The sequence below is a fragment of the Pelobates fuscus genome, chromosome 4, assembly GCF_036172605.1.
Source record: "Pelobates fuscus isolate aPelFus1 chromosome 4, aPelFus1.pri, whole genome shotgun sequence".
NCBI lineage: Eukaryota > Metazoa > Chordata > Amphibia > Anura > Pelobatidae > Pelobates > Pelobates fuscus.
In genome coordinates this window covers 199,077,075-199,221,253 of record NC_086320.1, presented here as the reverse complement: position 1 = coordinate 199,221,253, position 144,179 = coordinate 199,077,075, and positions in this window count along the sequence as shown.

Below are 144,179 nucleotides of genomic sequence, written 5' to 3'. Positions count from 1 at the left end.
GACCTTACATCTGAATATGTTGGTCAGGTAGATGTGGAAGGAACTGTATTGTATTCTCCACACCTGAATCACGGGGATACTGGGCAGTCATCCAAGATCTCCCACCTCCTGGCATGGAAAGTCGTGCAGCAGAGGTAAAGGTTGTCGGACCCCCCTTCAGCAGCAGATTGAGTTACTGGGAATAGAGATAGTCGATCACCCTCCCCAGCTGAAGTTTGCGTTACAGGGAGAGGAGGCAGTTGGTCTTTTTCCCCAGGGGCAAAGTGTAACCCCAGCAGAAGAGCTGGCATCAGGACAGAGGACCACTGGCCTCTGCCCCCAACTTGCAGCAACGCCGGAAGTTGAGAGCAGGGAGGACAGCCTTTCGGTGATGGTGGAACTTGAGGAGTACACCACCACCCCAGCTGAAGCGCTGGCATTAAGTCAGAGCGCTGCTGGCCTCTGTGCCCAACTTGCAATGACGCTGGAGTTGAAGAGCAGAGAGATCAACCTTCTAGTGAAGGTGGAGTTCAAGGTGTGCGCAACTCCCCCAGCTGAAGTGCTGGCATCAGGGCAGAGCTCCACTTGCCTCTGCCCAAACCCACTGGTAGCCCGCGAGCCTCATGCATCAGACACTGCTGGTCCCATGGAAGAGCGGATCCCAGAGCAAAGCACGGCTAACCTCAGCCTTTTGCCACAAGCACTGGGGGATCTCTATCCAATACAAATGGATGGGACTCTGGTCTCTACCTGCAGTCCCCAGGAAGGCTGGACAATTAGCTCTGATCCCCAACCCCATATCAGAGGGGGCCCAGCCACCCTGCCTTCCCTCCAGCGGCTGAGAGAGATCCAAGGAGACAGGACAGTGGGCACGCATCGCCAGGTATATGCTTTAGTAGATGCAGAGGTCGGCTGGGTAAGTGCTGCTCTTCCATGGGCAATTTGTTTGGGGTACCGATTCGGTGATGGCCTTGATGATCTGGATGTAGTCACTAACTTCAGAGTCAACTCGTCTGGGGTCTCCTGTATTGGTCTCCTTCTGAAGGGGGAGAAATATGCTGGAAACTATTCTGAGCTGGAGATACAGGCTTCCAGAATTGCTATTGGGGTCTATGGGGGTCACAGTGGCCCCCTAAGAGTGGAGTCAATTGGGGATAGGTTTGAGTTTGGGAAAGGGGGCCTTGGCAGATTCACTGGGAACTCCTTTTCTCCACTTCCAAGTCCCCTCTTATGTCTAAGTCACCCTGTGCTTATTAGAGGCACAGGGTGACAGAGAAGCCCAGTCTGGCCTGCCCAAACTAGACTTCCACAGACTCATCGGCTATGAGGGCTCCATGCTCCCGACCTGGACAAACTTACAAACTATGTGGAACTTTGTTGAGAAGGCTGCCAGGATGGATGGACTTTTTGGGACTTATTACCCGACTAACTCAGGCACAGACTGATTGGAGGTCTGGTACCTGGTTAGTCTACCTTTCGGGGGGGGGGGGGGGAGATATGTGACAGTAGTCACCATCACTGGGGATGGAAGACAGACACTATGGGTGGGCTCCCAAATTCCTTTTGTGTTTTGTCACATTGTGCCTATTATTTGTGCAGGGTATGTTGAATGTATTGCTGGTCTGTGCATCTCCCCCTCCCCTTTTTTCCTGTCCTATTGTTTCCCAAGCAGGGCGTTGTCCTAGGGACACTGCCAGACCAGTTTAATCTAGCTGCTCTGTTCCTCCTCAATCTCCCATCAGCCCTTGCTATTGTCTGACCCCACCCTTCCTTGTACTATAGTAATCTATGAAACCTATTGTATGTAAATGAGGCTGTTGGGGGCTTTAACTATGTGTGCTGTATTCATTAAAGAGTTGCTGTTTAACTTTCACCATGTGTCATCTGGTGTTTGGTCCAGGGTGGAAAAGGCACTAAGTGATCCCAGTCAAGCCTCGGCGTATGGGTCTGAAGTGTTTCAGGGTCCCTGATAGCTACAAGGAAGCAGACTTGGCGGAGGTACTCGGTCGGAATACTGGAGCTCTGTTACAAGCTATATAAGAAAAGGCAGGAACGGATCACTGGCTCCGCTGATTTGAAAATATAACAGCGTAAATAGCTACATAGTATCCCTAATGCTCCTAGGAAACACCTTCATGGGTGTTCTAATGCTTTCCCTAATTGGCTGTATCTACATCAAACAACCCCCTCGACCACCATTATCCTACTCAGGATCTAAGTTAGCAAAAATAAAAATACTAAGCAAACAGTGCCTCCATAAGTGCAAAAATGTGAGAAAAAAATAAACTGAGAGAAACAACCCGACGCGCGTTTCAGTGCATCATACTGCACCTTCGTCAGGAGCTAAGCCTTACCTCCATATGCAGAGCATTTAAATAGCCCCAACAAGCCAATCAGGACACCGGTCTCCCTATTCAATAAAAAATATGATTAGGTGTGTAGATAGGTTCCAATAGGGGGGCAGCATAATACTCTGCCAAACCACCCCTGGCTCCTCCTATCCTCATTACCATATTGCCGGTTACCCAATCCAGAGTATGATTATCTTGGGTGGCTGGGACAATATTGCAAGTGGGCGGCAAAGATCATCATCAAGTCCGCCAAAAGAAAACTCCCACATTGCGGCTCCCAGCCGCATACCGCACTTCAATGAACGTGCAGATGAAAAAGACACGAGCACCCCCCTGTTCCAATACGCCCCCTATTCATCCCTCCTGTGGATTGATCATACAGGGACCCTTCCGTGGTGGGCGTGTACTGAAAAAAATCACAGACACGCCCACCACCTTCAATCTCCTACCTACCATTACGGCAGAAAGGAGGGGAAAGGGAGGGGGACGGGGAACAGAGACGGAAAATAATAATATCTCGCTAAAGGAGATATAAAAACAGGGATCCGTGAATAATTAATAGGGACTCCGTGGGTCAGACTGCCCTAGCCCAACTAAAAGAGTGAATAAAATACAATATATGTCACAGAGTTGTATCTATAAGCTTTTACATATCTATACAGATACCCAGAATGTCCTAAGAAGCCCACTCACTTTTTAGTATGTTCACCATATACATAATTTATTCAATACCTTAAATAACCGCACATGGTAATAATTTTGAATGCCACTCTTATATCTATTATTCCTGGATGAACCTGGAGCTAGTAAATTTAAGGGAGTGGGTAACCACAAACGGGATGACTATAATGAAACCTGACATGACCATAGGGACTTAAAATAGTCCCTAAATTTAGGTGAGTTAAACAAATCAAATTGATTTACTTTAAACCCTTCTCCTGCAGAGGTAATAAATATATAACTCCAAAAAATATATATAAAGAAATATAATAAGATGTATTTAGTGCCCAAAATTATTAACAACAGTGTTGCAACATTAATATAACCCCTATGTATTAACATTATTTACAGATCACTAATGAAGGGAGAATAGGAAAACCCTTCATTCAATCCCCTCGGCAATAAAGTATTCAGACGATAAATCCACCAGCATTCCCTTCTCCTTAGCTTCTTATCCAAATTTCCTCTCCTTTGGTCCAATTGGACTAATTCAATGCCCAAAGATTTGAGTACGGTATGATCTCCATGATGGAACGCTTTTACCTGTCTGGAGATAGGGGTCTCTGAGTTTTTATAGAATTGACGTGTTCCAGGATCCGTCTTTTAAACGGCCTGAACGTTTTCCCTACATATAACATACTGCACTGACATATAATTAAATATACCACCCCTTTTGTGTTGCAATTGAAAAAGGATTTTGGGTAAAAAGTCTCAGTCTGGGAGCTGTTAGTAAATTTCTTAGAGTCTTTACATATATAATTACAAGCCCGATACCGGCCACGTTTGTAAGTCCCTACCAATTTATTTGATAACCAGTGGGATGCAGTGGGGTTGGATTGTTGAAAATGACTGTGTATCAGGAAGTCCTTGATATTTTTACCTCTCCTCGCTGCCATACCGGCATAGGGAGGAAGAACCTCCTTAAGTTGCTCGTCCTGTCTAAGCAATGGCCAATAGCGATTCAGGATGGTCTTAACCTGGTCCCAACCTGCATCATAAGTGTCAATGCATCTGATTTGTGTTGAATCCACTTTCCTATGCTGAGAAGGGAAAAGATTTTCCCTAATCAGACTATCCCGGTCAATTAAAAGGGCTCTATGATAGGCTTTTTTAAGGGTCTTATTAGGGTAACCCTTAGACCGAAACATAAAGCGCAACTCCTTGGCTCTTAACTTAAAGTCCTCCACAACAGATCAATTTCGCCTAAGGCGCAAATACTGCCCAGTGGGTATGCCTCTTCTTTGCTGGATTGGATGGTGGCTCTCCCAGTTAAGGAGGCTATTAGTGGCCGTACTCTTCCTATATAGATCTGTTTTAATTCGGCCATTGTCACCCGGAATCAAAGTTAAATCCAGAAAGTTGAGAGTAGGTTTTCCCACTTCTGCGGTGACAGAGAGCCATCTAGTCAGTTTGTTTGGAAATTTCCCTACTGGCAATTTTTGTGTTGCTCTGGAAGTGGTTTCACCATATGATTTTATTTGCTGAGTTGATACTTGTTGATATGATATATTTTTTTGCCCTGGTGTTGCCTCCTGATATATCTTTTTTTCATTGGTAATTAATAAAGTATTTTCAGAGTTTATATTATTGGAGTCTTTTTTATCCAGGAGCATTTTATCTTCTTCCTACTCTCTTAGGATCTAAGTAGGATTTCTAACAGGTTGCACTTTTTCTTTTTTCATTATCCCCAATTTGTTCAATAATAGCCAGTATAGTGTGTTTCCCCTCTCCCTTTGTGTTGTGGGGAAACATCCTTCCTTTGATTCTAATTTATATCAATAGCACTTGGGTCCAAGCCCCTTTTGGTGGATCTGGTACCACCTCACTGACCATTGTGTGTGTACCCCAGCCCCTACTGAGGTTTCACACTTTATTTTTCTTTGTATTTTGATCTATAAGTGCTGCCATAAAATGCACATTTAAGAATTGGAAGAAATCATTTTGTTGTTTTACTTTTTTAATGAAGGGTAACTTTTTTCTTTCTTAGAGAACTGAGCGATATTAACCTTACACAGTAAAAAGCATTGTTTCATGATTTGAATGCACACAGCATTAACTAAAAAAAACAAATATTGATTAAATCAGAATAAATATTGTATTAAAGAAACTCTAAGCTCCATTACTATAACTCATTGTAGTGATTATAAAGCAACTGAGCTATCTGACTGTCCCTTGGTACTTGCAGCTCCATCCCTCTGCTATGACTCTGCTAATGCATGACAGGCGCAGTCGGATTTGCCGGCATATGCGCTAACCTTACCCAAACCCCCATTAAAACACGGACACAGGATATACTGTTGGAAATAATTAGTCCACAGCTTTATTAAATTATTAATAAAATAATTAAGGAATAACAAATGGGGTCATTGCCAACACATCTTATTAAAGTTAACATCCCCCCATATACATAACATACCCCTAGCAATGACCCTACAATAATAACAATAGATAACAATCTAAATAACATGTTAATACAGAAACTGGCTGCCCAATATGACCACATTTCCACCAGGTTTAATTGTAGGGGTGTACCAAGACACCGCTACCCACCATATCCATTGTAGGGGTGTACCAAGACACCGCTACCCACCATATCCATTGTAGGGGTGTACCAAGACACCGCTACCCACCAGTTCCAGTGTAGGGTGTACCAAGACACCACCACACCCCCAGGTTCAGAGCTACCGATGGACTTGAACCTACCAACCACGTGCAACACTGCCCAATCCACACTAAACCTCAGGATGCCCACTTTCTCCTCCATCTACCCTCCGATTTAACCAGGCCATTCCCCGCCAAATACAGGGAGGGTGGGAAGGACAACTGACAGGTAAGCTTAGGTTCAGTTAAAATGTCCACTTCATATAATGGCTGGTGTAAATACTCCCCTTATGGCTCCGCCCTACCCAGCATGCTAGCTGTCACTAACTTCCTGTGGCTGCTATGCCTACCTCCTGGCTCTGTCAAGGCCTATTCCTCTTAGCTGTGCTGATCCATGGGCTACAGAAGTGTAGGGGTGGACAGTCAGTTCACACAGCCCCTGGAAAATCGGAGATCAAAGGACCACCATGTGCTCCACCCATGCACAAGAACAGTCCATGTACAAGCACCAGCCCATGTGCATCCTTGTATAACAGTGTGTTTCTCCACACCATTTCCAGAGTAAAATGTTAACAAACAGGAGAAAATTAGACCAAAGGACACTCAAGATCAAAATAAATGTGGGTGGGAGCCAACATTTATTTTACATTTAATGTAGTATTTTGCACTCCAAGCACACTGTCCTGGTATAATAATTTGCATTATCATCTTCATTAAAAAGTGAATTATATTTATCTTTAATTATACTTAAAGGGACTCTACAGTGCCAGGAAAACAATCAGTTTTCCTGTCACTGCAGGTCCCCTCTCCCTCCCACCACCCATCCCTGGTTGCTGAAGGGGTGAAAACCCCTTCAGTGACTTACCTGAGACCCCCGCCGATGTCCCTCGGCGGTGGTTTCGGGTCGCTGATCCCGCCCGCCGGCTGAGGAGACTTAATGCTCATGCGCGGCAATGCTGAGCATGCGCATTAGAGCTCTCCATAGGAAAGCATTGAAAATGCTTTTCAATGCTTTCCTATGGGGAATTGAGCAACGCTGGAGGTCCTCACATAGCATGAGGACGTCCAGCGACGCTATAGCACAGAAAACCTGTGCTATGAATCAGGAAGTGCCCTCTAGTTGCCATCTAGTAGACATCCACTAGAGGAGGAGTTAACCCTGCAAGGTAATTATTGCAGTTTATGAAAACTGCAATACTTACAGTTGCCTGGAGTGTCCCTTTAATGGGCATAGTAATCATCTTTTATTACTTCCCCCTTTTTCTTTCTTACTCTCCCTTTAAGAATAACTCTAAATAAGTACATAATAAATAAAATAAAAATAGTCTTACACATGAACAGTAATAAGTATTCAACATCTCAAAATACTCACACTCAGACTGAACATCAAGTCAACCTTACTGAAAAATGTGTTTGCTGTTGTTCCAAAAGAAGGCAAAAAAACAAACAGTTTGAAACACTTCCAATTTTGCAGTGCTAACCTGCACTAAGACCCACTAGAGACACTTCCTAATGTTTAGGTGACTTTTGGTTACCTAACTGATGCTTGACGTCCTCACTCTCTGCATGAGGACATCCATCATTAGTCATTTCCCCATAGGTGTCCGGGCCGTGATGGAGCTATAGTGCTAGAAATACCACTTTTTATTCCTAGCACTATAGTTTCCCTTAAAATCAATTGGAACATGATACATCTCAAACAATAGAGAGCATAATTTAAAACAGGTAAAATAATTACAGGTACACCAGATAACAGGTAATGTTATTAAAACTGTCAAACTCGAATAACAGAAGACATCAGGTACAAGTAATTCCAGACAGAGGGAGAAACGATGAATCCAATTAGCAGACTCCACTCTGTCTCCCTAATTGTGTACAGCAGTTGTGCCTGCATTGCAAGGGGTAAACCATCAACCATTGTACAGCGCTACGGAATCTGATGGTGCTATATAAATAATAAAATAATAATAATAACAATTGTCCCTGACACATCTACTGTTACCAGGGCTGTATTTACAGCAAGGCTGACAAGGCATTTGCCTTGGCCGCACTTGGGGGGGGGGGGGGCAAAATACGCCGCCCCCCAAAGCGCCCTGGCAGATGCCTTGTAAGCCTTTTTCATGAGGGACCCAAAAGCTGGCCGGCTGGCTACCTCAGGGTCCCCCAGAGGCGCGCATCTGCCAATATTGCAGGTGGGCGTCGAGGGAGAGCCATCCTCTGAGCTCTTCCTGCTCAGCTCCCTCGGGCACTCAGCAGTGACGCCGGAGACGGAATATGACGTCACTCCGGCTCCCAGCATCACTAAGCGGCGTGCAAGGGAGCTAAGTAGGAAGATTACAACTCCCTCGCTGCCTGCAATGACTGACCACCCATCCACTCTGCAGCACAAGAGCCCAGCAGCTGCCAGACAGCTCAACAAGTGCCAGCCAGCATAGGAGACAGCAGCAGCCAGCCCAGCAGCCCCACTGGACCTCCAAAGATAGGGAGGGTGGATTTCAATTAAAACAAAAACCCCACAAAAAACAACAGTTTGTGAGTGTGAGGCAATGTTTGTGAGTGTGAGTCTGTCAGTATCAGGTTGTGTATGTCAGTGAATGTGTGTGTCTCTGCCAGTGTATCTCTCTTAGTGAGTGTGTGTGTCTGTCAAAGAATGTGTGTGTGTGCCAGTGTATGACTGTTAGTGAGTGTGTTTGTCTATTAGTGAGTGTGTGTGTCTGCCAGTGAATTTGTGTGTATGTCAGTGTATGTGTGTCTGTCAATGAATGTGTGTGTCTTCCAGTGTATGTCTGTTAGTGAGTGTGTGTGTCTGCCAGTGAATGTTTGTGTCTGCCAGTGTATGTCAGTGATTGTGTGTGTATGTCAATGAATGTGTGTGTCTGCCAGTGTATGTCTGTTAGTGAGTGTGTGTGTCTGTCAGTTAATGTGTGTGTGTCTGCCAGTGTATGTCTGTTAGTGCGTGTGTGTCTGCCAGTATATATATATATATGTGAGTGTATATCTGTTAGTGATGGGTGTGTGTCTGCCAGTGTATGTCTGTGAGTGAGTGTGTCTGTATGTGTGTTTCTGAATAATTGTGTGTGTCTGTCAGTGTGTCAAATCAGTGAGGATGTGTGTGTCAAATCAGTGACTGTATGTTTATGTCAGTGTATGTGTATCTCAGAGTGTGTGCTTGCCACTGAGTGGCGATGTCAGTGTGTGTCTGTCAGTCAAAGTGCAGTTGGTCTTATACAGGAAGAGGTGTGGCCTTGACAGGAAAGGGTGGGGCAAAATTAGGTTAGGGGGGTTCCCAAGTTTCGTCATGCCTAGGGCAGCACGAATCAAAAAATACACACTGACTGTGACACAATGTAATCCTACAGAGTCCGCTTTACCTTTAGAATTATACTTTGTACATAAAGCAATAGATGAACATGGTTATTGTACCTGGCATCTTTGGCAAAACAAGAGACAACATAGGCCTGATGTGATGACAGACCAGTGACAGAACCATTGTTCTGTCACAATATAATAATTTTGACAATTTAGCCCTAGCAATTGCTTATACTATGGAAAGTTTAGCCATATGTACTGTAATATATTTTCCTGGCTAATTCATAGCAGAATAACAATAGGGTTAGCTCTGGTCACTAGGCTGTTTAGGACAGGAAATGACAGGAAACGAAAGCTATAAATACAATCTCCTACCATAAAGGATCTTCAGTCCAAGTTCCAAGCTACTAAAAATAAATAATAATGTCATGCTACCTTTGATATATCCCGCAAGTGAAAATTATTTTAAGTATAGTTAAATGTTCTTTATTCCTGGCTAATTTATGGCAGCATCACAATAGCATAATATACATGCTAAACATCTGATGGAAGGGAAATAAAACAAGCAACCAAAAATGTCTGCAAAATCAGACATTTCTTAAAAGGAAAGACACCCTATGTGCTATATCATATATGGAAACTTTCCTAAATAGACAATAATCTCTTCTCACAGAGTATACAAACCGTGAGACATGACAAACATTTACTTAGCAGCCGAAAGAAAAATAAAAACTTCAGGCTTTTGTTTCACCGGCAAATGGGGATCTGAAAACCTGCCATGTTTAAACTAGAAGCTTCCTTACCATGACTATTGTCATCTTCCTCAGGTGAGAGTCTTGATCAGACCGTCCGTCACTTAAAGGAATACGCCCAGGGCTACATGTACTGGGCCTTCAGAAAGAGAGAGGCGAATAGCCCTGACTGGGCTTTTTTTTAAAAGTTATATAGGGTACTAGTATGCTAAGTTCAATACACAGGATTTGAGGGAGTCGGACTAGTAGAGTGCTGCTCACACTGGATGGAGATAGGAATTCACCAAAACCTATCATAAACAATTAGCAAGGTGTATAGGATCCAGGAGCTAGCTTATGAAGGGGGTTCAAATTAAATAAGTTAAGAGGAAATACAATGAAATCCTTTAAAACAGGCTTGTAAACGTAGGAAAACGTGGAAAGTTCAAAATCCGCAGTAAAATGTATAAAAATAATGCATATACAAAACTTTATGATAAATAGGTACTGTGTCTTTAAAACCTTTTAAGAACGTGTAAGGACTGCTACAAACTCTTGAAAATATTAGCGAGGATGACACCTTACCCTGGTGCGGTGTATGGGATCCAAGAGCTAGCTTTTAAATAAAAATGACAAATGGTAAAAAGCTATGTAAATGGGGAATTAGTGAGGAATTAAGGATATGTGACAGATGATGCATGAAAATGCATATGTGACACTTGATGGTAAAAGGGTACTGTGTCTTTAAAAAACTTTGAAGAACTCTTATGAAAATTGCTAAGAGTGTATTTTTAAAATGTGGCCTGGTGAGCATCAAGTAAAACGGTAAACCTTAATAAATGTCAAACTGTTTACAACCAGTAGGATAGGAGAAAAGACTGGCAAACCTGGTAAGAGGGTTTTTATAGAATAGAAAGGACAGCACAGCACCAGCATTAGGCAAAGAAAAGGGTCTTACTACACAACTATAGCTATTAATAAGCAAGTTGATAGTTAGTGAAGTCCTTTAAAGGGCATTTTCACTTGGAGTTTTTTTGATGACATTTATAAAATATAGGACAGGAGGTCAAAATGTAGGGTCCTGTGGATATTAACACTTGCTTCAGATATGTTCTCACAAAGCGAATGTAGCATGGATAAGGTCATGAGGTACAGAGGGGCAAGTCTTTTATTTTCACTCATAAAACAATAGTTCTGTGACCATGACTGATTGCAGTTCCGTTACCTAGGATTTTACTTTTTTATTATAATAATGATGATGTCTAGGGATCCAGTGTTAATACCAAAATATCTTCTCTCTAGGTGTACTAGGGCCTATTCACTAAAAAGTGACTTAAGAAGAATTGTCAATATCTAAGCCAAGTTTTTTTTGTGGCTCTTTTAATGTAGCTTTTGCAATTTCCTTGCATATTCACCACAATTTGCTTTTAGTGAATAGCTCTACAGCTCACCATGTAATCCTGTATACAAATTGCAAGGTGCCTTGATTCAGTGGTTTGTGGGCTGGAATTCAGGGGTGTATCATAAATGGACTACATTATGTGACTTACATCCCTTCCCGTCTCCCCAGTGGTAACTCTCCCTCATGGTACCCACATACATGTGACTACCTTTATCCTATACCTCCATTCCTTACTTGTTTGTCTCCTTATACCCCAATTTGTCCCTACACCCGATGCTCCCCATTTATCACTCCTTCAACGTCATGTCCGCAACATGTCCCTCAATCATACCTATGCCCTCTATTTCTATCCCATTCACTCACACCTGGTCTGTCTTCTACCCCATTTCCCCCACACATCACACCTTTCCAGATATCACCATGCCAGGAAAAAGGCATTTTTTTGTCGAACACACAATTATCATTAGTCCTTACCACTTTCCTAACTGGTCAGTTCACACTTGCAAAAGCGGACTCTGCATTAATCTGTCCACATTTGTACAGAGATCGTAAGCTAAGAGGAGTGAGGGAATGTGAGCCCATTCTCTGGCTCTCGTTACTGGTCATAGTTAGATGGGAAAATACTGAAGATCAGCAGAGCAGATATTTGACTATGTATTATTGACCCACAACCATGAACTTAGTCTCCTCCCATTGATGCTATCCCATGAGAATGGCATGGAATGTAACTGGTTCTATAGGTCCTGTTCATTTACTAAGTTTGGGCCATTAACACTAGCCCAACACTAATGTAACCCCAACTCTAAGTCTAACACCAAACTTATTTAAAAACATATACATTTTATTTATCACTTCTGTGTAATATAATGAATATTCGTGGTACATGTAAAGGATTCTGTTACCTGTTTTTAAAATGATATAAAATATAAACCTGCAGTCAAAAACAAGTCACTGTTAACAGGGAAATTGAATAAGTAGAGTTTCCTCTTGTGTTGTTAATTCAAGTGGATAAAGCATATTTAAGAAACAACTACAGGAAGTCGCAGGCAAACTATTTAAACACATGAATCAAGAAAGAGCATATTTGTGAATGGCAGTGGTGGATCTTAAGGAAGGAAATCATGTTTCCCTTCTGTGTTGATTAAAAAATGAATGGTTAGGACTTTAATAGCACAGTAGGAAGAGAGATCGTATCACATTTTTTTGAGAAAAATCCAAATCCTATAATGAGGTTCTAAATGAGACGGGGAAATCTCCTTTTTAGGCTGATTTATCAAAATGCTAAATTAATCGCTGTTTTTTTACAGTTGTGCTCAAACATTTGCAAATCCTTGGAGAACTGGTAATATATGTACCATTTTTAAAGAAAACATGGGTGAGCAGGCAAAACACATTTCTTTTATTTTTTATGGGCTTCATATTCAACTGTAGGTTACAACAGAATGGCACAATCATAAAACAAAGCATGGCAACAAAGAAAAAAATGAAATGACCCCTGTTCAAAAGTCTGCATACCCCTAGTTCTTAATACTATGTATTTAGCATTAATGACAGAGTGCAGTCTTTTGAAATAGTTGTCTATAAGGCCCAAAATTCATGCAGGTGGTATAATTGCCCATTCGTCTTGGCAAAATGTATCCAGGTCATGCAAAGTCTTTGGTCGTCTTGAACTGCACGTTTGAGAACTCCAAAGAGTGACTTGATGATATTAAGGTCAGGAGACTGTGATGGCCACTCCAGCTCCATAGACTTCTATTGCGGCCATGTGATCATTGTGGCCACAGCTGCTGCAAGGGAATGGGGTCTCGGGCAGTCCCCCTGGACCGGGATCGCAGCGGATCGCCGATCTAGGTGAGTACAGAGGGCCAGGACTGCTGGACATACTATGACGCCCTCCGGTGTTTAGAGCCACCCTTTCAAGCACGGCATAGTACACCCGCCGTCCTTAAGGGGTTAATTGCCAGGGCCATTTGGGTGATTTCTGTTATTATTTTTATTATTATTATTATCGCCATTTATATAGCGACCAACAGATTCCGTAGCACTTTACAATATTATGAGAGGGGTATTTAACTATAAATAGGACAATAACAAGAAAACTTACAGGAACAATAGGTTGAAGAGGACCCTGCTCAAACGAGCTTACAGTCTATAGGAGGTGGGGCATAATACACATAGGACAGAAAATACCAATCAATTAATTTGGGAGTGAAGCAGATCTGTAGTAGAGAGTAGAGTGCTGCCCTCAGGGCCGTTTGAAGGAATTTGGGGGCCTCAAGCAAAATGGACATGGAGGCCCCCCCACCCCCACACGCACGCAAAGCCTACAGGAACCACAGCATAGCCCTGACAGACATACTGACACGTACACAGACATACTGACACACAGACATAGTGACACACACAAACACCCTGACAGACATACTGACACACATACTAAGACACACATACTGACACACACAACACACATACTAAGACACACACAGATATACTGATACACACAGACATACATACTAAGACACACACACAGACACCCTGTCACACGCACACAGACAACTTGACAGACATACTGACACCCTGACAGACATACTCACACACAGACAGACAGAAATAGTGACACACACACAGACACCTTGACAGACATACTCACACACAGACACACTGACAGACATACACACAGAAATAGTGACATACACACACAGAAACCCTGACAGACAGTCCAGCTGTGTAAAATGAGGAATAGATATAATGGGGCACAGGGCAGTGCTGAAATATAGCTGGAGGTTTTAATGACAGTAATTTCACCCATAACATAAAAATACATAATGTCATTGGAAGGCAATGCAAAATAATTACATCATGAAGCTATTGGAGCATCTATAAAACCTTATGCAAACATAAAATGGACATTGGACATTTGTAAACGATCTATAAATATGTATAATATGTAAAGCCATCATCACATGCATATGCAATGCACTGTATATAACAAACACACAGAAAAGCAGATCACTGTATAAAAAAACAAAAAAACAATATCAATACATTGCAATGTGAATTTTGTAGCCCAAGTCTTCACACCCTCCAAAATACTTAGCATTTACACTTTATAACGTTAAACTGGATAGGTAAAAATCTGTGCTCTAACCCTCCAGCCTACCTTATGGGTTCCCTGGGGTCCAGTGGCAGGCTGAGGAAGTTGGGAGTGTGAGGCTCCTGCACTCCATCTCCCTCCTGACGGCCTCCTCCTCCTCCATCCCACACGGCTTCATTCCATCTGGGAGGAAGTGACTCACGGCAGTCACTTCCTCCCAGCCTGCTGCAGTAAAACAAGGGGGCCCGGTTGTGCTGTTAAAGGGCCACAGCGCCCGACCGGGCCCTCTTAGTATGTGGGCTCCCAATGCAGCTGCTGCACCGGCGGGCCCATGGGGAAAATATTTTTTTTTATGGACAGCGGGCATCCCTCCTCCCCCCCCCCCATCTTCTTCTCACCTCCCCCCCCATATCTTCTTCTCACCTCCCCCCCATATCTTCTTCTCACCTCCCCCCCATATCTTCTTCTCACCTCCCCCCCATATCTTCTTCTCACCTCCCCCCCATATCTTCTTCTCACCTCCCCCCCCATATCTTCTTCTCACCTCCCCCCATATCTTCTTCTCACCTCCCCCCCATATCTTCGTCTCACCTCCCCCCCATATCTTCTTCTCACCTCCCCCCATATCTTCTTCTCACCTCCCCCCCATATCTTCTTCTCACCTCCCCCCCATATCTTCTTCTCACCCCCCCCATATCTTCTTCTCACCTCCCCCCCCATATCTTCTTCTCACCTCCCCCCCATCTTCTTCTCACGTCCCCTTCTCTGGCTGTGGCCGAGCTCCTCTTCCTCCTGTCAGTCCGGCCGGGTACCACGCGGTACAGGAGATTCAGTTTCCTGTTCCTGGCCGGACTGAAAGGAAGTGAGCACTCAGTGTGCACTTCCTGTCAGTCCGGCCGGGAACAGGAAACTGAATCTCCTGTACCGCGCGGTACCCGGCCGGACTGACAGTGAGGAGGAAGAGGAGCTGAAGGAGAGGTGATGACGAGGAGTGCTGCAGCTGCCTGAGGCTCTCTATAGAGCGCTCAGGCGGCTGCAGCCTTATAGGAAGCACCAGCTCTGCTTGGGGCCTCGGGCCAGCTCGGGGCCCCAAGCAGTTGCTTGGTTTGCCTGTCGGGTAGCGACGGGCCTGGCTGCCCTTTAGGAGAGAGCAAGAGACAGATATGTAAGACAGCGCGCTTGCAAGGATGGACTTATGTGGATACCACTAACTTGAAGGGAGAGAGAGAGAGAAGGATCAGTATTAGGAGGAAGAAAGACAAGGAGTTCAGTTTTAGAAATATTGAGTTTCAGAAAGCGGGAGGACATCCAGTCAGAGATGGAAGAAAGAGAAGCAGTGACACGTTGCAGGACGGCAGGGGAGAAGTCCGGGGAGGAGAGATATATCTGGGTGTCATCAGCGTACAGGTGGTAGTGGAATCCAAAAGAGGCAATAAGTTTGCCAAAAGAGGCAGTATAAAGAGAAAATTGAAGGGGAACATGGACAGAGCCTTGGGGGACTTCAACCGAGACAGGACGAGGGGAGGAGGTATCATTAGAAAAGGAGACACTGAATGAGCGTTGGGAGAGATAAGAGGAAAACCACGAGAGGACAGAGTCACAGAAACTGAGTGATTGAAGAGTTTGAAGAAGGAGAGCATGATCAACGGTGTCAAAGGCAGCAGAAGAATTAGTATGGATTAATAGCCTTTGGATTTAACTGCAATTCGGTTGTTAGTAACTCTTTGATAAGAGCAGTCTCAGTCAGGGCCGGCCTTAGGGGTGTGCGAGCTGTGCGGCCGCACAGGACAGCATGCCAGTAGGGGGCGCCATGCTGCCGACACAGCTCGCACATGGTCCGAGTGACAGCTATAAGGGAGTGCTCAGAGCTCTCCCCTAATGCTGGTCGTGCTGCACAGCACAACCAGTCATTATAGGAGTGCTCTGAGCACCCCTCACACAGCACCCAGGTGAAGGATTTTATTATCCTCCACTCTGGTGTATTAGCGAGCCAGTGGCGGAGCTACATGACCGGTGGGGGCGGAGCTATGCGACAGGCTGAGGCGGAGCTATGCACACTGAACTCTCTGCCTGGTAAGTGAGAGAGGAAGCAGGAAGAAGTGCCTGCTCCCTCATATAGCATCACACTGCCCCTGCTCCCACGCATCTACCCACTGGGCTCCTGCTCCCCCCCCCCCACCCAGTGGGCTCCTGCTCCCCCTACCCACTGTGCCCCTGCTATCCCTCCCTACTCACTGTGCCCCTGCTCCCCCCCACTTACTCACTGTGCCCCTGCTCCCCCCCACTTACTCACTGTGCCCCTGTTCCCCCCCACTAACTCACTGTGCCCCTGTTCCCCCACACCTTCCCACTGGGCTCCTGCTCCCCCACTTACTTACTGTGCCCCTGCTCTCCCCACCTATCCACTGTGCCCCTGCTCCCCCCAACTACCCACTCTGACCATGCTCCCCCCACCTAACCACCGTGCCCCTGCTCTCCCTCCCTACTCACTGTGCCCCTGCTCCCCCCACTTACTCACTGTGCCCCTGTTCCCCCCCACTAACTTACTGTGCCCCTGCTCCCCCACCTACCCACTGTGCCCCTGCTCTCCCTCCCTACTCACTGTGCCCCTGCAACCCCCACTTACTCACTGTGCCCCTGTTCCCCCCACTAACTCACTGTGCCCCTGCTCCCCCCACCTACCCACTGGGCTCCTGCTCCCCCCCACGCACCTACCCCTGCTCCCCCCCACTAACTCACTGTGCCCCTGCTCCCCCCCACCTACCCACTGGACTCCTGCTCCCCCCCACTTACTTACTGTGCCCCTGCTCCCCCCACCTACCCACTGTGCCCCTGCTCCCCCCCCCTACCCAGTGTGCCCCTGCTCCCCCCACCTACCCACTGGTCTCCTGTTCCCCCCACTAACTTACTGTGCCCCTGCTCCCCCCACCTATCCACTATGCCCCTGCTCCCCCCACCTACCCACTGTGACCCTGCTACCCCCACCTACCCACTGGGCTCCTGCTCCCCCCACCTACCCACTGTGCCCCTGCTCTCCCTCCCTACTCACTTTGCCCCTACTCCCCCCCACTTACTCACTGTGCCCCTGTTTCCCCCACTAACTCACTGTGCCCCTGCTCCACCCACCTACCCACTGTGCCCTTGCTCTCCCTCCCTACTAACTGTGCCCCTGCTCCCCCCACTTACTCACTGTGCCCCTGTCCCCCCCACTAACTCACTGTGCCCCTGCTCCCCCCACCTACCCACTGGGTTCCTGCTCCCCACCACCCACCTGCCCCTGCTCCCCCCACTAACTTACTGTGCCCCTGCTCCCCCCCACCTACCCACTGGGCTCCTTACTTACTGTGCCCCTGCTCTCCCCACCTATCCACTGTGCCCCTGCTCCCCTCACCTACCCACTGTGACCCTGCTACCCCCACCTACCCACTGGGCTCCTGCTCCCCCCCACCTATCCACTGTGCCTCTGCTCTCCCTCCCTACTCACTGTGCCCCTGCTCCCCCCACTTACTCACTGTGCCCCTGTTCTCCCCCACTAACTCACTGTGCCCCTGCTCCTCCCACCTACCCACTGGGCTCCTGCTCCACCCCACCCACCTACCCCTGCTCCGCCCCACTAACTCACTGTGCTCCTGCTCCCCCCACCTACCCACTGGGCTCCTGCTCCTCCCCACTTACTTACTGTGCCCTGCTCCCCCCACCTATCCACTGTGCCCCTGCTCCCCCCACCTACCCACTGTGACCCTGCTACCCCCCACGCACCTACCCCTGCTCCCCCCCACTAACTCACTGTGCCCCTGCTCCCCCCCACCTACCCACTGGACTCCTGCTCCCCCCACTTACTTACTGTGCCCCTGCTCCCCCCACCTACCCACTGTGCCCCTGCTCCCCCCCTACCCACTGTGCCCCTGCTCCCCCCACCTACCCACTGGTCTCCTGTTCCCCCCACTAACTTACTGTGCCCCTGCTCCCCCCACCTATCTACTATGCCCCTGCTCCCCCCACCTACCCACTGTGACCCTGCTACCCCCACCTACCCACTGGGCTCCTGCTCCCCCCACCTACCCACTGTGCCCCTGCTCTCCCTCCCTACTCACTTTGCCCCTGCTCCCCCCCACTTACTCACTGTGCCCCTGTTTCCCCCACTAACTCACTGTGCCCCTGCTCCACCCACCTACCCACTGTGCCCTTGCTCTCCCTCCCTACTAACTGTGCCCCTGCTCCCCCCACTTACTCACTGTGCCCCTGTCCCCCCCACTAACTCACTGTGCCCCTGCTCCCCCCACCTACCCACTGGGTTCCTGCTCCCCACCACCCACCTGCCCCTGCTCCCCCCACTAACTTACTGTGCCCCTGCTCCCCCCCACCTACCCACTGGGCTCCTTACTTACTGTGCCCCTGCTCCCCCCACCTATCCACTGTGCCCCTGCTCCCCTCACCTACCCACTGTGACCCTGCTACCCCCACCTACCCACTGGGCTCCTGCTCCCCCCCACCTATCCACTGTGCCCCTGCTCTCCCTCCCTACTCACTGTGCCCCTGCTCCCCCCACTTACTCACTGTGCCCCTGTTCTCCCCCACTAACTCACTGTGCCCCTGCTCCTCCCACCTACCCACTGGGCTCCTGCTCCACCCCACCCACCTACCCCTGCTCCGCCCCACTAACTCACTGTGCTCCTGCTCCCCCACCTACCCACTGGGCACCTGCTCCTCCCCACTTACTTACTGTGCCCTGCTCCCCCCACCTATCCACTGTGCCCCTGCTCCCCCCACCTACCCACTGTGACCCTGCTACCCCTCCCTACTCACTGTGCCCCTGCTCCCCCCACTTACTCACTGTGCCCCTTTCCCCCCCACTAACTCACTGTGCCCCTGCTCCCCCACCTACCCACTGTGCCCCTGCTCTCCCTCCCTACTCACTGTGCCCCTGCCCCCCCCACTTACTCACTGTGCCCCTGTTCACCCCCACTAACTCACTGTGCCCCTGCTCCCCCCACCTACCCACTGGGCTCCTGCTCCCCCCCACCCACCTACCCCTGCTCCCCCCACTAACTCACTGTGCCCCTGCTCCCCCCACCTAGCCACTGGGCTCCTGCTCCCCCCACTTACTTACTGTGCCCCTGCTCCCCCCACCTATCCACTGTGCCCCTGCTCCCCCACCTACCCACTGTGACCCTGCTACCCCCACCTACCCACTGGGCCCCTGCTACCCCCACCTACCCACTGGGCCACCTACCCACTGGGCTCCTGCTCCCCCCACCTATCCACTGTGCCCCTGCTCCCCCCACTTACTCACTGTGCCCCTGCTCTCCCCACCTACCCACTGTGCCCATGCTGCCCCCCCTTACTCACTGTGCCTCTGCTCCCCCCCACCAGCCCACTGTGCCCCTGCTCCCTCCACCTACCCACTGTGCCCCTGCTCTCTCAGCTACCCACTGTGCCCCTGTTTCGCCCACCTACCCACTGTGCCCCTGCTCCCTCATCTACCCACTGTGCCCCTGCTCCCTCAGCTACCCACTGTGCCCCTGCTCCCTGTGTGTGACTGCTTGTAACTGTGTGTGTTTAAGACTGACTACCTGTACCTGTCTGTGTGTGACTGTCTGCCTGTACCTGTGTGTGGCTCTCTGTAACTGTGTTTTTGACTATATACCTGTAACTGTGTGTGTGACTTTTTGCCTGGGACTGTGTGCAGCACAAATATCACACACATATATGACACACAGTCAATACAACCATTACAAATATTACAAACAGCTAACACGCCTATCACACACACAGACGCCACGCACACTTCATCATATTATTATGCACCTGGTAGATACGCCGACCAGATTCCCAGCATACTGAATCACCAGAGATCAGCATGCCCCACTCCCTGCAAGGTAACAACAGGGAAGGGGGAATACATTTTTGTTTTTAAATAATTATTAATTTAATAAATATTATATACAAACACTACAAATATTGACACACACTACACATGGATGAAGGGGTATGACCGGCGGGGGGTGGGGGGGAGTGGGCGCTGTGATGATTTTTCGCACAGGGCGCCTACAGGCCTAAGGCCGGCCCTGGTCTCAGTAGACTGGAGAGGGCGGAAGCCAGACTGAAGAGGGTCAAGGAGAGAGTTGGAATTGAGGAAGCGAGACACACGGGCAAAGACAAGTCTTATCAGAAGTTTTGAGGAAAAAGGGAGCAGGGATATGAGACGATAGTTAGTGGGGAAGGACATGTCAGGAGATGTTTTTTCTAGGATAGGTACTACAGTGGCATGTTTAAGGTCAGCCAGAAGAGAGAGAGCAGTTGAAGATGTGTGTTAAGGAAGGCACAAGGGGAGATCTGATGAGGTGAGATGGGATGGGATCGAGCGGGCGAGTGGTGGGGCGAGAGGAAAGGAGAAGCGCAGCCACCTCTTGTTCAGTAGCTGGTAAGAAAGTATGAAGGGAAGGATAGAGAACAGCAAGGTGGGGAGAATTCTTTCCTTAGCTATTCAATCTTGTCGGTAAAGTAGCATGCAAAGCTATCGGCTGTAAGGTTAGTTTGTGGGGTGGTCACAGCAGGGCAAAGAAAGTTAAAGGTGTCAAAGAGACGTCTGGGATTGCGGGAGCATGAACTAATGAGAGAGGGCAAGGGCTATGCTGTATGAATACAATATGAATCTATAATGGAGAAAGAGTGACTGGGTGCAAGACTTCCTCCAAGAGCGTTCAGCACAACGGGAGCAATTTTGCGGATAGCTTGTTGATTTAGTATGCCACGGTTGGGGGCTTGTCCTCCTCCAGGTGCATGTTTGAAGCGGGGCTGCAGCGTTCAAGGGTAGTGTTATTTGTGGAGATGGCCAGTGAGGGACAAGAGAGGGAAGGAATAGATAGCAGTTGTGAATCAATATCAGCTGACAGCTGCTGGAGGTCAATAGAATTAGGGTTCCTCCTGAGTTGAGGGGGGTTAGGCTGAGGTTGTTGGGTGAGGGGGTACTCGAGCAAACGATAAGAGGTGGTGATCAGAGAGAGGAAATGGAGTGTTGCAGATATTAGATACTGTATATGCATAAGAGAAAATGAGGTTGAGGGTATTGCCAGCTACATGGGTGGGAGAATTAGCACACTGCAATAGCCCGAGGGAGGAAGTAATTGAAAGTAGTTTAGAGGCTGCTGAGGTCAAAGGTGGGTTAATGGGAATATTGAAGTCCCCAAGAATTAGGGATGGAATATTAGAAGAGAGGAAGTAGGGTAGCCAGGCAGCAAAGTGGTCAAGGAAGAGGAGAGGGGTACCAGGGGAACGATAAATAACGGCAATGTTAGCAGAGAAAGGTTTGAAAAGACGAACTGAATGAATTTCAAATGATGGAAAAGAGAGGGAAGGGCAGAGTTTTAAAGGAGCAGTGGGGTGAAAGCAGAAAACCTACACTGCCACCTTAACTCTCAGCTTGTCTTGGGTTGTGGGTAAAGTGAAGACCACCAAAGGATAGTGAGTCAGGGGTAGCAGTATCAAAGGGAGAGAGCCATGTTTCTGTTAGTGCAAGTAGGTTTAGGGAGTGCGAGATAAATAGGTCATGGATGGAAGTTGATTTCATGGTGCTTCACACAGAGCGTGCATTCCAGAGGGCAGCTTTAAAGGAGGAAATATAGCGAGAGTTACATGGAATGGATATTAGATTGTTGTGGTTTCTGGTGTTAGTACCCGGTGACTTATTAGAGGAAGGACCAGGGTTTGGAGAGACATTACCAGCTGCTAGGAGCAGTAGGATGGAAAGGAAGAGAAGGTGGTAGTAAGATTTAAATGTTGGGAACAAGAGCTTGTATTTAGGGGATTTAGGAAAGGTTTGTGGAGAAAGGCTGGATAAATATGAGTAAAGTGAATGTGATAAATACAGAGATGAGGGAAGCAGAGAGGGAGCAATGAAGATGGTGTCAGCAGGAACAGGTAAGAGAGATATTAATAATGAGGGAAGTGAGAAAGTGAGAACATTAGTAGGAGAATAGGTGCTGTGTTTTAAGATATGGAGAATTGAGGTGTGAGAATTGTAGGTGAGGTTAGGAGGGTAAATGGTTAAAAAGGTATTGTGACAACACATCATATGACCGTTTCTCATGGCACTTTGCAATGTCAATGGGACAATCAGTAAGACTTGAGCTATGTACGCGAACATGCTCCCTTCGCGAGCTCCGCATTGAATAGCTTTACTTTCAAACTAGACTGACTTCACCTCACGATGGAAAGACTAGCTTTGACACCTACAACCAACATAATAACTCATGACACTATTGGCTACACCTACCTTCTTCACTTGAATGTACTTAAACGAAAATGTCTTGTTTCACGCTAAGTTTTACTATTTAAACAAACCCTTAAAAAGCACAGTATACCCACAACGCTGACCTACTGTATGGTTATCTATGTAATGCTTTCTCTTGTCCCAATATGTGCCGTTGGGGACACTGCCCGCAAGTTAAGGTCAAGTCCCTGCATTATAATAATAAAGTAGAGTAGGGGATTATCTGAAATTTTCAGATGTAAAAAAGCCTTGAGTGTAATCTTTTTCTTCCAAGTTTTCTATGTTCATCCTCACACTCCCATCAGTAGTTTAGAGATATTTGCTCAAAAAAGAAAATATATATGGAAAAATTTAAGATAATCCCCTACTCTATTTTGTATGTATGCTGAAGACAAGAGGAAGTCTTTGGGGATCTTTTCCGGATACTTCACCTTATACAGGGAAGCTCCATTTTTTGTATACTATCACTGTTTTCACTGGGGTTGTGTTCACATATTTTGTTTGTTTGCATTATAATAATAAAGACGTAAAAAATGAAACAGAAAAATTGAGACTTGCACGTCTCGCATGTTACTTGAATGTTCATGGAACCTGCGCGTTTCACAGTTTCACTTCTAATTGACGCAGAACTGCGAGTCTCGTACTACACTGTGATATGTGAACCTTTTTACAAAGTTAACAAATGGACTCACCTATCTAAATACAAATATATTAAACAAAAAAAAAGTATTGTGAGTTATCATTACGATTTGAAAACAACTATTTGATAATAAATGACTTCATTTGATCACTATCCTTCATATTTTCAAAATCAATGACATTTCTGCCAGGGTGTGCAAACTTTTGACCACAACTGTATAACCTTTGTTAATTTTTCTAGGATCCATTGCTGAGAATTAATTATCCACTTTTTATCTTTTTAAAAGTGAAAATAAAATGCTCTTATAAATTTGTTATTTTTTAACTTTCGTTAAACAAAGTAAACTCGATCAGCTGGACTCACTAAGTAATAAAGGGAGGCTTGCAAGCTGATTTCTGTGGGTAACAGTTCAGCCAGTATTGTAATTTATTTCCAGGGATAAACAAACATAACTATTAAGTTATAGCTGCAAATAGCAAAACTTTATCTCTGTATGCAACTATAAATATGTAAAAAGAAATAGGGTGTCACATGTCCCAGCATGAAACTAGAGCCGTGCCAGCTGTTTAAAGCAGGGGTCCTCAAACTTCAACCCCCCAGATGTTGCTAGACTATAACATCAGGAAGAAGGAACTTGAGAAGGTGGACAAATACCAAGAACTGAAAGAGCTAGAAATAGCTTCCAGGTGGCACATCTGAGATAGCTGTCCAGAAGAGTGCAGTTCTAGGACCAGCTAAGATACTGCGCAGAACCATCAGACTCCCAGGCCTCTGGTAGAGGATGGTACAATGAAATATAAACACTACTACAGATAGTGATTGTAGTGAAATATATATACAAATACTTAGCTTGATTGCTACAATGCAGCCTCCCAAGATCGTTACCCAGAGAAGACGTAGAGTAGAGGACCTAAGAATGAGGAATATATGCTAACTAGGAGGGGTGATAAAATCAATGAAAACAAAAAATTCTAGGCCAAAAGAGAAAAAACACATATTTCCAGATCTACTACCTTGGCCTTGATATTGCAATGCCCTTATCAATTCACGTCAATTCGCTTTTTAGTGAATAGCTCCTAGTATCCCTAGAGAGAAGATATTTTGGTTTTAAAACTGGGTCCTTAGACATCATCATTATTATAATTAGAAAAAAAAATCCTGCAATAAAAAAATAAAATAAGAAATGGGGCAAGTGTGTGTGTATATATATATATAAAGGGGTGAGTGTATATATATACTTATCCTCTTTATATATAGTTATGATTAGGTTTAGGGTTAAAATCTAAGTATATTTCTGAACTAAAACTAAACTAGAATTGTTTTAAATGGAAATGGAAGGATGTGACAAAAACTATGTATTTTATTCACCCAGTTACTTTCCCTGCATTCAGTAGATGGATCTACCGTACACCGGCCATCCCCCTGGCTCATTAACTTCAAATAAACCACAAACTTAAGTGCTCTCTCTGTGTAGCTGTCGTTTGTATAACACATGATGGAAAAAACGGCGGCCATCTTGTTGCATGAAAGCAGGCAGCGGGACTTGGTCATCGAGTGTCTGGAACTCTAAGTCGGCACTCAACACTGTCAAATTCACACAAATGCCTGACGACAAGCCAGAAAATCGCTGTTCGTTGGCATTCTTCGCACGAACAAGGCGAACAATCGCTACCTATGAGCCAGGGGAACCGTTCGTCTGTTTGTTCATTTTGGAACTCCTGAAATTGGTCAAAACTATACCCCGGTGGTGATTAAGCTGTGTTTGTGGGATCTGAGCGCTATTTTGACAACTTAGGCACTCAGATCCAGGCTCTTTGGGGATATAATATTTGTGGGGGTTCCTCTATGTATTATGTGTATTTTTAATATTTAATGTTTTATGATTTGTAACTCTAGTGCCTGGAAGATCATTAATTTAAGCAAAGTACACTAACTTATCTCCCAGACACATAGACTCCTGCTTGTGTTGTGGGAATGTCATGGGCGTGTTATGAGAATGTCATGGGCTTGTGGTGGGAGTGTTATGCTATGTCATTGCTTGAGACCCCTTGCTGGGGGTCTGTGTATATAAGTGGGCCATCTGGCCATAATAAAACGTTCTTGTTGTACCCTTATAATACAAAGATAAAGTGCTCAGAGCAAAATTTGAATAATATTAATGCTCTAACTCCCAGAGCTTGACACCACCATATGTGTTACACAGGTGAATTATAGTTATACCCGAATACAGTATAATTCCTTCTCCAATAATGGAGGCAACAGACACAGGTATTCCTGTATGGTATAAAAAGGAGAACTTATATGATAACACTGTTATAAAAGATGGTTCAATTTAACCACTTCAGGACACATGGCATGTGTGACATGTCATGATTCCCTTTTATTCCAGAAGTTTGGCCCTTAAGGGGTTAAAACTCTGTATGGTCCAACTCACATTTTTCTGAGCCTGTTATATCGAAACTGGCTCAGGTAATATCACTTTAACCCCTTAAGGACCAAACTTCTGGAATAAAAGGGAATCATGACGTGTCTCGCACGTCATGTGTCCTTAAGGGGTTAAATGCAATGTGCAGATCCAGGTGAGTTGGAGATGATCCCTCAGAAAAGAATTGTGGGAAAGGCAACACCAGATTAGTATAAATGCACAATATTTATTACAAAAAATATTCTGGAGTGCTATTCATTCAAAGAGTAAAGTCACAACGCGTTTCAACGATTGGATTTGCGTCTTCCTCAGGTGCATAAACTTCTAGTGAACAATCCCTGTTTATAAATGTCTTTTAGCGCCTAATTTCACACTATACAGACATCCCCCTGCTCTAATTAACTTATCAAAGTCATCCTGAACTTCCAATGTGCTAGCAATCTGTATTCTGATGATGTGTGACGTCACTTCCGGTTTTGCTATGTATGCGTTCCAGCGGCCATTTTCATGCGTTCTACCTTCGGTTTTGTGTTCCAGCAGCCATGTCTATGCGTTCCACTGACACCAATGCTTATATTACATATTAAAATTATCTCAACATTGCATATACTGGGTTTTGAAGTGTCAAAGTGTTACATATTATTACACAAGCTTATTTACAGGATGGGAATTATTTTAAAAAAATGCTTTCTTAATAACAGAGGTTTTTCTCATTAAAAATACATGAAACAGAACAGATGAAAAGAGAGAGGGAGAGAAAAAAAATAATAAAAATGAACCATTTGTATACATATTGCACATATACATATATCTATTTGTTGTACCCTTCATCAAATCTCGACTGATGTTTGGGTATGCGAACGATAAACCACTTGATTTGTTCTCACGACCAGCTTGGATTCTGGGAAAGTATGAATCAGCATACTATGCGAACGGGCTATAATTACTAAGTCCCTAGCATTTCGGGAGTGTGCGAAGGAAGGTACTTCACAAAGTACATGAGGTTCGTTACAAAGGCCAAAGAAAAATGAGGTTAAAATAAAATTATATGTAGAAATGCACACTACTGTACATACTTTTATTCTGGATATATGTACCTCTATCTCGACTACACTCCATATCAATATTTTTTATAAATGTTCACTTTAACTGTAATAAAACATACTGTAGTTAGTAAATGAGAAATTAAACAATGTTTTTTTTTTATCCTCTTCATTTACTATGTGTGCCCTGGCTCTGCCTGAACTATACTGGATTGTTAAATCTTTAATATACATAAATATCACATTAAAGTAGGTTATCATGCTTTGTTGGTTATATTCAATGCTTTTTTAATGATGAGACGTGAAGCTTCTCCTTTAGGTGGCAAGGGTGACAATCGACCTTATTTACATATTTTGGTTTTACTGGAGAGCTGGAGACCATACCTAGGATATACAAGTAAAAATGCCTCCATTTATTTATTTGTGAATGAAGAGGAGAGCCATTAATCTATCATTGTTGGCAAAGTGATATCATATTTATTATATTGATCTGTGAAATATTTTAGCGCATAATAAATTAAACAACAATATAATAATAACATTATAATAATTACAGTCTGGTAATAATTCTCCTAGCTGGGCATCATTCTAAACGTGAAGCTGACAGTTTTAGTGTTTAGAATGATGCACAGCAAGGGAGATGTGTGCTTGAAGATGTACCAATCTCTGTTCAGATCCCACTAAATCATCATGGTGGAGGTAGAGTATACAGTAGCAGGGAGGTAAGTATTAGTATTATATGACATGAGAATGCTTACCGTGACTCTAGAATGTAAGCTCATGGAGCAGGGCCCTCCACCCCTCTGTTCCTGTACGTCCAGTTGTCTGGTTACAATTACATGTCTGTTAGTCCACCCATTGTACAGCGCTACGGAGTCTGATGGCGCTATATAAATAATAAAATAATAATAATAACAATAATTTAGGGTTATAGTCATTAAAAAAGCCAAATGTTCTTACTTTAAGACCCCTTAAAGTGACACTATAGGCATCCAGGCCACCTTATCTCAATTAAGTATTCTGAGTGCGATGTCCTCCCGATTTAATCCTGCAATGTAAAACACTGCAATTCTGCATAACACCAGTCTTTTTTATTGCAGGGTTTAAATGCCTCCAGTGGCTGTCATTTAGGCAGCCAGTAAGGGCGCTTTCACTGAAGTAGCAAAGTAAAACTCATCTCTTCCAATCAGAATGTTTCATAGATTGCCACAGTGTAATATTTAGCCGCGCATGTGCACTAGCCTCCCAATCAGAGGTGTAACTAGAAACGGCAGGGGCCCCGGTGCAGAAATTGCCCTGGGGCCCCCTTCATATGTCTCACCCCCCAGCCCATGCATGTGGCACATTCACGCCCCACAGGGTGAGCGTGGCTTTGTTGGGGAGATGAGTATGCCCAAATTGGAGGAGTTAATGTGATAGGGTGAGTGTGGCAGGTTGAAAGGGGGCGAGTGTGACTGAGTGATAGAGAATGAATGTGACAGGATTGGGGGGTTCAGTGTGACAGTGCTAGAGAAGGTGAGTGTAATAAGGTGAATATGGCAGAGTGATGGGAGGTGAGTATGGCATGAGTGAGTGCCAGGATTGGGGAAGTTATTGTGAGTATGGCAGGGTGAAGGGGGATGAGAGTGTGTGTGGTGGGGTGACTGTTACACAGACACACTGGTGCATACACTGACACATACGCAGACAAACAGACAAACACACATTGACATACATGCAGATACACACCAGATAACACATACAGATACATGCACAGACACAGATACAGAGGCACAGATACACAGATACACACACTGACGCATGCAATTACACAGACACACAAACTAACACACAAAGACACATACACATATATACAAACAGACACACATGCAGATACACAGGCACACAGAATGACACAAATGGAGATACACAGAATTACACTCCTCCAGATACAAACACTGACACACATACAGATACACAGACACACAGTGACACACATGCGAATACACAGACACACATACAGACAGAAATACATATAGACGCACATGCAGATAAACAGACACTTAAGGACAAACATTCAGATACACAGAATGACACTTATAAAGATACAAACAGTGACACACATACAGATACATATAGCACACGCTGACATACAGATACACATACAGACACATATGCAGATACACATTAAACAGATGCAGATACAGACACAAATAGACACACACAGAGACACACACATACATACAGACACACACACAAACACACACACACACACATACAGGCACACATACATACAGAGGCAGATACATACTTACAGAGACACACATATACGTACAGACACACACACACATATACATACAAAGATACACACATACATACACCTACTTGCAAAATGGTTTAATCACCCTCCTGCTTCCCACTCTGACTCCCTTCTCTCCTTCTCCTCCTCTTCATCCTCCTGCATGGCTTAGTGATAGCTGGGAGGAAGTGACTGGGGTAGTACCTTCATCCCCGCACTCTGCCGTCATCACAGGGGGCAGTTTATGCTGTCAAAGTGCCACAGGACTGAACTGACCCCTGGAAATACTTTGCCATCGAGTGACCCTAGCAACATGGAAACCCCAAGGCACCCTGAGCGCACAGCCCCGGCGTTTGTACCATGGGGCCAGAGATGCGCCACATGTCTGGCAGGCACCCTGGTTGCATGGGTCTATAGGGTGGCCGTGCCCGCTGAAGTTAAAGGCCCGGTCACAGCTGCGACCCCTGCAACCGTGGTAGGTCCGCCAATGCTTTCCTATGGGAAAGCATTGGATTGACTGAGATCATCGATCCTGATGATCTCAGCTAAGGAGGCAGTATGAGATCATGAAGACTGACGCTGCGAGGGAGAAAAGGGTAAGTAAAATTACTTTTTTCTCCCTACAGATGATGGCCAGGGACCTAAACAGCCATCAGGGCACTACAGCGTTGGAAATACAGATTTGTATTCTTAACACTATAGTGTTTCTTTAATGCCTGGCTGCAGGGCATCACAAATGAAATCCTTGCTTGTAAGCAATTGAGATATTAGGTACTTAAGCCATTACGTTGTCATACATTTTATGTAACTAAAAATAGTTTTGCTAACTTTTTAGCCTGTTATTGTTGACATGATTCAACATTCATGCTTTAACAATAAGTAAACATTTGTCTTCCTGACAGAGCATGATCAGCTAGACTTAGCAATATTAAATGTATACATACATACATATACACAGTTCATGCATGAATATATACATGTGTATGTGGATACTTAATTCAATCTGACATCACCTTATTTTGGTTTTGTTGCACTACTAAAAAGTAGGTCTACTAAAAGCACAACATAATGTTTTTTTTAGAAAGGATTTTGTTTAATTTGGAGACAACAATATCTTATTTTACAAAGCAATATCAATATGCATTTTTTTCTTTTTCATAAAAGCAAACAACTGTGTATTCATGAATCATTTTTAAAATTGGCTTTAAATTTATTCTGTGATATTGGTATGTTAATGCATTGCTTACATACCACTGGATATTGTTAACATCTGTCCATCTGTTGGCAAGAGTACCGTTTAAAATTCTCAAGCCCAGAAATCTTTGAAGGAAAGGTCCAGACTGGAACTGACCAATATTTAATGCAGAAGGAATATAATGAAGTAAAAAAACAATCAAAAGACAAACAAGCAACAATAACAAAAAATAAAGCCAAAAATACAAAACAAAGAATATATTATTTGTTGTACACCATGTTCTCCAGCAACCCAAAAGGGTCTTCAGTTTCGCATCCATGCTTACTGGTCACTCTGTTTTATTATTATGAAAGACATTCAGCAGCAAAGAACACATTTTCTCTTTTCTTCATAGTAAAATGCTTAAAGCTTATGTCATCATTGTTTCTGAGTGTTAACAAATTGCATTGCAATGCTACGAAGGCCATTCCAAAAAATGGCATAGCTTCTTTTAGCAAGTGCTTATGTATTTTTTTTTTCAAATTTGGATATTTAGAAATAATATTCATTTGGTGAGATCTTTTTACTTACTGATGTAAAGGAAACTTCATTTTACAGAACTGCCTTGAAACATTTAGTTTAATCAGTAAAGTCCAAATTGTCGTGAATTGTAATCCAAATGGCAAAAAGTTTTGAAAAATGCTGCTCTGTGACAATCTTCAAACTCTGATATAATCATTCATAGCTTGGTAGGGTACATTTTTTTGTGCATGGTAAAACTTATGTGAAAATTGCATTTCCAATTGTAAAAAATAGGGAAACATTGAAATAATGGTTTGGAATGTTATGTAATGGATAGGCAAGGCAACGTACACACCGAATTCGGTTATATTTATACCAAAAGTCCGAGTCCTGCCACTACTTTCAGCAAATAATGGCTGCTTCGTGCCTGCCATTTGCACAAGCAGGTAAATCTCTTTTGCTTTTTATTTTTCTATTAAAAGAATGTGATTGCAACGCTGTCTCTACTTTTAATGGCTGTTGCTAAGCCTCCACATTGACCAAGTTATAATGCATGTTAGTAAATAAGTGATTGTCAATTTCAACATAGGGCTGGTCTGGGGTATCTGATATTGTCTCTACTTAAAAGGCTTTATGCCATGAAATATATTAGTACATTTATGTTACTTTCTGATACAAGTCAAACTGGTAAATCTCATGGATCTTTCAAAAGAAATATGAACAGAACTTGATCAAGGTTTGTATAGGGACCGAGGCAGAAAGCTACTCTGGGCTGGGTCCCTATTGGTCCGATGGGGAGTGTTGATGTCTGCATCTCCATGGGGTGTTCTGCCATGGTCCGGTGCTCAGTCCATGACTCAGAATGCTTATTGCGGCACTCTGAGTTATTTAGAATTGCAGTGGGGCCCTGATGGAGGTCTTAAAATAATCTACACCTAAAAATCCCTCAAGCAGGTGACGGGCAATCAGCGAGATAGTGTTTTTTTTTTTATTCTTATGATTTGTATTAGTGTCAGCATAACATACGTACAGGCACACATTTGACAGGGTACAAGAAGATATTTTGATCTCCCTTCTTGCTCAAGGAGTGTCCCCCTTACAGCTAGAATTGAAACTCCAGGCCAAGACAGGAACCCCCTAGCCCAAGTCCTTTGTGGCCAACTATGTTGCCTATGCCGCCTTATAGGGATACTATAGGCATCAAATAACTTTAGCTTAATGAAGCAGTTTTTGTGTATAGATCAGGTCCTTGTAGTCATTATGCTCAATTCTCTGCCATTTAGGAGTTAAATCACTTCTGTTTTTCTTTCTATAATCCTAGCCACCCTTCTCCTGGCTGTGACTCACACAGCATGTGTGAAAAAATTGGTTCCATTTGAACTTTAATCACACAAAGAAGGCCCCTGTATGTTCCAGAAGTCTGTTAACATATTTGGGGAAAAGAACTTCTAGATTAAACATAATGTGCTATTGTGATGGATAAAAATTAATGTAGGTAAAATGTCTATTTACCATGTATACCTGTATTCAGTATTTACTCAAAATGGCTGCTAGAGCACCCCCTCCCATCAACCAAACACCTCGTGTAACAAGATGGCGTTTCCATCCGGAGTAAAATCCCGAGATTATGGTGACATCACACTTTGGAGGAAGTGCATTAGATAAGACACTTAACACTTGACCAATTAAAGATGAATACTCTCTGTTATCTCATGTTTTGCATATGATGTAGTTTCTGCTTTATAAGGAGGCTTCCGCCCCTTTAAGTAAACATTCCGAAGTTTTTCATTAACCTGAAACTTGTGTCTCAGTGTGATTTACTTCCGCGGATCTTATCTTAAACAATTTGGACAGGGACAGATACTCAAATAAACAAACACTTGGTTTGATCCAAAACACTATAAAGGAACCTAGAGTATCTAGGTTGCTTTTTAGGAAGTGTTTAGGAAGGCTGTGCAAGTCACATGCAGGGAGGTGTGACTAAGACTGTATAAACAAAGTGATTTAACTCCTAAATGCCAGAGAACTGAGCAGAGAGACAGCAGGGGCATGATCTATACACCAAAACTGCTTCATTAAGCTAAAGTTGTTTTGGTGACTATAGTGTCCCTTTAAGAGTAATCCAGTTCTGAATATGACGTGCAAAATTATTTTTTTTTAATTCCATACGCTGATTTTTATGTGCACTGATAAATCAAGCATATATGTCTTCATTTTTCATTATGTACTGTGCATGCGAAAGACTTGAAAACAGAGTTTCTTGTAACTGTATAGCATGATGTCATTTAATTAGTTGAGATGTATTCTTACATTTAAATTTATTTGGGCAGTACCTATGTATATCTTTGGAACCCTTTTTAATTACCTAAATTTTTGGAACCCTTTTTAACCTCTAAAAGCAACGTTTAGAGGTTAAAATCCATGGTGGTTGTATTCTAGTAGCCATGGGAGATAGGAGGAAGGAAGCACATTGAATGTTCATGTTGTAAATGCATGTTATAGCCATGTTTTGAAACAAAAAGATCCTGGTAGTGGAAGGTTTAATGTAAATAGGTATTGTTACTTCACTCCAGCAGCAGAGCTGCACTTTCATTTAGGGACCAAGGTGGCAAAAACAAACAAAACACATAAGGAAATTAACAGTCTATAGTAAATGTACTCAATTTGTAATGAACATTATAAAATAACCACACAGTATATATATACATTCAAAATAATGTATGCAGTATAAGCTTAAATACCAGATAAAAAGTGAGGCTAAGTTACATTTCGATAAACACATCCTGTGAACATATGATTCTGTTAGCAATAGCTAGAGTACTAAATAAAAGGGATTTAGTCAATTCTAACCATGTGGTTGTATTTCTTATAAAAAAAACAAGCTGAAACAATGTGGAAACAGGACTTAGATGCACAGTTAGGCACTGTGCAAACATCTTAATCTACTGCTACCATTTTCAATAAAATGAAAAATTAATAATATGGTATTTTGGTCTCAGTGAAGGCTGACAATTTGAAAAAAAGAAACAAGAACTACAAGCCATATACATCTCTCTCTCTATATACATATAGCTGTGTGTCCCTGGCTGTACAAAATAAGGTTTATGTCCCTCACCAGCCATGTTTATGTCTTTATACAAATTTTTTGATGAAGGCCCTGAAGGAAGACGGAGAATGGTCACTACCAGCAGCCCAGCTGGTAGTGGACCCAGCAACTGGCGGACCGGCCGGATGCCAGCTGACCCACAGGAGTCGAAGTCAGGATCACATGACTCAGATGAGCAGGACCACCTGGTGAGTTGGCCTGCGCTAGCGCTTGGGGCAGCCTAGCTGGGGGGCAGGGCGCTGCAGGGGGTTCACACAAGGATCAAGGGGACTTGCTGCGCCTGCTTAGGGAGGTCGTAGATAGGTTGCCACCCACTGCGCACAGCGAGACCCGTAGGGAGGTTATAGCTAGGTTGCCACCCACTGCGCACAGCAAGACGGCGTTGCTGGGGGTGCAGGCCCCAGCAACGCTGTCATGGGGAGGGGTGCTCCGCCCTCCGCTACCCGGCTGTGAATTGTCTCCTTTGGGCATGCATGTCCCAGTCGAGACATGTGATAAGATTTTAAAGGGAGAGTTTATAGATTTCCTCTCGCTGGTCCCTCCTGAGAAGGACTCCGTGGATAAGCCACGTCGTGGCGATCCCCAGGACACGGAGAAGAGCAAGCAACTCCCACGGACGTTTGGGAATTGGTTGCAAGGTTTTGCTGTGTTCACTAGTATCCTAACCAGGCGTTTTCCGGAGCGGGCACCTTCCTTGTTCGGAGTTCTATCTAGACCTTATTTGGGGTGCATATAAGGTTTATGGCGGACAGAGCTGGTCCGGTATGACCAGCAGTTCCGCCAAAAGATGGCGGCGTGTCCCGGGTTAGATTTCAGTACCCAGGATGGTAGCCTATGGCTGCTGATAATGACTCCCAGTCGTTCTTCGCCCTTTTCAGGAGCAGCCGGGGCTCCTTCTAGGGCACTGGCTGGTCCGAGAAAAGGAGTGTGCTGGCTCTTTAATGAGAGCCACTGCAGGTGGTACTACTCCTGCCGGTTTAGGCTTGAGTGCTCGCATTGTGGAGGGGCTCACCCCACAATGCATTGCTTTAAGAAGGCCAGGCAGCCTGTGCCTAAGGCGGGGGGCGGGACGACGGGTCAAAGGGGGAAGACTCCAGTGAGTGGGGCAAGGATGTTGCCGTCGCTCGAGCTTTACCCTAGACGCCACAATGCGATGGTTCTGGGGGAAGGGTTTTCCATGGGTTTTTGGATACCCTTTGTTTTTTCTCCGGAGCCGCATTTGGCTGACAATCTCCGGTCAGTCAAGGAGGCCCTGTTGGGCGAAAAGTTGTCTAAGGAGACAGCGCTGGGTCACATGGCTGGGCCATTCGATTTTCTCCCCTTTCCCAACTTGAGGGTCTCCCCTTTGGGACTAGTCCCAAAAAGGAGGCTGGCTCTTTTCGGATGATTCATCACTTGTCCTACCCGGCTGGGAGTTCAGTGAATGATGACATTGACAGAGAGTTCAGCAGGGTTCGGTATGCCTCTTTTGATCAGGCTCTGTCGCTGGTTAGAAAAGCTGGAGTAGGGGCACTCATGGTAAAATCTGATATTGAATCGGCCTTCTGGTTATTGCCGGTTCACCTGGAATGTTTTCACCTTCTGGGTTGTCAGTTTCAAGGGTCATATTTTTATGACATCTGCCTTCCCATGGGTTGTGCCATTTCCTGTTCCTATTTCGAAATGTTTGCTTTGGAATGGGTATTGTTCAGTTCTCAGGTATTGCATCAGTTACGTATTATCTCAATGATTTTTTGTTTGGGGGTCCTCGGGAGGGGGTTGAGTGTGCCCAGTTATTGTCAGCATTCCGCGCAGTGGTGCACATGTTTGGAGTGCCGGTGGCGGAGCAGAAGACAGAAGGGCCGCTTACCAGATTGTCTTTTCTTGGTATAGAAATCGACTCGATTTGCATGATTTTTCGCCTGCCCGACGAAAAATTTGTGGTTCTGTTGAGGATGGTAGATCTGGTAAAAGGGGCTAGGAAGGTCCAGCTCAGAACGTTACAGGTGTTGCTTGGTCATCTAGCGTTCGCTTGTTGCGTACTACCTATGGGTCGGGCTTTCGGTCGATGCCTGTCGTTGGCGACGGTTGGTATCAGGGAGCCACACCATTACATCAGAGTCACGGCCAAGCTGCGGGCGGACTTACAGGTATGGAGTTCCTTCCTAGGCAAATATAATGGGCGGTCATGCTGGTTGCAAGAAGCGGTGTTGAATTCTCAGTTGAATCTCTTCACTGATGCGTCTGGTTCAGTCGGGTTTGGGGCCTTCTTTAGGGGCAAGTGGTGTGCAGCGGCGTGGCCTCCAGAAGGGCGTGAGTTAGACGTTATGCGTAACCTTACCTTCCTGGAACTTTTCCCCATAGTGGTGGCTCTGGCATTGTGGGGTGAGGACCTGCGGGATCGGGTGGTGGTTTTTCACACAGACAATATGAGTGTTGTCCATGTGATTAACCGATTGTCTTCTGCGTCTCCTCCTGTTTTGTCTCTCTTGCGACATCTGGTGTTGCTTAGTTTGCAATTTAATGTGTGGATGCAGGCCCGGCATGTACCGGGGGAGCTGAACGTGGTAGCTGACTCTCTTTCTTGGTTTCAGTGGGACTGGTTTTGGGAGTCGGTGCCAGAAGCGGATCGTGAGGGTCTTTGCTGCCCTTCCTACTTATGGGACCTAATTTCGGAGGCTTGATGTCCTTGGTGTCGGACTCCTTTTCTGCCCCTACTTGGAAGGCATACAGGTCGGTATGGGTAGGTTGGTTGGCTTTGGTGGATGGGTCAGTGCAGCTGTCGTCTGAGGCGGCCCAGGTGGAGATCACTTTAAGGTATCTGGATGCGTTACTCGCTAGTGGTAGGTCTTGTTCGGCGGCAGACACGGCGTTGTCTGCCCTGTCTTTCCTGTTTCGATTTTTTGGGATGGAGGGACATCACCAGGGAGTTTTGCTTACAGAGGGTTATGCGTGGTTGGAGGAGTCGGAGAGGTCTGTCCATTCGGCCATTGTCTGTGGCATTGCTGGTTCATGCGGATTGGTCTCCATTGACGCGTTTTCAGTTTGCATCGATGCTGGGTAAGGCGTTGCAGTATTGTGGACGGGATCCAACCGGTTTCTCTCCTCGTTCATTTAGGATTGGAGCAGCCACTCAGGCTAGTGCTTTGGGATATTCGGGGTCACAGGTGCAGCGCTTGGGTAGATGGTCATCTCGTAGGTATCAGCTGTACGTGCGGCCTCATTTACTGTAACTTGTCCTCTGTTTTAGGGTGTTCTTCCCGGTATGTTTGGATTGTAGGACACTCTTTCATCTATTGGGCAGCTCGATGGGCAGAGTCACGTTCCTATGGTTGAAATTTGGGGATCCCAGCCGAGTTAGCAAAGGTTCGTTGGAGGGGTATCCGGGGTCTGTCATGGTGCCAAATCTACCCAGAGTGCGTTTCTCTCAGCAGGTTTGTGTCTGGGTCAGTTATCATTGTAATCCATGCGGGGGGTAATGACCTAGGGAGGGTAAGTACGGTGGATTTAATACACGATGTACGGCGGGACTTGGCTTGGTGCATGGCATTATTTGCAGAGTGTTGTTGGTGTGGTCAGAGATTGTCTCCCATCCATGCTGGCAAGCCTTGCCGCATGCAAAAGGGTTGGAGAGGGCTAGGCGGAAGTTTAATGTTGCGATTTCGATGTTTGTTCGATGCCTTGGCGGTGTGTCAGTACGACACACTGAGTTGGAAGGGGACAATCTGAGTTTAATGAGGGCAGATGGGGTTCATGTGAATCCTATTGGGCTGGATATATTTAACGTGGGTATCCAAGGAGGGATTGAAACGGCTCTGTCTGCGGTGGGCGCGATGCTGACAAATGGAGATCAGGGTTGGCAGCACGGTGGCGGAGGTCCTGGCTAGCGCAAGTAATGCAAGACAAGGCTTTGGGGAGTCGCAGCTGCCAGGGCTGATGGCAGAAGGCAGACTGTACGGAGTCTTGGAATTATCCGGTATATCTGTCTGTTGGGTAGTCACCCCAACAGCCGACAGGTGGTGATATAAAGCTAGCTGAGTTGATATGTTGGAATAATAAAGCTGTGACTGTTGCCCTTATCCAATACTCAGGTGTCCTTGGGGGGCAACGGGAATGTAAGTGGTCTGCAGTCAAGAGATCCCCTGGACTGTAAGAAAGGGGAGGCATGACTGCTGCCACACAGTAAGGGGTGTGGATTTATGGGATACAATTGTGGCAATACTGGGACAGTATAAGTATGTGTGCAAGGGGAGGGTACTCACCATTCCTAGAAAGAAAGGCTGGAACAGGTTTTCCCTTCCCTCCCTCCCTTCAGGCTGATTATGTATGTTGGTGCTGTGTTTTGTGGTGTTGTTGTTTCTCTTTTCTTTTTGTCACAGCTATGGCGGAGGTCCTGGCCAGCGCAAGTAATGCAAACAAGGCTTTGGGGAGTCGCAGCTGCCAGGGCTGATGGCAGAAGGCAGACTGTACGGACTCTTGGAATTATCCGGTATATCTCTCTGTTGGGTAGTCACCCCAACAGCCGACAGGTGGTGATATAAAGCTGGCTGAGTTGATATGTTGGAATAATAAAGCTGTGGCCGTTGCCCTTATCCAATACTCAGGTGGCTTGTCGTTATTGGGAATGTAAGTGGTCTGCAGTCATGTCCATGTACTTACCCATCCCTTTCTGTTTCTATTGCTCAATTTTACTACATATCTTGCGTGTCCGGTGATAGTTTCTAAAATAATTCGCATGAAAGTGAAACAAAAATAATAACTAAAAAAGTAATTTGTAGTAATGGTCCATTAACACCCCACATAAAATATAGGTCCAGCAAATGAATTTATTTAAATAAAAATTATGAAAACTGAAATAGGAGTAAATTTAGGCAAACGGTGTTGATTTTGAAATATTTTCAGTTTCCACTATAGTCAAAGTTGTGCTATTTTAGACTACATTTTCCTATTCACTTTCCAGAAATATCTATTCTGGAGTATGCACATCCCAAATAAAAACCTATGGATGGTGCAGGACCGTCCTGCTCACCTCATTTTGGTGATTTCTAATACTAATTCCCTCCTTCCACCAAAGGGAACCCTTCCTAGTTACACCTTACAATGGAAAATTAACTGCAGATTTTTACCTCTACATAATGGCAGGACGTATTCATGCTAATTCATAGGTGTTCAATCTCATCCTGTTTCCAGGAATCTGCCTACAGTTTTGACTAGATGGTACCGCATCCCAGCATTACTGCACCATGTTTGGTGGGACAGTCCTGCACATGCTCTATTCAGGTTCGTGATCCAGATTGTTATTTATTTTTTGGTTGGTTCTGAAACACCCCTGATCCCTGCCTTAATATTGCTGCACCACAGGATTTTTCTGTCTCCAAATATAAAAAAAACCTTATCAGGCACCTGGCCAATGCAGTCAAGGTCCTAAGCCTTCTTCACTGGAATAAGGAAAGCTCACCTATATTGGGCAGTGGCTCTGCAAGGTGGAAGAGATCCATTCAGTGGAACTATTAGTAGCTTCCTGTTATGGTTGCTCTGAAAATACTTCATGGTTATGGTTCTTATAGGATAGTTTTCTGGAGTCAGAGAATTTCCACTCTTTGGGCTTGTCTGAACCCAGAACAGAGCCCACACGGGGATTCAACACAGGGAAATAAATTTCTGCTTGCAGAGAGAGCTGTATCTTTCCATTTTGTCATTGTGCACTCAATACCTGCTACTTGGCTATCTTTATCTTTATATATATATCTACACAAGCACCAACTAGAAAGGACGCTTGTCTGGACCTGGTTCTAACAAACAACGTTGATCTTTTGACCAACATTCAAGTAGGTGAGCACTTGGGAAATAGTGATCACAATATAGTGTCCTTTGAAATAAACTAAAAAAACAAACAAAAGCACATGGGGTATACTAAAACTTGTAATTTTAAAAAGGCCAATTTCAATAAGTTAAGGGGAACTTTACAATATATTGATTGGCATAAACTATTTAGTGAAAAGAACACAGAGGATAAATGGAATATCTTCCAACACATATTAGAAAAGCACATTTCTCAGTATGTACCATTGGGCAATAAATATAAAAGAAACAAATTGGGGGGGCGGAGCCTGACTGCCAAGGGAACCAGACGTGCTCGGCAAGAGCTCCTGCATCTGGCCCCTAAAAAGCGAGATTTACACCCAGGTCACTCACCTAGCAGACCGTTTTCGGCACCCATCATACCGAGGGAGTCGCGGTGCACCGGAGGATACTCGTTGCGAGCTGATCCGGCTCCGGTACGTCCTGAAGGCAGTCAGCGGCCTACGAAAGCCTGAGCTCTGGAGAGACGGCCGCTCTCCAGGCTCCTTCGTTGCCTGAATGGCCCTGGTGACCGAAGCTATGCTCCATCCCCCCCCCTCTGGACCGGCGGGGGTTATCCCGGTATCCACTGGCTGGTGCCCCTGTCAACCCTGCACAGCTCCCACCTCCCGATGATCGCGGCTGACCCACCTAAGATGGCGGCCGGGCCTCTGCATCACCAGCAGGGCCTAATGCAACCCATGGAGACACGAGGAGGTGCTGCAGAATATGTGCTTGAGCGACTAGATGCCACCTTTGCTGATTTCTGGGCCAAAATGGAGGCCTTATTTGCAGCGACACCAAATCAAGCTCCAGAGGGAGCTCAACCCAACGAGCTATCCCACCTACCTGCAACAAGCCAGACAGTTCCAGGGGGATATTCTGCTACACGAAGCGGCAAGCATAGACACCCCCCTCGCACAATTAATAAACGGAGAACACGCAAGAAACCAAAGTGGCGAACAATACTCCGCCGACCAGGCCAGCTGCATGGACACTCCTACTCACCTCGACTAAGGAGCTCCAGACGTCCGCAGCAGGGGCAAAAACCCCCAGAGGCGATCTCCTTAAGCTGCCTGGCAGACAAAAATGCCAACCTATGGAGGTCACAATCTTCACTGGCTCGACGCCACACAGGGAAAGCGCAAGAAGGGGGAGCAGCCCAGACACCCCCTGCAGATATCACACCCCTGCCGAAGCGGGGTACCGGCTGACGCGGCTACACCATCAACGCACCGGCCCTTCTCCACGAGATGCAGGCAGGTCGGACGACTGGCGCACAAGCCTTACATTACTCACATTATGGGACTCTATCCTGCAGAATACATTGATCTGACTTTAACTAGCCTGTTCATACATAGTCAACTCTATGACTTTAACTCATATATTCAGTGACCCCTATGCAACTATGATAGCAATTATACAGTAATGTAAAACGGGGACCCATGCTTGCATGTTTCACAATAATAGCTACACCCAGCAACTTTCTAGCTCTGCTGTAATTTCACATGTGTCAGTTCAATGGCCCACCCAGCATGATACCTAACCTGATTTAAGCGAGCTAGCAACACATGATAATAACTATAGGCAGCACTAGGATTAATCAGCTTGTTTTAGTTTCTCTTGTTCTAATGTTTATACTTGCATCTCATTTGTCTAGATCTTCTCCTAGGCTAGCTAAGAGTTATATGCTCATTCACTCTAGTCATGACTAAACAGCATGTTATAATTAACATTTACTAACCATTTACTTAATATAAACGTGTGCATACCCTCTAACCACCCTATTTAAACTATGTTTTAATATATGATTTAAGCGTCTATAGGACTTTAGCTTCAGTCTACAAGACGAATTAAGCTCTCTGTTTTGCGTTTTCTAAATATAGCCAGTATAAATGTCAATTTATGCAAGCTAAGCAGCTGTACACCTAAAAATATAAAAATGTGCTGAAGAAGCGAAACGAAGCCAGCGATAACGCATGTTGTTCAATACCTTATGTGATATGTTTCATTGTGTTTTATGCCTGTCCCTGCACTCGTTATTGTGACGGTGCGGGACGACTTGTTCATTCACGCACAATAAAAATAAAGAATTAAAAAAAAAAAAAAAAAAAAAAAAAAAAAAAAGAAACAAATTGAAACCAATGCGGCTTAGTGGGAAAGTGAATTAAGAAATTAAAAATAAGAAAAGGGCATTCAAAGCCTTTAAATCTGACAAATCAGAGGCATCCTATAAAAGATATAAGGAAGCAAATAATATGTGCAAAAAGGCGATTAGATTCGCTAAACTTCAAAATGAAAAAATGATAGCCAAAGAGAGCAAAACTAACCCCAAAGCATATAGGATATAATAAACTGTTCCAGTATTGTAGCCCCATGTAGCCAAAGCGCAGCTAAGCGAAAAAAGGCCTTGACAGGGGTTAGGAGGCGGGCATAGGAGGAAGCAAGGAAGGAATGGAGTTATGGGTAAGTAGACTTGGCTATTTAAATAGGCAGCCATTTTAAAATCATTCACTTTTAATTACTACCTTGCCGAGTTTGTGTGCACTCCTGTGTCCACAGATTTGGCTTGGTGGGCCTTTTTGTTTTTTCTCTCCTTCTGCAGGGTCGATGGACGACATGGAGAAGCTGTTGGAGGGCATCCGGTCGGCGGCTCGAGGACGTGGCGTGGACTGGCTGCGGACCCAACTTGGACCGGCCCTGGCGGGAGCTGCGGATCCTGAGGGCGGCGGAGGGCGGCCTGTGCGGGCCCGGAAGCCGCCGAGACGGCTGAGCCCGGGCACGGAGTCCAGTGGGAACGGTACCAGTAGCCGGGTGGCAGCGGGATCAGTCCGCATGGTTGAGGCCCCGCCTCCCGCCGAGCTACCGGGACGTCAGAGGAGCGGTAGCCGGCGGGCGGCTACCCGGGAGGTGGACGGCGCGGCTCCCCGTTCGGGGAGGGCTGCGCCTGGAGCGGGGGCCACGGAAGACATCGGGCGCCCCCCTGGAACCGGAGATGGCGCTGGATTGCGGCCCGCGTGGACGGCCCCTGGAACAGGCAAGTGCAGGGGGCTCCGGCACTGGGCCCGGGGTCCAGAGATCTGGGAGGGGGATGGTGAGGGGTCAGGCCCCTACTGGACCAAGTGCAGAGGGGCCTAGGGGGGGTGCGCTAGGCAGTACAAGGACAGTAGTCGAGGGGCGAGGGCCTGTAGCCGGGAGGGTAGATGGGCTAGGGGGGACCTTGGGCCAGGTCGGGGAAGGGGGTGGGTTGCCGTCGGGTCAGGGCAGGTTAGGGGTGATGGGTCTGCAGCGGGGTCTGGGGCCGGTCTGGAGGTACCGAGGGGGGGGTTCTTCTAGCCGGGGGGTCCGCCGGGGTGCGGGGTGGGGATCACCCCACGCTGGTGAGCAGCTAGGTAGGCATAGTCCTGGGGGGGCTCAGGGTCGGGGTCTAGTGGTAGTAGCCCATCACCTGTTAGGGGGTGGGTTGCCGTCGGGTGTGGGCAGGAGGTCTAGGTGCGCAGGGCGGTCAGGGCAGGTTAGGGGTGATGGGTCTGCAGCGGGGTCTGGGGCCGGTCTGGAGGTACCGAGGGGGGGGGGTTCTTCTAGCCGGGGGGGGGTCCGCCGGGGTGCGGGGTGGGGATCACCCCACGCTGGTGAGCAGCTAGGTAGGCATAGTCCTGGGGGGGCTCAGGGTCGGGGTCTAGTGGTAGTAGCCCATCACCTGTTAGGGCCTGGTGGTCCGGGGGGGTTAAGGGTAGGGCTCAGCGCGTAATAGGGTGGATGCCGCGGCGCTCCGGGCGGAGTTTGGGCAGGGGTTCTTTATCCCTTTCCGGAACCGGGGGGGGACAGGGGTTCTGCGCAACCTTAAATCGGTGGCTGAATTCCCGGGTGTGGTGCGGGAAAAACTGGGCAAGGAAGTCATGTTGGGGAGGATGGCAGGACCGTTCCCGGCTCCTCCGTTGGAGGGGCTGAGGGTTTCCCCACTCGGGGTGGTCCCCAAGAAGGAACAGGGGGTTCCGGCTCATTCACCAACTCTCCTACCCGAAAGGGGAGTCGGTGAATGATGATATTGACAGGGACTTGTGCTTGGTCTCCTACGCATCATTCAACAAGGCGGTCGAGCTGGTAAGGAGGGCTGGGCACAGGGCACTAATGGCTAAGGTGGATATTGAGGCGGCATTTAGGCTGCTTCTGGTCCACCCAGCGTGTCATCACCTGCTGGGGTGTTTCTTCGACGGGGAGTACTTTGTGGATTTGTGCCTCCCAATGGGTTGTTCTATCTCATGCTCCTACTTTGACACTGACAGTCACACACACTCGATGACAAACACACAGACTCAATGACAAACATACTCTCATTTATTTGACAGACACTCACAAACACACACTGACAGACACACACTCATACACGGACAAACACACTCATACACTGACAGACACACTCATACACTCACATGCACACTCATTCACTCACATACACTCACATGCACACACATGCACACACTTACGCTCACATGCACACACACTGATACAATCACTCACAGACACACATACACTCACTCACAGACACACACACACACTCACTCACTCACAGACACACCCACTCACTCACTCATGCTCCTACAGACACATACACTTACTCACAGACACACTCACACTAAGAGACACACACACTCACACTCACAGACACACATACACCCACTCACAGACAACACACACACACACACATACACTCACACATAGACATACACTCACTAATTATTATTTTTATAATTAAACAGACACACACTCCCATCCTCCCTACCAGTAGAGCTGGCGTGGATCTGTCCCTGGGGTCCAGTGTGGCTGCTGGGAGGCGTGCGGCTGTGGTATAATCAGAGGCGGCAAGGGAGCTGTGATCTCCCTGCTCTGCTCCCATGCGGGCTGTCTACTGATACCGGGAGCTGGGATATGACGTCATATTCTGGCTCCCGCGTCATCAGCAAACTGCACGCGAGGGAGCAGAGAGATTAGAGCTCCCTTGCCGCCTCTGATTATACCACAGCCGCGCCGGGAGGTCCAGAGGGTTGCCTGGCAGGAGGGAGCGCTTCAGGCCAGTGGGAGAGCCAGAACGTTAGGGTGTGCTATACCGCCCTAACGTCATTAATGCCTTCTTTTTGTAGAGTTGGTATAGAACGCCCTAACATCAAAAAGGGATAAAGAACACATTTCATTCGTTTTTATTATTCTAGTATAATATGATGGGGAGAATTTGGTTTATTGTTTCTTTTAGATTGTAACTTATTAAAGTTTATCTATCCTGTTCTTCCACTTCATTGATGGTATCATTAAAAGTAGTTTCTTCTTAGTTTTTATATTAATTTTTATTTTACGATAGTGGCTAGTTTATCAAATGCTGATTGAGTAGAACAGTTTTTCCTCAGTCTTAAAAATTGGCTTTTTGGAAGTCCATTTAAGCAGGAATGTCATGTAATGACAGCTAAAAACAGAAAACCCAGCGCACTCCATTATCCCCTAAACAGCAACTTCAGTGCTGGCAGATTTAGTTTAGTTTTTTTAAAACACCTAATCCAGGAAAAAAATAATTGGTATTTAGTTACATTATATGATCATACATTGCATAAGCCAGCCACCAGGGCCGCCATCAGGGGGTGACAACCATGACGGTTGTCACGGGCCCGGCGGCCCTGGGGGCCCGGACTGCTCTGGTAGTCCTGGGCCCCACTTTCCTTCTCTGCACACATAGATAGCGAATATCGCGATCTATGTGTGCAGCCGCGGGCCCCCGGCTCCCTGTTACCGCAGAGGGGGCCAGGCAGCACACTGCTTCTCCTCTCTGCTAATAACTCTCGCGAGACCCGGTTGCCATGGCAACGCTCCACGGGTCTCGCGAGAGTTATTGGAGGAGAGAAGAAGTAGTGTGCTGCCTGGGCCCCCTCTGCGGTAACGGGGAAGCCGGGGGGCCCCCTACCGGACCACCAGGGATGGAATCTCCCCCCTCCCTTGTCAACGGTAAGCAGGGAGGGGGGAGAAACAATTTAATTAAATTTAATTTAAAAAAAAATTTATGTTAAAATGCCCCTTCCTCCCCCTCCCCCAGATTGCACATTTACACACACACACTCTACATACACTGACACAATACACACACACTACATACACTGACACAACACACACACACACTACATACACTGACACAACACACACACACTACATACACTAACACAACACACACACACTAACACAACACACATACTACATACACTGACACAACAAACACACACACATACTATATACACTAACACAACACACACACACACATACTACATACACTGACACAACAAACACACACACACACTATATACACTAACAACACACACACACACACACTGCATACACTGACACAACGCACACACACACTACATACACTGACACAACACACACACACACACACACTACATACACTAACACAACACACACACTACATACACTGACACAGCACGCACACTGCATACACTGACACAACACACACACACTGCATACACTAACACAGCACACACACTACATACACTGACACAACACACACACTGCATACACCAACACAACAACCACTGCATACACTAACACAACACACACTCTGCACACACTGACACAACACACACTCTGCATACACTGACACAACACACTCTGCATACACTGACACAACACACACTCTGCATACACTGACACAACACACACACATTGCATACATTAACACAACACTCACTGCATACACTAACACAACACACACTCTGCATACACCAACACAACACACTCTGCATACACTAACACACACACTGCATACACTAACACAACACACACACTGCATACACTAATACAACACACACACTGCATACACTAACACACACAGTGCATACACTTATACACTAATACAATACACACACTGCATTCACTAATACAACATGCACTCTGCATACACTACACACTAACACACTCACTGCATCCACTATACTGACACACACTCTGCATTCGCTACACATTAACACACTCTGCATTCGCTACACTAACACACACTCTGCATCCGCTACACACTAACACACTCTCTGCATTCACTACACATTAACACTCTGCATTCACTACACTAACACACACTCTGCATCTGCTACACACTAACACACTCTCTGCATTCACTACACATTAACACACTCTCTGCATTCACTACACTAACAGACTCTCTGCATTCACTACACATTAACACACACTCTGCATTCACTACAAATTTACACACACACTACATTCATTACACTGACACACTCTGCATTCACTACACACTAACACACACTCTGCATTCATTACACACTAACACACACTCCGCATTCACTAAACTATGCACACACTCTGTATTCACTATACTGACACACACTCTGCATTCACTACACTAACATACACTCTGCATCAACTGTACACACAGCATCCACTACACAAACATCCTGTATTCACAGTACACACACTACATCCACTATACACAGACACTGTGTCTAATACACACATACATCCACTACAGACACTGCATCCACTAAACACATTTCATCTAGTACATACAAACACTACATCCACTACACAAACACACACTACATCACTGTAAACACACTACACCCACTACTCAAACACACTCTGCGTTCACTATACACACTGCATCCGCTACACAAACACACACTCTGCATTCACTGCACAAACAGTATCTAATACACACAAACACTACATCCATTACACACATTCAAATTCACTTCCACTATACACACCACATTCAGTCCCGCATCATTGTCAGCGGACTAGGTAGGGCGTGGGCGGGCCCAGGAGGGAGGGGGCGGGAGGGCCCAGACCTTATGCTTTGTCAGGGGCCCCAAAATTTCTGATGGCAGCCCTGCCGGCCACAACGTCACTGTACCCCATTTTGGCAGGCCCTACACTATCAGCCTAGTGTCTAAATCTGCCAGCACTGAAGTTGCTGTTTAGGGGATAATGGAGTGTGCTGGATTTTCTGTTTTACTGTATAAATTGGCTCACAGCTGCACCCTTTTTATGCATATTCAGGTGAGGGCAGCCAGCCCCTGTTTTCTCATATATGTGTTGACAGCTAGTCTGATCGATAAAAGCACTGGTATGAACCTTTAAAAAAAAAAAAAAAAAAAAAAACAGTAACAGCTTACTTTAGAAAGGCTGGACTTGATGGAAGCATACCTCTTTTCAGCCTATGTGACTATGTAACAATGTGAGTCACAGGCAACATCATTAACAAAAGAAATGGAGCATTTTAGAAAGGTTAACAAATTTAAATCTCTTTCGTTTGGAAAAAACGACACCTCAGGGAGAATGATAGCATTATACAAATATATTCTGGACTAATACAAACCATTAACTGGAAATCTATTCATAAACAGTACTATACATAGGACACGTGGTCACACATTTAGACTGTAAGAAAGAAGATTTAGTCTAAGGCAAAGGAAAGGGGTTTTACAGTAAACACAATAAGCATATGGAAATCCTTGCCTGAAGATGTGGTTTTATCAGAATCTATACATCTGTTTAAACAGCAATTGGATAAATACTTGTAAAAACATAATATTCAGGGATATTATTTTAATTAGTGGGGTAATAGCTTCTTGATCCAGAAAAGAAGAGAGGACGGGTAGTATACCAGTATGGGGTATAGGGAACATATAGGAGGTATTTAAATATTAATACCAACAAAGGCTGATGATATCAATCAGAAAAAATGATTGAGAAATACAAATAAAAAAGAATTTATTGGAAAAATAATATATATGTATATATTAAGAATTGCCTATAAACTTGGCAATCACCCAGAGTGTCACACACAAACTAAATAAAGTGAGAGAACCTAGAAAAAAATGAAAATAAAATAATAGCGAAAAAATAAAAGAAATGGCTTGATAACTAAAGATTCAGAAGTTCCAAAGTTGCACTCCTATTGGTATCTGTAAAACACACGTCTGTGTTACAGAAAGGTGATGATAAACCAGAAATATTAGGGGGGGAAAGAAATGATGAGATGCTTAGAAAAGTGTAGAAGACTGGCTGAACCTAAGTGAATGTAGTTGAAAGGATATAACCAATGCTGAGCACTGTCTGTTCGCTGTATGTGTAAACTGGCAATAAATCACAGTGAAGATGCCAAGTGCTGCAAGCAGAAGGCTCAGTAAATTGGTATGTATGTTACTAATGTAACAGTTCATTGAACAATGTTACCAACAGTTCATGAAACAATGTTGCCAATGTTGTGCCCTGTCAGTGTATAGGCTGGCAGTGCTTTCTTAGAGAAGCCGCTGAGTACTATGAGGCTGTCACAACTCCCAATAGTTATACGCAGAGACACTGTGTCGGTTCGTGCTGTTGGTTATGCTGTCCATTCGTAAGAACAATGTTACCAACAGTTCATGAAACAATGTTGTCAATATTGTGCCCTGTCAGTGTATAGGCTGGCAGTGCCTTCTCAGCCGCTGAGTACTATGAGGCTGTCACAACTCCCAATAGTTATACGCAGAGACACTGTATCGGTCCGTGCTGTTGGTTATGCTGTCCGTTCGTAATGTATACAGACTGGTGATAGATAAATATAAACAGCAAGACAAAGACGGTCACGTTTTCCTATATGATAAGGGGTGATGCAGGACAGTGTGACAAGGTATATTACTAATGTAACAGTTAATTGAACAATGTTACCAACAGTGCATGAAACAATGTTACCAATATTGTGCCCTGTCAGTGTATAAGCTGGCAGTGCTTTCTCAGAGAAGCCGCCGAGTACTATGAGGCTGTCATAATTCCCAATAGTTATACGCAGAGACACTGTATCGGTTTGTGCTGTTGGTTATGCTGTCCGTTCGTAATGTATACAGACTGGTAATAGATAACTCTAAACAGCAAGACACAAAAGCCTGTCACGTTTGCAGGACAGTGTGACAAGGTATGGTAAACTCTCTTTGGTAAACGTGGAGAATTAGATCGATAATCAAAGTAGAAGGTATAACTAAATCTGGGACTGGGAAGGTTGCCACCAGAACCCTGGGTTCAAAAGAATCCACACTTGTGTAGAATGTTCATAGGAAGGCAGGGGGAGAAGTAAGAAAAAGGGAAGTAAAAAGAGAAAGATAACGAAAAAGCCAAAGTAGCTAAACAATTATCCGTAGATAGTCCCCCCGTGCCTTCAAGGGCACCTAGATCCAACCCCCCCAATAAGATATACGAAAAGAATAGGGTGCAAACGTAGGAACTAAAAGTTAGCTGAGTTTGATAAGCCACATGGTAGATCCCTTGACGCACGCGTTTCACCGGACCAGGCTCGTCAGAAAGGAACCGGTCGGTGTGAAGCACTCTGTTTAAAAACGAACAGATGGTTTGTGATTGGTTGGTGAGGAATGCGGTGTGATTGGTGAATGATTCTGACGTCACTGGAATGGGGCTTTCCATTTTGTGACGTCTGAAAGAGGGGAAGAATGTTAACCCCTCAGCTCCCAGACAGGGGAAGACACAGACGGAAGATATTGTGATAGGGAAAATATGGAAAGTTATTCAAAGATAATCGGGCATATGAGTACAGTAGCATTTATAATTAAATGCAAATACATATACATATAAATTGGGCACAAGCCAGATGATGGGAGAACCAAGCTTGTGAGAAGAAAATAGTTAGTACTGGTAGTGATAAAACTTTCAGTAGAAAGTGGTGGAAATTGGAGTAGTATCAGTTCAGAGTAAGGTAGATGATGATGATGAATGAAGAGAGAAGGTGTCTCTCTAATAAGAGAAAAAAGAAAAGGGGCTTAGAGTTAGTGCCCTAGCTAAAAATGATGGGATAGCATTAGTAACAATGTCAAAATGTCACTAAGAGCAGACAGGTATGTCAGTATGGGTAGAGGTAGCAAAATATAGAGAGGAGAAAATATGAGCATTTGGCACCCGGGGCGGATCCTTTATATGGCACCCCCCTCCCCAACTTTGAAATTTAGAAAACAACTGCAATTTTTTTTAAATGTATGTGTATGCAGTGTGTGTATAGTGTATGAAGTGTATGCAGTGTGTGTATAGTGTGTGCAGTGTGTGTATAGAGTGTGCAGTGTGTGCATAGTGTATGCAGTGTGTGTATAGTGTGTGTGTATAGTGTGTGCATAGTGTATGCAGTGTGTGTATAGTCAGGGGCGTATTAGCCGCGAGGCAAACAAGGCATTTGCCTTGGGCGGCATTTTCCAGGGGGCAGCAAAAAACGCCGCCCCAAATGCCCAAGGCAAATGTCTTGTTAGCCTTGCGGCTAACAGACATGCTGGGCTTGTTGCTGGTTGCTGGGCGGCCGGCGAGGGAGCTCTTCCCCTGAGCTCTCTGCTCAGCTCCCTCGCGCGCCGCCCGCAGAGTGAGACTGGGAGCCGGAATATGACGTCATATTCCGGCTCCGCCTCCCAGCCTCACTCTGCGGGCGGCGCGTGAGGGAGCTGAGCAGAGAGCTCAGGGCAAGAGCTCCCTCGCCGGCCGCCCAGCCTGCCCGCCAGTGCCGTCCTGCAGCCACTAGACCACCAGGGAATGGGAGAACCCCGCCACCGCCAGCATTCCCAAAGGTAGGGAGGCGGGGGAGTAAAAAAAAAAAAAAAAGTGTTAATGTGAGTGTGTGTGTGTGTGTCTCTCTGACTGTGTGTGTCTGATAGTGTGTGTGTGTGTGTCTGTTAGTGTGTGTGTGTCTGTTAGTGTGTGTGTGTGTGTCTGTTAGTGTGTGTGTGTGTGTCTGTTAGTGTGTGTGTGTGTGTGTGTGTGTTAGTTTGTGTGTGTCTGTTAGTGTGTGTCTGTTAGTGTGTGTTAGTGTGTGTGTGTCTGACTGTGTGTCCGACAGTGTGTGTCTGTTAGTGTGTGTGTCTCACTGTGTGTGTCTGTTAGTGTGTGTGTCTCACTGTGTGTGTCTGTTAGTGTGTGTCCCCGACTGTGTGTGTCTGACTGTGTGTGTTTGTTTGTGTGTGTGTGTCCGACTGTGTGTGTTTGTTAGTGTGTGTGTCTCACTGTGTGTGTCTGTTAGTGTGTGTGTCCCCGACTGTGTGTGTTTGTTAGTGTGTGTGTCTGACTGTGTGTGTTTGTTAGTGTGTGTGTGTCCGACTGTGTGTGTTTGTTAGTGTGTGTGTCTCACTGTGTGTGTCTGTTAGTGTGTGTATGTCCGACTGTGTGTGTTTGTTAGTGTGTGTGTCCGACTGTGTGTGTTTGTTAGTGTGTGTGTGTACCCGACTGTTTGTGTCTGACTGTGTGTGTCTGTTAGCTAGTGTATGCGTATCTGTCAGTGAATGTGTGTGTATTTAGAAGGCGGGGCAGGGGGGAAGGGTTGTGTGGGGGTGGCGCGCGCGCGCGCGGGGGGGGTGTCTGAGTTTTGTCCTGCCTAGGGCAGCACAAAACCAAGATACACCACTGTGTATAGTGTGTGTGTATAGTGTGTATGCAGTGTGTGTAGTGCATGTAGTGTGTGTATAGTGTGTGCAGTGTGTATGCAGTGTGTATAGTGTGTGCATAGTGTATGCAGTGTGTGCATAGTGTGTACAGTGTGTGTATAGTGTGTACAGTGTGTGTGTATATTGTGTGTGTATAGTGTGTGTATAGTGTGTACAGTGTGTGTATGCAGTGTGTATAGTGTGTGCAGTGTGAGTATAGTGTGTGCAGTGTGTGTTTAGTGTGTATGCAGTGTGTGTATAGTGTGTAAGCAGTGTGTATAGTGTGTATATAGTGTGTATGCAGTGTATGTATAGTGTGTATGCAGTGTGTGTATAGTGTGTGCAGTGTGTATGCAGTGTGTGAGTAGTTAGTGCAGTGTGTATGCAGTGTGTGTAGAGTGTGTATAGTGTATGCAGTGTGTGTAGAGTGTGTGCAGTGTGTGCATAGTGTGTGTGCAGTGTTTGCAGTGTGTGTAGAGTGTATGCAGTGTCTGTAGAGTGTGTATAGTGTGTGTAGAGTGTATGCAGTGTGTGTATAGTGTGTGTAGTGTGTATGCAGTGTGTGTGCAGTGTATGCAGTGTGTGTGCAGTGTTTGCAGTGTGTGTGCAGTGCATGTAGTGTCTGTAGAGTGTGTATAGTGTCTGTAGAGTGTGTATAGTGTGTAGAGTGTATGCAGTGTGTGTAGAGTGTATGCAGTGTGTGTATAGTGTGTGTAGTGTGTATGCAGTGTGTGTGCAGTGTATGCAGTGTGTGTGCAGTGTTTGCAGTGTGTGTGCAGTGCATGCAGTGTCTGTAGAGTGTGTATAGTGTCTGTAGAGTGTGTATAGTGTGTAGAGTGTATGCAGTGTGTGTAGAGTGTATGCAGTGTGTGTATAGTGTGTGTAGTGTGTATGCAGTGTGTGTGCAGTGTATGCAGTGTGTGTGCAGTGTATGCAGTGTGTGTAGTGTGTATGCAGTGTGTGTATAATGTGTGTAGTGTGTATGCAGTGCGTGTAGTGTGTATGCAGTGTATGTAGAGTGTATGCAGTATTTTTAGTGTGTATGCAGTGTGTATAGTGTGTATGCGGTGTGTATGCAGTGTGTGTATAGTGTGTGTGCAGTGTGTGTAGTGTGTATGCAGTGTGTGTATAGTGTGTGTAGTGTGTATGCAATGTGTGTATAGTGTGCGTGCGCAGTGTTTGTAGTGTGTATGCAGTGTGTGTATAGTGTGTGTAGTGTGTATGCAGTGTGTGTATAGTGTGTGTGAGCAGTGAATGCAGTGTGTATGCAGTGTATGTAGAGTGTGTGTAGAGTGTATGCAGTGTGTGTAGAGTGTATGCAGTGTATGCAGTGTGTGTAGAGTGTGTGTAGAGTGTATGCAGATGCAGTGTGTATGTTGTGTGGAATAAGTGCTGCCACTTACCTGTCCCTCCCGTCCTCCTCGACTGGTGGTCCGGTGGCACAGCATCACTGGGCAGTTTAGAGGGGCCCAGTATTCTCCATGCTCGTTAATAAGACTATCTACCCGAGTTTCCCATCCAGCAGCAGCAGGGTCCTCTGTTCTCGCGATCCGCGAGAGCGTTGCTATGGCAACCCACGGCAACGCTCTCGCGGATCGCGAGAACAGAGGACCCTGCTGCTGCTGGATGGGAAACTCGGGTAGATAGTCTTATTAGCGGCCGGTCCCTTTACACAAGACACAGGGCAGCATTTCGCCACAGAGTAACATGGCTCCCTCTATATTCAGAGTAACATGGCTTCCCTCTATATACCGTGTAAACATGGTTCCCTCTATATACAGAATAACATGGCTCCCTCTATATACAGTGTAACATGGCTCCCCTCTATATACAGTGTAACATGGCTCCCTCTATATACAGTGTAAACATGGCTCCTCTCTATATACAGAGTAACATGGCTCCCCTCTATATACAGAGTAATATGGCTCCCTCTATATACAGTGTAAACATGGCTCCCTCTATATACAGAGTAACATGGCTCCTGAGCTGCGGGTGGGGGCCCTATAAAAGAATAATGGGGGAGACCTACTGTCCTCCCCCAGCCCCCACCCCTGAGTGGCGGGTGGGGGTCCTAAGTTACAATAAGAGGGGGGGACCTACTGTCCTCCCCCCGGCCCCCACCCCTGCGCGGTGGGTGGGGGCCCTAAAAAAACAATAATGGGGGGACCTACTGTCCCCCCCGGCCCCCACCCGTGAGCTGCAGGTGGGGGCCCTAAATGAAAATCCCCCCTCCCCATCAAAGGTGACTAGGGGTCCCCAAGCCCCTAGTCACACATCCAAATAAAAAAGCCCCTACCTACCCCCCTCACCCTAAAAAATAGTGAGGGGGGAATAAAATTACTACTCTGTAAAGTAAAATTCAACTTACTATTCAACGTCTTCTTTTTTTCTAAAATCTTCATTTTTCAGCCCCAAAAAAGGCCAAATAAAAAGCCATCATACCCGTCGAACTTAAAAATAAAATAAAAAACTCGAGAGCCAAAAAAAAATGAATCCATCTTCACCCATGGAGGGCTCCGCGCAGACTAGGGTATTAACATATACCCTATTGTTACAATTGTTACAATGTATGCAGCTTCCAAATGAATCTAAAATGGATGCTGTCCAGGTGGGAGGGTCTGCTAGGGAGGGTGTGCTGCTGATTGGCTGGAATGTGTCTGCTGACTGTGAGGTACAGGGTCAAAGTTTACTCAATGATGACGAATAGGGGGCGGATCGAACCGCGAATGTGTTCGCCCGCTGTGGTGAACGGGAACACGTTATGTTCGCCAGGAACTATTCGCCAGCGAACCGTTCGGTACATCACTAATGGAGGCATGAGGGGCCCAGGGGGGCTAGATGGTGATTTTAACACTATAGGGTTATGAATACATGTTTGCGTTCCTGACCCTATAGTGATCCTTTATTTTATTATGTCCTCCAATTTGTTGCACAATATAACATCAGTACTAATAGGAATGGCGACAATGATATGCATTTTTTAAGAAATTAAGACCAATTTGTTCAAGGAATTGAGTCCCACTTACATGTCAAGGAGGCCCAAGAAATCCCAATGTACTCTTGATTTGTTTTTTTATCATGGCCTTAAGACTTAGGCACAGAAACTGATGACTGGGCTTTTGTTGTCATTTTAATGACTGGACTGGACAAGGGTCAGGGAGCAGGACTCATGCACTCATATTTTCGTCATACTTGACTTGACTCAATTTGAACTTGACTTTAAATAAACTAGCACTTTCAATTGAACAACGCTAAGATCCTGTTTGTATCATTCCTGCACTCTTGAATAGCAGTACATGATTTGGAAATTTCAGGGTCTACAAATACCAAAACAGGAATGCTTTAAATGACCAACCAGCTTTATATCAGTATTGTAAGAATTGCACCCTCCAGCCCAGGTATGGTGGTCTTTCTGGTATCCTCTAAAGGGCACATTTTACTACGTGCAGGATGGGTGTAGTAGGGAAGGTAATCGGTAGAAAGGAAATACTTTAAGGAGCACAGAGTGAAGAGCAGCCAACATACAACCTAATTTGATAAACTTAAGAAACCTAAGAAACCAACGTCAGCATAGAACAGCAAAGGTCATTGTTAGAGTTAATTCATTTTATATTGAAGGAAACTAGAATGTCAGCTTATCCCCAGAATCGGAATTTAAATGTCAATAATGGCAAAGAATAGAGCCAAGCATGTATGCTAACTATGAGTTTAAGGAATTATCTTTCCTGTTATTAAAGGGACCAGTTATTGGACTTAAAATATTTAACAGATTATCAAGATTGATCATCTCAGCCAGTCCAATGTGTCCTTATAGGGAAATATATTTACATAGTTCCATGGATCAAAAGAGAGATGTGTGCATCAAGTACAGTCTTTCTCAGATCTGTTTTTGCTGTTGATCCAAAATAAGGCAAAAAAGAACAACATAGGATAAGTGTCAAAAGGACATACTGCACCATTTAAGGCTGATCTATCAGCAACATTTGTTTGAGCAACTTTTGCCTCGGTTGTCAATGTAGAAGTGCCTCTAGATATTTGTAATTACAAATTGCAATTCATCTGAATTTGGGCAGATTGGGTAATCATTCGAAATTTCAAACTCTGAACTCTTAAAGAACAATTCCACAAAAATGTCACAAAAATAGCACAAATTCTAGGTTTTTGTTTTGGTTCAGAAGTTGGGCACTTGCCGCTGTCCTTAAGGTCTAATAGACAGAGGCAGGAATGGTCCTTCTTGATTATTCCTGTATATTTTACCATTTTCTCTGTACTAAAGAATATTTATTTTCACATGTATTGGTTTAATTCTCTTTTAAATATATTGTGCGTGATGGCTTTTGTCATAATTCCACATCATTACCAGTTTGTTTTCTCTTTTCTTTTTAGTTTAAAGTTCTGGAGATGGAAATTTCTACAGTGTAGTATATAAAACAGCATATAATCTATGTTACCAGTTCGATCATTTTTTTTGTTCAAGTTTAGTTTTATTAATATTCCTTTTGAAGATTAAGGATAGTTCCTCACTACAAGCAGAAAAGCGGATGTTGGAGTGTTGGCACTTTTATTTATAACTTATGCTGATAGATGATTTGTGTGAGGGAGTGATATATCACTCACTTTACCTGTGCATTCCCCACTATTATACTATGATTGTAAAGTATTGTACTATTTTTACTGTTAATATGAGCTCCATGTTTTTAAAAAATTAATGAAGTTTCATCATGATTTTGTAAAATCCTTAAATTATATAAGATTTGATTGCATTTTGACATTAATGAGTTTTTAATAATTGGCAAAAATAGGCCTTAATTCAGCCACATTTATAATGTTCTACAAATATTTCAATAACTGGGCAGAAGCTGTAAATTGCTTATCTTGTTTGACTAATTATTAGTTCAATCTTATATTATTTAGAATTATTTAAGCATACACACTAGCAAAAGTATACATGACGCGATGAGAAACAAATTGTGTCTCAATTTTGAAAATAAGAGAAGAAAAGTGAAGGATATTGAAGGTAGGGAAAGAGTGGGGAGGTGGACTGTTGCAATGTGGTGGATTAGATTTCTAGTTATAGACACCTCTCAGGACACAGAAAGGAAAGAGATAAGAATGAGCCAATAGTCCAGCTGGTACTCTAATAACGGGGGGTAACCCCAAAGTGGAAACTATTAGGGTGGACAGAAAATGGAGTACCAAAGGGAGCTGGGATATAGTATAGTCTGAGTGAAGTGTCAGCTGTCTTCCAGACTCAGAACCAATTTAAGAAAATCAATACATTTTATTGAAATAGTTAAAATTAAATAGTAACATTAACCCAATGTAAGACAAACTTATATAGAGTGGTGCTCGTGTACAAAGGTGTATTTATCAACAGGTATATAATAGGTAAGTAGATAGTATCTTCAAGGCTGGACTGGCTCACCGAGGTACTTGGAAATTTCCCGGTGGGCCGGGGCACCTAGGGGCTGAGGCCCATCAGACAGCCCTAAATTAGGCACATTTAATTTGAATGATTTTCCCCTCAGACTCAGACAGCCTGTCTTAGTCTGAGGGATTAAGGAGGGAGGTGCTGGAGGATCGTGCAGCCCCTATTAGGGTGCTGGCTGCTGTAGAGACACCTGTCAGTCTCCCTGCACAATGCTAAGCAATTCGGTGCCCCATGCCCACCATCGCACTTAAGCCCCACCTCCCGTGAGTAAGCTCTGCCCCAACATGCCCTCTGCTGACCTCTCTGGAAGAAAGAGGCCAGAGAATGACAAATTCACCTTCCAGTGCCAGGTAAGCTTCAGGCATGACAGTGATTGTGTGTGTTCCTGCTAGTGAGTGAGTTTGTTTGTGTGTGTGTGTGTGTCTGCTAGTGAGTGAGCTTGTGTGTGTGTGTGTGTGTCTGCTAGTGAGTGAGCTTGTGTGTGTGTGTGTGTGTGTGTGTTTGCTAGTGAGAGACCTTGTGTGTGTGTGCTAGTGAGAGAGCTTGTGTGTGTGTCTGCTAGTGAGTGTGCTTGTGTGTATGTGTCTGCTAGTGAGTGAGCCTGTGTGTGTCTGCTAGTGGGTGAGCTTGTGTGTGTGTATGTGTGTCTGCTACATAGTGAACTTGTGTGTGTGTGTGTGTCTGCTAGTGAGTGAGCTTGTGTGTGTGTCTGCTAGTGAGTGAGCTTGTGTGTGCCTTCTAGTGAGAGAGCTTGTGTGTGTGTCTGCTAGTGAGTGAGCGTGTGTGTGGGCCTGCAAGTGAGTGAGCTTGTGTGTGTGTGTCTGCTAGTGAGTGAGCTTGTGTGTGTGTGCCTGCTAGCGAGAGAGCTTGTGTGTGTGTATGTGTGTCTACTACAGAGTGAGCTTGTGTGTGTGTGCCTGCTAGTGAGTGAGCTTGTGTGTGTTTGCTAGTGAGCTTGTGTGTGTGTGCCTGCTAGTGAGTGAGCTTGTGTGTGTCTGCTAGTGAGCTTGTGTGTGTGTGTGTCTGCTTGTGAGTGAACTTCTGTGTGTGTATCCTAGTAAGTGAGCTTGTGTATGTGTGTGTCAGTAAGCTTGTATTTTTGTGTGTCACTGAGCTTGTCTGTAGTAAGCTTGTGTGTGTGTGTGTGTGTGTCAGAATTTGTCTGTACTAACTGTGTGTGTATCTACCAGTAAGCTTGTCTGTGTGTGCCAGTGAGCTTGTCTGTAGTGAGCACATGTATGTTAGAGTTTGTCTGTACTAAATTTGTTTGTGTGTACCAGTAAGCTTCTCTGTGTGCATCAGTGAGCTTGTGTTTTTATGTCAATGAGTTTATGTATATCAATGAGATTGTCTGTGAGCTTGTGTCAGTGAGATTGTCTGTCTGCATGTGAGTATGCTTACCGTTTAATTTAATTACCCTGAAAAGACCAATACTTTGAATTAGAAAAAGAAATATAACAATAATATGTATGACTATGTCTTGCCACCCCAGATAATTGAGTAATTAATAAACACATAACAAAATTAATAAATGTAAAAAATATATATATACAGAACAGGTAAAGGATAGGAACATGAATAGCTAAATGCTATGTGGTGACGAGCCAGGTCGGGCGAAACACGTGCATCAGGGGTCCTGCTAGTGCTGTCTTGAGTGATCTTCTGACAGCACACGGACTTGCCACTGCACTTATTTTTTATTCATTCTCTCACTTATGGAGCGTTCATGGAGCGTTCATGCTCATTTCTATAGGGATCATGTGCTACTAGTCGAGAGTGGGATTAGCAATAGGTGCCCTTGAAGGCACGGGAGGAAAGTTTCAGAGTTATCTTCTTAATTTGGTAGCACAGAATTTATTTACTTTAGCACTTGCTTTTTCTGTGATTGAAAGGGGGATTACTAATAGGTGCCCTTGAAGGCATGGGTAGAAAGTTACTGAGTGCCTGACATCGAATGTATGACTAGCATTAGGTGCCTGCTAAGGCACGAGAAATAAGGTGCTGAACGATTTTTCCAGTAATATGGATCGAATTTGATTCACCACAGACCTTCCTGGTTTTTTTAGCACTACCAGTCTGTTATCTAACACTGACATTTCCAATGAACATTATCCGTTAGTTATTAGAACACACCCATGGATGCATTGTGTAACCTCCTTCCATACAGTCAGATAACTATATTGTGACTTACATATGGTTTAACATAACTTTTGCTCTGACTAAGGATTTAGTAGATTTCCCCCCTTTCTTTCTCCCGTTATTGACATTCCATTGCTTGACTGATACATAGAGAGATTTACCCTGGCACTGACGTGTGCATGGGTATACTTTTATTTATCTGCAGTTATTGCACATTATGATCCCTCAACGGGTAGTTTTCTATATTTACTGTTGATGATTTTGAGTAAGATAGCATTCACCACACTCAAGAGCAACTAGCGTTTAGACATTCATGTTCCTATCCTTTGCCTGTTCTGTATATACCATTGTGAACAGGTAGTAGGGGAAATATAGACTTACCTTTATGAACAGCAAGGCTATGCGTTACCACAGTAGTTGGTGATTATTTGACGATACTGTCTACTTACCTATTATATACCTGTTGACGAATAAACCTTTGTACATGAGCACACTGTATATAAGTTTGTTTCACATTGAGTTAATTTTAGTATTTCATTTTAACTATTTCAATAAAAAAAAAAACATTTTCTTTATTTTGGTTCTGAGTTTGGACGACATCTGACACTTCATTCAGACTATACTATATCCCAGTTCCCTTTGGTACTCCATTTCCTCACAGGACACCATTTCATTGCACGTTTCCTGTCCCGTCCTACAATGGAGAGATAGTTCCTAGAACTGGTGGTGGTGAACCAATAACATTCCTGATTGGGCTTCAAGCTCATTCTTATCTCAAAGCTAAATAGCCGCCATGTGGTTTATTGGGAGATCACAGTTTTGTATATGTTCGCAATTACTATTATGGCATTGCATACCTAATATTTAATTTGGAAAGGATTAAAATGCATTTTTCCCCCTAAGGGGCCATGAACAGAACTTCTTTCTCTTGTAACCTTATATATATTGTATGAAGTTATCAGAATAGCTCTTTGTTCTGTATTGCAACATACAATATGGAGCCAGTCTTGATTCCTCTGCAAAGAGTGAGATGTGCCATCCTCCTTCATATTTTATTTGTATATTTAACTCACTTGTAGAACTTGCTTGACAAGTTCAAGAGCTTATTTTGCTTCTATTTCAGCAATTATCAACAATCATCAACAAAGAAACTGGTAAACTGGGTCATCATGGGTTCTATTTATTAAATAAACAGTAGTAATATAAGATACTGTGGTATTGGCTCCAGCGTTTCTGTCTGGCAGACATTCCCTCAGGCTCCAAGGTCAGACGGTTAAATAGCAGCACATTAAGATAGCATTATATATCATGAATGTTCATGGTCACATGGGGTTATTATAATGAGAAATTTAAAGAAATATAAGAAATAAAACAATTACAGTGCATGGTTTGAAAAACATCAGCAACAGAGCTGGATGTCTCTGTAGAGTAAAGCCCAGCCAGAGGGGAACTGAACTCATTGACTGAGAGTGCTCAGCTGACACTCTCAGCCAGTGTGTATGGACCTGCATAGTTCTACTTTACTCTATAGAGTAGTCCAGCAACTGCTGCAGACAAGTGCACATTTTGCAAGCTTTTTAAAAGATATATATAGAAAAGGCACAATTAAACCCACGTTTTCATTGTGAAGTATATCTACTAAATTGTTAGAAAAGTGCAATGTTTTTTTTTTTAATTGGCATGTTTCACAGTTTTTTTTTACCTATTTTGGAACATATTTATAGTATATGTTTATTGTTCTAATGGCATATGTTTAGTGCTGTAATGTTATTAGTAAAACCGAATAGCCTTGTCTTTTATAATTTGTCCCTTTGTTCTGTTTGTTTTGTTTCTTTGTTATCTTGTAAGTTAAAATATTTGGCAAAACATTTTGTCATGTTCTTTTGTTAATAAATTAAAAATATATAATAACACAAACCTACTATAGCTTTAGGATATTTAACATCAATGATCAACAAGATGATTTTTAAGTTTTTATTTTTTATTTCTCTTATTTTATATTTTATTGCAGCACATAGGGAACTACAGAATAGTAAAAGGCATATCATACTTTTTGGGTGCATTCAATATAAAGTTATGAACAGCGACAATTGACATGGAATATACAAAATACAGCGCAGTAAAGCTGTTGTGCAACTAGATGTTATTAGCTGAGCAATGCACTTTTTATGATGAGTAACACACTCTAAAGCATACTGCTTTTAATTGGGGGGGGGTCTCAGGTGAGAGCAAGAATGCAAGAACCTTTGGTGGAAAAACATATAACATTAGATTAACTTGTGAAAGACTAAAGACACCGTATCTGCAAAATTAGGGATATGAGCGTCCAAGAGTTGGCTGGAAGGAATGTCTCTGAGCCAGAAACGGATCTCAAGTGCCGGCTAGGTTCAGCTCCACTGCTGTTGGTCTGGCTTTCGGGTAGAAGGGTCGGACATTACTCATGTCCCACATCTGGGTGGAGGGTTGGGGGTATGTGCCAGGGGTGGGTGTCTGCAAGGTCTCTGGCATAGCCCCAGTGCTTTGAAGGATTTCCCTGCATCCGACTGTTGCTGTAGCGGAATTCTCCTCCCGTCATGGAGCCAGGGCCGGCGCTACCATAAGGCGGCCCAGGCGGCCGCCTTAGGGCGCACCGGCCCTGGGGGCGCAAAATCAGGGTGACCGGAAGGAGGGAAGCGCACTGCGCTCCCCTCCAACCGACGACCTATTGTAGCGTGGCCGAGCGCCCGGTTCTGCGGGCGCGCGAGGGAGCACTCTCCCATGTGTGCTTCCTCTTCAGCTCCCTCGCGCGCCGCATACTGATACCGGAGCCGGAAGATGACGTCATCTTCCGGCGCCGGCATCCCTTCGCGGTGCGCGAGGGAGCTGAAGAGGAAGCACACATGGGAGAGTGCTCCCTCGCGCGCCCGCCTGTCCGCCAGCCAGCCAGCCTGCCTACCCGCCCAGGAGCCCAGCAGCACCACTGGACCCCAGGGAATCCCTTCAGCACTCCAAAAAGGTAAGGAGGCTGGGGGATTAAATTAAAAAAAAAAAACATGTGTTAGTGTGAGTGTTATTGTGTGTGTGTGTGTGTGTCTGCTAGTGAGTGTCAGTGTGTGTGTCTGCTAGTGAGTGTCAGTGTGTGTGTCTGCTAGTGAGCGTCAGTGTGTGTGTCTGCTAGTGAGCGTCAGTGTGTGTGTCTGCTAGTGAGCGTCAGTGTGTGTGTCTGCTAGTGAGCGTCAGTGTGTGTGTCTGCTAGTGAGCGTCAGTGAGTGTCTGCTAGTGAGCGTCAGTGAGTGTGTCTGCTAGTGAGCGTCAGTGAGTGTGTCTGCTAGTGAGGGTCAGTGAGTGTGTCTGCTAGTGAGCGTCATTGTGTGTGTCTGCTAGTGAGCGTCATTGTGTGTGTCTGCTAGTGAGCGTCAGTGTGTGTGTCTGCTAGTGAGCGTCAGTGTGTGTGTCTGCTAGTGAGCGTCATTGTGTGTGTCTGCTAGTGAGCGTCATTGTGTGTGTCTGCTAGTGAGCGTCATTGTGTGTGTCTGCTAGTGAGCGTCAGTGTGTGTGTCTGCTAGTGAGCGTCATTGTGTGTGTCTGCTAGTGAGCGTCAGTGAGTGTGTCTGCTAGTGAGCGTCAGTGAGTGTGTCTGCTAGTGAGCGTCAGTGAGTGTGTCTGCTAGTGAGCGTCAGTGAGTGTGTCTGCTAGTGAGCGTCAGTGAGTGTGTCTGCTAGTGAGCGTCAGTGAGTGTGTCTGCTAGTGAGCGTCATTGTGTGTGTCTGCTAGTGAGTGTCAGTGAGTGTGTCTGCTAGTGAGTGTCTGCTAGTGAGTGTCAGTGAGTGTGTCTGCTAGTGTCAGTGTGTGTGTCTGCTAGTGTCAGTGTGTGTGTCTGCTAGTGAGTGTCAGTGTGTCTGCTAGTGAGTGTCAGTGTGTCTGCTAGTGAGTGTCAGTGTGTGTCAGTGAGTGTGTCTGCTAGTGAGTCTCTTACTGAGTGTGTTTGTGTGTGTATTAGTGAGTCTGTTTGTCTGTTAGTGAGTGTGTGTTTGTAAGTGAGTGTGTATGTATGTCTGTCGCTGAGTGTGTCTGTCAGTAAATGTGTGTCCGTTAGCTGGTGTGTATGCATCTGTTCGTGAGAGTGTGTGTGTGTGTCTTCAGCACTTACCTTTCTCCCTTGGTGCTGGGGATTCCTCCGCCTCTCAGCTCCGAATGCTCTTGCCGCGCACGCATTCAAACCGCCCATAGGAAAGCATTACTCAATGCTTTCCTATGGACGTTCAGTGTTTTAGAATAGCGGAAGCTCCTCTAGAGGCTGTCAGTGAGACATCCACTAGAGGCTGAATTAACCCTCGGTGAAACATAGCAGTTTCTCTGAAACTGCTATGTTTTCAGCTGCAGGGTTAAAACTAGAGGGACCTGACACCCAGACCACTTCATTGAGCTGATGTGATCTGGGTGTCTGTAGTGGTCCTTTAAGTGTGTGTGCATCTGCATGCACTGGCGTACATACCACGGTCGCAGGGGTCACAGCCCTGCAACCCCTGCGACCAGGTGCCCGCCGCCATGTGTTGCGGCCCCGGCCCGCGCAGAGTAAGCGCGAGAGGGGGGGGGGGCACGGATCAATTTGCGCACTGGGGCCCCATGGGTCATGTGTACGCCACTGCACCTACCCTGGTGTCTGCCGCAGGCTGTGTGGAGGGGGCAAGGATATGAATGACATCATATCCCTGCTCCCTGTGTACCACACAGCGTGGCTGGCGCCCTGTGATGGGGCTGGGCTGCAGGACAGGACTCCAAGGAGCCAGACAGCATGCATCCAGGGGACAAGATTGAACTGATGTAAGTATGTAATTGTGTATGTCTATGTATGTATGTATGTCTCTGTATGTATGTATGTATGTATGTAGGTCTCTGTATGCCTGTATTTCTGTACAAAATGTATGTGTCTGTATGTTTCTGTATGCCTGTATGTCTCTGTATGTACAAATATATGTGTCCGTATGCCTGTATGTCTCTGTATGTACAAATGTATGTGTCTGTATGCCTGTATGTCTTTGTACGTATGTGTCTGTATGCCTGTATGTCTCTGTATACCTGTATATATGTATGTGTCTGTATGACGGTATGTCTCTGTATGCGTGTATGTCTTTGTATGCCTGTATGTATGTGTCTGTATGCCTGGATGTCTCTGTATGTATGTTTCTGTATGTCTATGTATGTATGTATGTGTCTGTATGACGGTATGCCTCTGTATGTATGTCTTTATATGCCTGCATGTCTCTGTATGCATGTATGTCTCTGTCTGTGTCTGTATGTCTCTGTATGATTATTTCTGTGTTTGTATGAACCTTATTTTAAACGAGGGTGGGGGGCACCAAAATGCATCTTCGCCTGTGTAACTAAAAATCCTAGCACCGGTCCTGCATGGAGCACAGTTAGTTTGCGGCCGGGACCCCAGCGATATGCCACAGTGTGATCCCTCAAGTGCTGAGTGATGGGACGTAAGGATTGTCGCCATACCATGGTGGACCTAGTTAGGTTGTTAAAGAAGGATAGATTGGCACCTTCAAAGCGGTACGTTGGTGTGTCACGGACAGCTGCCTGTACCAGCTGCTTACTTCACAGCAATTGGAAGCATATCAGCAAGTCTCTGTGAACCCCAGAACTGTGTCCCCTGTAATGATGCTGGGAGCCAAGATGTGAAATCACTGCAACCCAAACATCAGCCCAGAGCTGCAGGACGACCAGAGAGCTGCGCAATATGAGCACAAAGTCATCCCAGTAGCTCTAGAGTGAACTTTACGCTCCACTCCTGCTCTTCCGGTCAAGGTGAGAATTAACACATCCAAACTTTTTTTTACAGTTGGTGAGTTTTAACATATATTATATACACATATATACACATATACGCTCCGGGTACCAAGTAACCTAGGTGTGAGTCTCCTACTCATAGAAAATTGTATAATGTTGGAATGATTTGCTTATAAGCATCTTGACGTAAAGGAACACTAAAGCAAACCTGTATTCCTAATGCTATAGTGTCCCTATTAATACAATTAAAGTTTTATTTACTCTTTTCCACTCCCAGTGCTTCCTCTGTGCTGCTCACCTCTCTCAATGGCCTGTCAATGGCATGGTCTTTTCCATGATGAGCCAATAGAATAGTCCCTATAGAAGAGCATTGGGGACCTGATGCACATGCACCATGAGCGCTGGGTGCACATCCAAGCTTTCCCATAGGAAAACAAGAAGACAGCTGCTAGAGATAGATTTAACCCTGCAAAATGTCTAAAAAATGGCAACGTTTTACATTGCAGGGGTAAAAGGACAGGGCCACTGCATCCAGACTACATCATTGAAATGTAGTGGTCTGGGTTACTACAGTGCCCCTTTCAAATACATTCCTTTACAATTCCCTTTAAACCAGCACATGCGTTTTTCGGTGTTCCTTCAGTTCCTGTGTCAGAATGGAAAACGATACATCCCCTGTGTATTTACAACATATTTCAAATGCCAGTTTTCTTAAAACGCAGCAAACATTTTATCCCGTGTTTTCATGCTTTTGGATAAATCCAAAAACCAGATGGTAAATCTGATGTATCCCACCTGAGTTGAGAGGTTAAAGGTGCACTGCATTATTGTTGCTACTGGAAATGTTTTTTTGTGTCCAAATAAAAACAACCACAGCAAGAATTTCACAGAGAATTTATACAGATGACGTCTGACATTGGTGTAGTAACGTGTGTATTTCATACAAATATAGTCCTAGCAATAAACACAAATAAAGAGAAAACGTAACAGTAAAGTAATTTAAGGATACTTTGTTAAAAAGTTCAGGCCTATCCATCAACAAGCAGCTGTGCTGCCAACCAGCGTGTAAAATGGCATCTGGATATGCAAGTAAGCAAGAAGCATATATCAAATTACCATATGCGTAATGTGTCTGTTTTTTTTTTCTTTTTGAGAAAAGACATAGTTCATCTGTGCATGCCATTAGACCATTTCTATGATTGCATGCAGGGTTAAATATACTGCTTTGTGATAAAAAAATAATAAAATAAAATAAACGTTTCCAGCCATAGGGATAGTTTTGGGAGATTCATGTGCCCAGTGTGGGAAATAAAATAAATTTAAGGTTCAGATAAATAGGCAATTCTGGGGAGAAGTTCTATAAATAGAGCAATCAGCAGAAACATTTAATTGGTCTCAAAGGTGATTGCTCCACTTTTAGTACTTTTAGTAACCAGTGGCTTACAATACACATCGGTCTTAGTATAAAGTATTTTTATACCTATCAAGTAAACAAGGTATAACATAGTATCATTACTTATATAATTCAAATCAGAAAAATAGGTGTGATGCATACTTTAAAAAGATTTAACACAATAGATAGCATTTCCACAAATTTGATTTGATTTGAAGAAGGCCACATGGTGTGACCAAAATGTTATGTGTTACAGCTATCCATGCTACAGGAAGCTATAGGCCTTTCACTTTAAGAGACACTGATGGACTCTGTTCCACAGTATAAGCATGCGCTGTCTTTGCCTCTATGCACCCCTAATGTGCCTAGTCATAATCATACATACTGTGCTTGTTGTCCTCCCTTCAGATTTGGTTCATGGAACTTTCTCTGTGACTTTGGAACAATGAATTATTCTATTAAACTAATATTCTTTCATGAATAAATATCTTCAAAATGTCTATCTAAATTAGAGATAAAAACCTGGCACCCACCTTAGTCCCGACAGGATGCTGAGCCACCATAACATAAGTCATATAAACATGTTTTCTGTGGACCCAGGACATACTTGAAAACGAGAGAAATCTCAATGTATCCTTCCTGGTAAAATATTTTATAAATAAAATAAATGAAAGTATAGGGTTGGACATAGGGTGGAGTATAGGGTGGAGTTTTGGACATAAGGCAAGTCAATATTAAATCTTACCATTGAGCTAAACCCCTTGTCTTTTTGCAAATTAGCAATGCTCCTCTTGAGAATGGAGAATGTTTAATGTCAAAATAATCGTGAAAATAACAGAAAAGACTTTAGTTGGCGAATGTTTAGGGAATACACATGAAAATACATCAGTCTCACTTTTATGAGTAAGAATTATTTTATTTCTGACAGGAAATGAATAATATGACACTGTGTTCCATCCCCAAATGAGTCTGTGGATCCATCCCAGTGGAGGAATAAGGAGAGAGTAAGGTGCCAGAAAGTGATACACTGATAGACGTGATGATAATTAGGAGATAACAGAATTCCATGATACCAGTAGCTTTGTGTGCAGCAAGCAGATATAGTTTTACACACTTTCACAAAGCTTTTCTTGTTGTATGCTGTATATTTATTTTGTCATTAAGTTTTCAATACTTATTTCAGTCATAATTAACAATAAGCAGATTTACAACTGTTAACTTGTGTACATATTTTATTTGTCTTGCTATTATATATAGTTTTTCTGTTTTCAGAAACTCTGTGTTCCCTTTTTAATACATTAATTGCTACAATTGGAGGGCACGCATATAAATATATTGGAAACAAAAATGTAACTGTTACAGTGCTCACTATGAATAGTGTTTCCCCAGTGTAAAAAACACTAATTTTCTACCATCCTAATATTGGTGGTCCCCAGTGAACCGGGCAGACACGTATTGTCCATTGGGCACCTAAAGTGCCTACTACATTTGTAAATATTGTACTATCTTCCCTGCTCCCTTGGGGGGGCTTCCTCCTTTCAACTGTTTCTTTCCCCCTCTTTGTCTACCCCTCCTCTATCCCTCTTCCTTATTCCAACTCATCTCCACAGGTCTGGAACAGGGCGCCCCCGGCCTTCGCGTCGCTGCCGCTACACGTCCGCACACTCAACGCGCGGGGCCTCAACGTCCCCGAACGCCGCTCCAGATTGCTGAGGGAACTGTGGTCTTTCCAGACATCGGTGTCAGGATCCCGCGGGCGGCTGCGAGGGGAGGCTGCAGTCCGCTCGCGGAACTCACCCTCCAGCCGTCCGCGGTCCCCTTCTCCTTGTGCGCTCAGCGAGCGGCATCCTCCCAGCCTCGGATGTTGCCCGCGTCTTCCTCTACGTCCCCCAGCAGCAGCATGCATGACGCTGCATGCTGGGAGACCGCCCAATTTATTAAACGCCGGGGTCAGCCACCTGACCCGGCGTTAAAGGCACAGTGCCTCATTCACAGTGGGAGGTCTAGATATCTCCCACGTGTGATTGTTAATTCTGATTGGAAATTATCCAATCAGAATTAACCTTATGATTTAAATATTTACCTTTCCTGTTCCCCCCTGCCCTGTTGTGGTCTTTGCTTGCTAGTACTGCTTCTGAACTTATGTTTCTGGTTACGTACTCTCTGGCTTGTTTATCTGACTTTGTGACTTTCTCCTACCCTTTGACCTCGGCTTGTTTCTCGTTATTCTGTCTTCTGGTTCCCCTTACTCGGCTTGTCTCCTTACTATTCTTTGTGTGCTTAGTCCGGCCACTCTAAGGTCCGGTACTGCACCTTTTCTGTGTGTGTGTTAGCGTGTTTAGTTCTCGGAATCGTGACATTCGGTTGCAATGATACAGGAGACACACTTTAAGCTGGGTTCAGCACCAGTGTTGAGAGACAGGAGGTTCCCTACTGGCTACTTTGCATCACACTCTCTGGGCAAAAAAAGCCGGGATGGCAATACTGTTCTCACAACAGACGCCGTTCGTCCTCATAGATCGTGAGACGATCCCTGAGGGACGATACCTTTGTGTGAAAGGGCGTATCAACTCACAGCTTTACACTTTCCTCACGATATAAGCCCCCAACTCCCGCCAACACATATTCATCACAAAGACGCTGCGGCTGCAAACAAATTTCTCAGAAGGGCTGTTGATATTGGGAGGTGACCTCAACGTGTCATTAGACCCTTCCATGGACACGTCAAGGGGAAGGAGTGCGACTACATATCCGCGTATTAGATGTATCAAGAAAGCCTTGTGGTCTTTACGCTTAGTAGACTGCTGGAGGACTCTCCATCTTGAATTCAGTCTGTTGCCTTGGAAAAGGCCTTGGGCTAAAATATTGGGGGGGAGGGGGTTGTCTTTTGGTATTTGTTTGGACTCTCCTCTCATTTCATTTCATATCTCAGGTGACTAGTATTTAATCCACTGTACATTTGCATAATTGCATTTGTATAATCATTTTGTGTGACATTGGATTATTAGATAAGATTTGTGTACTAGCTGCCTTAGTTACATTGATCAGCCACAACATTAAAACCACTAATATCGTTTAGGTCCCCCTCATGCAACTCTGATGCATTGGGGCATGGACTCCACAAGAACCTGAACGTATCCAGTGGTATCTGGATCAAGACATTGGTAGCAGATCCTTTAAGTCCTGCAAGTTGTGAGTTGGGGCCTCCATTGATTGGATTTGTTCTTCCAGCACATCCCATAGATGCTCAATTGGATTGAGATCTGGGAATTTGGAGGCCACAGTAAAACCTTGAACTGCTTGTCATGCTCCTCAAACCATTCCTCTAGACAGGTGGTTTGTATAGTAACATCCACGTGAATGCCAGGATAAAGGTTTGCCAGCAAAACACTGCCTTCACCGGCCTGCCATCTTACCATCCTGCTGCCATCTTTTCCCCAGGTAAATGATGCACATGCACAAGGCCATCCACCTGATCTAAAAGAAAACATGATTAATCAGACCAAGCAACCTTCTTCCATCTTTCTAGCAAGGCCAGCATTACGTTTTCGGCAATTTAAGCTACAGTAGGTCTTCTTTGTGATCGGACCAGATTGGCTAGCCTTCGCTCCTCATGTGAATCATGAACCTTGAACAACCACAATACATGGTGTTTTGTAAATGCTTTGACCCAGGCACCTATCCACTATTTGGCCCTTGTAAAAGTCACTCAGATCTTTTTGTTTTCCCATCTTTCCTGCTTCCAACACATTCAATTCAAGAAATGACTGTTCACTTGCTGCCTAATAAAAATCCCCCAATTCAAAGTTCCCCCAATTCAAATAGTCAAACTGTTTTTGAATGGTTTAACTTCTTACCTGTTCACCAGGCACTGCTTCCACCTCCACTACTTCAGACAGAGAGAGATGCCAGGGCTTAGCTCATTGGCTGAGAGAGATCATCCAACACTCTCAGCCACTGCACTGCATGACCTAGCTCAGGAGAATTAGCATAAGCTCCATCTCTGTTGAGGTCCAGGGAACCCTTAGGTTAGAAGTCTAAACCGGCCTGACAACATACATAATGTAGTGGTTAATTTTACTTTATATAACAGTTAAAACACTGTGTACAAAGTTGTAATGTTAGGAGTTTTATGCTCTGACTCCCCTTGACCTACAGTTATACAATATCTTCACTATAGTCATGCACATCTCTGTCTCAGTGGAAACTGTTCCATTTATCTCCAGCATACAATGATTAACTCTTTCACATTTCCACTCAGTGACATTTATTTGAGTAATAATGGCATTGAGATCCTAGGATATGTTGTAAAAGTGGCATCAGTTAAATGTAAGATTTCTGTTATAATTCTCTGATGTTATTTTTACTAGGTTTAGCACACAATAAGGAAAACTGACTAACTGTAGTAGTGCATACAGTGTTAGAACACAATATTAGAATGCAAATAAATGGCATATATTAAACATGCAAAATACATACATTCCTTCATAAATGTTAAAGAAACTCCCGCTACCACTTGTTTTTTTATTGTGAAGTTGCAATTCGATTACATAAAAATACATTTTGAAAAAAAAAAAGAGTTTCTTGAATCTATAAAAGCATTAAATTGTTGCTATTTGCAAAAGTTTAGTTTTCTAACCTAGAAGTGATGTAAAGGTTTGGTGCCCCAAAATGTTTATGCACTATATTATTTCCAAGGCTCATTTGGTTTCATAGCAGGCTCAGCATATTGGGGAATGTGGTCCAGAAAATTGTAGTGTGCCAAAGTTTTCCATCAATGAACTTTTTCATCACAGCTTTTTCATCACACAAGAACACAAGTTGCTCCATTCCACTGAACTCACTCCATCTAAACTCTATCATTCCCTATGTATTACCAGCTTTAAATAATTCCTCTAAATGAATTTCTTCAAGATGCTTTATCTATCAGTGGAAACACCAACCATTTGATTCATCTTGGAATATGATCTTCTTTGCTCCTTCCTGCTTCCATTTCCCTGTAGATAAAATTAATTTACAGACAGAAACCTCACAATTAGAGGATAGATTTATCATGTCGTGCAAATAATTCTTGTAAAAGAGCCTTTACTTAGCGTTTCAAATACTGCATGCTGCGATGGGGTGGAAATGCCACATGGGTATTTGGTCATGGATCGAGGGCCTGAGAATGTCAGGGTCCTGCCAGGGGAAGTGCAGTCAAGAGGTAACTGGAAATATCAGCAGATCTCCCATTTTAGTTTGTTGGCACTATCGGCAACTATCATAGAGGGACTTCATGATAGTTTGTACATTATAGAATGCACACTTTATTTGCCCCACCTCTCTCTGCTCTACTTTGTAAGGCAAGACAATTAGTTTAGTGCTGTGTGGATAGTTGACAATAGGATGTTATTTCATCTCTGTCTCTTCTACACACTGATATTGAGAGGTAACTAATGAGTAGCCTGATTAAAGAAAGAATGAGGAAAGTCTACATCATTGTTACCAGCCATGCATGGGATTATGGACGGTGAGCCACAAATATGCATACTGGAGTAATAGGATAAAACACAATAGGGGGATTAGATGGAAGGCGAGACAAGTGGTAGGATAGGATAGATGGATAGATACGTTGGGGGTAGAAGGAGATACATAAGTGAGAGCACTTATGGAAGGTATGGAAGAGCTACTAGAAGGAGGTAGAGGGAGAGACAAAAGTAGGGCGATGGGATAGAAGGTGAGACGAGTGTAGGGTGATAGAGATTAAGACAAAATTGGGAGTTAGGATACACTAAGATACAATACTAAGAAGAGGTAAGCTTGAGAGATGTGAGAAGTGACATAAAGGTAGAGGGATAGGAACATTAATGTCTATTACAATACACTGTAAATTCACCAATACCGACATGCCTTATAAACAGACTGCTGCATTCTCATGTACATACATTTTCCACATATTCTTTACTCAAATACACTAATGCATTTTGTTAATTAAATACACTAATTTATTATTTTGTTTTTAAAATTTCTTTCTCATTCATCTTGAGTATATATGTTTCTGCTTACCAATATAGATATGAATATTTGTATATATACTACTATTTCTGATCAATTCTTTAAAGCCCAGATCAACTTGCTCTGTTTAAATATTTATTTGTACCCCCAACTTTATAGGCCTGTTTTTATTGTGGGAGATGTAATTTTTCTTTCACCTCCCATGGCCTATATTGTTTTTATATATACTTTTTTATTTTTTTATTTTAGTTTTACATATTTAATTTTTTTTCTAATTTATATTTTTTTCCCCTTTTTGCCCTCTATCCAAATTTGACCAAGAGTAATTTCATTATTATTTTTTTTAATTATGTACAGAGTGCTATTTTTATTTATTGATAAAAATTAAAATACCATTTGTTTGTTCCATGTTTTACAGAGGCGCGTGAAATTAATATTGGTTCTACTTCCTTGTGTTGCTATAATGTCAACAATGTCTCCCATGTGTGGTTTGTCGACCAATGCCTCTACTATTACCGCAGTATCATACTGATAAAGTTTTGTAGCATTTTTTGGTTTATCTAAATGGTATTACAATTGATGTCATTTAATGTTAGAGGCCTGGAGACAATGCATAAGCGGAGACTGTTATATAGGGAAGTTAGAGCTGAGAATATTGATATACCTTGTGTACAGGAGACTAATTTTAACCCCTTAAGGACACAACTTCTGAAATAAAAAGGAATCATGACGGAATAGTTCCGTCATGTGTCCTTAAGGGGTTAAATCATCGAGAATCCCAAACGTTATGATCAAACATCAAATGTTGTGTTCCCAACATTTGTATGCACAGTGTCTTTATGACTCATGGTGGTTGGTGCATGATGGAGAGAGTTATTATACCTACTATTCTGTAGTCTATGACATTTACTCCAGAATTGACAAGTTCTTGGTTAATGAATCCACTGTACCTGTGGCAAACCTAGCCACTTCTGGACTATACTATAGAAGGGTTGTCCGTAGGCTGTATGGATTGCTGTGTATATTGTGCTGTGTGTGTATTGTATTATGGTAGTTCGCATGCTGGCAGCCGTAAGCTACCAGCATGTAAACACTTCGTTTGACGAACCGCAGCTATCCGGGCTGTTCGTCAAACGAATACGGGCTCCCCAGGTAGACCACACACTTAGAGTCGTGTGGCGCTCATTAACCGATTGCAACAATGTTGCAATCGGTAGTTAAAGGCTCTCCTAGGTGGCCGTCGTTCGACTACCGACCATGCGGCGGTCGGCCATCTTGGATCCTTTGTCTCTGCAGCGGTCTTCGGTCGTCGAGTGCCTGGAACTGAAAACGGCTACTCGATGATACGAACACCGCTGGACTTCCAGAGCGTTCGGGAGTTCCGCTCTTCTCACATTATGTTCCCCATCGGTGTTCGGTAGTTTCAAACCGAACTCGATGGTTAAATGTATTTCGTGCGGCGTTCGGTTAGTTTAGCTGGGATCTGAGCGGTATTCTCCCTAAATGTGCCCGCAGACCCCAGCTATCTACCGAACGGTCGTTCGTATAACAGCGATGAATAGTATGTGAAATACCGATTTTTATGTGAATTGTCAGTTTCGCTGCACGAGGGGATAATCCACTTAATCGTCCATTTTAGTGGGAGTATCCCTCTCGTGCAGCAATGCCTGTTGGGATAATTACACTGCCTGATGGGAGAAATCCCCTGTAACATCTGTACGGAAACCCCTTGCAAGGGGAACTGCATAAATATGGAAGTTTGTGAATAAAGCAAGTTAGTTGACTCCCAAACTGTGTTTCGTCCGGTTATTGGGAGGATTGGGATATTGCCTTCCTTTTCAGCGCTGACTGTGGATTTACCTGTATACCAGCGGAGATCGTGGATTTTACTATTGCACTCCGCTACAATTGGTGGCAAGCGACGGGATCCAACCTTACAGCCGAAAAGCGCAATTCGTGCAATTATAACTGCCGAATAAGAAGAGGAAATGGCAAGCGGAATACAGCGAAAGAACTGACTACCGAAGTGAATGGAGACAGATTATTCTGAGCTGAAGAGGCAAACGTTAAAAGAACTGCTGGAAGCCAGGGGTAAGATAGCCAGCAGCAAACCCAAGGCTACAATAATTGCCGAGCTGATGGAGGGAGACTGAGCACGCAGCGCTACGCCCCCAGCAGTTATGGAAGAAACGCTCTACCAAAGGGAAATGAGGACCAGGCTAGCATTCTTGTCTCAGCCTGTATCAGAGGCCATGATGAACCTGGTGATGGCGAATGTGCAGGAATACGTAATGGCACACAGCCCACAGCACACATTGTCTCGAGCAGAGTCCGCAACCGGGTCCCTCTACAACCAGGTAAAACCCAAAATTCCTTATCAGGCCTTCAAAGCATTTTGCGCGGAAAAGGATGAGATTGATGGGTACTTGCAGGACTTTGAGAGACTATGTGATTTGCATGAGTTAGAGCGGGCGGTATGTGTGCCACTGCTAGCAGGCAAGCTAGCAGGTCGGGCAGCTGAAGCATACCGCGCTGTGCCCAGTAAGGACAGCAAGGACTATGAGAAGGTGAAGCGAGCAATATTAGAGAGGTATGACATTACTCCAGAGGCATACCGGCGCAAGTTCTGAAACCTGCGCAAACCAGAAAGGGATTTGCACGCTGAATGGGCTCACAAGTTAGACCAGTCCTCCCAAGGGTGGATACAGGCCAGCCAAGCCACCACCATGGAAGGGTTGCGTCAGCTGATGTTGTTGGAGCAATTTTTTAATGGATTATCCCCAGAGACACAAGAATGGGTGCGGGACAGGAAACCCCTCACCCTAACTGAAGCAGCTAGATTGGCCGACCAACACTTTGATGCACGGAGACACCAGGGACCTATAGCCAAAAGTTACCTCCGACCCACAGGACTACCCAGCGCTATACCACCTCCAGCTCACACAGCCTCCCCGTTTCGTCCTTCCCCAGGGAATTTGCCTCCACCTTCCAGGTATAACGGGCGGGCCAACATCCAATGCCACTCCTGCAAACAATGGGGGCATATGGCCCAGGAATGTACCCAAAACCGTGGCAAGCCCGCCTGGAATCAAGGGCGCCCAAACCCAGTACCCCGGGCTGCTGCCCATCATTATCAAAGGGAACCGACCACGCAGGATTTGTGGAGTGTTCATGCAGAGGAACCCCTGGGCATATTACATGAAGCAATGTCAGTCCGAGCCACAGATAACCGGCAACATCACCGACAGCTGGTAACCCTAGAGGGGAAAGAGGTTCAGGGACTGCGGGATTCGGGAGCTACCTTAACCCTGATAGCACCCCATTTGGTCTCCGAGGTGGCACACACTGGCGGATCTGTGGCAGTCCGAGTCGCAGGGGGAGCAGTATACCGACTACCCACTGCTAAAGTACATTTGAATTGGGGTGCGGGAGAGGGGACTGTAGAAGTGGGACTGATGCAAAATTTACCGGCAGTGCTGGGGAATGATTTGGGCCAGATGAGCTCTGCTTTTGTCCCACAGGCTCCCTACCAAGAAGCTCACCCAGTGACCACACGGCAACAGGCTCGCACCATGGCTCCACTAACACACTCTGAGGCTCAGGTAAGAGACCAAGACCCCCACCCGACACGTATGTCCTGGGATACCCCGACTAAGTTTGAGGCCGAGGTAAAATCAGATCCCTCACCACAGGTATACAGGGACCGAGTACACACTGACCAGGCAGGGTCAGAGGGGGAGCCATACACGTGGGAGAAAGGGTTACTATACCGCATTGCTGAAGGGAAGTAGGAGGGTCGGTCACAGTAACGACCAAACAGTTAGTGGTACCCCAGAAGTATAGGCAAGAATTACTTAAGATCGCACACGACATTCCCCTGTCTGGACATCTAGGGATGACCCGTACTCGATATAGGTTGACCCACGCTTTCTTCTGGCCAGGGATTTCTAAGGACGTGAGACAGTACTGCACTTCCTGTGACATCTGCCAGCGGGTAGGCAAGCGGGGTGACCGCCATAAAGCCAAACTATGCCCCCTTCCCATCATCGAAGAACCCTTTAGTCGGGTGGCAGTAGATATAGTGGGGCCCTTACCAAAGCCCAGTCCCTCCGGGAAAAAGTACATTTTAACAGTAGTCGACTATGCCACCCGGTACCCCGAGGCTATAGCCCTTTCCAATATTCACGCCGAAACCGTGGCAGAGGCCTTAATGAAAGTATTCTCCAGGGTAGGGTTTTCCCAAGAGATCATATCTGATAGGGGCACCCAGTTTACCGCTGAGGTCACCCAACAATTATGGAAGATATGTGGCATTAAGCCGATAGTAAATTCAGCGTACCACCCCCAGTCCAATGACCTATGCGAAAGATTTAATGGTACGCTGAAACAGATGCTCCGCACATTTGGAGAGGCTCATAGAGACTGGGAAAGGTTTTTACCCCATCTACTGTTCGCTTACAGAGAAGTGCCCCAGGAGTCCACAGGGATTTCCCCATTTGAACTGCTGTTTGGGAGAAGGGTACGGGGCCCACTAGACTTAATCCGAGAGCACTGGGAGGGGGAGAGTAGTCCAGATGGGACCCCTATTGTATCCTACGTATTGGAGTTTAGGGATCGACTGGAGGCACTAACCCCGGCCGTACGCACCAATCTCCAGGCGGCCCAACAACGCCAACGCCGCTGGTACAATAGGGGGGCCAGAGACCGCAGCTTTCAAGTAGGGCAAAAGGTTTTGATTTTGAAACCAGTCCGCACAGACAAGCTGCAGGCCATCTGGCAGGGCCCATACCAGGTGGTGGAACAAAGGTGTGACACCACCTATGTGATTGGCCCCTGCTCAGGGGTAGGGAAAATACGCATGCTCCACGTGAACATGCTCAAGCCCTACCATGAGTGGATAGAGGACGTGGCGGCGATATGCGCCTCCGCCTCTGAGGATCAGGAGAATCTGCCCCTACCTGACCTCTTAGAACCCGAGGAACAGTTAGAGCCCTCCAAGGGGGTTCAACTGGGGGAGCGGCTAAGCCCTCAAGAGCGTGCCCAGGTACAAGCGCTGATTGTAGCTAAAGGGGCTACCTTCTCTAATTTACCTGGATACACTCCGCTGGCCACCCACCGAGTTGAAACCCAGGGACAGCTACCTATGCGGCAGGCTCCATATCGTGTCCCCAAATCAGTCAGGGAACATATGAAGACTGAGCTGGACGAAATGTTGCAGCTAGGGGTGATCGAGCCTTCCGATAGCCCCTGGGCATCGCCGGTAGTGCTGGTACTTAAGAAGGACGGCACGACGCGTTTCTGCGTCGACTACCGGAGGCTAAATGACAAAACAGTGTCTGATGCCTACCCGATGCCCCGGATAGACGAGCTGCTAGACAAGATGGCCCGTGGCCAGTATCTCACTACCATAGATTTGTGTAAGGGATACTGGCAAATCCCACTAGCTGATGATGCCATCCCCAATCGGCCTTTGTCACCCCGTTTGGCCTGTACCAATTTCGGGTCATGCCATTCGGGATGAAAAACGCTCCGGCAACCTTTCAGCGGATGGTAGATCGGCTACTGGACGGGTTCCAAGGTTATGCATGTGCGTACTTAGACGACATTGCCATATTTAGCCAGACCTGGGAGGAACACTTACAACATATAGAGGCCATCCTAGATCGTATTGGAGAGGCAGGGCTAACCCTGAAACCCAGCAAGTGTCATATCGGGATGGCAGAGGTGCAGTACTTGGGCCACCGGGTGGGGTGTGGGCAGCAGAAACCCGAGCCAGCTAAAATTGAAGCCGTAGCCAAGTGGCCCACCCCCAGGACCAAAACCCAAGTGTTTGCATTCCTAGGTACCGCAGGGTACTATAGAAAGTTCGTGCCCAATTACAGTGCCCTGGCCAAACCCCTGACTGACTTGACCCGCAAGAACCTTCCTCGCCAGGTTGTCTGGGCCCCAGAGTGTGAGCAGGCATTCCAACAACTCAAAACTGCTTTGACTAATGCTCCTGTACTTGCCGCTCCTGATCCAACTAAAAGATTTCTTGTCCACACAGACGCTTCAATGTTTGGATTGGGAGCAGTGCTGAGCCAAGTGGGAGCAGATGGCGGAGAACATCCCGTAGCTTACCTGAGCCGAAAGTTGCTACCCCGGGAAGTAAGCTACGCCGCCATTGAAAAAGAATGCCTGGCCGTGGTGTGGGCCCTCAAAAAGTTGCAGCCCTATTTGTACGGACAACCGTTTTCCCTACTCACAGATCACAACCCGTTGGTGTGGCTGAACCGTGAGGCTGGGGACAATGCCAGGCTGTTGCGCTGGAGTTTGGCGCTACAGCCCTTTGACTTTACGATCCATTATTGCCCAGGAAAGCAAAACGGTAACGCCGACGGGTTATCTAGACAAACTGAACTTGAAAAGTGATCTGTGAGTACTCTTCCGGACATCCCCAAGCCGATCCGTTGGGATCAGACTGTGTATGCCGGCTTGGTTCTGGGGGGGCATTGTGGCAAACCTAGCCACTTCTGGACTATACTATAGAAGGGTTGTCCGTAGGCTGTATGGATTGCTGTGTATATTGTGCTGTGTGTGTATTGTATTATGGTAGTTCGCATGCTGGCAGCCGTAAGCTACCAGCATGCAAACACTTTGTTCGACGAACCGCGGCTATCCGGGCTGTTCGTCAAACGAATACGGGCTCCCCAGGTAGACCACACACTTAGAGTCGTGTGGCGCTCATTAACCGATTGCAACAATGTTGCAATCGGTAGTTAAAGGCTCTCCTAGGTGGCCGTCGTTCGACTACCGACCATGCGGCGGTCGGCCATCTTGGATCCTTTGTCTCTGCAGCGGTGTTCGGTCGTCGAGTGCCTGGAACTGAAAACGGCTACTCGATGATACGAACACCGCTGGACTTCCAGAGCGTTCGGGAGTTCCGCTCTTCTCACATTATGTTCCCCATCGGTGTTCGGTAGTTTCAAACCGAACTCGATGGTTAAATGTATTTCGTGCGGCGTTCGGTTAGTTTAGCTGGGATCTGAGCGGTATTCTCCCTAAATGTGCCCGCAGACCCCAGCTATCTACCGAACGGTCGTTCGTATAACAGCGATGAATAGTATGTGAAATACCGATTTTTATGTGAATTGTCAGTTTCGCTGCACGAGGGGATAATCCACTTAATCGTCCATTTTAGTGGGAGTATCCCTCTCGTGCAGCAATGCCTGTTGGGATAATTTCACTGCCTGATGGGAGAAATCCCCTGTAACATCTGTACGGAAACCCCTTGCAAGGGGAACTGCATAAATATGGAAGTCTGTGAATAAAGCAAGTTAGTTGACTCCCAAACTGTGTTTCGTCTATTGGGAGGATTGGGATATTGCCTTCCTTTTCAGCGCTGACTGTGGATTTACCTGTATACCAGTGGAGATCGTGGATTTTACTATTGCACTCCGCTACAGTACCCATTGTACCCAGATCTGATATTCTACCTATCGGCTGGTCTGATCATGCTCCATTAATTTTACATCTTTCCGAGGAATCTTCGGCAACACCACACAGGTCTTGGAAGCTGAGTGATTATTTCATTTAAGGGGGTGAGAATAAAATCATTCAATTACAAGGACATTGCACACAAGTATTCACATTAACACAAACTGACACTAGGTACACAAATAAGCTTCTCCACTCACAAAAATGTACACATTTAGACATGCATTCATAAACACTCCCTCATGCTATACGCACACATACAAATACAGGAGTTTATGTAGAATAATGGAGAATTGACCATATTAAATTATAGACCAATATAGCTGAGTTGGAAACATTCTACAACATTGCATACTTTCCAGCCTTTTTGGACCACATTTTCCAATTCCTTCCATCAGGTAGGTTTAATCAACTGTTACATGTAGTGAACGTAAAACCAAATTATAAACTTACAGCTAAAACAGGCAAACAGGGATAGTATCAGAATTGGAGAATTTTTCCAAATCAGTAATTTTTTGCCTAAATATTACAGTTTTGTTTTCCATTAACTACAATTAACTTTTTAGTGACATGACATGTGCCCAGGTTATTGGTTTGCATGTGGGCCCAGACTTTTTGTCAGTCACTCCTTGATACTGTGTGTTTCTGTAGACTACTAGCCAGTTGCTACTTTGGTCACCAGAAGGCCTCTTGGGAGTCTGAGTTCAATGAACTGTAACCCTATACTGTGCTGATGAACTTTACACAGAACATCTCCGCAGGCATTATTTGTACAAGTGTTTCATATTTAAACAAACCATCAGAACCACTGATTGGCTGTTAGGTAAAGAATGTATTTTGTAGCAATAATTCACTAAAGGTTTCCCTTCCCGACCACATTTTCTTACTGCTGGTGGTCTCGATTAGATGTGATAGTGTTATTCTGAGGTTTTGTGCTGCTTCCCTCTTCACTGCGCAGTTGGATGTATTCTGTTTCTGTGTATGTCAATGTCAAAGGTCATCTGCAAATATATTAAAATCACAGCTTGTTCTTTTATTTGCATCTTTATTCAGGCTACAAATATCAATGCAAGCAAACTATTGAGGATTCAGCTGAAATGTGAAACAATAAACATAGAATAAAAATCATAGTGTCGTATTTACAAACATTATAAAGACACTGCTTATTTATTGCACTCACAGGATAAATTGTAATCTTAGCGCTCGATAGGTGCCTCCCTCGATCCTTCAGGGACCAGTGCTCACACCTCCTTCTATGATCTTTTGTTCCAGACAGGGACTTTAGCCATGCAATTAGGTATGGCAAAATGTCTATATCAAAACAGTAAAAATAAAAGAAAACAAAGTCGGTCCCAATCAATATTCCCCTCTACAAATAGATTCACCTGAAAAAAGAAAGAGAAAGGAGAATGTGTTAGAGAGGAACAGTCAAAAGGAAAAAAATACAAGGAGAGTGGAAATGTACAGAGACATTTTAAATCTATCAGAATCGGTCATCACAGATAAAAAATACAAATACTGGCCAAAGTCCCTTAAGTTCGCACTGAGCCAAAAAGTCAATAATTTGGATAGATTTATTGACTTACAAAAACATATCAGAAAACTCACATTAAAAAGGCACTTCCAAAAAATCGCATTAAGAACATAGAAGAAGAAAATGATAGAAAAACACAGTAATGTAAAACAAAAAAATCACAATTTAATCCCATGAAAAGAAATGGAGCAGAGTTGGAAGAGTCAGTCAAGAATTTAGGGCTCTAGTAGGGAACATAATTAGTGGAATCAATTCATTTGACCAGCAAATGTATCAGCCACCGTAGATATATATCTTCAAAAATATGCCCAAGATGCAAAGTGTTATATAAAAGGACACTGCATCTGTTTTACAGGACTTGGACAATATTGAGTGGGAGGAAGATTATAGGTGGGCTACACTATACTGTGATGTGACATCTAAATACAACATAAATTTGGATTAGAAGAAGTGAGTCATTTTCTATAAAGGGTTATATACTCGAGTATAAGCCGAGTCTTTCGGCACATTTTTCAGGCTTATACTCGAGTCACTGTCTGTATTATGGCAACTTACATTGCAATGATACAGACCAGGACCGCCGGGCTTGTAATGAGGGCCTGTTGGGCCAGTGTGTGTATATGTCACGACTAGTAATGTGGTCCAGCACGCAGAAACTATGTAAACATATACATAAGTAAGAAAAGGAAAATAATAGGAAAGAGCGTAAACCGGTCCTTAGAATGGCCGGACTAATACGCTAGAGACAGAGAATGGTCAAAGGGAAAGCCGAGGTCAAGGAAGCCAGAAAATACTCAATACCGATTAAACAAGCCAAGTCAGGGAAACCAGAGATCAGAATAACCAGGGAAACGCCAAGGATCAGGATACCAGGAAATCAGAAACACGAGAATAGCACTTTCAGGAAACCAGGAAACTGAAACCACGACATGGCAAAGTAATGGGGAAAGCTAGGGGTTTAAATACCCCTCTCTAGGCTATGATTGGTCAGAGGGCGACCTCTGACCCCAAAACGTGCGTGTGCGTTGACGCACACGTTGGTATAATTCTCGGGGGCGGGGCTATCAATAGACGCGACCACGCGGTCGGCGCCATCTTGGATCTGGGCGCGATGCCCGGAAGAACTATGTGCGCGGTTCCCGGCTCGCCGACGAGCAGGTAAGCTCGTGTAGTCGGAGCGGTCGTGCCGGTCGGGCACGACCGTGAGGCTCGGCGGGCCGGTGACCGCAACAGTACCCCCCACTCGAAGACCGCGCACCGGGCGGGAAGGACCCGGCTTAAGAGGAAAGCGGTTGTGAAACGACCGGATAAGACGGGGCGCATGGACCCGGTCAGCAGGAACCCAACAACGTTCCTCGGGACCATAACCCTTCCAGTCAACGAGATAGGACAAGACACCTCTGGATAATTTGGAGTCCATGATAGAATGGACTTCGTATTCTTCTTGATCACCCACTACCAAGGGCGGAGGAGGAGTGGATACCCTGGTGTAGCGATTGCAAGTAAGGGGCTTGAGCAGAGACACATGGAAAGTATTCGCTATTCTCATATGAGCCGGTAGTGCCAAAGAATAGGTCACTGGATTAATACGTTGGGTAACTCGAAAGGGACCAATGTACCGAGGGGCAAATTTCATGGATGGGACCTTAAGCTTGATATGTCTCGTGGAGAGCCACACCCTGTCACCTGGAAGATAGACAGGATTAGCGCCCCGTTTCTTGTCAGCTTGGACCTTTGCTCGGAATGAGGCTTTTTGCAGAGCTGAATGGACGGAATCCCAGGTATCATGAATCGATTCTAAACGGGTGTCCAAAGCGGGGATTTCTGTGTCTGAGAATGCAGAAGGTAAAACAGCGGGGTGATAACCCTGATTAACAAAGAATGGACTGTGATTAGAAGATTCATGAGTGGCGTTGTTTCTGGCGAACTCAGCCATGGGTAAGAGCTCATACCAGTTAGATTGATTGGCATTTATAAAGCAACGTAAATAGGCTTCTAAAGACTGATTCGCCCTCTCTGCTGCTCCATTTGTTTGAGGGTGATATGCTGATGAAAAGGAGAGTTCGACGCCCAATTGTTTGCAAAAGGAACGCCAAAACCTAGAAACAAACTGGGTACCTCTGTCAGATACTATGTTTTTGGGTACACCGTGCAACCGAAAGATCTCTCTCAAGAATATTTGAACAAGATCTTGAGCAGATGGTAATTTCTTAAGTGGGACGAAATGTGCCATCTTCGTGAATCTATCAATAACCATAAGGACTGTATTAAACCCGTTTGAACTGGGTAGATCCACAATGAAATCCATGGCCAAGTGGGTCCATGGAGCACTAGGTATGGGCAGTGGTTGTAACAGTCCAGGAGGTGACCTAGGAGGAACTTTAGAAACTGCACATATTTGACATGCCCCAACATAATCTTTGATATCGTTTCTAAGAGCAGGCCACCAAAATCTCCTGGAGACGGCTGAGAGAGTTTTATGGACTCCAGGATGGCCCGCTGTGAGGTTGTCATGGAACAAATCTAGTACCTTCTTTCGGAACTGAGGTGACACATACAGTTTGTCCGGAGGTTTTCCCACAGGTGCCTGAGTTTGATCTGCTATTATGGCACAGAAGAGTGGAGAAGACACTTCGGAAACAGTAGTGGCAATGAGGCATTCAGGAGGTACAATAGGATATATCTCCTGTTCTGGTACTTCATCTGTCTCAAACTGCCGAGAAAGTGCATCTGCCTTGGTGTTTTTAGTACCAGGCCGGTACGTAATTACGAAATTGAATCGGGAGACGAACAATGACCACCTAGCCTGACGAGAGGACAGTCTCTTAGCGTCCCCAATATAAGCCAAATTCTTATGATCAGTAAAGATCAAAAGTGGCTCTTTGGAACCTTCTAAGAGATGCCTCCATTCCTTAAGGGCAAGTACAATGGCCAAAAGTTCCCTATTCCCTATGTCGTAATTCCTCTCTGCAGGTGTGAGTTTGCGAGAGTAAAATCCACAGGGATGTAAAGGCGTATCAGGACTTTCTCTTTGAGACAGAATGGCTCCAACTCCTGTTTCTGATGCATCCACCTCTAGGATAAATGGTTTGGATGGGTCAGGACAGGTGCTGAGGAAAATAAAAATTTTAATTGTTCAAATGCCTCTCTTGCTTCTTTGGGCCAAGATATACAATTTGTTCCTTTTTTTGTTAAATTGGTTATAGGGGAAATCACGGAGGAAAATCCCCTTATGAATTTGCGGTAGTAATTTGCAAAACCTATAAAGCGTTGAGTAGCTTTAAGGCCCTTGGGTAATGGCCACTGTAAGACTGCCTCCAGTTTACGAGGATCCATCTGGAAACCAGACGGAGATATAACGTATCCAAGGAATTGTATCTCCGTTTGGTCAAACTGGCATTTCTCCAGTTTACAGTAAAGGCCGTTTTGTAACAGGGTTTTCAGTACAATTCTCACATGTTCGTGATGTGTCTCTAGGTCTGGGGAATAGATGAGAATGTCGTCCAAATACACTAGAACGAACATGTGAAGGTACTCTCTTAGGACATCGTTAATAAAATCCTGGAATACCGCTGGAGCGTTACATAATCCAAACGGCATAACCAGGTATTCGTAATGTCCCATTCTGGTGTTAAATGCGGTCTTCCATTCGTGACCGTCCTTAATCCGGACTAGATTGTATGCACTTCGGAGATCGAGCTTGGTAAAGACTCGAGCTCCCTTCAATCTGTCAAATAGCTCTGATATAAGGGGAATAGGGTAGGCGTTTTTAATGGTAATCCTATTCAAACCCCTATAATCAATACAAGGGCGTAGGTCTCCTTCTTTTTTAGAGACAAAGAAGAATCCAGCCCCGGCTGGTGAGGAGGACCTACGGATATGACCCTTTCTGAGAGCCTCCTTAATGTATTCCTCTAAACAAAGATTTTCCTGGGGGGACAAGGCATAGATTCCTCCCTTGGGAGGCATAGTCCCTGGTAATAAATTTATAGTACAGTCATAAGGTCTATGAGGAGGTAACCCTTCTGACTGGACCTTGTTAAATACCTCTTTCAAATCCATATACTGTTGTGGAATTTGTGTGGTCAAGGGAGGTGTAACAGGAACATTAATGGTGCCAATAGGTTGTGGGATTTGTTTAAAGCAGACACCTTTGCATCTCTCACCCCAACTCACAATCTCTCCTTCAATCCAATCCAAACGTGGATTGTGTTTAAGGAGCCAAGGGAAACCGAGTATTATCGGAACTGTAGGTGAAGAGATAATTTGAAAGGTCATTTCTTCAGAATGGAGAACACCCACTGAAACAGTGATTGGCAGAGTTTCGTGTGTGATGAAAGGCTGGGTAAGAGGCCTCCCATCAATGGCCTCGACTGCTATAGGTTTCTCTTTATGTCTTAAGGGCAGGAGATGTTTTGCAGAGAATTCTTTGTCTAGGAAATTCTCCGCTGCCCCAGAGTCAATCATAGCCTCACATTGAACAGTAGTGTTCTCGAAAGATAAGGTTACTTTGATAAGGAAACGGTTCTTAGTCAATTTAGGGGACATATACATCACACCTAAGGTCGGTCCCCGTACGTGCCTTAGGTGTGCAAGTTTTCCGGCCGAACCGGGCATGACGACCTTAGATGCCCCTTCTTGCCACAATACATACATAACCCCTCGTTACGTCTGTGTTGTCTCTCTGCCTCAGTGAGTTTAGCACTACCCAATTGCATGGGTTCAGGTTCTGGAAGAGGCGTTTGGCTACTCACCACTGGGTTAGAGAAACGAGGGGCTATGGACAAATTAGAGCGTCTGTTACGTTGTTTGTTTTTCTCTCTCTCTCTGAGCCGGTTGTCAATGTCTATCATGTAGGCAATAAACTCGTTAAGACTAACCGGAAGGTCTCTAGCTGCAGTCTCATCGTGTATATTCTCAGCTAAACCTTCAGAGAAAGCAGCCACCAGACCGCTATTGGTCCAATCAACCTCAGACGCTAATGTCCTGAACTCTATAGCATAATCGGCTACAGAACGACTGCCTTGCTTGATTCGCATAAGGGCTTTGGCAGCGTTCTTCTCCCTGCCTTTAGGTTCAAATGTAGCTTTAAAGGCCGTAAGAAAAGTATTGTAATCACGGGCTACTGCGTCACCACTTTCCCATAAGGGATTAGCCCAGGTCAAAGCTTTTCCAGTTAATTGGTTCATCAGATAGCCTATTTTTGATCTATCTGTTGGAAATGAACCTGGGGAGGCCTCAAAGTGGTATTCAATTTGGTTTACAAAACCTCTGAATTCCTTAGAATCACCTCCATAGCGGGGGGGCGGTGACAAGGTTATGGACGGTGGTTTATGTGGTACGGGAACCACTACAGGTGGCGGAACCACAGGTGGTACCGGAGGGACCTCTAAATAGGCAGTCCTCTGGAGCAAGGTCTGAAATGCCTGGGCAAATTGGTCTAACCTGTGGTCCATATCCTCCACCCTACTCTCACATGCGATCATATGCTTGCATAGTTCTGCAGGATCCATGGCCATGTCGTAATGTCACGACTAGTAATGTGGTCCAGCACGCAGAAACTATGTAAACATATACATAAGTAAGAAAAGGAAAATAATAGGAAAGAGCGTAAACCGGTCCTTAGAATGGCCGGACTAATACGCTAGAGACAGAGAATGGTCAAAGGGAAAGCCGAGGTCAAGGAAGCCAGAAAATACTCAATACCGATTAAACAAGCCAAGTCAGGGAAACCAGAGATCAGAATAACCAGGGAAACGCCAAGGATCAGGATACCAGGAAATCAGAAACACGAGAATAGCACTTTCAGGAAACCAGGAAACTGAAACCACGACATGGCAAAGTAATGGGGAAAGCTAGGGGTTTAAATACCCCTCTCTAGGCTATGATTGGTCAGAGGGCGACCTCTGACCCCAAAACGTGCGTGTGCGTTGACGTCGTGACGTCACGCACACGTTGGTATAATTCTCGGGGGCGGGGCTATCAATAGACGCGACCACGCGGTCGGCGCCATCTTGGATCTGGGCGCGATGCCCGGAAGAACTATGTGCGCGGTTCCCGGCTCGCCGACGAGCAGGTAAGCTCGTGTAGTCGGAGCGGTCGTGCCGGTCGGGCACGACCGTGAGGCTCGGCGGGCCGGTGACCGCAACAGTATATAATGCAGAGTGTGTGTTTGTGTGAATGCAGTGTGTATATAATGCAGAGTGTGTTTGTATAAATGCAGTGTGTGTATATAATGCAGAGTGTGTGTTTGTATGAATGCAGTGTGTGTATAATGCAGAGTGTGTGTTTGTATGAATGCAGTGTGTGTATAATGCAGAGTGTGTGTTTGCATGAATGCGGTGTGTGTATAATGCAGAGTGTGTGTTTGTATGAATACAGTGTGTGTATATAATGCAAACACACGCTCTGCATTATACACACACTGCATTCATACAAACACACACTCTGCATTATATACACACACTGCATTTATACAAACACACACTCTGCATTATATACACACACTGAATTCATACAAACACACACGCTGCATTATACACACACTGCATTCATACAAACACACACTCTGCACTATATACACACACTGCATTCATACAAACACACACTCTGCATTATATACACACACTGCATTCATACAAACATACACACTCTGCATTATACACACACTGCATTCATACAAACATACTCTGCATTATACACACACTGCATTCATACAAACACACACTCTGCATTATATACACACATTGCATTTATACAAACACACACTCTGCATTATATGCACACACTGAATTCATACAAACACACACTCTGCATTATATACACACACTGAATTCATACAAACACACACTCTGCATTATATACACACACTGAATTCATACAAACACACACTCTGCATTATACACACACTGCATTCATACAAACACACCTTCTGCATTATATACACACACTGCATTCATACAAACACACACTCTGCATTATATACACACACTGCATTCATACAAACACACACTCTGCATTATACACACACTGTATTCATACAAACACACTCTGCATTATACACACACTGCATTCATACAAACACACACTCTGCATTATATACACACACTGCATTCATACAAAAACACACTCTGCATTATATACACACACTGCATTCATACAAACATACACTCTGCATTATACACACACTGCATTCATACAAACACACTCTGCATTATACACACACTGCATTCATACAAACACACACTCTGCATTATATACACACACTGCATTCATACAAACACACACTCTGCATTATATACACACATTGCATTCATTATATACACACACTACACAAACACACACACAAACTGTAAATAAATATTCAATTAATGTAATTTTATTGGGATCGAATTTTATTTAGAAATTTACCAGTAGCTGCTGCATTCTCCACCCTAGGCTTATACTCGAGTCAATAAGTTTCCCAGTTTTTTTGTGGTAAAATTAGGGGCATCGGCTTATATTCGGGTCAACTTATGCTCGAGTATATACGGTATACAGATTTCAGAAGATCTAGTGTCTTTTATTCTCATTTCTATACAATTTATTTTACAGTCCATGAGATATTGGGAGGATGTCTTTATCTGAACGGGGCATAACTTGGTGGCAAACCTGGTCCTATGGCATACATTTCACATTCAGCTGTATCCCCAATAGTTTGCTTGCATTGTATATAGGAAAACACCTGTGAAGTATCCAAAGGATAGCTGCTACTGAACCTCAGCTGGATACACTGCCAATTAAGTATCACTAGTGTGGTGGTGGTGTAATACCAAAATCAATGTATTATATTGATCATGGTTGGTCCATGACATTTTGCTGCCTGAGCAAAAGAAGCAAATTGTGCCCATATATATTGAAACTGCATACATAACTTGCTACTCATACTTACCCTATTAGCAATTACAAAACACTCACTTGTGCATAGAAACACATTCACATGCTACTAGCAATACTCACTCACTCACACACACAGAGATAGACACTCAAACATATATAGTAAGGAACACACATTGACAGTTAACCAAACACACATACCTTGCAGCACACTTCTGCCCATGCACACACACACACATATAAACACTAAAGCAAATACACAAATGTAAATATATATAAAAAATATAAATGTAACCACAAATTTCAAAGTTCCAATGCCCTATATAACCCAGAAAGTCAGGTATTCCTGTAATTCACCGTTAAAAGCCTATTGCAGAGGTAAAACTCTTTGTAGACATGACATACAGACCATGATATCAAACTAATTTACAACTTTCTCAATCCCTTTTAAAAGCTGCCTTTATCCAGACACTCTCTGGGAGTCTTTCCAGCCTTACACTCCTGTAAGTACACTACATTAAGCAATATATTACGATCAGCAAAATGCTCCCAGTGTTCCGGATCAGTAATACAAAGATTAACTACTGCACCATCTGTAAAATAAACACAGTCTTCACTATAACTTCCTTTGTAAAATTAAAATTAGTTTATTCTGGTTTATAAAAGGTACATTATACATATAATACAATAAAACTTCCAGCTTCTGCACCTGCATTAAAATTCAGTTTAAATGCTTTCTGAAAAACATAAATGCAAATATCTGAATTCTTGCAGTTGGTTAGCATTTGTATTGCAGCCAATCACCGATCAGTATGGATTTGTGATGTTTACACATTTCTTTGTGAATTATCAACGGTAATACATTCATTTGCTTAATCAGTGAGAATCACAGAAATAGTTCTCAATGCTATTTTTGGAAGCCACAAGTATTTCAGTTTCTGCTTAATTATCATAGTAAAATATTAATAAAATGTTAATCATTCCTAAAAAGAAATTGTTTCCAGATGGCAGGCAGGCTCACCATAGAGTGAAACTGTTGATTAATATACATTTTTGCTTGGCGTAACCAGTGCATGGGCCATCAAGAGTTGTTCTGAAGTATTTCATTCCAGAAATTCTAAGCTATTTCTGTATCTATTCTGAAATTTCGTTTTTAGCCAAGATATTTGGAGTAGGTCTAAATGCAGTGCTCATTAAACTTTGACCTTTGCTATAATTTCTCAATGCCAGTTGGTGCTAATTTCCTGACATTGCTGTGTAACGGCCCCATTATTTCCAATTTACTGGGTATACTTAGTCACCAAGAATTAATGCTTGTTTCAATTGAACTGTGTATCAAATATTTAAAATATTTTCAGAAAATCACAGGACCTGCTGTGAGAAGCCAAGTTGCAAAATAAATAGCATTTGATGTTTTAATTTTGTTGTTTGTGTTAACATTGACATTTGCTTAAACTCCCATAAGCATGCATGTGAAATATGGGCTTTTATCTACCAATGCATACAATTGTCATTGACATAAAACAAGTAATTTCTTTGAAAAATTGAGTATATTATCTTTTGTTGATAAACTTACAACATAACAGGCAGCCAGAATTATAGTCCACACATTTTTATGTTTTAAATAAGGTATGGTAGATTAAAACAGTAATTACACATGAAATCATATAAATACTGTAGTGCAAAATGTATTACTTTTATTATTATGATTTTTTTTTTATCATATACATAGTGCCAAAGTGTATTTTACAGCAAGTGTTTATTGACCATAAAAGCATTAGTTGGTTTAATATAATAACTGGTTGGTTTAATATAAAGAACCTTGTTCATCGTTATTAAATTTTTTAAAATAAGTAAGTACGTTATTTATTGAGAATTCACTTTTTCTGAGATTATAACTGACATGTAGCACCATAGAAAACACAAAAACAGGTAACATATGGTTATTTGCTAAAGTGTGATTTGTTGGGAATTCAAAGTGAATTTTACGTTTTAGGCCACAAGAACTAAATTGGAAAAATAGTTAGTTTAGTCTCTAGTATTGGTGTGTATAGCAGGTGCTTCAAGAAATGTAATATTTATATAATTTAAATACATACAAAACAGTGACATTGTACTGTACTGCTTAAAAATGCCAAGTTTGTATCCTTCATAAGTAGATTCAGAAACGTGTGACATAAACTTCTAAATTCTTCTAAAAGTGCTTAGTGTACTTTTCAAGTAAGTGTAAGTATGTGCAAATCAGCAAATGCATTCATTTCCAGTGTATCAGCTGTGATCCAAGTGTGAAAAATAAATAAAATATTTGAGCCAGTATCAAGCTAATAAATAATTGGCAGCAGTTTAAAGTTCTCTGGATGGAGAATACCCCAAAAACAGAAAAACAGAAAAAACAAAGCAATAGTGAAGACTGGTTATAGGAATGTTTGGAGTATCTCCTTAATTTATCCCTTTGGACCTTCACTCACATTTACTAGAACCTCCCACTTGGCTCTAGTTTGTACGCCTCAGAGTCTCTTCTGGGGGGACTCATTCCCTCTTATGTCTGGTGATATCAACCTCCGGGGATAAAACAGATAAAGAACACAATCTAATGCAGTCAAAACAGTATGGCAGAGTGAAGAAATATATGAGTGCCACTCACGTGTTATAGAGCCTTTTAATAATTTTGTTCTCTATTTAACCAGAAATTTAAAACTTACTTTGAATTCCTGACAATATAACTGTAGTGAATAACTCTTATATTGTTGAGGGATTCTTTATTGAGGCTGATGGTAATTCTTGGTTTCTTTTTTGTTGTTGTTATATTTGTATTCTTTTTATTTTGATATATTTTTCTGTCTGGAACAGAAAGATATCTAAACATCCAACCCTTGGTAGAAGTACTGGAAATGTTCTATCAGAAAAACATGTAAAGCAGCAAGGTCATTTAGTTAAAGTGAAGAAACAATGTATATTACTCTTTTAGAAAAAACAAAACAAAACATTTTGTTTGGACTTAATGTAAATGCTGGTTGGTGATTTTTTTTAATTTTATTTTTTACAATTATATTTTTTATTATAATTTTAGAGAAATCAACCATATATATATTTAACAGCATTTTTCGAGTTACTTCATAACAATATAGTGAATTACATGATTCCAATGTATTTCCATCCAAACCAATCTTAGGTAGATAGTTATTACGTAAGAATAACTAATATTGTCTTGAATTAACTTACATTTCTGAAATACTGCCGTCAAAAAAAGTATACATTACACAACAAATAACACAATTAAAACGCGAGGACATCCATAGAGAACAGGGAGAACATACAATTTCAGTAACACTTCTTAAATAAGATTAGGTCAACACAGAGCCACTTTAGGGATTCGATTGTCAACAAATTGCCAAGTAGATGCATCTGTGCCAGAGTTTTCTTTATTTGGAGGAACCAATCCTATTATTTATAGTAATCAAACCAGTTTGCCCATATCTTGTTATAGGTATCAATATTTCTGTCTTTAAAATAAACAGCTTTTTCCATTATATTTTGGTACTGGATTTGGGCTTTGATATCTATTTAAGGGGGAAGTTAATTTTTTCTCCAGTTCCTAGCAATACATAATTTGACAGCCATTAAAACATGGATAGTTAAATATAAAGAAGGTTTAGACATTTTTTGGCATATCTAGCTGGAATAAGAATCTTTTTGGGGTCAAAGTGATATTTAATTTTAAATCAGTAAAAAGTTTAGAGACTCACAATTTAAGGATATCTAAGCCATTGCAGTCCCACCAGATATGTTTAAGTGAACCAAGTTCTCTATTTCATCTCCAGCAAAAACTCCAGCAAAAACTTCTTGATTAAGTGTATCCAAGATCCTTCTAGTTCTTGAAGGTTTATTAGTGCCCTCCCCATAGAGAATCGAAGGGTGAGTGCTTAATTATGGATGTTTTATGTAAGAAATCTATTATTCTTAGATAAGTAAAATATTCTTTAATAGATAGACCTGATCTTTCATGTAGATACGAAAATTTACTACTCCCAGAAGTACCATATAAGTCTTGAAATTTTACCAACTCCTTTCTGAGAAAATGCAGTGTTTACATTACAGCCTAGTGATAACTTCACTGGCCACTCCTCAGATAGATGTTAGAGATCCTTCCTGGGTCATGGCTGCCTAAACTGCATCCAAACATTCAGTGTCTCCTTCCTCTGCATGCAGACACTGAACTTTCCTCATAGAGATTAATTGATTCAATTAATCTCAATGCGGAGATGCTGATTGGCCACGGCTGTGTTTAAATGATGCTGGCTCTGCCCCTGATCTGCCTCTTTGCCAGTCTCAGCCAATCCTATGGGGAAGCATTGCAATTGGATCAGGCTACCTCTCCTGCTGATGTCAGCAGGCAGTGGGCAGGTCTAAAGGAAACAGAGCAAGAGCTAGCAGCTCCATACTTGAATAGAAGTAAGATTTTAATTTTTTTAGGGAGGCATGGGGGGACCAGGGTTGCTAGATGGTGGTTTTAACCCTATAGGGTCAGGAATACATGTTTGTGTTCCTGACCCTATAGTGCTCCTTTAAGATCCTGGATAAAACATTTCAAGACTTCTAAAGGAGAATTAATAGAGATTTGATTTTGGGAAAAAAAATATTTCTTTATTGAAAACATGAGAAATAAGTAAGTTAACAATATTCAAATTTTTGAATATTTTCTTATCTGCCCAAAAAAGACCAAAGGGTCAAAAGTACCACATAATTTTTTTTCATATATATACCATGATTTCATTATTGCATTTCTGTTTCCCCATTCCAAAAAACATCACAGTATCATGAATATAAAATATATTCGGGAAACAATCCTCCGTCTGCTAATCTGGCCGGCATAACTTTAAGCGCAATACGTGCTTTCCTACCACCCTAAAGATATGATATAAATAAGCAATGGAATAAATGTAGTGTCTTCTTTGGAACTCTAAGGGCAATTTTGCGAAAAAGATATTCCAATTTTGGAAGTAAATATGCTCTAATAATATTTATTCTTCCCAGCCAAGATATTTTTAATTTGGACCATTCAGAGATAGTGTTTATAAATTCTCTAAGAAGTGCATTATAGTTGTCAGTGATCCATACATCAATATTAAAATTAATAATCATTCACAGGTCACAAATGGAATTAGAAGACCAGTTAAATTTATGGTCATTATTCAGAGTTTGTACCTGGGGATTTGTATTTATTTATTTATAAAATATTTTACCAGGAAGGATACATTGAGATTTCTCAATTTACGCAAGAGGATGATAAATATATAATGAGAAAGAAAGTAACAAAAATATTGTTGTTTAAGACTAAACAGGTACTTTGTTTTCTGATCTGGGATGGTGGCAGATAATCAAAGAAAGGACTCCCTGCCAAACTAAATATAACTATGGGGCAATGCATTGTGTACCTATGACATTTACTGAAATTATTTAGTGGCTCATCAAGTATAGTATATTAGTAATCGACTTGGTAAAGTAAGGTAAAGTAAGGTGCAGCACAGTCTCTCCTCTGTTAAACCAAATATACATAATAAATCAAAGGAGTATAATTATATACTGACACTGAACACATAACATATTATTTATACAAACAATAGTGTAATAGGAGGGGGGATTACAGTTACAAAGGGACTTCAGAAAATCAAAATAGCGTGTGTTCATGTGCAATATCTTTCCCCCTGCTTACTGACATAAACAGTGGGGATGATGGGGAAAGGGGCGTTCAATATCTTATTCTGGTGTCTAGCAGTGGAGCGGATGTTTCTTTTAATTCAATAAAGCAGTTTTGTTTTTTTACTCTAACTGCATCCGTGGAGAAATCAATTGGATCCTTTTCTCTCATTTGTTCTTAGGTTGAGAATCTGCAGTTCCTGGACACAGTGATATGAGGTTAGACTTATAATACTCATTGCGATTATTTGGGCAAGTCAGGCATTTGTACATACTGCATTTTGACAAGCAACTAAAGACACCAGCTTTGTCACTTTTAGATTCTTTGTTACATTTTAGTAGACCTTTGATAGGTTAAATGCAAGAGGCTGATAAATGTATAATAAGAAAGCAAGTAACAAAAATATTGTTGTTTAAGACTAAACAGATACTTTATTTTCTGATCTGGGATGGTGGCAGATAATCAAAGAAAGGACTCCCTGCCAAACTAAATATAACTATAAGGCAATGCATTGTGTACCTATGACACTTACTGAAATTATTTAGTGGCTCATCAAGTACAATATATTAGTACACATTTTTCCATGCTATCATTTTAGGAGAAACTATTGGGGCAAACCAAAAGGCACACACATTAGACAATCAGTGTATTGCAAATTATATCTTTAATCAAGGCTGAATTAACATAGTGTTTGCCGGAGCTCCAGGCTATATTCCAAAATAGGCCCACCGTGATTCTCAAAAAAATTGATGTCCTCTTTTATTTTTTTGCCATCCCCCTCAAGAGTCTAGCCAGATTTATTGTAAGGGTTGAGGGAGGGGTGCTATCAGGTGCTGTGTTTATAGTGCATGTAAAGTGTGTTTTTGTGTGTAGTGAATGCAGAGGATGTGTGTAGTGAACATGGATGGTGTAAATAGTGGATGCAGTGTACAGTTGTGCTCAAACGTTTGCAAATCCTGGCAGAAATGGTGAAAATCTTGGCATTGATTTTGAAAATATGACTGATCATGCAAAACAATGTCTTTTATTGAAGGATAGTGATCATATAAAGCCATTAACGTCTGTGTATAAATAGTCAATGAGTTTGTTAGCTCTCACGTGGATGCACTGAGCGGGTTAGATATTGAGCCATGGAGAGCAGAAAAGAACTGTCAAAAGACCTGCTTAACAAGGTAATGGAACTTTATAAAGATTGAAAAGGATATAAAAAAATATCCAAGCCTTGAAAATGCCAGTCAGTACTGCTCAGTCACTTATTAAGAAGTGGAAAAAGCGGGGATGTCTTGATACCAAGCCAAGGTCAAGTAGACCAAGAAAGATTTCAGCCACAACTGCTAGAGGAATTGTTATGGATACAAAGAAAAACCCACAGGTAACCTGAGGAGAAATACAGGCTGCTCTGGAAAAAGCCGGTGTGGTTGTTTCCAGGAGCACAAGATGATGATTCTTGAACAAAAATGAGATGGATGCATGGTCGAGTTGCCAGAAAGAAGCCTGTACTGTGCCTATGCCACAAAAATACCTTGATTAAATATGCCTGACAACACCTTGACATACCTCACAGCTTTCAGCACACTGTAATTTGGAGTGACAAGACCAAAATAGAGCTATATGGTCACAACCATAAGCGCTATGTTTGGAGAGGGGTCAACAAGGACTATAGTGAAAAGAATACCATCCCCACTGTGAAGCATGATGGTTGCTCACTGGTGTTTTGAGGGTGTGTAAGCTCTAAAGGCAAAGGAAATCTTATGAAAATTGATGGCAAGATGAATGCAGCATGTTATCAGAAAATACTGTCAGACAATTTGCATTCTTCTGCACGAAGGCTGCACATGGGACGCCCTTGGACTTTCCAGCATGACCATAACTACAAGGCCAAGTTTACCCTCAAGTGGTTACAGCAGAAAAATGGGCAGCTATACCACCTGCAAGAATTAAGGGTCTCAAAGACAACTGTTACCAAAGACTGCACGCTGACATTGATGCTAAAGGGGGCAATACACAGTATTAATAAGAACTAAGGGAATGCAGACTTTTAAACAGAGGTCATTTAATTTTTTCTTTGTTGCCATGTTTTGTTTTCTGATTGTGCCATTCTGTTATAACCTGCAGTTGAATATGAATCCCATAATAAATAAAATAAATGTGTTTTGCCTGCTCACTCATGTTTTCTTTAAAAATGGTATATATTACCAATTCTCCAATGGTATGTGAACTTTTGAGCACAACTGTACGTGTGTAGTGGATGTGGTGTGATTGTAGTGGATGCAGTGTGTCTAATGGATGCAGCGTGTATAGTGGATTGTTATAGTGGAGTCTGTGGTTGTATAATAAATGCAGATTGTGTGTTTGTGTAGTAGATGTAATGTGTATAGTGGATGTAGAGTGTGTGTAGTGGATGTAGGGTGTGTGTAGCGGATGGGGAGGGTGTGTGTGTAGCGGATGCGGAGAGTGTGAATAGTTGATGCAGTGTATGTGTGTAGTGGATGGAGTATATGTAATGGATGTAATGTGTTTAGTGAATGCAAAGTTTGTCTATGTGTAGTGGATGCAATGTGCATTGTAAATGCAGAGTGTTTTTGTGTAGTGGTTGTAGTGTATCTAAATAGTTTTGGTAGGGAGAGGGCTGCATACTGTGGGGAAAAAAATAGCTTTTCTAATTTTAATTAATTCAATTTTATTTCTCCCTCTATGCCTCTTATCTGTAGCCAGGGAGGGGGGACATTCCACTATATATAGTGGTAATCAATATATATATGTGCACATTGGAAGAGCCGCGTCTCCCTTAGCAGTCTGGGCCCCTTGGAACGCTGGGTCTGTGACAACTGTCATGGTTGTCATTCCCTGATGGTGGCCCTGACTGCATATGTGTGTGGGGGACTGAGTGTGAGTGTGTGGGTCACTCGTTTTGACTGCGTTTGTGTATGCATGGGTCACTGAGTGTGAGTGTGTGGGTCCCTGATTGTGACTGAGTTTGTGTCTGCATAGGTTACTGAGTGTGAATATGTGTGTATGGGTCATTGAGTAAGATTGTGGGTATAACTAAGTTTGTTTGTGTCTGCATGGGTCAGCAAGTTTGTGTGTGTACGTGAGTATGGGTCTGCAGAAAGAACACAGTTCAATTTTAAAATATCATATATACACATGTATACTCATGCATGTGAATTATATTAATATGTATAGGTATATATCATAATTCAAATTGTATATCTAACATGCTTATAATACATGCACAAAAATACTATAACACACATGCATTAATATGCTTGCATAAAACACAGAAATGTACTATTTCTCTCACTGGGCCTCCAGTAATAGAATGAGAGAGTCAGCTTATGCTCTCAGTATGTCAATAGCCGCCCGACTAAACAATCCTCCTACTGCGCAGGAAGGAAGCTCGGGGCAGCAGTGTGGGGCACCGGAGCCTCATCTTCATGAATAAATTGTTGAAAACAGTTTAATCCCTAAAGATAAGAGAGTACCCAGAAACTCTTACCCCCAGAACATGTGAGTTCTCCTTTAAGAATAAACAAAATAATATATTTATATTAAGTAAATGCAATACCACAAGTCTTTGTTTGAGTCAAATTAGAAGATTTATCATAACACTTCAAGGTAATGAGACTGAAACATTTGCTGTATTCTGTTGCATATTTAATGAAAATAGAAGTTATTTTTGTTTATTTTGAAGAATGTTTTTAGGGCTGCTTTCTATTCCCAGCCATCCCTGCACTCACACAACTCAATCCATAATGAGTGGCAGGGAAGCCACCCTCTGTCATATGGCAAGTAAACAGGAGGGTGGCTAAAAATAACACGCACTTTAATATTTTTGGTGTGACGGTGTGGGTGTCTGCATGAATATGTAAGTGTATATGTAGCTGTGAGTATATGTGAATGTTTCTGAGTGTGTGTGCATGCGTGTGTGTATAAATCTGTGTAAGTGTGGATATGAGTGTGTTTTAATCAGTGTGTATCTATGTTTGTGTGTGTGCTTTTTGTTTGTATTTGTGTGAATGTGTGCGTTCCTGAATTTGTATGTATCTATAAGTTTGTATTTGAATGTGAATCTTTGTGACTGTGTATCTGGGAATGAATATGTGTGTGTATTTGTTAGTGTAAGTTTACCTGTGTATGAGTGTTTGTATGTGAATCTGTGTGTGTGTATCTGTGCCATTGGGTTGTACTTGCACCTTCGGTAAAACATTTTCAGTACTCTCTTGCCTGGTATCCATATGTGCCTGAACAACAAAGCTCAATGCCAAGAGTATACTGCCATGCCATAGCTTGTTTTAATAAACATCTGGGCACAGCCTAAATCCATGCCACAGGCCACATGTTGCCCATTTTCCCCAAGTTTGGCCCATTTTTTCCAGAGATATGTCTGGTTTGTTGGATTATCCCTTCAAAAATGACCGACTGAATGGCCTGGAATTGCCCGTTTATCATACTAAGACACAACTTGTTTTTAATAGGATTTTTATTTGCTCTATCTGAATAGCAAAATAATAATATGAATTATTTGCACATTTCGGAATATTCAAAATATGTGATTCTGTCAGTGACTACTGCATGTAGTTTTCTTTATACGTTCACCATCAGTGTAATAAAAACATTTCTAAGAAGCAAAATATTTAATCTCAGAATAATGGACGGATGTTGTTGGAAGATGCCCTTCGATGATTAATTCACTATAAACTATAAAAATGTAATTTTATATTTTAGTTTATGTTGCCAAATTTGGTATTGCAAATTCAATTCCTATTCATTAAGGAGTGTTAAAAATATCCAATAATTGTTTTACATTTATTTATTTATTGTATTGTTATAATGGGATACAATATTACAAAAAATACAATATACAAACTATATACACATACATACGCACATATATAAATGCAATACATAACAGGTAATAAATATATTCAACCATGACAGGCAGGGCCGGATTAACATAGGGGCTGATGGAGCTGCAGCTCCAGGCCCAGGCCCATGGAATAGGCCCATTAAAAAAAAAAATGTAAAAAAAATTTTTTGCAAACTTTTTTTTTTTTTTTTTTTACACACTACTCTTAGGTTTGCCCCCTGACTGGTATTTTACTGGCACAGCCGGTATTAGAGGCTGCCTGGCCGTGCTGGTATCGCAGTAATACCGGCAATACAAATGCAGGTATTTTTCTCAGTATAAACAGAGATTACTCTGCAATACCAGCACCGGCCAGTAGGGGTCACTGTGTGTAGAGAGAGGCAGGGATAGGAAGTTACAGAATATCCCTGCCTCTCTCTGCTACTCACTGATCTATGGGGGAGCAGCTACACAGCACAGAGAGTCCAGACAGCAGCTCTACAGCTTAGGTAAGTGAGGGATGGGGGGGAAAGGCAGCAGGGAGACATGGGGACACAGAGACACTAGGGGACACAGACATTAGGGGACACTGGGAGACCTTGGAGACACTGTCCCATGTCTCCTACTGTCCCCATGTACCCCAGCCAGTGTCCCTAGTGGCTCAGTGTCCACACGGTTCCCAGTTTACCCTAGTCTCCCAGTGTCTGTGTCCCTAGTGACTCAGAGTGCCCATGTCTCACAGTGTCCCCATGTCCATGTCCACAAGTGTCCCCATGTCTCCCAATGTCCCCAAGTGACTTTCTTCCAGCCAGTGTCCCTAGTGTCTCAGTCTCCCCATGTCTCCCAGTGTCCCCATGTCTCCCAGTGTCCCCTAGTCTTCCAGTGTCCCCTAGTCTCCCAGTGTCCCCTAGTCTCCCAGTGTCCCCTAGTCTCCCATTGTCCCCTAGTCTTCCAGTGTCCCCTAGTCTTCCAGTGTCCCCTAGTCTTCCAGTGTCTGTGTTCCCATGTCTTTTAGAGTCCCTAGTGTCTTAGTGTTCTCAAATGTTTCAGTGTCCCCAAGTCTCCCAGGTGTCTGTGTCCCCATGTCTGTGTCCCTAGTGTCTTAGTGTCCCCATGTCTGTGTCCCTAGTGTCTTTATTTCTCCCAGTGTCCCCATGTCTGTATTCACAAGTGCCTCCATGTCTCCCAGTGTCCCCATGTCTCCCAGTGTCCCCAAGTCTCCCAGGTGTCTGTGTCCCCATGTCTGTGTCCCTAGTGTCTTAGTGTCCCCATGTCTGTGTCCCTAGTGTCTTTATTTCTCCCAGTGTCCCCATGTCTGTATTCACAAGTGCCCCATGTCTCCCAGTGTCCCCATGTCTCCCAGTGTCCCCAAGTGTCTCAGTGCCCCCATGTCTCCCAGTGTCCCCATGTCTCCCAGTGTCCCCTAGTCTTCCAGTGTCCCCTAGTCTTCCAGTGTCTGTGTCCCCATGTCTTTTAGAGTCCCTAGTGTCTTAGTGTTCTCAAATGTTTCAATGTCCCCATATCTCCCAGGTGTCTGTGTCCCCATGTCTGTGTCCCTAGTGTCTTAGTGTCCCCATGTCTGTGTCCCTAGTGTCTTTATTTCTCCTAGTGTCGCCATGTCTCCCAGTGTCCCCATGTCTGTATTCACAAGTGCCCCCATGTGTTCCCAGGTCTCTGTGTCCCCATGTCTCACTGTGTCCCCTAGTATCCTAGTAACATGGGGACAAGCTGAGACATGGGGACACTGGGAGAAATTGGGACACTGGGAGACTAGGGTCTGGGCGACATGGGGACACTGACAATGTGATACATGGGGACACACTAAGAAATGGGGAGACTTGTAAGACTAAGACACTGGGAGACAGGGAGACACTGGGAGCAATTCATCTATACAGCAGACTCAAACTGTGAGTAGTTTGTTGGTGATTTTACAGAATTTTCTCTTATGTCACTCCTTGTGATTTACATCATGTGATGTCACTCATAACTAATTATACAAAGGCTGGTATTTTTTTCCAAGAAAGTTGGCAACCCTAACTACTCTTCACATACTCTTGCTTAAAGTAACACTATACGGTAAGGAATACAATCATGTATTTCTGACCCTATTATGTAAAAAAAATCACCTTCTAGCCCCCATGGCCCTCTCTTGCCTCCCTAAATATAGTAAAATCTTATTTGTATTCAAGTCTGCAGCTGCTGTCTCTGCCTCTGACATAATCAGAAGTGGTGGTCTGAGCAAATTACAATGCTTCCTCATAGGATTGGCTGAGACTGTAAACTAGGAAGATAAGGGGCAGAGCCAGCACAAGTCAAACATTACCCTGGCCAATCAGCATCTCCTCATAAAGATAAATTCAATCAATGCACCTCTATAAGAAAAGTTCAGTGTCTGCATGCAGAGGGTGGAGACACTGAATGGCACTGCTGCACACTAGGCAGTACTGCCCCAGGAAGCACCTCTAGCAGCCATCTAAGGAGTGGCCAGTTGAGTTAATTTCTCTGAAAAGACAGTGTTTACTGCAAAAAGGGAATGATTCTACTTACAATAAGCTGTAGTTGTTCTGGGGACTATAGTGTCCCTTTAAGTTTGGAAGCTTAAGAGGGATGTATGGCAACAAAACTTGTGTGGACTGGCTGACAATAGAATTAGTTTAGGTAATGCAGACTTTGGTTTCTCTAACACTGTGGCATGTCCCCTTTCTTCTACACTCACTACATACACTACACATACTACATACACCTTTACTCTGTCCCAGACTATATACCAGGAACTTCTGCCTGCTAGTAAAACAATAAGGAGACAAGTGGACATGTGAGTGCTCGGGGACAGTCCTTAGAAAGCGTGGAGTAGGAGCATCGTTTGATGCATTTATGACAAGTTCAGGGTGCTGCCTGCATAGTATGCTCTTACTTGGACAGCCTGCATGATTGACAGGTAGCCTGACATGCATTCATGCCAGGCTGGCCTTCCAATTCTTTGGACAAACATGCCCCCTTTTTGGGCACGTTCACCCCTTTTGGCAGGTCTGGTCACGTAATTCGAGTCAGTGGCACAATTACCCTGCCCATTGACTTCCTACTTCACTGGACACTGCTGTTAGGAGGTATGGATTTACTTGAAAGATTAAAGCATAAATTAGAGAGCGATTAGCATAGAGTATGTGTTTTCGTATAGCTGCATCCTTTCCCTCCAACACCATCTCCATAAGATACATGACGCTTGGGAGGTATGGTTGTTTCAGTGTTTTTGGTCGATAAGATTCTGTAATAAGGCCCATCATAATTGTCAGCTCCAGGCCCACTGGGCTCTTAATCTGGCCCTGATGACAGGTACATTCTGTGCTGAGGTATATTGCCATAGATCTCTTAAAAGATTTTATATTGAATGAAGATTTGACTGTGTCCCTGAGGTTATTTCCATAATTGCGGTGCTCTGTAGGAAAAAGACGATCGAGCCACTTTATTTTTGTATTACGGTATGCTAAATATTGTGCTAGTACTGGATCAGAGGTTATAGGAGGTGGGAACAGCTGGGGAGAGCATTCTAGTTGGGGAGGGTGGGAGCTTCCCAGAAATGCTCTTATGCACAAGGCTATAATCAATGACCGGCATTAGTATTTGTTGCACTATCTGTTTCCTTACTGTATCGCTTAGGTGGGATTTGTTTCTGTACAGGGCACCTAGTTTTGGGTAAAGTTTTGGAGAGATTTTTTCAATGTAAAGGCCAAAGGATAGATTGGGGTCTAGCAATATACCTAGATATTTAAAAGAGCAGACTGCGGTCAGTGTGCTATTTGAATTTGTTTTGATACACAATTGTTGATTTTGTAGTTTACGTAATTTAGGTACAGCTCCAAAGATCATTGTAACGGTTTTGTCAGTGTTTAGGAAAAGTTTGTTATCTGCTATCCACTATTCTACCTCTGTGAATTGGTTTTGGAGCACAGCCTCAAGCTGCGGTAGATTGGGTTTACTAGCGTAGATTACTGTGTCGTCTGCATACATGTGTACAGTTGAGGATTTGCAGACGTTAGGCATTTATAAATAATGTGAATAGCAGGGGGGCAGAGTATGGAGCCTGGGGAACACCACACGTGACTGGAAGAGGGAGGGAAGCGCTATCAGAAATGGACACATATTGCAATCGGTCTGCAACATACGATCAAAACCAGGTTGGCGGACGATTACCAATGCCTGAGTTTTTAAGTTTTTGCAAAAGAATGCCATGGTCTACTGTGTTAAAGGCCTTGACAAAATCAAGGAAAATAGCTCTAGTTAAGTCTCTTTAATCTATGCCAATTAGGATGTCATTGCAAACTTTTAAGAGGGCAGTCGAAGTTAAGTGATTTGCACAAAAACCTGATTGATCAGGGGTCAGATGATTTGATCGTTGATAATATTCACATAGTTGCGTGTGGATGCATTTTTCCAAGATTTTGACAATACTGGGAGCAATGATATCAGGCGATAGTTAGATACCAAAGTATTGACACCACTTTTATGGATAGGTAAAACTTTTGCAGTTTTCCAAAGTTTTGGTATGTATCTTGACACCAGGGATTCATTGATAAGGGTAGTGACAGGTTTAGCCACACTAGTTTTTCATTTTTAAATTATTTAGATGTTTATTAACGACTCTAACAGGCACAGGTGTAAAAGTGAATTTTTCTATATGAGGATATTGAAGATTTGGCAGGACCTGATCTTTATTTGTGGTCTGAAACTGAGTGTCATTTGTTATCTTAGCAACCAGGGTGGTAGCACATCCAACAAAATAATTATTAAAGGCATTTGCTACATCTAGGTGTTTGGTTGTCTATTTTGACAGTGGAGGGTTGGGAGTGGATTGTGGGGGTTTGTATGCTATTTATGATTTTAAAGAAGTTTCTTGGGTTTGATAGGTTTTTGTTCAGATTTTCACTTAAATATTGGGCCTTTGCCATTTTTGTTTGTTTTGTGCATGCATTTCGCCATTGTCTGTAAGTACAGTGATCGTTCATGGAGCCAGTACGCTTGAACTTTGACCACAGTGAATCGCTAAACTGGTGCATTTGAATGAGGTCAGCTGTAACCCAGGGCAGGTGTGTCGTTTTTAGTCGCACTTTACCCAGAGGGGCATGCAAATTCCAAACACGAAAGAGCTCGGACTGAAAAAATGCAATTGCAGAGTCTAGATCTTATATTATACCTAATCTGTGCCATGGTATTTTCTTGAGATCACTTAAAAATTATTCAAGATTACATTTTCTGAAAGACCTGGTGATTATAATATTGGGAGGGGATTTAGTGGCCTTTATTTTGCGAATGCAGTACACAATAATGCTGGTGTGGTTAAAGAAATAAATACACAGAACATTTCTTTTGTGCATTTCCTTTCAAGAAGCAGGCAATTCTGTACTTCTGACGTTGTTTGGGACATTTCTTGGCATTTTGTCATTTGGCTTCACATATTATTGTTGCCTTATCTTGTAAAGGCTATTTCCTGTTTGTACTTTTCTTGGAACCATATTTATCAGTTTTGAAGTAAAGTTTATAATTTAGAAGTATGAATTTTGTAGCATTTTGGTTTTGTTTCCTTTTCCCAGATGTATAAAAATTAAGTATCAAGAAGGGCTGAAGGTCGTTGGCCTTATGTCCTGAGTGGGACCCATCAGCCTATATAAGGGGATGATCCACTTAACAAAATATGTTTTTATTTAGGGATTGATAAAGTGAAATAAAAACAAAAAAATAAATTAAAAAAGCAGCATTTACCCCAAGGAATAGTGCATTTAGGAGTTCATATGAACCTTTAATTAAGGACATGCTGCACCAAACAGAGAACACCATGCATTTGAGGAGAGTGTTTTGAAGCAGTTTATGCAGTAAGTATTGCAGTTAGTGAACAACAACAATTAGTGAACAACTCACCTATATTGGGGTACTTGGGCACTGCGGACATACGCCGTTACCCAAGTGTGCCAAAAGGTAGATCCCCAGATGTTTTAAAATTACAGCTTCCATCAGGGCTAGACTGGGAAAAACATTTGTCCCGGGCATTTTTCAATCACAGCGGACCCCTGAGAAGGGGGCGGGTCCAGAGAGGGTGTGTTTTGTCATCCCTAATGACAAGCATACCCCCTCTCAACGTGAGTATGTTGGTTCAATGCACAGAGCCCCGCTGCAGAGCTATAGCATGCGAAAAAGGCCCTGTATTTGTTCTGCGCAGCGCAAGCAAATTTAATAACATGCTTACACTGTGTTTGCTTTTAACCTGTCTCTGGTGTCTCCATAAGTGGAATACCAGAGGACAAAAGGTCCAGGAAAACGTATGGTGCATGTGTTTTTAACCTGCTTGTGAGATTGCGTGTGTGTAGAGTGTGGTGTGGTATTGTGTAAATAGATTGATTTCATTCATGTTTGTTGTGTAATATGTGTGACTAGGGGCTGTAGAGTGTGTGTGTATAGAGGACATAGTGTTATAGGGGATGTAGCGAGTGTGTGTATACTGGCTGTAGTGTGTGAGTATGTGTGTGTGTATAGGTGACGTAGTGTGTGTAGGTGTTGTAGAGAGTGTATGTTTAGAGAATGTTGTTGGTGTTTGCTTACAAGAAATGTAGTGTGTGCATTGGTGATCTAGAGTGTGTATGTCAGGAATGCAGTGTGTGTAGGTGGTGCAGTGTGTGTGTAGGGGATCTAGTGTGTAACGGACCCAGAGTGTGTATAGGAGATTGTGTATGTGTGTGTGAGTAGAGGATTAAGAGTGTATATAGGGTAAGAGATCTACTGTGTATCTGGAGTGTAATGTGTGTAGTGGTGCAGTGTGAGGGGTGCTGTAGTTTTTATATATATTTGGATGTAAATAAATATATATATATATTTGGATGTAAATATGTGTGAGGGGAGCAGTGTGTTGGGTGTGATGTTTGTATGTGTGAAGGGTGCAGCATGTGTGTGAGGGGTGCAGCGTGTGTGTGAGGGGTGCTGTGTGTGTTTAAGAGGGATACCATGTGTGTGTAAGAGGGGTGTTGTGTATGTTTCTAATTTCCTTTCTCTGTTAACTCACTGATGTTTATTAAGTGTTCTTGCAAAGCAAGACCACTTAATATTATCTCACATATATATTATTAAGTGTTCTTGCATAGCAAGACCACTTACTGTTATCTCACATATATATTATTAAGTGTTCTTGCATAGCAAGACCACTTAATGTTATCTCACATATATATTATTATTATTAAGTGTTCTTGCATAGCAAGACCACTTAATGTTATCTCACATATATATTATTAAGTGTTCTTGCATAGCAAGACCACTTAATGTTATCTCACATATATATTATTATTATTATTCTTATTATTCTTATTATAGCCAAATTTGCCACCCTAACTCCTCCCACAGTTTTTACACTACATAGACAAAAATATACCAAAACGTGCAGATTGTTCCCGATCGGATTGCTATTACTTTGTGGAACGTTTCGCCGAATGGTTCACGGAATATCGTCGTTCTTGTGGCGAAATTTGTCCCATAGGAATGAATGGCAAAGCTAGAGTGGGAGCTGGCAAAAGCTGAAAAATCAGGACATGATTTCTAAACTGCCACCACTCCCTCATTTTCAGGCCCACCTACACAAATCTTATATCAAAACGTTCAGCTATCCCTGCTGCCACTAGAAATGTCCACGGCTAAGCCATAGTCCTGATAGTTTTCACAATATGACCATTTGTTTGCAACTCACGCCTTCCATTGACATTCATTGAAACTCCACTCTGCAAAGCTCACATTTGAAGGGCAATTTCGAAACTGCGACTGTGCCTTCATTGTTAATATCTCAGAGACATACTATACATCAAAATGTAGGTCTGGGTCTTGTGATTCTCACAATATAAAGCTCTTCACTGTAGGAATTATAGTTTTTAAAATACGACCGTTTGAAGATGGCAACCGCCAAAATACTCTGACCTGTGCAAGGCTGCAGCAGCAAGTGATGTCATAGACAAAGCCTTTTACACCTGCTAATTTTTTATAACTGTATGTTTTAATGTAACTGTGAAGCACTTTGGGCAACAACATTGCAATTAAATGTGCTATATAAATAAATACTAACAGTTACTCCGCCCACTCTAGTTGTAGACTACTGATGGAGGCAAGAACACTTCACACAATTTCCCCAGAAATTGTAGCTTTTCTAGTTATTATTATTATAGCCAAATTTGCCACCCTAACTCCTCCCACAGTTTTTACACTACATGGACAAAAATATACCAAAACGTGCAGATTGTTCCCGATCGGATTGCTATTACTTTGTGGAACGTTTCGGCGAATGGTTCTCGGAATATCGTCGTTCTTGTGGCGAAATTTCTCCCATAGGAATGAATGGCAAAGCTAGAGTGGGAGCTGGCAAAAGCTGAAAAATCAGGACATGATTTCTAAACTGCCACCACTCCCTCATATTCAGGCCCACCTACACAAATCTTATATCAAAACGTTCAGCTATCCCTGCTGCCACTAGAAATGTCCACAGCTAAGCCATAGTCCTTATAGTTTTCACAATATGACCATTTGTTTGCAACTCACGCAGTCCATTGACATTCATTGAAACTCCACTCTGCAAAGTTCACATTTAAAGGGCAATTTCTAAACTGCGACTGTGCCTTCATTGTTAATATCTCAGAGACATACTATACATCAGAATGTAGGTCTGGGTCTTGTGATTCTCACAATATAAAGCTCTTCAATGTAGGATTTATAGTTTTTAAAATACGACCGTTTGAAGATGGCAACCGCCAAAATACTCTGACCTGTGCAAGGCTGCAGCAGCAAGTGATGTCATAGACAGGGCCTTTTGCAACTGCTAATGTTTTTATAACTGTATGTTTTAATGTAACTGTGAAGCACTTTGGGCAACAACGTTGCAATTAAATGTGCTATAGAAATAAATAATAACAGTTACTCTGCCCACTCCAGTTGTAGACTACTGGTGGAGGCAAGAACACTTCACACAATTTCCCCAGAAATTGTAGCTTTTCTAGTTAAGTGTTCTTGCATAGCAAGACCACTTAATGTTATCTCACATATATATTATTATTATTATTATTATTATTATTATTATTATTATAGCCAACCACCCTAACTCCTCCCACAGTTTTTGTAACGGACCGTTTCAGCCTAAAAGGGGAAAAATGCGTTTAGGCGATAATCCCCTTTTCCATAGACCAGCAGCTACCATAAGCACCAACTTCCCGAACTCCCAAATTGCACGAATTCACCAACTCTCGAACAGCAGACACACGAACCCTGGAAGCAGCCGAACAGGAAAAGCAATATGGACAGCTTACACTCCTGGCAGTCGGCATACAGTCCCCTTCCCCCCAAGAAAGAGACACACTCCAGCTTCAGGGTTAAACAGCAACTCCTTTACTCAGGGCTACCTGCCCAGTATTTATGCAGGTCTCCCACCTGGTGGACACTCCCCTAGGGGACCAAATGGAAGACTGTAACAAAGGACAGACATAAACCAATTACAGACACACAGCAGTAAACATTCCCACAATGCATCCTGGTTTCCTCTCTTCTGCCCTGGAGATAATTGTAGAGGTAATCCAATTACCTCCCAGGACAAAGACAAGACTCCATTACACATGTGGGGATCTAAATACAGTATTATGCTTTAAAATATATAAAGTCACTTTTATTCCACCCAACACAGACATGTTACATATCCCCAGATAGCTCAGGTCTGGGTGCACATTATTAAGTGACTGGCACCCAGACTACACGAATACAGTTTAATCGCCATGGAGCCAAAGTCTTTAATCACACAAATAGGCTCCATGGTATAGCTATCTGGGTTACTACAATTCCCATAGAAATACCGAATTCCAGTGTTCGGTTAACCTTGTACGATAGGACCCAGGCGACAGACGGCTCAGCGGTGTTCGTGCAATTAAGTGTCCGTTTATAGTTCCATAGAATCCTCGCCGAACACCGCTGGTCTTTCGCACGATTAAAATGGCCGCTACCTCGTGGTCGGCAAACGAACAAAGGCCACCCAGCGTTCATCAATTAAGCTGCGGTTAACCGCAGCTTCTGGGCGGTTAATTGACGGCACACTCCATCTCCTAGGTGGTCCCTCATACGGTAGTTTGTTCGGTAGCTGGAATCTACTGAACACCCCGGCTGAAAGGCACGAATATGCCTTTCTGCAGGTAAAATAAAGCTTTTTAAAGTCTGGTCCATAGTCCAAAGGAAGCAGGCGAGCAACCAGGCTTCTCCAGCTCATAGTGGCGAGGTTGGTTTCGCCACACTTCTCCCCTTTACCAACTAGACTAACAGGGTACCTGACCTCCTGCCGGTCAGTGCCCTGGTTTGTCCAGCAACCCACCCACAAAACACAACTATTAGTACAGCCCCCCCACAATAACTGGGTACTACACCTGAAAAAATTACAAACTTGTCCAGGTCCAGGTGTCTCACCATGACTGTGTGGGGAACAGTTAGGCTGCCTTGGTGGGTTGCTGAGGGGGCAGAGACCAGCGGTATTCTGTCCTGGTGCCAGCACTACCACGGAAGTAGTCTGGTTGGAGCCTGGTTGCTGGAGACTGACTGTCTCCCCTTTAGGTGCATAGCTCGGCTGCCGGAGGGGGAGACCGACTGTCTCCCCTTTGGATACATCGCTCTATGGCTGGGGGACAGGACCGACCGTCCCTACCCCTTGGGCTGTAAGTACAGAGACTACGGTCCCATCTGCACAGTCGTGGGGCTTAACATCTCCCCTTGGTGGGTTAGGCTGCCGCTGGAGAGATGGTGTAACAAGCTCCTCCCTCTGGACGGTAAACTGCCGCTGGGGAGAGGGGGTAGCAGGCTCCTCTCCCTGCCACTCTCTCTGCTGGTGGAAAGGGGGACCAGCTGTCTCCCCTTTCATTCTCTTGTCCGGCTGCTGGGGTGCGAGACTGACTGTCTCTGCTCCCGGCAGGACACACTGCCGCTGGGGAGGATGGACGACACCATCAGCTCCCTGGGTTACACACTGCCGCTGGGGAGGAAGGGCGACACCTTCTGCTCCCTGGGACACACACTGCCGCTGGGGGGGAAGGACTGCACCTTCTGCTCCCTGGGACAGACACTGCCGCTGGGGAGGATGGACGACACCATCAGCTCCCTGGGGCACACACTGCCGCTGGGGAGGGAGGACGCTGCTCTCCTCTCCCTTCGCTTCACACTGCCTTCTTGGCATATCACTTTGCTGCTGGGGGGCAGGAACAACAACCTCTGCCCCCTGTAACTCAGCCTGCCGCTGGGGAGGAAGGACTGCACCTTCGGCTCCCTGGGACACACACGGCTGCTGGGGAGGATGGACGACACCATCAGCTCCCTGGGGCACACACGGCTGCTGGGGAGGGAGGACGCTGCTCTCCTCTCCCTTCACTTCACACTGCCTTCTTGGCATCTCACTTTGCTGCTGGGGGGCAGGAACAACAACCTCTGCCCCCTGTAACTCAGCCTGCCACTGGGGAGGAAGGACTGCACCTTCGGCTCCCTTGGACACACACGGCTGCTGGGGAGGATGGACGACACCATCAGCTCCCTGGGCCACACATTGCCGCTGGGGAGGGAGGTCTGCAAACCCCCTGGCCCGCTCTGATTCCCACGGCAAGTACTCTCGCACTGCTTGCTTCACACGCTGCACTCTATATTCTGAGGGGTTGGGTCCGCATAAAGCCAGTATCTTGGTGACCTCTCTGTCATACGCCTCTTGAGTGTAGCTGGGTGCCATGCTTGCTCTGCTGCAGTTGGTTCCTTGTAGATAGGGGCGCTGTACGGGTACTGGCGTTGCCCTCACTTTGTAATCCAGGAATGGTGTTGTCTGTAGCTGTCCCTCTGGTTGTAGGAACGATCCCACCGCTTGCCACCAATTGTAACGGACCGTTTCAGCCTAAAAGGGGAAAAATGCGTTTAGGCGATAATCCCCTTTTCCATAGACCAGCAGCTACCATAAGCACCAACTTCCCGAACTCCCAAACTGCACGAATTCACCAACTCTCGAACAGCAGACACACGAACCCTGGAAGCAGCCGAACAGGAAAAGCAATATGGACAGCTTACACTCCTGGCAGTCGGCATACAGTCCCCTTCCCCCCAAGAAAGAGACACACTCCAGCTTCAGGGTTAAACAGCAACTCCTTTACTCAGGGCTACCTGCCCAGTATTTATGCAGGTCTCCCACCTGGTGGACACTCCCCTAGGGGACCAAATGGAAGACTGTAACAAAGGAAAGACATAAACCAATTACAGACACACAGCAGTAAACATTCCCACAATGCATCCTGGTTTCCTCTCTTCTGCCCTGGAGATAATTGTAGAGGTAATCCAATTACCTCCCAGGACAAAGACAAGACTCCATTACACATGTGGGGATCTAAATACAGTATTATGCTTTAAAATATATAAAGTCACTTTTATTCCACCCAACACAGACATGTTACAAATCCCCAGATAGCTCAGGTCTGGGTGCACATTATTAAGTGACTGGCACCCAGACTACACGAATACAGTTTAATCGCCATGGAGCCAAAGTCTTTAATCACACAAATAGGCTCCATGGTATAGCTATCTGGGTTACTACAATTCCCATAGAAATACCGAATTCCAGTGTTCGGTTAACCTTGTACGATAGGACCCAGGCGACAGACGGCTCAGCGGTGTTCGTGCAATTAAGTGTCCGTTTATAGTTCCATAGAATCCTCGCCGAACACCGCTGGTCTTTCGCACGATTAAAATGGCCGCTACCTCGTGGTCGGCAAACGAACAAAGGCCACCCAGCGTTCATCAATTAAGCTGCGGTTAACCGCAGCTTCTGGGCGGTTAATTGACGGCACACTCCATCTCCTAGGTGGTCCCTCATACGGTAGTTTGTTCGGTAGCTGGAATCTACTGAACACCCCGGCTGAAAGGCACGAATATGCCTTTCTGCAGGTAAAATAAAGCTTTTTAAAGTCTGGTCCATAGTCCAAAGGAAGCAGGCGAGCAACCAGGCTTCTCCAGCTCATAGTGGCGAGGTTGGTTTCGCCACAGTTTTTACACTACATAGACAAAAATATACCAAAACGTGCAGATTGTTCCCGATCGGATTGCTATTACTTTGTGGAACGTTTCGCCGAATGGTTTACGGAATATCGTCGTTCTTGTGGCGAAATTTGTCCCATAGGAATGAATGGCAAAGCTAGAGTGGGAGCTGGCAAAAGCTGAAAAATCAGGACATGATTTCTAAACTGCCACCACTCCCTCATTTTCAGGCCCACCTACACAAATCTTATATCAAAACGTTCAGCTATCCCTGCTGCCACTAGAAATGTCCACGGCTAAGCCATAGTCCTGATAGTTTTCACAATATGACCATTTGTTTGCAACTCACGCCTTCCATTGACATTCATTGAAACTCCACTCTGCAAAGCTCACATTTGAAGGGCAATTTCTAAACTGCGACTGTGCCTTCATTGTTAATATCTCAGAGACATACTATACATCAAAATGTAGGTCTGGGTCTTGTGATTCTCACAATATAAAGCTCTTCACTGTAGGAATTATAGTTTTTAAAATACGACCGTTTGAAGATGGCAACCGCCAAAATACTCTGACCTGTGCAAGGCTGCAGCAGCAAGTGATGTCATAGACAAAGCCTTTTACACCTGCTAATTTTTTATAACTGTATGTTTTAATGTAACTGTGAAGCACTTTGGGCAACAACATTGCAATTAAATGTGCTATATAAATAAATACTAACAGTTACTCCGCCCACTCTAGTTGTAGACTACTGATGGAGGCAAGAACACTTCACACAATTTCCCCAGAAATTGTAGCTTTTCTAGTTATTATTATTATAGCCAAATTTGCCACCCTAACTCCTCCCACAGTTTTTACACTACATGGACAAAAATATACCAAAACGTGCAGATTGTTCCCGATCGGATTGCTATTACTTTGTGGAACGTTTCGGCGAATGGTTCTCGGAATATCGTCGTTCTTGTGGCGAAATTTCTCCCATAGGAATGAATGGCAAAGCTAGAGTGGGAGCTGGCAAAAGCTGAAAAATCAGGACATGATTTCTAAACTGCCACCACTCCCTCATATTCAGGCCCACCTACACAAATCTTATATCAAAACGTTCAGCTATCCCTGCTGCCACTAGAAATGTCCACAGCTAAGCCATAGTCCTTATAGTTTTCACAATATGACCATTTGTTTGCAACTCACGCAGTCCATTGACATTCATTGAAACTCCACTCTGCAAAGTTCACATTTAAAGGGCAATTTCTAAACTGCGACTGTGCCTTCATTGTTAATATCTCAGAGACATACTATACATCAGAATGTAGGTCTGGGTCTTGTGATTCTCACAATATAAAGCTCTTCAATGTAGGATTTATAGTTTTTAAAATACGACCGTTTGAAGATGGCAACCGCCAAAATACTCTGACCTGTGCAAGGCTGCAGCAGCAAGTGATGTCATAGACAGGGCCTTTTGCAACTGCTAATGTTTTTATAACTGTATGTTTTAATGTAACTGTGAAGCACTTTGGGCAACAACGTTGCAATTAAATGTGCTATAGAAATAAATAATAACAGTTACTCTGCCCACTCCAGTTGTAGACTACTGGTGGAGGCAAGAACACTTCACACAATTTCCCCAGAAATTGTAGCTTTTCTAGTTAAGTGTTCTTGCATAGCAAGACCACTTAATGTTATCTCACATATATATTATTATTATTATTATTATTATTATTATTATTATTATAGCCAACCACCCTAACTCCTCCCACAGTTTTTGTAACGGACCGTTTCAGCCTAAAAGGGGAAAAATGCGTTTAGGCGATAATCCCCTTTTCCATAGACCAGCAGCTACCATAAGCACCAACTTCCCGAACTCCCAAACTGCACGAATTCACCAACTCTCGAACAGCAGACACACGAACCCTGGAAGCAGCCGAACAGGAAAAGCAATATGGACAGCTTACACTCCTGGCAGTCGGCATACAGTCCCCTTCCCCCCAAGAAAGAGACACACTCCAGCTTCAGGGTTAAACAGCAACTCCTTTACTCAGGGCTACCTGCCCAGTATTTATGCAGGTCTCCCACCTGGTGGACACTCCCCTAGGGGACCAAATGGAAGACTGTAACAAAGGAAAGACATAAACCAATTACAGACACACAGCAGTAAACATTCCCACAATGCATCCTGGTTTCCTCTCTTCTGCCCTGGAGATAATTGTAGAGGTAATCCAATTACCTCCCAGGACAAAGACAAGACTCCATTACACATGTGGGGATCTAAATACAGTATTATGCTTTAAAATATATAAAGTCACTTTTATTCCACCCAACACAGACATGTTACATATCCCCAGATAGCTCAGGTCTGGGTGCACATTATTAAGTGACTGGCACCCAGACTACACGAATACAGTTTAATCGCCATGGAGCCAAAGTCTTTAATCACACAAATAGGCTCCATGGTATAGCTATCTGGGTTACTACAATTCCCATAGAAATACCGAATTCCAGTGTTCGGTTAACCTTGTACGATAGGACCCAGGCGACAGACGGCTCAGCGGTGTTCGTGCAATTAAGTGTCCGTTTATAGTTCCATAGAATCCTCGCCGAACACCGCTGGTCTTTCGCACGATTAAAATGGCCGCTACCTCGTGGTCGGCAAACGAACAAAGGCCACCCAGCGTTCATCAATTAAGCTGCGGTTAACCGCAGCTTCTGGGCGGTTAATTGACGGCACACTCCATCTCCTAGGTGGTCCCTCATACGGTAGTTTGTTCGGTAGCTGGAATCTACTGAACACCCCGGCTGAAAGGCACGAATATGCCTTTCTGCAGGTAAAATAAAGCTTTTTAAAGTCTGGTCCATAGTCCAAAGGAAGCAGGCGAGCAACCAGGCTTCTCCAGCTCATAGTGGCGAGGTTGGTTTCGCCACAGTTTTTACACTACATAGACAAAAATATACCAAAACGTGCAGATTGTTCCCGATCGGATTGCTATTACTTTGTGGAACGTTTCGCCGAATGGTTCACGGAATATCGTCGTTCTTGTGGCGAAATTTGTCCCATAGGAATGAATGGCAAAGCTAGAGTGGGAGCTGGCAAAAGCTGAAAAATCAGGACATGATTTCTAAACTGCCACCACTCCCTCATTTTCAGGCCCACCTACACAAATCTTATATCAAAACGTTCAGCTATCCCTGCTGCCACTAGAAATGTCCACGGCTAAGCCATAGTCCTGATAGTTTTCACAATATGACCATTTGTTTGCAACTCACGCCTTCCATTGACATTCATTGAAACTCCACTCTGCAAAGCTCACATTTGAAGGGCAATTTCTAAACTGCGACTGTGCCTTCATTGTTAATATCTCAGAGACATACTATACATCAAAATGTAGGTCTGGGTCTTGTGATTCTCACAATATAAAGCTCTTCACTGTAGGAATTATAGTTTTTAAAATACGACCGTTTGAAGATGGCAACCGCCAAAATACTCTGACCTGTGCAAGGCTGCAGCAGCAAGTGATGTCATAGACAAAGCCTTTTACACCTGCTAATTTTTTATAACTGTATGTTTTAATGTAACTGTGAAGCACTTTGGGCAACAACATTGCAATTAAATGTGCTATATAAATAAATACTAACAGTTACTCCGCCCACTCTAGTTGTAGACTACTGATGGAGGCAAGAACACTTCACACAATTTCCCCAGAAATTGTAGCTTTTCTAGTTATTATTATTATAGCCAAATTTGCCACCCTAACTCCTCCCACAGTTTTTACACTACATGGACAAAAATATACCAAAACGTGCAGATTGTTCCCGATCGGATTGCTATTACTTTGTGGAACGTTTCGGCGAATGGTTCTCGGAATATCGTCGTTCTTGTGGCGAAATTTCTCCCATAGGAATGAATGGCAAAGCTAGAGTGGGAGCTGGCAAAAGCTGAAAAATCAGGACATGATTTCTAAACTGCCACCACTCCCTCATATTCAGGCCCACCTACACAAATCTTATATCAAAACGTTCAGCTATCCCTGGGTGCACATTATTAAGTGACTGGCACCCAGACTACATGAATACAGTTTAATCGCCATGGAGCCAAAGTCTTTAATCACACAAATAGGCTCCATGGTATAGCTATCTGGGTTACTACAATTCCCATAGAAATACCGAATTCCAGTGTTCGGTTAACCTTGTACGATAGGACCCAGGCGACAGACGGCTCAGCGGTGTTCGTGCAATTAAGTGTCCGTTTATAGTTCCATAGAATCCTCGCCGAACACCGCTGGTCTTTCGCACGATTAAAATGGCCGCTACCTCGTGGTCGGCAAACGAACAAAGGCCACCCAGCGTTCATCAATTAAGCTGCGGTTAACCGCAGCTTCTGGGCGGTTAATTGACGGCACACTCCATCTCCTAGGTGGTCCCTCATACGGTAGTTTGTTCGGTAGCTGGAATCTACTGAACACCCCGGCTGAAAGGCACGAATATGCCTTTCTGCAGGTAAAATAAAGCTTTTTAAAGTCTGGTCCATAGTCCAAAGGAAGCAGGCGAGCAACCAGGCTTCTCCAGCTCATAGTGGCGAGGTTGGTTTCGCCACAGTTTTTACACTACATAGACAAAAATATACCAAAACGTGCAGATTGTTCCCGATCGGATTGCTATTACTTTGTGGAACGTTTCGCCGAATGGTTCACGGAATATCGTCGTTCTTGTGGCGAAATTTGTCCCATAGGAATGAATGGCAAAGCTAGAGTGGGAGCTGGCAAAAGCTGAAAAATCAGGACATGATTTCTAAACTGCCACCACTCCCTCATTTTCAGGCCCACCTACACAAATCTTATATCAAAACGTTCAGCTATCCCTGCTGCCACTAGAAATGTCCACGGCTAAGCCATAGTCCTGATAGTTTTCACAATATGACCATTTGTTTGCAACTCACGCCTTCCATTGACATTCATTGAAACTCCACTCTGCAAAGCTCACATTTGAAGGGCAATTTCTAAACTGCGACTGTGCCTTCATTGTTAATATCTCAGAGACATACTATACATCAAAATGTAGGTCTGGGTCTTGTGATTCTCACAATATAAAGCTCTTCACTGTAGGAATTATAGTTTTTAAAATACGACCGTTTGAAGATGGCAACCGCCAAAATACTCTGACCTGTGCAAGGCTGCAGCAGCAAGTGATGTCATAGACAAAGCCTTTTACACCTGCTAATTTTTTATAACTGTATGTTTTAATGTAACTGTGAAGCACTTTGGGCAACAACATTGCAATTAAATGTGCTATATAAATAAATACTAACAGTTACTCCGCCCACTCTAGTTGTAGACTACTGATGGAGGCAAGAACACTTCACACAATTTCCCCAGAAATTGTAGCTTTTCTAGTTATTATTATTATAGCCAAATTTGCCACCCTAACTCCTCCCACAGTTTTTACACTACATGGACAAAAATATACCAAAACGTGCAGATTGTTCCCGATCGGATTGCTATTACTTTGTGGAACGTTTCGGCGAATGGTTCTCGGAATATCGTCGTTCTTGTGGCGAAATTTCTCCCATAGGAATGAATGGCAAAGCTAGAGTGGGAGCTGGCAAAAGCTGAAAAATCAGGACATGATTTCTAAACTGCCACCACTCCCTCATATTCAGGCCCACCTACACAAATCTTATATCAAAACGTTCAGCTATCCCTGCTGCCACTAGAAATGTCCACAGCTAAGCCATAGTCCTTATAGTTTTCACAATATGACCATTTGTTTGCAACTCACGCAGTCCATTGACATTCATTGAAACTCCACTCTGCAAAGCTCACATTTAAAGGGCAATTTCTAAACTGCGACTGTGCCTTCATTGTTAATATCTCAGAGACATACTATACATCAGAATGTAGGTCTGGGTCTTGTGATTCTCACAATATAAAGCTCTTCAATGTAGGATTTATAGTTTTTAAAATACGACCGTTTGAAGATGGCAACCGCCAAAATACTCTGACCTGTGCAAGGCTGCAGCAGCAAGTGATGTCATAGACAGGGCCTTTTGCAACTGCTAATGTTTTTATAACTGTATGTTTTAATGTAACTGTGAAGCACTTTGGGCAACAACGTTGCAATTAAATGTGCTATAGAAATAAATAATAACAGTTACTCTGCCCACTCCAGTTGTAGACTACTGGTGGAGGCAAGAACACTTCACACAATTTCCCCAGAAATTGTAGCTTTTCTAGTTAAGTGTTCTTGCATAGCAAGACCACTTAATGTTATCTCACATATATATTATTATTATTATTATTATTAAGTGTTCTTGCAAAGCAAGACCACTTAATGTTATCTCACATATATATTATTATTATTAAGTGTTCTTGCATAGCAAGACCACTTAATGTTATCTCACATATATATTATTATTATTAAGTGTTCTTGCATAGCAAGACCACTTAATGTTATCTCACATATATATTATTATTATTATTCTTATTATTCTTATTATAGCCAAATTTGCCACCCTAACTCCTCCCACAGTTTTTACACTACATAGACAAAAATATACCAAAACGTGCAGATTGTTCCCGATCGGATTGCTATTACTTTGTGGAACGTTTCGCCGAATGGTTCACGGAATATCGTCGTTCTTGTGGCGAAATTTGTCCCATAGGAATGAATGGCAAAGCTAGAGTGGGAGCTGGCAAAAGCTGAAAAATCAGGACATGATTTCTAAACTGCCACCACTCGCTCATTTTCAGGCCCACCTACACAAATCTTATATCAAAACGTTCAGCTATCCCTGCTGCCACTAGAAATGTCCACGGCTAAGCCATAGTCCTGATAGTTTTCACAATATGACCATTTGTTTGCAACTCACACCTTCCATTGACATTCATTGAAACTCCACTCTGCAAAGCTCACATTTGAAGGGCAATTTCTAAACTGCGACTGTGCCTTCATTGTTAATATCTCAGAGACATACTATACATCAAAATGTAGGTCTGGGTCTTGTGATTCTCACAATATAAAGCTCTTCACTGTAGGAATTATAGTTTTTAAAATACGACCGTTTGAAGATGGCAACCGCCAAAATACTCTGACCTGTGCAAGGCTGCAGCAGCAAGTGATGTCATAGACAAAGCCTTTTACACCTGCTAATTTTTTATAACTGTATGTTTTAATGTAACTGTGAAGCACTTTGGGCAACAACATTGCAATTAAATGTGCTATATAAATAAATACTAACAGTTACTCCGCCCACTCTAGTTGTAGACTACTGATGGAGGCAAGAACACTTCACACAATTTCCCCAGAAATTGTAGCTTTTCTAGTTATTCTTATTATTCTTATTATAGCCAAATTTGCCACCCTAACTCCTCCCACAGTTTTTACACTACATAGACAAAAATATACCAAAACGTGCAGATTGTTCCCGATCGGATTGCTATTACTTTGCGGAACGTTTCGCCGAATGGTTCACGGAATATCGTCGTTCTTGTGGCGAAATTTGTCCCATAGGAATGAATGGCAAAGCTAGAGTGGGAGCTGGCAAAAGCTGAAAAATCAGGACATGATTTCTAAACTGCCACCACTCCCTCATTTTCAGGCCCACCTACACAAATCTTATATCAAAACGTTCAGCTATCCCTGCTGCCACTAGAAATGTCCACGGCTAAGCCATAGTCCTGATAGTTTTCACAATATGACCATTTGTTTGCAACTCACGCCTTCCATTGACATTCATTGAAACTCCACTCTGCAAAGCTCACATTTGAAGGGCAATTTCTAAACTGCGACTGTGCCTTCATTGTTAATATCTCAGAGACATACTATACATCAAAATGTAGGTCTGGGTCTTGTGATTCTCACAATATAAAGCTCTTCAATGTAGGATTTATAGTTTTTAAAATACGACCGTTTGAAGATGGCAACCGCCAAAATACTCTGACCTGTGCAAGGCTGCAGCAGCAAGTGATGTCATAGACAGGGCCTTTTGCAACTGCTAATGTTTTTATAACTGTATGTTTTAATGTAACTGTGAAGCACTTTGGGCAACAACGTTGCAATTAAATGTGCTATAGAAATAAATAATAACAGTTACTCTGCCCACTCCAGTTGTAGACTACTGGTGGAGGCAAGAACACTTCACACAATTTCCCCAGAAATTGTAGCTTTTCTAGTTAAGTGTTCTTGCATAGCAAGACCACTTAATGTTATCTCACATATATATTATTATTATTATTATTAAGTGTTCTTGCAAAGCAAGACCACTTAATGTTATCTCACATATATATTATTATTATTAAGTGTTCTTGCATAGCAAGACCACTTAATGTTATCTCACATATATATTATTATTATTATTCTTATTATTCTTATTATAGCCAAATTTGCCACCCTAACTCCTCCCACAGTTTTTACACTACATAGACAAAAATATACCAAAACGTGCAGATTGTTCCCGATCGGATTGCTATTACTTTGCGGAACGTTTCGCCGAATGGTTCACGGAATATCGTCGTTCTTGTGGCGAAATTTGTCCCATAGGAATGAATGGCAAAGCTAGAGTGGGAGCTGGCAAAAGCTGAAAAATCAGGACATGATTTCTAAACTGCCACCACTCCCTCATTTTCAGGCCCACCTACACAAATCTTATATCAAAACGTTCAGCTATCCCTGCTGCCACTAGAAATGTCCACGGCTAAGCCATAGTCCTGATAGTTTTCACAATATGACCATTTGTTTGCAACTCACGCCTTCCATTGACATTCATTGAAACTCCACTCTGCAAAGCTCACATTTGAAGGGCAATTTCTAAACTGCGACTGTGCCTTCATTGTTAATATCTCAGAGACATACTATACATCAAAATGTAGGTCTGGGTCTTGTGATTCTCACAATATAAAGCTCTTCACTGTAGGAATTATAGTTTTTAAAATACGACCGTTTGAAGATGGCAACCGCCAAAATACTCTGACCTGTGCAAGGCTGCAGCAGCAAGTGATGTCATAGACAAAGCCTTTTACACCTGCTAATTTTTTATAACTGTATGTTTTAATGTAACTGTGAAGCACTTTGGGCAACAACATTGCAATTAAATGTGCTATATAAATAAATACTAACAGTTACTCCGCCCACTCTAGTTGTAGACTACTGATGGAGGCAAGAACACTTCACACAATTTCCCCAGAAATTGTAGCTTTTCTAGTTATTCTTATTATTCTTATTATAGCCAAATTTGCCACCCTAACTCCTCCCACAGTTTTTACACTACATAGACAAAAATATACCAAAACATGCAGATTGTTCCCGATCGGATTGCTATTACTTTGTGGAACGTTTCGCCGAATGGTTCACGGAATATCGTCGTTCTTGTGGCGAAATTTGTCCCATAGGAATGAATGGCAAAGCTAGAGTGGGAGCTGGCAAAAGCTGAAAAATCAGGACATGATTTCTAAACTGCCACCACTCCCTCATTTTCAGGCCCACCTACACAAATCTTATATCAAAACGTTCAGCTATCCCTGCTGCCACTAGAAATGTCCACAGCTAAGCCATAATCCTGATAGTTTTCACAATATAACCATTTGTTTGCAACTCACGCCTTCCATTGACATTCATTGAAACTCCACTCTGCAAAGCTCACATTTGAAGGGCAATTTCTAAACTGCGACTGTGCCTTCATTGTTAATATCTCAGAGACATACTATACATCAAAATGTAGGTCTGGGTCTTGTGATTCTCACAATATAAAGCTCTTCACTGTAGGAATTATAGTTTTTAAAATACGACCATTTGAAGATGGCAACCGCCAAAATACTCTGACCTGTGCAAGGCTGCAGCAGCAAGTGATGTCATAGACAAAGCCTTTTACACCTGCTAATTTTTTATAACTGTATGTTTTAATGTAACTGTGAAGCACTTTGGGCAACAACATTGCAATTAAATGTGCTATATAAATAAATACTAACAGTTACTCCGCCCACTCTAGTTGTAGACTACTGATGGAGGCAAGAACACTTCACACAATTTCCCCAGAAATTGTAGCTTTTCTAGTTATTATTATTCTTATTATAGCCAAATTTGCCACCCTAACTCCTCCCACAGTTTTTACACTACATAGACAAAAATTTACCAAAACGTGCAGATTGTTCCCGATCGCGTTGCTATTACTTTGTGGAACATTTCGCTGAATGGTTCTCGGAATATCGTCGTTCTTGTGGCGAAATTTGTCCCATAGGAATGAATGGCAAAGCTAGAGTGGGAGCTGGCAAAAGCTGAAAAATCAGGACATGATTTCTAAACTGCCACTACTCCCTCATTTTCAAGCCCACCTACACAAATCTTATATCAAAACGTTCAGCTATCCCTGCTGCCACTAAAAATGTCCACGGCTAAGCCATAGTCCTGATTGTTTTCGCAATATGACCATTTGTTTGCAACTCACGCAGTCCATTGACATTCATTGAAACGCCACTCTGCAAAGCTCACATTTGAAGGGCACTTTCTAAACTGCGACTGTGCCTTCCTTGTTAATATCTCAGAGACATACTATACATCAAAATGTAGGTCTGGGTCTTGTGATTCTCACAATATAAAGCTCTTCACTGTAGGATTTATAGTTTTTAAAATACGACCGTTTGAAGATGGCAACCGCAAAAATACTCTGACCTGTGCAAGGCTGCAGCAGCAAGTGATGTCATAGACAGGGCCATTTGCACCTGCTAATGTTTTTATAACTGTATGTTTTAATGTAACTGTGCAACAACGTTGCAATTAAATGTGCTATATAAATAAATAACAGTTACTCCGCCCACTCCAGTTGTATACTACTGGTGGAGGCAAGAACACTTCAAAATTTCCCCAGAAATTGTAGCTTTTCTAGTTATTATTATTATTATTATTATAGCCAAATTTGCCACCCTAACTCCTCCCACAGTTTTTACACTACATAGACAAAAATATACCAAAACGTGCAGATTGTTCCCGATCGGATTGCTATTACTTTGTGGAACGTTTCGCCGAATGGTTCACGGAATATCGTCGTTCTTGTGGCGAAATTTGTCCCATAGGAATGAATAGCAAAGCTAGAGTGGGAGCTGGCAAAAGCTGAAAAATCAGGACATGATTTCTAAACTGCCACCACTCCCTCATTTTCAGGCCCACCTACACAAATCTTATATCAAAACGTTCAGCTATCCCTGCTGCCACTAGAAATGTCCACGGCTAAGCCATAGTCCTGATAGTTTTCACAATATGACCATTTGTTTGCAACTCACGCCTTCCATTGACATTCATTGAAACTCCACTCTGCAAAGCTCACATTTGAAGGGCAATTTCTAAACTGTGACTGTGCCTTCATTGTTAATATCTCAGAGACATACTATACATCAAAATGTAGGTCTGGGTCTTGTGATTCTCACAATATAAAGCTCTTCACTGTAGGAATTATAGTTTTTAAAATACGACCGTTTGAAGATGGCAACCGCCAAAATACTCTGACCTGTGCAAGGCTGCAGCAGCAAGTGATGTCATAGACAAAGCCTTTTACACCTGCTAATTTTTTATAACTGTATGTTTTAATGTAACTGTGAAGCACTTTGGGCAACAACATTGCAATTAAATGTGCTATATAAATAAATACTAACAGTTACTCCGCCCACTCTAGTTGTAGACTACTGATGGAGGCAAGAACACTTCACACAATTTCCCCAGAAATTGTAGCTTTTCTAGTTATTATTATTATAGCCAAATTTGCCACCCTAACTCCTCCCACAGTTTTTACACTACATGGACAAAAATATACCAAAACGTGCAGATTGTTCCCGATCGGATTGCTATTACTTTGTGGAACGTTTCGGCGAATGGTTCTCGGAATATCGTCGTTCTTGTGGCGAAATTTCTCCCATAGGAATGAATGGCAAAGCTAGAGTGGGAGCTGGCAAAAGCTGAAAAATCAGGACATGATTTCTAAACTGCCACCACTCCCTCATATTCAGGCCCACCTACACAAATCTTATATCAAAACGTTCAGCTATCCCTGCTGCCACTAGAAATGTCCACAGCTAAGCCATAGTCCTTATAGTTTTCACAATATGACCATTTGTTTGCAACTCACGCAGTCCATTGACATTCATTGAAACTCCACTCTGCAAAGCTCACATTTAAAGGGCAATTTCTAAACTGCGACTGTGCCTTCATTGTTAATATCTCAGAGACATACTATACATCAGAATGTAGGTCTGGGTCTTGTGATTCTCACAATATAAAGCTCTTCAATGTAGGATTTATAGTTTTTAAAATACGACCGTTTGAAGATGGCAACCGCCAAAATACTCTGACCTGTGCAAGGCTGCAGCAGCAAGTGATGTCATAGACAGGGCCTTTTTCAACTGCTAATGTTTTTATAACTGTATGTTTTAATGTAACTGTGAAGCACTTTGGGCAACAACGTTGCAATTAAATGTGCTATAGAAATAAATAATAACAGTTACTCTGCCCACTCCAGTTGTAGACTACTGGTGGAGGCAAGAACACTTCACACAATTTCCCCAGAAATTGTAGCTTTTCTAGTTAAGTGTTCTTGCATAGCAAGACCACTTAATGTTATCTCACATATATTATTATTATTATTATTATTATTCTTATTATTCTTATTATAGCCAACCACCCTAACTCCTCCCACAGTTTTTACACTACATAGACAAAAATATACCAAAACGTGCAGATTGTTCCCGATCGGATTGCTATTACTTTGTGGAACGTTTCGCCGAATGGTTCACGGAATATCGTCGTTCTTGTGGCGAAATTTGTCCCATAGGAATGAATGGCAAAGCTAGAGTGGGAGCTGGCAAAAGCTGAAAAATCAGGACATGATTTCTAAACTGCCACCACTCCCTCATTTTCAGGCCCACCTACACAAATCTTATATCAAAACGTTCAGCTATCCCTGCTGCCACTAGAAATGTCCACGGCTAAGCCATAGTCCTGATAGTTTTCACAATATGACCATTTGTTTGCAACTCACGCCTTCCATTGACATTCATTGAAACTCCACTCTGCAAAGCTCACATTTGAAGGGCAATTTCGAAACTGCGACTGTGCCTTCATTGTTAATATCTCAGAGACATACTATACATCAAAATGTAGGTCTGGGTCTTGTGATTCTCACAATATAAAGCTCTTCACTGTAGGAATTATAGTTTTTAAAATACGACCGTTTGAAGATGGCAACCGCCAAAATACTCTGACCTGTGCAAGGCTGCAGCAGCAAGTGATGTCATAGACAAAGCCTTTTACACCTGCTAATTTTTTATAACTGTATGTTTTAATGTAACTGTGAAGCACTTTGGGCAACAACATTGCAATTAAATGTGCTATATAAATAAATACTAACAGTTACTCCGCCCACTCTAGTTGTAGACTACTGATGGAGGCAAGAACACTTCACACAATTTCCCCAGAAATTGTAGCTTTTCTAGTTATTATTATTCTTATTATAGCCAAATTTGCCACCCTAACTCCTCCCACAGTTTTTACACTACATAGACCAAAATTTACCAAAACGTGCAGATTGTTCCCGATCGCGTTGCTATTACTTTGTGGAACGTTTCGCCGAATGGTTCACGGAATATCGTTGTTCTTGTGGCGAAATTTGTCCCATAGGAATGAATGGCAAAGCTAGAGTGGGAGCTGGCAAAAGCTAAAAAATCAGGACATGATTTCTAAACTGCCACCACTCCCACATTGTCAGGCCCACCTACACAAATCTTATATCAAAACGTTCAGCTATCCCTGCTGCCACTAAAAATGCCCACGACTAAGCCATAGTCCTTATAGTTTTCAAGATATGACCATTTGTTTGCAACTCACGCCGTCCATTGACATTCATTGAAACTCCACTCTGCAAAGCTCACATTTGAAGGGCAATTTCTATAGTGTTAAAACCACCATCTAACCCCCCTGGGCCCCTAATGCCTCCATAAATATAGCAACATCTTACTGTATTCAAGCCTAAAGCTGTAACTCTGCATGCTGTTTGTCTCAAAAAAACAAGCTGTCTGCTGACATCATCAGAAGTGGTAGCCATAGGCGTCCGCAGGGGGGGGGCAAGGGGGGGCAAGTGCCCCCCCCCTGCATTTTTCAGCTTGTTCTGCTGATTTTCGTGTGAAATTGAAAATACAGTGCAATACCGACGCCGGCCAGTAGGTGGCGCTGTGTATGGAGAGAGACAGGGACAGGAAGCTGCATCTATCCCTGCTTCTCTCTGACTGAATCCGCAGGGGAGCAACACATGCAGCCAGCACAGACAGCCTACAGATCAGGTAAGTGAGCGATGGGGTGGGGGGGTTTAAAATAGCCTATAGATTAGAGGAGTGAGTGAGGGATGGGGGGGAGGGGGGGCAGCCTATATATTAGGGGAGTGAGGGATGGGGGGGAGGGGGGGCAGCCTATATATTAGGGGAGTGAGGGATGGGGGCAGCCTAAATATTAGGGGAGTGAGGGATGGGGGGCAGCCTATATATTAGGGGAGTGAGGGGGGGCAGCCTATATATTAGGGGAGTGAGGGATGGGGGGGAGGGGGGGCAGCCTATATATTAGGGGAGTGAGGGATGGGGGCAGCCTAAATATTAGGGGAGTGAGGGATGGGGGGCCAGCCTATATATTAGGGGAGTGAGGGATGGGGGGCAGCCTATATATTAGGGGAGTGAGGGATGGGGGGCAGCCTATATATTAGGGGAGTGAGGGATGGGGGGCAGCCTATATATTAGGGGAGTGAGGGATGGGGGGCAGCCTAAATATTGACTGAGTGAGGGATGGGGGGGCAGCCTATATATTAGGGGAGTGAGGGATGGGGGGGCAGCCTATATATTAGGGGAGGGAGGGATGGGGGGCAGCCTATATATTAGGGGAGTGAGGGATGGGGGGCTATATATTAGGGGAGTGAGGGATGGGGGGCAGCCTATATATTAGGGGAGTGAGGGATGGGGGGGGGGGCAGCCTTCATATTAGGCGAGTGAGGGATGGGGGGGCAGCCTATACATTAGGGGAGTGAGGGATGGGGGGCAGTCTATATATTAGGGGAGTGAGGGATGGGGGGGCAGCCTATATATTAGGGGAGTGAGGGATGGGGAGCAGCCTATATATTAGGGGAGTGAGGGATGGGGGCAGCCTATATATTAGGGGAGTAAGGCAGTGGGGGGGCAGCCTATAGATTAGGGGAGTGAGGCGTGTGGGGGCAGCCTATAGATTAGGCAAGTGAGGCATGGGGTGGCTGCTTAAGATTAGGCAAGTGAGGCATGGGGTGGCAGCCTAAAGATTAGGCAAGTGAGGCATGGGGAGGGGGGGCAGCCTATAGATTAGGCAAGTGAGGCATGGGGGGCAGCCTATAGATTAGGCAAGTGAGGCATGGGGGGGCTAAATGAAGAGTCAGCAAGGAGCAGGGGCAGCAAGGAGCAGGAAGGGTCTGCAAGAAGCAGAAAGGGACAGAAGGAGCACAAAGGTAAAGGAGCAGAAAGAATCAGAAGGAGCACAAAGGTAAAGTTGAAGAAGGAGCAGAAAGGGACAGCAAGGAGCACAAAGCTAAAGTAGGAGAATGAGCAGAAAGGGTCTGCAAGGAGCAGAAAGGAATCTGAATGAGAAAGGAGCAGAAGGGCGCAAAATAAGAAGAAAGGAGCAGAAAGTTAAAGGAGCAGAAGGAGCCAAATATAGAAGACAGTGTCAGAAGAAAAATAGGACTGTCAAATGAAGGAGAAGAAAAGGAGATTGGAGCAGGAAGGACAAATGAACTGAAACCTCCACTTTATTCTGGACACCACATCATAAGGCTTTGGTACCTGGGCCTGGCAGGGAAACTCTGGACTTTCTCATCTCCCCAGGTAAAAAAAATATCAGTGTTAATATGTTCACTTTTATTTACTGAGTGTCAGGAAGCACAGAGTGCCGCTGGGTAGGGGTGTTGCTGATTGGCTAGAGTGGTCAGCTGGCACTCTAAGCCAATCAGTAGCTCCCCATTCATAAAAAAGTTTTAAAAAATTATGAACCGGGAACTAGCGATTGGCTTAGAGCATCAATTGTCAACTCTAGCCAATCAGCGGCACCCATGCCTGACGTCAATCTGTACTTCCTGACACTCCGTTTCAGATGCCGAATACCACTGAGGGACCTGAAACTGGAGGAAGCCTTTGGGGTTAAACCATTTGAGAGCGGTTTAACCCCTTAAAGGAAAGAGCACCCAAGGGCTTCCTGGCATCATAGCATTTTCATTTAGATGAAGTTGTTATGGTGACCAGAATGTTCCTTTAATTTGCTTAAAGGAACACTATAGTGTCAGTAATACAAACGTATTCCTGACACCATAGTTATGAAAACGCTATTCACCCTGGCTTTATGTGATAATCACTATGCTCCTCCCCTTCATGACACTGTCAAAAAGGGACCAAGCATAGATGTCATTACAATTATGCCCCCCCCCCTGGAAAAATTCCTGCGGACGCCCATGGTGGTAGCCTGATCCAATCACAATGCTTCCCTATAGGATTGGCTGAGACTGACAAAGAGGCAGATCAGGGGCAGAGCCAGCATGATTCAAACAAAGCCCTGGCCAATCAGCATCTCCTCATAGAGATAAATTGAATCAATGCATCTATATGAGGAAAGTTAAGAGTCTGCATGCAGAGGGTGGAGACATTGAATGTTTGGATGCATTTTAGGCAGCCATGACCCAGGAAGGATCTCTAACAGCCATCTGAGGAGTGGCCAGTGAAGTTATCACTAGGCTGTAATATAAACACTGTTTTTTCTCTGAAAAGACAGTGTTTACAGCAAAAAGCCTGAAGGTAATGATTCTACTCACCAGAACAAATTCAATAAGCTGTAGTTGTCCTGGTGACTATAGTGTCCATTTAACATTGATATTGAGGGGCAACAGACGTTGCCTGCAGACTGTGTTCATGGTATCACTGCCGTTGCGGGGCTCTCTTTCAGCGCATCTGGGACAAAAGGCTGAACCCTGTCAGGGTCCCAGGACCTCTGCGGTCGTGATGTCCTTGGAGGAGGCAGCTCTCAGTGTGTGAAGGGCAGCAAGGATCTCCCAAGCATCCGTAATCTTTAAAGTCCCAGAGTCTCTATGGATGATCATGTATCGTGGAATACCCCACTTATATGGCACTTTGTGGATAGCAAGTTCCTTAGTTAGAGGTCGCAAGGCTCTCTGCCAGTCCAACGTGGCTTTGGAGAGATCTGGGTAGAAAGTTAGAGAGTGATCCTCAAACTTATATGATGTTTTGTTACGAACTGCTGTCATGAAGGTTTAGGTGGTCTTGCCTGGAAGCGGATAATAACGTCTCTGCAGGTCTCTGCTGTAGTTTTGGGCGAAGCTGGTATTCCGTAGCAGCCATTCAACGGCATAGCTTTAGCTTATTTGGCATTAAAGATATTCAACAGCAGTCTCCTGAAGAAGTGGGGAATTTTAGCAGCGTCCATGTTGTTAGCTAGGCTGCGCACCTTTACATTCTTCCACCTTCCCCTGCCCTCCATAGTTGACATGCAGTCTTGAACCAGGATGTAAAACAAAAACAGAAAGGTAGGAATGCCAAAAGGGTGAAGTAATCACTTCTAAAATATAAATGGAAATATACAACCTGATACAATAAAAGCGTGATGAACAATATCTGTAAAAAGATATAAATCGCACATAGAGTTATAAGAGTGTAAATGTATGGACACGCAGGATGTATATATTGAACTCACAAAATATAAGTGAATATCAGGGCCATCATCCTTAATCAGAAGTAGTCTTTAGAATAATATGTAGAAAATCTTCTTTAGTGCTTGTAAAATAAAGAAAACCAAAAGATAGTGCAGATGGCATTAAAACTTCAAAGAATTTATTACAAATTGCACTTACAAAGGTTTAAGTAAAAACAGCAAATAATCCACTGCAGGGTGGAGATAAAAGTACAGCAAGTAAGTATGGTTTGTTAAACCGGAACCGGAAATGATGCCGGACATTTTTGGTGCGTTCCAGCATGACACGCCCGCGACGGACTCACTCCACAGGTGTTTTTCACTGGATGTTTTTGGCGGCATACTTAAACGAAAATTTGGAGGAAGAGGATTATAATCCCTGAAGAAGTCCAGTGGACGAAACGCGTTGGATTACTACATTGGGGTCTTACTTGCTGTACTTTTATATCCACCCTGCAGTGGATTATATGCTGTTTTTTCTTGGACCTTTGTAAGTGCAATTTGTAATAAATTCTTTTACGTTTTAATGCCATCTGCACTATCTTTTGGTTTTCTTTATTTTTCTTTATTTTATTTTAGTGGTGTGTTTTCTTTTTCTGTTACATTTTTGAACCAGGACGTGTTCGCGTTGTAACACCTGTAGTTTGTTTTCGAGACTGGAAAGTTGGGTTTCATGAGCCGCTGCGTTCAGCTCCGCATCGTGGAGACATGTGGACACTCCTCCAAGCTCCTTTCGGTACTGGCCTATGTCGGCTGCGATATTGAACGGAGTTCGCCCAGGAGATCTCTAAGTGTGTTCTCTGTTACTGGAGAGCCACCAGTAGGTGCAGGAGTCGTGGGGTATGTACAACCTGCTGGCTAGCTGTCCCCATGCCCATTAGGGAAGCCTCACTGGATGATAGGGAGAGGTAATGATTTCTCAAGTTTTTAGCCCAAATAGTATTCACACCTTAAGACACCTAGATTGCTATTTTATCATATTTCCATATTACAGGATGATACACTGCTAGACAAACTGAAGAGAACAGTGGTTACATGAACACCAGTGAGATTAATTTTCTCAGGTCTTTTACAAACAAACCAGAATAATAAATGCCATCAATGGTCTCCTCGATCACCTGAAATTTTAAATGTAGCCTTATGTACGTTTCAGCCTTTTTTTTTTCACAATTTGTTTACCCTTCCATCTCTACTGGAAGGCAACTCTAGGGAGAAAACTAATGTAAATTACCACTTCTGCAATCACATATCTGTTTTCCAGCTGCTCACTTCAAACTATGCCTTATTGTTCTAGCAGCAGATTAGTAAACAGCATAAATGTTTTAAATTCCTTATACTATTTTTATGTCTCTGCCACTTCCCTCATCTTGTTGAACTATCACACACTGCTGATACATGCAAGCCATGGCACACTCCACGTGTTCCAGGGATGTTTTACGTGGACAATAATGAATGCTGATCTAGTAAATAAATTGTACATACATCATTTCTTATTGCAAACAGAAACAAGTAAAAAAAAAATTCTCATCTGTGTATCTTATATAAAAACTAGCACTGAAAGGGACAATGATCTGCTTTAACACACTGATCGAATTATATATTTAATGAAATAAAAACTTTCAATATTAGAAAAAAATTACATCTAAAAAAGTCCTCAGTAATTGATATTATCATAAAATCACTCACAGTTGTTCGCTAAATCAATAGCATCCTCTAGTGGATAACTTTAAAAATACATGCAAGATTCTGCAAAAAATGTCTATAGCCAACATGAAAGGACAAGATGGAAAACAAGACACAGATGTTCTAAACACAGATTAAGATGTCGGCATCACATGGCTTTGGTGCCAATGTGTCACCATAAAAATAATAATATTACAATACCTCCTCTGTATTTAGTAAAAAGTGAATCAAAAAATAACTTGCATTACTTTGTATTATTTGTCATTTTTAAAAAGCATTTCATTTCTATTGTATTGTACACCTATTCCCCCATGACAATAATAAATCAACTAATTAGGTAATGGTAAGATATAAGTACTGAGCATACTGCAGGAGCAAGCTTTTTTTTCCTGCATAGGCAAAGGTACTTTTTGCAGTGCCTGAACGGTCCACAACTGGCATAAATAGTATGCATGTCAGAACACAGTCAACAGTGTTAGTGCTATTGATTGTGCAATGCACAATAAAAAATTAATGATGTGCACCCAGGCTCTTTATGAGTAAATAATACTGGCATAAATAGTATGCATGTCAGAACACAGTCAACAGTGTTCAGGGCCGTCTTTAATATGATTAGGACCCTGGGCAATGCATTTTCTTGGGCCCCCTGGGCCCTGCCCCTCCTATCCCTCCCCCCAATTACGCCCAATGTGCAATCACACTGACAAACGTACTGGCACATACAGACACAGACAGACATTAAAACATTTACAGATACACACTGACACACAAATATATACTGGCAGACATACTGACACACACACACAGACGTATTGACACACACACACACAGGCATACTGACACACACACAGGCATACTGACACACACACAGGCATACTGACACACACACAGGCATACTGACATACACATAGGCAGACGTACTGGCACATACACACAGACAGACATTAAAACATTCACAGATACATACTGACACACACATACACTGACACACAAATATATACTGGCAGACATACTGACACACAGACATACATACATACACACACAGACACATACACTGACAGATGTATTGACACACACACACAGACATACATACACACACAGACACATACACTGACAGATATACTGACACACACAGACACATACACTGACAGACGTATTGACACACACACACAGACATACATACACACACACACATACACTGACAGATATACTGACACACAGACACATACACTGACAGACGTATCGACACACACAGACATACATACACACACAGACACATACACTGACAGATATACTGACACACAGACACATACACTGACAGACGTATTGACACACAGACACATACACTGACACACACAGACACATACACTGACAGAAGTATTGACACACAGGCATACTGACATACACATAGACAGACATACTGACACACACAGGCCTACTGACATACACACACACATACATACATACACAGACAGACATACTGACACACACAAACATACTTACACACAAGCATACATTTAGCCACCCTCCAGGTTCTTACCTTTTCCTGGAGGGTGGTTTCCCTGGGTCCAGTGGCAGGCTGAGGCAGATGGGAGTTTTCCTCTGGAACTCCCCTCCCTGCCATTCTCCACCCGCGCGGCTGTGTTCTCCGTCGGGAGGAAGTGACGTCACTTCCTCCCAGCCGGTACAGGAAGGGGCCCGGTCGCACTGTTTAAGCGTCACAGCGCCAGACCGGGCCCCTGCTCACACATGCTCTCCAGGTGGCCCTTAGTGCATGAGCCACCCGGGGAGCCTCCTCAGCGTGCGGGCCGGTGCGGCACCGCCCTCAGCGTGCGGGCCGGTGCGGCACTGCCGGGTCCAAGGGGGGCTGCGCAAATCGCGGGGCCCACGGGGCAGCTGCTCTGGGCCCCCCAGGAGCAACTGGGCCCGGGGCAGCTGCCCCGTTTGCCCCGCGTTAAAGACGGCCCTGACAGTGTTAGTGCTATTGATTGTGCAATGCACAATAAACAAATTAATGATGTGCACCCAGGCTCATTATGAGTAAATATTACCATTATCATGCTACATGCCAGTTACCAAATTCCTCTTGACTTACCAAAGGTCAGGAAAGAGTGTAGGCTTGTGCACAAATCCTTTTCAGCTACAACAAATAAGTCAAATCCCTGTTAATCTATACCCGAATGAATCAATCTGTCACATCAATCCCAGACAGATCGACTTGTTCAGGTGTAGATTAATAGGAATTCGATTTGATTGTCACAGGTAAAAAGAATTTGTGCAGAAGTTTGGTAAAATGTATCGCACTTTTATAGACATTCATTGCTGTGAAATTAACTAATGCAGCTAACGTGGATATGCTTTTTTAGTTTTGCATATAGAAATATTTCTCATTTCTTATATTCTCATTTCTCTTTAGTCCCTATGCTATATTTACTTCTCTTTTCAGTTATAAGAAGTTTAAAGTTACTGTTTTGTAAACATCTCGATTATTGAAAAAGATGTTCATCTCTCTTAATTGCCTCCACCTGCTGTGTAACTCGTTTGAAAGTTGAGGTTAGCCTGAAGTCAGCCGAGTTATTCATATTGAGTTGCGTTTAGAGAAAAAGGAAATGAGTTTAGGGAATGACAGCTAAGTAACATTCCGACTGGGTTTTTTTTAGAAAGAAGGTCTGTAAGGTAAAGTCCTAATTTTACAAAACAATACTTTGTAAATTCTCTCCTACATGCTACTTTCTAGAGGAATTCATTCAAATCCATATGAAAAATACAATTTTAACGGTAACCTTGTAAATCTGTGACTATAGCAAATAATCAAAGGAAGAAAGATCATGAAAATACAGCAGATTTGACTTCATTATATACTGTCACAGAACCTCTGCAAGGAGGTGAGGTCATCCATGCTCACTGGCATTATATTCTGATGTGAAGAATAACTGTATTGATTTTTTAGTTTAATGTTTGGCTTTTATCCTCAGCCATAATTTCTTCTGTGATGATCACCACTTTTATGTACAGCTGGCAGGGATAACCATGTGAACATGATTTGCACTAATCTATGCCAACTTGCTCATGGGCAAGTGGGAAGATACATATATCTGGAACAATTACTTGTTTTACGCAAATCTGTTTGTGTAGCATAGGAATATAGATGACTGCCTATTTATATGGAATGGAGATGTAGAACTATTGGAATAGTTTAAGAATCATCTAAATTTTAATCCATATAAGCTTGGTTTTAGCATTTCATCACTCCAAGGAAATAATAAAATTTTTAGATCTTGAAGTCTACGTGAAAGAAAGAAAATTACAGACAAAGACTTTCAAGAAATGTGTGGACTGTAACAGTTTCATCCCTACTGATAGCAGGTGGCTGGATAACATACCATTTAGTCAATTCAGAAGGATCAAGAGAAACTGCTCAGAATTAAAGGTCTGCAGGTCACAAATGGAAGAGTAATCTCTTTTGAGAAAGGATATCCTGCTCCCCCTTAGAGATTGCCATGCAGCGAACTCTGGCACTACCAAGAGAGGAAATCCTCAGATGACCATATTACAGAGGACAAAATGACACCAGCCTTCATCACTCAATTTGTGTTCCTATTCACACATTATTAGGAATATCCTTTTGAAACATTATGATATACTGAGAGGTGTTCTGGTCTTGGATAGAATACTAGGTGTCACTCCAAACATTATATACTCAAGAGCTCCTAATCCAAAGCTCATGTTGGCACCTACAATCAGTGGCGTACACACAACCCATAGGGCCCCGGTGCGAAAACTGATCCGTGGGCCCCCCCCTGCGCGCGCGCTTACTCTGCGCGGGCTGGGGCCGCAACACATGGCGGCGGGCACCTGGTCGCAGGGCTGCGACCCCTGCGACCACGTTATGTACGCCAGTGCATGCATAAACACATACACTTAAAGGACCACTACAGACACCCAGATCACATCAGCTCAATGAAGTGGTCTGGGTGCCTGGTCTCTCTAGTTTTAACCCTGCAGCTGAAAACATAGCAGTTTCAGAGAAACTGCTATGTTTCACTGAGGGTTAATCCAGCCTCTAGAGGCTGTCTCATTGACAGCCGCTAGAGGATTTTCTGCGTTTCTCACTGTGAAAATCACAGTGAGAAGACGCTGAACGTCCATAGGAAAGCATTGAGTAATGCTTTCCTATGGGCGGTTTGAATGCGCGCGTGGCTCTTGCCACGCATGCGCATTCGGAGCTGAGAGGCGGATCGGGGCGGAGAGATCCCCAGCGCCAAGGGAGTCCGGCGCTGGAGAAAGGTAAGTGCTTAAGACACACACGCACACATTAACTGACAGACACACACTCAGTGACAAACATACATACACACTCACTAACAGACACACACTCTAACACTAACACGCACACTCCAACACACACTCTAATACTAACACACACACACACACACACTCTAACACTAAGACAAACACTCTAACACTTACACACACACACTCTAACACACTCACACACTAACACACACTCACTAACATACACTCACACACACACTAACACACACTCACTAACATACACTCTCACAACACACACACTAACATACACTCACACACTAACACACACTCACACTAACACACTCACACTAACATACACTCACACTAACATACACTCACACTAACGAACATACACTAACACACTCACACACTAACACACACTCACTAACACACACTCACTAACACACACTCACTAACACACACTCACTAACATACACTCACTAACATACACTCACTAACATACACTCACACACACACTAACTAACATACACTAACATACACTCACTAACATACACTCACTAACATACACTCACACTAACATACACTCACACTAACACACACTCACACTAACACACACTCACACTCACACTAACACACACTCACTAACATACACTCTCACACACACACGTTTTTTTTTTGTTTTTTTTTTGTTTGTTTTTTTCTATTTAATCCCCCCAGCCTCCTTACCTGTGGGAGAGCTGAGGGGATTCCCTGGGGTCCAGTGGTGTCACCCGGCGGGCAGTCAGGCTGGCGGGCGCGCGAGGGAGCACTGTCCCCTGGGTGCTCCCTCTTCAGCTCCCTCGCGCGCCGCGTACTGATGCCGGAGCCGGAAGATGACGTCATCTTCCGGCTCCGGTTTCAGTGCGGTGCGCGAGGGAGCTGAAGAGGGAGCACTCAGGGGAGAGTGCTCCCTCGCGCGCCCGCCAGCCTGACTGCCCGCCGGGTGTAAGCAGGGCCAGCCTCGGGGGGCCCGGAGGTGGCCGGCTCCTGGGCCCCCCAGGAGAAGAGGCTTGCCCAGTGAGTACATACCTGGGTCGCAGGGCGGCAGGGCGACCCCGGTATGTACGCCACTGCCTACAATTAAAAATACAGGTTTGAAGAGAGGAGACAAACAGATAGAAACAGCAACAGAACTGCCACTGGTGCAGCTGCACAGGTGTCTGCATACTGGTGGGCCACATCGGCATTGGCCCATGCACTTATTGCCACTCAATGGGTATTGCTGAACAGGGGCCTGGTTGAGTGATGTGGCCCTTTAACAGTGCAACTGGACCCCTTGCACATTGGCAGCTTGGGAGAAAGTGAGAGCAGATCACTTTCTCTCAGCTATGCAGAGAGTCTGCATGGGAGGCAGATAAGAAGGAGGAGAGGGTGGCACAGGCAGCATGGGGGAGAGGAGCAAGGAGAAGGCTTCTCCAGACTCCACGCTCACATCAAACTATGCCAGCAGCAGGACTCCAAGCAAGCCACCCTCTTGCACACAAAAGTTGTGTTAACAGGAGTGTGTCTGCAAATATAAAACGTATGGCATGTATGTATGTGTGTGTGTCTCTGAGTGTTTCTGTATGTTTTTGTTCCATAGATTCCATATATATATATTTATATATATACCTATGATGTCTGAATTGTTTTGCATTTACTTTGGTTTGGCCATTTGGGGCCACTGTAGTTTTCCTCTGATGATTCAGTACACTAAGCCAATGTGTTCTTGTATCTTAGCAATGCTGATATTGTCATACGCCGTAATGCTATGATGTGACCGTGGGTTATTCGGTGAAGACGGAGAAGATGGCAGCGGACCCAGGGCTCGAGTCCTGCAGGAACGCATGGGAACGGCGTTCCTGCACTTTTTTTAGTGCAGGAACGCCGTTCCCGTTTATGGTCCTGCAGGTCCTCGCATTTGCCGCCCCCAAATGTCCCCCCTGTCATGGGGGGCCCAAGAGGTGGCCTAATGGCCACCTGATGGACCTCCCCGGCCGGCTCTTGTCTCTCTCTGTCAGACGCGGCGAGGGAGCTGTGTCCTCTCTGCTCCCTCTCGCCGCGCCGTTTGCTGATGCAGGGAGCCGGAATATGACGTCATTTCCGGCTCCCGGCATCAGCAGACAGCCCGCGCGGCGAGAGGGAGCAGAGAGGACACAGCTCCCTCGCTGCGTCTGAGAGAGAGAGACAAGAGCCGGCCGCACTGAAGCCCCACTGGACCCCAGGGACAGGTCCACGCCAGCTCTCCAGGTAGGGAGGCTGGGTGGACATTTTAAAATTAAAAAAAAAAAAATACAAATAATTTGTGTGTGTCTGTGAGTGTATGTGTGTGTGTCTGTGAGTGTATGTGTGTGTGTCTGTGAGTGTGTGTTTGTGTCTGTGAGTGTATGTGTGTGTGTGTGTGTGTCTGGGAGTGTGTATGTGTGTGTGTCTGTGAGTGTGTGTGTGTCTGGGAGTGTGTGTGTATGTGTGTGTGTCTGTGAGTGTATGTGTGTGTGTCTGGGAGTGTGTATGTGTGTGTGTCTGTGAGTGTGTATGTGTCTGTGAGTGTGTGTGTGTATGTGTCTGGGACTGTATGAGAGTGTGTGTGTGTGAGTGTGTATGTGTCTGTGAGTGTGTGTCTGTGAGTGTGTGTGTGTCTGGGAGTGTGTGTGTGTGTATGTCTGGGAGTGTGTATGTGTCTGTGTGTGTATGTGTCTGTGAGTGTATGTGTGTATGTTTGTGTGTGTGTGTGTCTGTGAGTGTGTGTGTGTGTCTGGGAGTGTGTGTGTGTATGTCTGGGAGTGTGTATGTGTCTGTGTGTGTATGTGTCTGTGAGTGTATGTGTGTATGTTTGTGTGTGTGTCTGGGAGTGTGTGTGTGTCTGTGAGTGTGTGTGTATGTCTGGGAGTGTGTCTGTGTGTATGTGTGTGTGTCTGTGAGTGTATGTCTGTGTGTCTGTGAGTGTATGTGTGTATGTTTGTGTGTGTGTGTGTATGTGTCTGGGAGTGTGTGTGTGTCTGTGAGTGGGTGTGTGTATGTGTCTGTGAGTGTATGTGTGTGTGTCTGGGAGTGTATGTGTCTGTGAGTGTATGTGTCTGGGAGTGTGTGTGTCTGGGAGTTTGTGTGTCTGGGAGTGTGTGTGTGTGTGTATGTGTCTGGGAGTGTGTGAGTATGTGTCTGGGAGTGTGTGTGTGTATGTGTCTGGGAGTGTGTATGTGTCTGGGAGTGTGTGTGTGTATGTGTCTGGGAGTGTGTATGTGTCTGGGAGTGTGTATGTGTCTGGGAGTGTGTGTGTCTGGGAGTGTGTGTGTCTGGGAGTGTGTGTGTGTGTGTATGTGTCTGGGAGTGTGTGTGTGTGTGTATGTGTCTGGGAGTGTGTGTGTGTATGTGTCTGGGAGTGCGTGCGTGTGTCTGAGTGTATGTGTGTGTGTGTACCTGTGAGTCTGTGTGTGTGTGTCTGAGTGTATGTGTGTTTTGTTTTTTTCTGGTGGTGGGGTGAGGGTGGAACTCGAGTGAGTTCCCACACTTTATTCCCCAGGACTTGACCCCTGAGCGGACCTGAGTCCCATCCTCTACATACACGTTGGGGGCGGGCTTATTATGATTTTTTGAGCACTATAGTACACAAATTGGTGAGTGTTGTTATGTTTGGTAAGGACAAAATGCTCTGAAGAAGAGTTATACCCGAAATGTTTGTATCTTTACTTGTTCTTCATTAAAATGCAGTAGCACTTAATGCACAATATCTTGGTTGCAGGTCCCTCCATTTCTTTATACTTTGTTACAATATTATATCCTGTTGCTGTCTAGCTTGCCTTAGAATATCTTCTTTCAAGGGATACTCATGGAGGCGACAGATTACGTCACGGGGTTGTTTCTGGGCTAATGATTTTGATCTCATAGCCCCATGTGCTTGGTTAAATTTGATCAGTGTCTCAGTAGGCCGCTGTAAAATTTGACTTTCGCAGTGTTCTCTAAACCACGATGTGGTGCCTCAGTGACTCCCTTAATATGCAGGTTGTTCCTTCTGCCCCTATTATCCACATCATCAAGCTTCCTATACAGGGAGTGCAGAATTATTAGGCAAGTTGTATTTTTGAGGATTAATTTTATTATTGAACAACAACCATGTTCTCAATGAAACCAAAAAACGAATTAATATCGAAGCTGAATATTTTTGGAAGTAAATAAGAAAAAGGAAACTCAAAAGGCTGGAAAGTGGGGGGGAGGGGGGGAGGAAAAGACACTCCCGTATCCCACTGCCGAGCCTCCAGAGTATAGAGGTCACCTGGACTGGTTAAAAGGGGGTAACCCTGGAAATTATAGAAAAAAGGAAGAAAAAAAAACCAAAAAGGGATGTCTTATATAAAGACCGCCCAGAGGGTAAATACCCAGTCCAATCTCAACAGTAGTGTAGTTGCCAAAAAAATAAAAAAGCCTTTATTGAAATCTATTAAAAACCTGGGTTATCAGTGATGGACAGAATAATATAGGGAGAAATATGTATGGTAGGAACAGGGCTAGTCAGGAGCCTAATAGCCAAAAGGAACCCTCACAAAACGGAGAGGGGATAGAAGGCAATATGTACCCCCATACATAACTCAGGTAACAAAGCAGTAGGAGAGAACAGGGAAAGGGAGAAACACACACTCCCAACCGAACAGTAGTGCTATGCTAATACCCTATCTCCTATAAAACACCTTCGTGGGTGTTCTAATCTAAATGCTGTCATAACATCTGAATCCCCAGGTTACACACACATGCTAGAAAAACATAAATGAAAAAGGTGCTCAGAGCAAAGTGCTCAAAGAGTATTAAAAACACAGAAGAACCCGACGTACGTTTCGGCGTGACCACACGCCGTCCTCAGGGGTATCAGCAGTGAGCAGAAACTGTCCGGGTGGTAAATTTATACCTTAAGCTCATAAGCTTTATTGTAATCACCTGTGATTGTGTCTAAGCTGCTCTGGTCCTCCTGCGAATGGGGCTGTGGGGGTGTGGTGTAACACACCATAGTGTCAGCCCACATTTCTATGTCAGAGGTGGCCAGAACAGAAAGCTGAACATAATCAGGTGGAAGGGAATTAACCCTTTGAGTGCCCCGCCCGGAACAGATATAAATGGATACTTACTATGTCTAAAGGGCAGTATCCATAGCTTAACAATTAACCCTTGGAATGTCCAAATTGTGTCATATAGGTCAAGTATGTGGATTGATTCTTATGGCTGTATTGTGTAGCTTTAGTACAATTAAAGAAACAACTTATAACCGTTGTAAACCAGTAAGGGATAAGTACAATGGCTATATGGGCAATCATACACAGAAGCCGACAATTATTTTTGTTTTTGCCACTGTAAATAGTAACCCATTAGTTTTGCAAACACAAAACAGACCCCTAAACTCTTAGACCTATAATACAAGTAAAGTGAATGGACATATGAACACCAAATATTAATAGAAATAAATAAAGAATATATACATATATACAGGCATAACTTAAGATACCATTTATTATCAGAATTATTGCAGTACTTTAAATAAACGGGGAATATGAAAACCCTTCATTTAACCCCAGGGGAGATAGCGTTTTGAGATGGTAAATCCAAAACGCCTCTCTTTGTCTTAGTTTTAGGTCCCAGTTTCCTTTCCTAGGAGGCTGTGGTACATGTTCAAGACCCATGAACCGGATGCCTGCCGAGGAGTGATTGTGATGTAGATGTAAATGCCTTGAGACGGGTGTTTCCAAACGTCTCTTGACAGAATTTACATGTTCACGTATCCTTAGCCTAAAGTGGCGAAAAGTCTTGCCTACATATTTTAGGCCACAGGAGCAAGACAGTAGGTAAACTACTCCCGTTGTGTTACAATTAAAGAAGGAACGTGGTTTGAAATTCATTAAGCCCTTGCTGTCAGAGGCCCTCTTGGTAATAAACGGGCATGCACTGCAGTGACCACATTGGAAAGAACCCATTGGTAGGTATTTTTGAAAATAACCTGACGGGGACGTAGTTGAGAGGTGACTAGGTGCTAGGCTATCTCTCAAGTTTTTGCCCCTCCGTGCTGTAATTGAAGGGAGTGATGGCAGAATTTCCTTCAGATGCTTATCTGATTGGAGGATAGGCCAAAATTTTTGAAAGACATTCAGCATAGTGTCCCATCCTGCATCATATGTACCGATGCAGCGTATTTTATTTTCCTCAGTCTTACGACCCCCATCTGTAATTAGGGTTTCCCGTTCAGTGTGGATTGCCCTCAGATAGGCTCTTTTCAGAACCCTATTTGGGTAACCTTTGGCCTTAAACATGTGACGCAGCTCATTTGCTTTTAATTTGAACTCCTCCATCGTGGAGCAGTTTCGTCGAAGTCTCAAATATTGGCCTATTGGGATACCGGATTTGAGTGATATGGGGTGATGACTAGACCAGCATAGCAGGTTATTTGAGGCTGTCTTCTTTCTGTACAAGGTTGTTTCAATTTTGCCTTCTTTAGATACCTGTAGTGCTAGATCTAGAAAGCAAAGGTTTTGACCCCCTACTTCACTAGTGAATCGTAAGTTAAAATCGTTGCTGTTCAGCAGACATACAAATTCTTTGAATCTCTCTGATGTATCAAGCCAAATCAAAAACACATCATCGATGTATCTTTTCCAATAGAAGATCTGATTAGTGTATGATTTCAGCTTGGGATCTGCCCTAATACACCTCTCCCACCAGCCTAGATGGAGATTGGCATATGAGGGCGCACAAGACGTCCCCATAGCTGTACCAGTGGTCTGGTGGAAGATTTTGCCATTGAACAGAAAGATATTACGAGTCAAAATGAATTCAAGTAATTCCATCACAAAATTCACATAACGTTCAAGTAGGTCAGTTTCAAGATTTAATAGTTCACGGGTATGTTTAATACCTAGGTTATGAGGAATTGAGCTGTAAAGGGCCTCCACGTCAAGGCTGCACAGGATAGCGTTTGGGGGTAAAATAAGGTTGGTCAATAAATGCAACATTTGTTTAGTATCTCTAAGGAAAGATGGTAGCTTCTGTACTACTGGGGACAGAATTTTATCCACATAAATGCTTACATTCTGAGTTAGGTTAGCACAACCAGAAACTATCGGCCTACCGGTCGGATCGGTTAGGGATTTGTGCACTTTAGGCAAACAATAAAAAGTAGATAGACATGGTTGTTTGGTGCACATAAATTCAAACTCATCCTGATTAATGAGTTGATGATTCACAGCCTTAGTGAGCATAGTTTTTAACTCAGCTTGGAACGCTTTTGTAGGATCTTTTGCTAGTATACGGTAAGTATTTTTATCAGATAGAAGTCTTTCAGCTATACGAATGTAGTGGTC